Source organism: Ostrea edulis, chromosome 2 (assembly GCF_947568905.1).
Source record: "Ostrea edulis chromosome 2, xbOstEdul1.1, whole genome shotgun sequence".
Classification (NCBI taxonomy): Eukaryota; Metazoa; Mollusca; class Bivalvia; order Ostreida; family Ostreidae; genus Ostrea; species Ostrea edulis.
In genome coordinates, this window is record NC_079165.1 from 76,863,577 (window position 1) to 77,007,755 (window position 144,179).

Here is a 144,179-nt window from a genome sequence, read left to right on the forward strand (position 1 = left end):
ATCTCTGTTATCTTCACTTTTTCCTTATCAATTTATTCTGACTTACAAAATTTTGTCAAATTGCCATTAACAAAGCAAAAATGAATAATCGTATCATTCTTTATTTATTAGATCTTAGTTTGTGTGAAACTCTCACTAATATTACCAAAACAAGAGTATTAGTCGTACCATTCATTCAATCTGAATTGGATAATTTTAAAGTAGAAAAAAAAGCTATGCATTCCTCATTCCTTTAACCAGACGTATATAGTTTCATCAATGTAGTATTATCATAAAAAAGTAAATTTTCTTATTGTTCCTTATTCATTTAAGAAATATAATATTGTTTTCTTCCTCATTTAAACTAACTTAGATAATTTTATCAAAATATCAATGCAAGGTGAAGATAACGAACAGTGATCAATCTCATAACTCCTACAAGCAATACAAAATAGATAGTTGGGCAAACACGGACCCCTGGACTCACCAGAGGTGGGACCAGGTGCCCAGGAGGAGTAAGCATCCCCTGTTGACCGGTCACACCCGCCGTGAGCCCCATATCCTGATCAGGTAAACGGAGTTATCCGCAGTCAAATCAGTGTGCCAAGAACGGCTTAACAATCGGTATGAAACACGTCAGACAGCATTTGACCCAATGCAAGGTTGTATTGACGAACTAGATCGTTATAACGACCATAGAATTTGCGAAATGCTGACTTCAATCGAGACTGTTGAAATCCCTGTACCATCAACTTGTTTGTCGGTAGCTTACCTCGATTTAAAAACTGACTATACCCAGAACAAGCTCTTGCAAATCGAATCAGTTGAGATATATAAACACCATATGCAGGTGATAATGGAATATTGCTACATAAATGAGGGAAGTTGACGATGGAGAAGCTGAAATCATCCCGTTTGTCATACAGTTGAGTTGTCAGTTTGCCGTTAATGTCTACTTTCAATAAAATATCTAAGTATGAAGCAGAAGTGGACGACTCTGTGGTGTCCTTTATTTCGAGCTCACAGGGATATATCAAATCGACATTTGAATGAAAGCTATCATTGTTAATAGACAAAACGTCATCGATATATCTAAAAGTCGAATTGAAGGTCACAGCGAGAGATTTTTTCTTCTCACGTAGAAGTTTTTGAATAAATTCTGCTTCATATGAATATAAAAACAGGTCAGCTAACAAAGGAGCACAATTCGTGCCCATGGGAATTCCAACAGATTGTTGGAAGACCTGATCACCAAAGACCACGAAGATATTGTCAATGAGGAACTCTAGCATATTTTTTATTTCAACTTCAGAGTACTTGTGCGTGGAATCAGAGTGATGTTTAACAAAGTAAGTTTTTGAATGACTGATCACTAGATACATGTATGAATATTTCCGTTTTCCGTTTTTGTTGAAGAAGCAACTGCCTATGATGTCAAAAAGTCTAGTCTTTAATTTATCGTGAGGAATGGTCGTGTATAGTGTTGAAAAGTCATATGTTTTAATGCTATTGATTTGGGGAAAATTCTGTGATTTCCAGTTTACTAAAAGTTCTTTAGAATTTTTTAGAATCCACATTTGATTGACACCACTTCTGGCATATGTAGTCGCACAGTAAGTTTGAAGTTTCTCCTTCACAGCTGTTAACATTTTCGTGAGGAGCAAAGATAGGGGCTTGGTAGAGCACTTACTAGATCCAGCAATGTATCTTTGTTTGTAAGGGTTTTTATGTAGTTTAGGAATCCAGTATAGGTACGGTAACTCATATTCATTCGACCCATTGACTGGAATATTAAATGTGTCTAAAACTGAAGCATGGCTTTGAAGAATTTCGTCTTTTGAAAGGGCAGTTGGAGTATAAGTATGATTACCAAAAGTGGAATTAATGCCAAGTTTGTTTAAAATACAGTTGTAATAATGAGCCTTACAAACAAAGACTAGCTTTGTCAGCTGGAACCAAAACATATTCCTCATGCAACCTATCTAATTCTTTTATCACTTCTGGTTTACTAAACACAGAAGGATAGATGGTACGTACTTTTGTTTTCATGTGTCTTATGCGGGATTTTAATATCCGTCTTATGCTTTTAACCCATTCTGACAGTGTATCAAGTTCTTCTTTTTCATATTTAGCCCATCGTCTGGCATAATCTTCGACAGAACTCATAATAGAGATGAAGTTCTGTCGCCAATTAAAAGACCGAGGTTCTCTGTATTTAGGACCTTTAAGAATAAGTGATTTGAGGTCCTCATTTTCAAATATATCAACATCACCAATAATGACATGTCCAGCTGGACTGTAGTTGAAAGAAGATGAAGAACAAGAACATGTTGGTGGATTACGTATAAGATGGTCTATATCTAAGCACTGCAAAGTTTGTTTATAATTAAAAAGTTTGGATGCAATAGTAGAAGTATAGCTGTAGAAAATACAGGGTGTAGACTTGAACTTGAAATAAATAGGAATACACGACTGAACCCTTTTATGACGAAGAATGTTGCTTATGTTGACGGCATCTATTCCTTTGTTTGTAAATTTGAGCTTAAGGAACTGAAGGCATGATTTGGAAGGAATATCATCCATGGTCTGTGCTGGTTTATAGAGCCTGTGGTAGGCAACATCCATAATCATAGAGTTCAGTCTATATTCAGGTGTTGAAAAATCCAAGTATAGACTAGCCATAGCTTCTTCAAATAACGTATGTAAAACCCTCAATGGAATAGAGTAAAGTTTTGTACGAATATGATGTGGACCCAATTGTCTGTTGACGTGAGGCAATATCATTAAAAGTGATTATTTTTATTTCTTCTCCATTTTCTATCAAAATATTTTAAAAGTTTAATTGGTTTTTATTAGCATCTTATTTTCCTTTTGTTTAATCTTTTCATATTTTTGTTATATATTACCTTATATATTTTGGTTTGTTATGGGTTTTTTTTTTTTTTTTGGTTTTTTTTTTTATTTCTTTGTTTATTATTATCATTAATTATTATTTTGGATCTTGATTCTTGTTATTCTTCATTCATTTGATCTGACTTAGATACTTCTATCAAAATATCAGAAACAAAGCCAACACGTATTTTTTTAAGTCCTTAATTAATACATTATTCTGACTTAAATAATTTTATTAAACTTTTATTTATACAGCAAAGAATAAATTAGTGTATTGTTCTTTCGTCATTTAATTTGACTGATATATAGTTTTATCAAACTGTTATCATCATAGCAAAACAAAAAAACGATATCATTGTCATTTAATCTGAATTAGATAATTTTCACCGTAGATAAGTACTCTTGTAGTGGTGAAATTAACATAACCACATCTAAACTTAAGTGACTTTAATGAACACGGAAGTTGAATTAATTTTACACAATTTGAAAGTCATTAGTCGTATATAGTAGCAGGCAACGGTTTTATATAAGAATAAGGTCCATATTTTGTAAATGATAACATATGGACTTTTTTATATTCCCCCACGAGCGCAAAACAACGAGATTTCTAAATCCTGTCTTTAACATAATTACGTTAAGAGGTAAACAAGCCTCTTTTCCTTTTATCTATTTTATTCCGTAGAAGAAAACATATTTGTTTTGATTCTGTTTTATCAATCGTACTAAATTTGATCTTACTTAGAATTGAACTTTTAATAAACTTAACGTTATTGACATATAATGGTAGAAAGCGATCGAGAAGGCAACATAAAATTATAAAGTAAATAATTATATTGAAATAACAATCAACATATTAACTCTGACTAAATAATATAATAGAAAAAATCCCTGCTACATACAACGAGTTTAAATTATATCTAACAATCATGGCGTCGCAACTGAAACCAACGGTTAAATAATGTCTGTTGATTCTAGAAAATGTAAATAAAGGCCGATAATTCAAACTTAACACAACATCTGTCATATGGAGGACCTCTTTCCAAAGAGGAATTTTGAAAATCCATCTTCATGTAGTAAACGATGTAGAATAAAAGCGAAACACTGTCACACATATATTGAACAATTTTCTGTTTGAAATTGTTTAAGATTTGGTGGGCCGCAAAATGTTTATTTTCTAATAATGAGTATGTTTACTGTCCCTAATACAAAATGTTCATTTTTACTGTTCCTAATATTTAAAAGTTTATTTTCACAATTTCTGATATCGAATGTATATTTCCTATCATCTCGAATATCAAATGTTTATTTCATACTATAATGTTTGTTCTTTCTATCTCAAATATAAAATGTTATTATTTACTATCTGTAAAATAAAATGTATATTCCTTACTAAAATGTCTTTAGTTTACGAAAAGATGAAGATAATGAACAGTAATCAATCTCAGTACTCCTCGTATAAGGAATACAGAATTAAGAGTTGGGCAAACACGAACCCCTGGACACACCAGAGGTGGGATCAGGTGTCATCTCTCGATTTAAAACTATCTATGTTTAATATATCTAGACTAATACAAAATGTTTGTTTCTATTGTCTCTAATATAAAATGCTCTGTTAGTCGGTCATTGCAATTAACAGAAATGTTTTATAAATCTGTAAACGATTTGTTTTACATAAAAGAAGTAGCCTATACTGTACATCGAAAAAAACAAAATAGATATCACCGACTGTGAGTGATGGACAGCATTATTCAAAGAAGACCTGAATGTATCCAAAGATATTTTTCTATGATAAAACAAAGATTTTCAACGTGTTCTCCGTCTCTTTCATGCACTGCTAACCTAGGTGTATGGACTATCATGGACAGCATTATTCAAAGAAGACCTGAATGTATCCAAAGATATTTTTCTATGATAAAACAAAGATTTTCAACGTGTTCTCCGTCTCTTTCATGCACTGCTAACCTAGGTGTATGGACTATCATGGACAGCATTATTCAAAGAAGACCTGAATGTATCCAAAGATATTTTTCTATGATAAAACAAAGATTTTCAACGTGTTCTCCGTCTCTTTCATGCACTGCTAACCTAGGTTTATGGACTATCATGGACAGCATTATTCAAAGAAGACCTGAGCAAAATTGGATATATCCAAAGATATTTTTCTATGATAAAACAAAGATTTTCAACGTACTTTCCGTCTCTTTCATGCACTGCTAACCTAGGTTTATGGACTATGGAAGGATAAATTGATGACAGGCGAAGATAACGAACGGTGAGCAATCTCATAATTCCTATAAGGATTACAAAATAAAGGGTAGAGTAAACACGGACTCCTGGAAATACCAGGGGTGGAAACCCATTCCGAGGAGGAGTAAGCATCCCCCGTCGACCGGTCGCATCTGCTATGATCCCCATGTCTTGATCAAGCAAACGGAGCAATCCGCAGTCTAAATCAGTGTGCCAAGAAAGGCCTAAAAGTCGGTATGAAACACGTCATACAACATTTGACCTAATATTAGGTATATATGGGCAAGCTAGATCATTATATTATAATATGATAAATATTGTTTATTATTTTTCGGTAGACCATACACAGCAGATCAAAATTCTACTCACATTAGAGTAAATATATTTATTTCAAATGTTTATGTTGCTGAAAAGTTCCTTGTGACAAAAGTTATTACCGATACTCTGGCAAAATACGGAATGTCTAATGTATTTTCTTACCATGCTCATATTGTTTTTGATAAAGAATCACTTTCAAAGTTAGTTTTTAAAAGTGTATTTCTAGTAGAAGAAAGAAAATGGCAGAATGCAATATCACAATGTCAACATATGCCAATGTTTATGAAAATTCAGAGGAAGTCATATCTGGTGTATTCTTAATGAAAATCCTGGTCAACGATTGTCCATTAATTGCACATGCATCTTGCAACTTGCTTCTATGAAAATAGTTTCAAAAACTGTACTTTGTGTGATAGGAATGTTTCACACTATAACGTTCATGCTCGGTTGTTTCAGTGTTTTATCAGAAAGAGACCATCTACTAGAAAATATAATGGATTTGTTAGATCTTGAAGAATATGTTAATTTTTGAGAGCAAGTATTAAAACACAATGACTTTCTCTTTTGTGATGTATCAATAGTACTTGCTTTGGGAATGTGTCTCATGATAAATGGGAAATGGTAATTCAAATTGTTTCAAATTATGTTTTCAAATTGAAAAAATCTCTTAATATTTGATTGTCGCAAATTGTAACTTTGTACATAGATAATTACGTTTTGTTTGTATCTGTTCGTATTTAATTGTATAATGTTCTAGTGGTCAACTACACATAACTCTCCATTACTTTGGAGGAAATAATGAATATCTTATTATATTATATTATTTCAAAATATGGAAGTAGATATCCACACAAGTAATGCAAATAATAATATACAGTACACGACACGAGTTTTATACACCCCACCGTGGAAAGACCACGGTGGAAAATCCACGGAGATACACCGTGTCCTCTGTGTTCCACGGTGTTTGTTATTTGCGAATACACACAGCTGCTAAGAGCTTTGTTCTGGCCACGGGCGCCTTGCGGGAGATGTGAAAATGTGCCGCAGGCCATATAATCAAGATAAGGGTGGAATTTTAAGAAAAGAAAAAATGTCAATATTTTCCCTCCTGATACTTATATTGTTTTTCAGCATTTTGAGCCAATTCCAACGATACCAAACACTATATATTATGTTTTTAAGAACACCTGGTTTTGAAATTTTTTCTTTAATAGTCTTCTTTCTTCATTGAAATATTCTTAAATTCTATGTTTAAATAATGCGTACTTGCAGGCAATTCCTGTTTTGAATGCGAATTAGTATATTCAGTAAATGAAAAACATGCATGTACAACATGTGATAGGGATATTTAATAATTACCGATGTGCTCTCTCTCTCTCTCTCTCTCTCTCTCTCTCTCTCTGACAAATGCGCTGTTTAACATTACTTCCATCATATTGTGTTAATATGCATCTTGACAAATATAACTTGATCCAATATAGAAATCAGAGCATTTTCGATTATTAACAAATTGGATTTATTACGTAATTAATAGAAGCAAAAATACAAACCATCGAATGATTTATTTTTAAAATCCCGAGTTAATTACATTTGACCGAGACTTATGTTCGATGTACTTTGATAGAAGTTTTCATAAAAAAAAAAAATTCATCGGGAGTGTCTGGATAATGCAATGATTTTTGTATAATAAGTATACACCATGCAAATTCCTATTGTCTTTGTCACAGTATAACTAAATTACGGTTAGCTAGTTTGGGTTTTGACTTCTTATGAAAAGCGTGAAATATATTGGGTCGGCGCGATCTAAGATCACGGGTATCTTGCGCCGACCCAATATATTTCACACTTTCCGCAAGAAGCTAAGCACTTCTGTTGATTTCAAATACACGGATTAGCTGACCCCCATTGTTCTACTGAGGCGAAAACCCCTTCGAATTTGCATGGAATGTACAAGTTATACACAGGTCATTGTTATAGTCATACATCATAGTACCGCTAACCCGACAAACATTTTTTTTAATTTTGAATAAGTTATTGAATGACGAAGTATGACCAAACTGCAGATTGAACTTTATGGAGCCCCGTGCTAAAAACATTACTTATATTTTTCAATGTATCAGAAGGGGAATGTTGTCGGTTAAGTTGTGTAAATTTCTTGACAAGCAATAAAATAACAACAAAAATGGTGCTTAAATTGTCCGATTACGAAAACCTTAAATTGGGACCATGTGTGTGTGTGTGGGGGGGGGGGGGGGATATTAGTCTGCACCTGTCTCAATTTCCCCTTCCGACTTCAATTTCTTAAATCGTGCAGTGGGTAGGTCGCTATAAGCTACACGGCTAAATCCTTAACTTTCAAGTTTTCAAAGTACACTCTCTCCGATTCTATGTGCTTGTAATCAATATTTAAGGATGTAAATCCTCGGTGTCAAATGCAACTAGTTCATGAAAAAAAAACTAATATCAATATAAGCAGAAATGACTTCACGATTATTTGCTTTTATTCATATACGCTATCGATTATTAAAATCTTTAATTTAATCTTTAGATGCATTAGATAATGAAAGCAAGAGAGAGAGAGAGAGAGAGAGAGAGAGAGAGAGAGAGAATTCAAGTGGTAATCATTGATTATAATATTCATGAATGTATGCAGATACGGGAAGTTTAATACGTTCAGCATAAATCTTGAAAGTATAATTTTTTTCTGATTAATTATTCATCCCCTTTCATTCTGATATTTTTTTTTAATTTCCCATTTTGTTTTCTTTACATGTTAAATTTTTCGGCTGGTCCGGGTTAGGACTAATGAACGCCCCCCCCCCCCCCCCCCCCCCCCTTCTTCTAGAACGATGTTACGTGCTTAGCTGTCTATCTCCCTCTCAGTCAAAAATAAAATAAATACATGCTATACATACTGCAACACCATCGGATTTACTGGATAATTCTTCGATTACACCTTCATAATACATGTTAATGCAAGCGGACTATTTAGGCTTTTTTTTCCATCTTCGCTAGCCGAGATTATTCGTCCACGAAGGTACAGTTGACTCAAAACCCACTGCTAGCAGAGATTAGATGAATTTTACCCCTGTATTATGTTATAACTGACCAAAACCTAGTACGTTTGTTTTACAACTTTCATTCAGAAGACGTGCAATTAGTTATTGAGTTACTGAATAAACGAGAAAACGTCTGCATTTTTATTTCAATCGTTGTCAACTGTATACTTTGTGATATTTCAAGACTACATGTACTTAATTCAATTTATTGGATCTCATCATTATTATGCAATGGTATACAAAAATATAAAGACAAAAGGCTTTTATATATACATTTAATAAATAATACATGTATGGGTATTATAGGTAGGGGAGCACATTTTATTTTCTTATTTTCTTAATGAAAGTACGAAGTTTTCTAAAGATTTGTTTAAAAGTAAAGATATTTTTAATATTTATTTGTTTAGGTGATAAAAATTTGATTCTTTGCTCACATTGCTTCACAGTTGAGTACATAATGAAATCCATATCCAATGTAAACATGTGTTATTCCTACCACTCGTCGGTACATTGTTTCACGGCACGTGCAGCACAATTTCGCCAAATAAAAGAAGGGTCATGAACAACGACAATCACATGCCAGTAATTTCAATTTGATAAATAGCAGTTCAAAGAAATGTGTACCATAAGCAATGGTTTATTTTTACGTAAAGTTTTCATTGTAATTAGGAATATGTGATTAAGGTCAGCTATATACATATACATGTGAACGTCTGCAGGGAAGTCTACATGGGGATATGTACCGAAAACACCAACGTATCATTAAACAACAATTACAAGAATTGAATGATTGATAGCTAATTTCTAAATAATTAATGGGGTGGGGGCATGCATGCTGGCCAAGCGAAAAGGTTTTTTGGGTGAATATTTCGGAAATTATTTCTTTGTTTTATCACACAGAGGTACACGGTGGCATCGACGGAGGTACAGGTGACATCCACGAAGATGCGCGGTGGCATCCACGGAGATCCTCCGTGGACTTCAATGTCTAGCTCTCGCGGAAAAATAGGACTTCAAAGGTGCCGACAATTTTAAAGGTCCACCGTGTTTGGGGCAAATTTGTTCCACCGCGTTGCGTGGAACACGCATAAAACTCGTGTCGTATTCTGACTTACAAAATTTTGTCAAATTGCCATTAACAAAGCAAAAATGAATAATCGTATCATTCTTTATTTATTAGATCTTAGTTTGTGTGAAACTCTCACTAATATTACCAAAACAAGAGTATTAGTCGTACCATTCATTCAATCTGAATTGGATAATTTTAAAGTAGAAAAAAAAGCTATGCATTCCTCATTCCTTTAACCAGACGTATATAATTTCATCAATGTAGTATTATCATAAAAAAGTAAATTTTCTTATTGTTCCTTATTCATTTAAGAAATATAATATTGTTTTTTTCTTCCTCATTTAAACTAACTTAGATAATTTTATCAAAATATCAATGCAAGGTGAAGATACCGAACAGTGATCAATCTCATAACTCCTACAAGCAATACAAAATAGATAGTTGGGCAAACACGGACCCCTGGACTCACCAGAGGTGGGACCAGGTGCCCAGGAGGAGTAAGCATCCCCTGTTGACCGGTCACACCCGCCGTGAGCCCCATATCCTGATCAGGTAAACGGAGTTATCCGCAGTCAAATCAGTGTGCCAAGAACGGCTTAACAATCGGTATGAAACACGTCAGACAGCATTTGACCCAATGCAAGGTTGTATTGACGAACTAGATCGTTATAACGACCATAGAATTTGCGAAATGCTGACTTCAATCGAGACTGTTGAAATCCCTGTACCATCAACTTGTTTGTCGGTAGCTTACCTCGATTTAAAAACTGACTATACCCAGAACAAGCTCTTGCAAATCGAATCAGTTGAGATATATAAACACCATATGCAGGTGATAATGGAATATTGCTACATAAATGAGGGAAGTTGACGATGGAGAAGCTGAAATCATCCCGTTTGTCATACAGATGAGTTGTCAGTTTGCCGTTAATGTCTACTTTCAATAAAATATCTAAGTATGAAGCAGAAGTGGACGACTCTGTGGTGTCCTTTATTTCGAGCTCACAGGGATATATCAAATCGACATTTGAATGAAAGCTATCATTGTTAATAGACAAAACGTCATCGATATATCTAAAAGTCGAATTGAAGGTCACAGCGAGAGATTTTTTCTTCTCACGTAGAAGTTTTTGAATAAATTCTGCTTCATATGAATATAAAAACAGGTCAGCTAACAAAGGAGCACAATTCGTGCCCATGGGAATTCCAACAGATTGTTGGAAGACCTGATCACCAAAGACCACGAAGATATTGTCAATGAGGAACTCTAGCATATTTTTTATTTCAACTTCAGAGTACTTGTGCGTGGAATCAGAGTGATGTTTAACAAAGTAAGTTTTTGAATGACTGATCACTAGATATGAATATTTCCGTTTTCCGTTTTTGTTGAAGAAGCAACTGTCTATGATGTCAAAAAGTCTAGTCTTTAATTTATCGTGAGGAATGGTCGTGTATAGTGTTGAAAAGTCATAGGTTTTAATGCTATTGATTTTGGGAAAAATTCTGTGATTTCAAGTTTACTAAAAGTTCTTTAGAATTTTTTAGAATCCACATTTGATTGACACCACTTCTGGCATATGTAGTCGCACAGTAAGTTTGAAGTTTCTCCTTCACAGCTGTTAACATTTTCGTGAGGAGCAAAGATAGGGACTTGGTAGAGCACTTACTAGATCCAGCAATGTATTTTTGTTTGTAAGGGTTTTTATGTAGTTTAGGAATCCAGTATAGGTACGGTAACTCATATTCATTCGACCCATTGACTGGAATATTAAATGTGTCTAAAACTGAAGCATGGTTTTGAAGAATTTCGTCTTTTGAAAGGGCAGTTGGAGTATAAGTATGATTACCAAAAGTGGAATTAATGCCAAGTTTGTTTAAAATACAGTTGTAATAATGAGCCTTACAAACAAAGACAATGTTGTTACTAGCTTTGTCAGCTGGAACCAAAACATATTCCTCATGCAACCTATCTAATTCTTTTATCACTTCTGGTTTACTAAACACAGAAGGATAGATGGTACGTACTTTTGTTTTCATGTGTCTAATGCGGGATTTTAATATCCCTCTTATGCTTTTAACCCATTCTGACAGTGTATCAAGTTCTTCTTTTTCATATTTAGCCCATCGTCTGGCATAATCTTCGACAGAACTCATAATAGAGATGAAGTTCTGTCGCCAATTAAAAGACCGATGTTCTCTGTATTTAGGACCTTTAAGAATAAGTGATTTGAGGTCCTCATTTTCAAATATATCAACATCACCAGTAATGACATGTCCAGCTGGACTGTAGTTGAAAGAAGATGAAGAACAAGAACATGTTGGTGGATTACGTATAAGATGGTCTGTATCTAAGCACTGCAAAGTTTGTTTATAATTAAAAAGTTTGGATGCAATAGTAGAAGTATAGCTGTAGGAAATACAGGGTGTAGACTTGAACTTGAAATAAATAGGAATACACGACTGAACCCTTTTATGACGAAGAATGTTGCTTATGTTGACGGCATCTATTCCTTTGTTTGTAAATTTGAGCTTAAGGAACTGACGGCATGATTTGGAAGGAATATCATCCATGGTCTGTGCTGGTTTATAGAGCCTGTGGTAGGCAACATCCATAATCATAGAGTTCAGTCTATATTCAGGTGTTGAAAAATCCAAGTATAGACTAGCCATAGCTTCTTCAAATAACGTATGTAAAACCCTCAATGGAATAGAGTAAAGTTTTGTACGAATATGATGTGGACCCAATTGTCTGTTGACGTGAGGCAATATCATTAAAAGTGATTATTTTTATTTCTTCTCCATTTTCTATCAAAATATTTTAAAAGTTTAATTGGTTTTTATTAGCATCTTATTTTCCTTTTGTTTAATCTTTTCATATTTTTGTTATATATTACCTTATATATTTTGGCTTGTTGTGGTTTTTTTTTTTTTATTATTTCTTTGTTTATTATTATCATTAATTATTATTTTGGATCTTGATTCTTGTTATTCTTCATTCATTTGATCTGACTTAGATACTTCTATCAAAATATCAGAAACAAAGCCAACACGTATTTTTTTAAGTCCTTAATTAATACATTATTCTGACTTAAATAATTTTATTAAACTTTTATTTATACAGCAAAGAATAAATTAGTGTATTGTTCTTTCGTCATTTAATTTGACTGATATATAGTTTTATCAAACTGTTATCATCATAGCAAAACAAAAAAACGATATCATTGTCATTTAATCTGAATTAGATAATTTTCACCGTAGATAAGTACTCTTGTAGTGGTGAAATCAACATAACCACATCTAAACTTAAGTGACTTTAATGAACACGGAAGTTGAATTAATTTTACACAATTTGAAAGTCATTAGTCGTATATAGTAGCAGGCAACGGTTTTATATAAGAATAAGGTCCATATTTTGTAAATGATAACATATGGACTTTTTTATATTCCCCCACGAGCGCAAAACAACGAGATTTCTAAATCCTGTCTTTAACATAATTACGTTAAGAGGTAAACAAGCCTCTTTTCCTTTTATCTATTTTATTCCGTAGAAGAAAACATATTTGTTTTGATTCTGTTTTATCAATCGTACTAAATTTGATCTTACTTAGAATTGAACTTTTAATAAACTTAACGTTATTGACATATAATGGTAGAAAGCGATCGAGAAGGCAACATAAAATTATAAAGTAAATAATTATATTGAAATAACAATCAACATATTAACTCTGACTAAATAATATAATAGAAAAAATCCCTGCTACATACAACGAGTTTAAATTATATCTAACAATCATGGCGTCGCAACTGAAACCAACGGTTAAATAATGTCTGTTGATTCTAGAAAATGTAAATAAAGGCCGATAATTCAAACTTAACACAACATCTGTCATATGGAGGACCTCTTTCCAAAGAGGGATTTTGAAAATCCATCTTCATGTAGTAAACGATGTAGAATAAAAGCGAAACACTGTCACACATATATTGAACAATTCTCTGTTTGAAATTGTTTAAGATTTGGTGGGCCGCAAAATGTTTATTTTCTAATAATAAGTATGTTTACTGTCCCTAATACAAAATGTTCATTTTTACTGTTCCTAATATTTAAAAGTTTATTTTTACAATTTCTGATATCGAATGTATATCGAATGTATATTTCCTATCATCTCGAATATCAAATGTTTATTTCATACTATAATGTTTGTTCTTTCTATCTCAAATATAAAATGTTATTATTTACTATCTGTAAAATAAAATGTATATTCCTTACTAAAATGTCTTTAGTTTACGAAAAGATGAAGATAATGAACAGTAATCAATCTCAGTACTCCTCGTATAAGGAATACAGAATTAAGAGTTGGGCAAACACGAACCCCTGGACACACCAGAGGTGGGATCAGGTGTCATCTCTCGATTTAAAACTATCTATGTTTAATATATCTAGACTAATACAAAATGTTTGTTTCTATTGTCTCTAATATAAAATGCTCTGTTAGTCGGTCATTGCAATTAACAGAAATGTTTTATAAATCTGTAAACGATTTGTTTTACATAAAAGAAGTAGCCTATACTGTACATCGAAAAAAACAAAATAGATATCACCGACTGTGAGTGATGGACAGCATTATTCAAAGAAGACCTGAATGTATCCAAAGATATTTTTCTATGATAAAACAAAGATTTTCAACGTGTTCTCCGTCTCTTTCATGCACTGCTAACCTAGGTGTATGGACTATCATGGACAGCATTATTCAAAGAAGACCTGAGCAAAATTGGATATATCCAAAGATATTTTTCTATGATAAAACAAAGATTTTCAACGTACTTTCCGTCTCTTTCATGCACTGCTAACCTAGGTTTATGGACTATGGAAGGATAAATTGATGACAGGCGAAGATAACGAACGGTGAGCAATCTCATAATTCCTATAAGGATTACAAAATAAAGGGTAGGGTAAACACGGACTCCTGGAAATACCAGGGGTGGAAACCCATTCCGAGGAGGAGTAAGCATCCCCCGTCGACCGGTCGCATCTGCTATGATCCCCATGTCTTGATCAAGCAAACGGAGCAATCCGCAGTCAAAATCAGTGTGCCAAGAAAGGCCTAAAAGTCGGTATGAAACACGTCATACAACATTTGACCTAATATTAGGTATATATGGGCAAGCTAGATCATTATATTATAATATGATAAATATTGTTTATTATTTTTCGGTAGACCATACACAGCAGATCAAAATTCTACTCACATTAGAGTAAATATATTTATTTCAAATGTTTATGTTGCTGAAAAGTTCCTTGTGACAAAAGTTATTACCGATACTCTGGCAAAATACGGAATGTCTAATGTATTTTCTTACCATGCTCATATTGTTTTTGATAAAGAATCACTTTCAAAGTTAGTTTTTAAAAGTGTATTTCTAGTAGAAGAAAGAAAATGGCAGAATGCAATATCACAATGTCAACATATGCCAATGTTTATGAAAATTCAGAGGAAGTCATATCTGGTGTATTCTTAATGAAAATCCTGGTCAACGATTGTCCATTAATTGTACATGCATCTTGCAACTTGCTTCTATGAAAATAGTTTCAAAAACTGTACTTTGTGTGATAGGAATGTTTCACACTATAACGTTCATGCTCGGTTGTTTCAGTGTTTTATCAGAAAGAGACCATCTACTAGAAAATATAATGGATTTGTTAGATCTTGAAGAATATGTTAATTTTTGAGAGCAAGTATTAAAACACAATGACTTTCTCTTTTGTGATGTATCAATAGTACTTGCTTTGGGAATGTGTCTCATGATAAATGGGAAATGGTAATTCAAATTGTTTCAAATTATGTTTTCAAATTGAAAAAATCTCTTAATATTTGATTGTCGCAAATTGTAACTTTGTACATAGATAATTACGTTTTGTTTGTATCTGTTCGTATTTAATTGTATAATGTTCTAGTGGTCAACTACACATAACTCTCCATTACTTTGGAGGAAATAATGAATATCTTATTATATTATATTATTTCAAAATATGGAAGTAGATATCCACACAAGTAATGCAAATAATAATATAATCTTCAAGAGTTAACTCTTATATATATATATATATATATAGAGAGAGAGAGAGAGAGAGAGAGAGAGAGAGAGAGAGAGAGAGAGAGAGAATATATATATGTGTGTATGTATGTATGTATATTGATATATATATATATATATATATATATATATGCATGTATATCATCGTCAAACTTTGGACTAGATGTGTATTATATATATATATATATATATATATATATATATATATATATATGCATGTATATCATAGGCGTAGCTTGGGTTCGAATATTACCGAGGCAGGGGGTCTGGGGGACAAGTGACTGGTTGCATCAGAGCTGTGCAAGATCGATCAAGACATAAAGTAAACATATATATATATATGCAAAGAGGAGGAGTTTGTGTCATTCTAAAAATAGAAACATAGTCAGAGATAGAGAGAGGGGGTACGGGAATAAGTCTGAACTAAAGAATCACTTTGAATCATTCACTACCAAAAAAAACAAAACAAATAAAATGCAGTTAAGAGTGTTTATGTAACGCAGAGCGCTGATGACTGATGCTGGGTAGTAAAGAAAGCCTAGATTTGCTGCTATCTATAGAATCTCCAGCAATAATCCAGGCAGGCCCGTCGTTACTGCCTCTCCGTGTCGCGCTCAGCGTCGCTGTCAATAGATTGGAACTTTGATGCGCCTCTGCCGTCAATTTGTTAATTTCCCTCGATACGTGTCATCGATATATTTATATCAAGTCGTGGCATAATGTTGTATCTTTCACTAGGAGAAACGTCGACTGTGACTGGAAGCCATTGACGCTGAGTGAAATGGAAATTTTCATCTCAATTGCCTCAAGCGCTTGTGGACATTTAGAAAGTCCTCTTTGCAATGCTTTCCTCGAACCAATATTCTACAATGTTTAACTATAACTTTCTAGCATTCCTCACAATCCGCAAAATAAATATTTCCGCGTCTTAAATTATTCTAAGTTGAAAATTTCTAGTAGAGAGTATCTTCATATTTTGTTTTGTATATTGTTCTGTGGATTGATTTCATTAAAACTAGAACATCGCCAATAGAAAATTGAAGCTCTTTAGAAAAGTACGTGTGGTATGTTGAGCACTGCATGTGTATTCATTGTCGTAATTCTCAAATGAGATAGACAACATCGATAAAACATCAATGCATTTGATTAAAAGACATGCATATGTCTTTTCAAAATACTCTTGAATACATATAACAAAGTTACATTCGTGAAACAGAAAAACGTGGCGTATCTATATAAATCAAGCTAAGAAATGTTGAGCATTTAATGGCGACATCTCCAATTTAAAAGATAATTTCTACGATGATGATTTTCATGTTAGGATAATATCATAAATACCTCACAACACTGTTTCGTTCAGAATAACTTTGAATGATAACCATTTTCACGATAATCTCTAAATCAGAATGATTTCCTGGTACGTAGAACATAGAGATTATTTCTGCCCCGTATGTTTACAGGGCCATTAAAATTAAATGTTAATCCCCAGAATTAATTAGGTTTGTATATTACAATTTTAAATTCATAAACACCCCCAGCATGTGTATGATGTGTATTTATTTTAAAACTTAATTTTGATATAAATGTGTGGGCGTTTCCATAATTTTGAATGCAATTAATTCTGTTGCAATGAACTTTCATGTAATTACCTTTGTCAAGCTAATCAAATACGATATCGCGAGAAAAAGGAAGAAACTTTTCAGATAGGATCACATTTGTACGTATAGACATGAGTTTGCCATGCATAGTTGTATAAGCACGAATTTGTCCTGCACATTTTGTCCTGTACATTCGTATGAACATGAATTTGTTCCGTATGCTTATAAAGCATTGAATAAAGTTTTGTGGATTTGATACGCCCATCAAGGTGTTGATTTTCATTTCCTGTAATAATTCAATAATTTCAGAACATGAATTTAAACGAGCAAAATCTTAATATTACATTATACACATTTAAGGTGCAATTAATATATTTTAAAGGTATTCCTAAAAGTATTAGTAAAACTCGTTTTGTTGTAGAACATTTTATTCCACATAATTTGCCAAAAACATCACATAAACAAGGAAAATAAATATTAATGCAATAAATCATAACAACAATAAATATGGACTTCCAGATTAAACAAAATAATACGAAGATATATTGATAGTAAAGGCGTGTGAAAACTCCCCATTCTCACGTCTAGATTACTAGTTGAGTATTTTGTCATGTTATTGAGATTCTAAAAAAAAAACTGTAGTTCAGCGGGTCAGGGTTTTTTTGTCGGGGGGGGGGGGTCCCTCGTACTAATAGGAAAACTGAGTATTTAACGTCCCAATCTGAGGTGAGGGATTTCAAAGAACCAAACTGTTTGCATTTTTAAAATCTTGGTTACTATTTGCATGAAGACTTTATATTCTCCTTTTGCTGTAGTTGGTCAAATAAACCTTACAAACACGCGAAAGGTATTGATGAAAGGAATTCATAGTTTTCGTTTCCTTGTTTTAAAGTCCTTTTGAGAAAATTAAAAAGGCAGAAATTTACTTTAAAAAAATAACATTAAAATCAGGTACTGATATTTGAAGCGGTACCCGTCTTCCTAATATTAAGATATAAATTAAAAATGAATCTGTATAGAATAGCTTTATACATCACATATAAAAATGCACATATATCAATGACGTCCTAGTCAGACTAAGCATGAAATGTGGATGATAATAATGGTACAATGTATATCAATCATGGATAGTTGTTTACGTTTTTGCGAAATATGAAAACAAAATGAATATAACAACAATAGTGTAAAACAAATATACAAAAAGAAAATTCTCACAATCTGTAATAAAACATATTTCTCTATATAGTTTCTAAATAAATATTGCACATGTTAACGGAGAGGAGATGACTAGAGTAATGTTACGGAACCTGTGCTATATCTAAAATACACGAAAGCCATGGAAATGAACATATCTGTACACACGTTACCCCAAGACACCATAGCCCCGAATCTCGTTCGTCACCACGACAGAATAATGGTGTGGCCTCTGTGTTCATCAACCGAGCCCCCACATCAGCATAATCAGACTGGAATATGGTATACATATTGGAATGTTGAAAATATTTCCGAGTTGATGGTGATGCACAATATTTCTTTTCGAGCGATACTTTCGCTTGAATCACTACGGTAACCGTACGTCACATGTCGTCTTCGCTAACTCAGTAAACTTCCACGTGATTATGATTTGAATTTGATGAATATTCGGAATAACCTTGAGAGCTATCGTTTAAATCCCCTCCCATCAGCCTAGCGACACTGGACGGTCCACCCATCATTGGCAGTGGGTCCATAGGCATTAAATGTGAATTTGACATTGGAATATTCGGTGAGTGACGTCCCAGGAAACTCGCAGTATTTGGAACGCCTCCGAAATGGGACCAGGATTCCATAGAAGGGGACTCAGGGGGAACAACTGGTACACTCCCCATGTTGGGCTCTCTGTCCATTGTTTGTCCTGATCCAGAACTAAATATATCCTCCGACAATCGCCCAGATTGACTAATGGATTCATCTAAATCATCTATATCATCTGAAAATTTACAATACCAAAATCTTTAACAAAACATAACGAAGCATAGAATACTCTACAGATCTTACTCCTGTAAATGCATTCAAAATCACCAAAAAAATGTCAGAAATACAAGATGTTTTTATCATTTATATAGCGTTATAAGAATTTTCGTAACAATACAAGTATGGTTACGATGATATGTGATAAAATCGCATATGACCATGAAGACCTACCATCATCTAGACAAATGTCCGATCTGTCGTCAGCACTATTAGAGCTATCCGGGTCTCCGTTGCGTTTTAACTGTCTAAAGTAAGGACTCCATCTGTTTCTGCCAGCGTCTTTCTTGAGTCGTTTCTCTTTTGCGCGTCGATTTTGAAACCAGACCTGTACAACACGCATGTCCAGCCCCGTCTCCGCGCTGAGTTGCTCCCGAACATGTCGTGCCGGCTTGGGACTTTCATTGTAGGCCCTTTTTAAAGCTTCTAGCTGTTTTGCAGTGATTGTTGTTCGTGGTCTCTTGTTCGCTGCATCTATGTCGTACTCTGTAAGACAATGTAATTTAGTACTGTGTAATTATTGTTTTTAAACATTGAACCCAAATTATATTTCATAGCTTTGTCTAATGACATGACATTTTAACCGAGAAGACCTGGAGAAGATTCCGTTCTGGGTGAGGCTTGGAAACTTGATACGAGATGCAGATTTCTCAGTCGAACGCTGAGTAAGGTTGATGGAGAATGTAAGAGCGATGAAGAGAAAAGATAAGCTTTTGCGAGACTTCAGACGTGATCAAATAACCCGAATCAATCCGTGATCACGTCACTCGGGGGACTATCGATTTTAGTGACGCGAGCGCAGGTGTGTGAGTGGTGATAAGGCTGGTCGTCAATAATTCTGGTCTTACCTGGAACAAGGTGATAAATTCTAAATCCGTCGCTTACAAAATACACCTTTGTCTTCTTCTCCAACACAACAATTCTTTCATTTTTTTTAATTTTTTTTTTTATTTTTTTTTTGGGGGGGTTAACACGTCTCTTTCATGCTTTTTTTTTGTTATCTATGTGACACAGGTATATTCAAATCATGTGATATATGAAATTCGTTTTATTGTTCGAAGTAGTTAAATCTAAATTCAGTCAAAATACAAGACGGCTGAATCATCCTATCGAAACTTGGCATTCTGTTGGAAATTCATCAAAATCGGATTTTGATTTTGTTAAGCATATTACCTTGAGAACATCATTGCACGCACACTAGATCTCGAAATGTTTACTTCATGAGAAAGTGTACTTCTATCGATGTAAAACGAAATTTGCATGTCAAGACTTTAGTTCGAGATACGACTTGCTGAATAACTAGCATTGATGAAAGTGTTTCTTCAAACTTTGCAATGTTCATGTTTTTCATATATGTATTCCTTAAAGAGAATGACAAGTTAGCACATCCATCTACATTCCGATATAAAACCTATCTAATGCGGCACCTGTCTAATCTTACTCGTGTGTTGTGCGACTCCTATATCATCTGTTTCACTACACATATCGATCTTAATTTCCGTTCCACTTCGTTCTATAGTGATTTCCGTTACACAGTATATTCTAGCAACCTATCTAATCCCACTTAATTCGGATTAAACTGGTTTTACTGTAGCATAGATATTTTACTATATATATTGTGTGTGTTAAACCTACCATTTATCCCTCGAGCCTTAGCAGACTCATAGTCGGCTTTGCAGACTAGTTTCCGGTCCTCCATTAGGTAGAATTCATCTCCGGTGTTCAGCTGTCGACTACACATTAAACAAGCAAAGCACTCCAGGTGGTAGACGTTGTCCTGGGCCCTGCGTACCACTTCCGTGGGTGGGATCCCCTTCTCACAACCAGCGCATTTTGTACCATACCGTCTGAAATGAGTATAATGTAAGTTGTACCATACCGTCGGAATGAATATTTATAATGTAAGTTATATTCTACCGTGTGAATGAATATGTATAATGTAAGCTATACCTCAACATCTTAAATGAATTTGTATGATGGACTATACCATCTGAAATGTATATGCACTAGATAATCCATTCCCTAACATCTTTTAAAATAAATATGTATTTGTGTAATGTAAATTGTACGACATGTATATCTACTATAACGAATAGGTATGATGTACGTCATACCACACTGTCTGAAATGAGTATGTATAAAGTCAGTTGTACCATAACGTCTGAATGAATATGTATAACTAAAGTGTAATTTACTGTCAGAAATGAATATGTTTTATGTCTTAAAATGCTGAGAAAGGTCACCGCTGCTAGTTTTTGCTGTATCATATAAACATAAGGCAAATTGAGTATGAAAAATGTAATCTATTCAAATGCCGAACTAGACAACAAACTACTAACAAGGGGATCAGACTCACAAACAATCCACTAAAAATATCACTGAAATGGAGAAAGAAAATAAACAATGAAAATAATTCAATATGTTTGATCTCCCAAATTTATCTATAAAAATTTTCATCAACTACAATAATAAAACAACCTTACAAAGATGTAGCAAAAAGATGGCACATCAAATTTAATAATTGTTTAAAGTAAGTTGTACTATAACGTCTGAATGAATATGTTTAACGAAAGTGTAATGAATATGTATAAAATCAGTTGTACCATAACGTCTGAATGAATATGTATAACTAAAGTGTAATGAATATGTATAAAGTCAGTTGTACCATAACGTCTAAATGAATATGTATAACTAAAGTGTAATGAATATGTATAAAGTCAGTTGTACCATAACGTCTGAATGAATATGTATAACTAAAGTGTAATGAATATGTATAAAGTCAGTTGTACCATAACGTCTGAATGAATATGTATAACGAAAGTGTAATTTACTGTCAGAAATGAATATGTATAAATCTTCGTTATTTGTACATGTAGACATAACGTCGTAAACAATGAAAATATCAGATAAATTTAGGTTTCCCGCCATAGATTACATACAGAATCGGACAGCCGAGTTGTATTTCATTTCTTTAGAACTCGGGCAACGGATATCAAATTTCGATATCACTTGGTTATTTCACTCTATTTTTTGCGGTTATCCTAAATGATATTTTCGATTTGAAAATACCTATATATTTCAATGGGTGTATACGCAATATAAATGGTAAATTTAGTCCTCATACTTCACTTGCAGGCATCCGTCATTTAACATTGTTAGATACAGTCAACTAAAAATGTTTACAATAAAAAAACAAACATCACATTGACTGCACGCAATCAATAAAACAATTAAACCATCAAAAGCAAGAAGAATCTTTTGTCAGTCACCCGCGGAATCATCGCGAGTCCCTGAAATGTTAACTCCATCCCCGGGAGATAAATTAGTTTCACTCGTGTTTTTATTCTTGTCTATAAAGTGTAAGCTGGTAAACAAGAGATAGCGTGTCTGAAATCATTCTCGTCTTTCTGATTTCGTGATGCAATGGATATTCAACAGTTCAGCTCCAAATGAATCATTCCATCATTCCTAGTTTTGTGTTGTTTTTATTTTTTTACAGTTTGATGCATCTGAATATCTTTGGTATTATAGCATTGATCTCCTGTACCCGTTAGATATCAATTTATATGGATTTACAAATATTTATATTTAGAGAAACTTGTAATATCTAAAAATAAATCAAATAGATTTTTTTTATTCATATATTCACCAATTCATCTGTTTATAATGATCACTGCTCTCTCACAAGTTGAATTAAGAGACGTTGAGCAAAGTTTGTAGATGCTTGAAACACACTCTTAACAAAAACAGTTTCTTTATTGTTTTGTTTTTCAAATTTATATTCCAAGACATGAAGAAAATGTTTTCAACGAATTTTCGCTTCGATTTAAATCACTTCAAGCATACCAACATGTAGACCTCTTTCACAAACATTCATCAGTATTTTCTCCTGCTGTTTTACAAGGTGACAAAATTTAATTTGGTTAAACCGGGAGGAATGTATTATTTAGCAGTGCGCGGCGCGGAATGTCGTGCAGACCGGTATCTTCTCTAACAAACTAAGTCTCCATAAAGTTGCAGTGCCTAAAGCCCGATTACCGGGGGAATCTAATTATTTGCTTGGTGCACGAAACTGATTAAATATTAATGTCTCCGAACGACTTTGCCAGATGGGCGAAGTACAAGATATAGGCAATGCATAATCTTCAAAGGTTGCACTGTCAAGTTCCCCGTACCGACCAACAAGAAAACATACCATCATACGTCTTTAACACGGAAGAAAAAATCTAAATTTTATAGGATATATTTCAAACATGTACTTGGCGCAAGTTTTACTAACCTTCTTACCTTACGGGGAAAAAATCAGATTTGAGAATTTGGAATTACGCTTCTGCTTTACTAAATTAAATGTGTTCTTCAGTAGTTAAAAATTCAATGATGACGAGGTCTTTCGTCTTCATTTTCTCTCAAAATATCCTGGAACAGCTTGCGGGCAACTATTTTTATTTTGATGAAAGAAAAATAGCCCATGTGCTGTCGTAAAGTTACGATGACTCTTTTACGTAACTTAAGTAAAAGAAGTTTAATAAAACGAATACATGTATGTATCATAACTTAAGTTTACAAGTACATAATGTATATCCTACACATTTAAAATCTACTATGTCGTTATAGTAAGAATCCTTCGACAAGAGTTTCCTCTTTTCCCCACCCTTACTTGATAAACTGGTTTGAGTTTAACTAATGCAAAAATGGTTCTCGAACTATTTTACAATATTTCCTGCATTCAGTAATAAAATGCCAACGCTATACACCATGACATTTCACGACATACTAAAGTTTTATAGGGAGTGTTTGTTTCGTACGTGAATAAAAAAAAAATAGTTAGCAACCCTCCAAAATATCAACTCAATTCTTATATTACATTTTGAGTCTATCGGAATACATTTATATTTTTCTTTTAAGAATATCTGCTACAAGCAAAACTAACAAACCGCGAGTACAACATTAGGCGGGGACATATATATTTATTATCACATTATTCAAAGAAAACTCGGAAAAGTTTTCCTTTTTTACGAATTTTAATATGCTAGGCCCATTCATAATGCTTGCCACCAAACGTTGTAAGAAATGTATATCTAGCCCTGCATGTAGTCTTTATTTAGCGGGAAGCGTTTATCCTTGCATATTTACTTTTGCAATGAATAGTTGATATACATGTAGTATAGGGTTTCTTTCTACATGAAGTAGAATGCTCGGAAATTTAACTATGATGAGTATGCATTGCATATTCATGCATCAGGGCAACTTCACCACGGCGAGGCTTCAGTACCACTGACACACAACATACATTATTTATTTTCTTTACCGTCACAAACTCTAAAAACGTAAAATGTTTGGTATGTTATAAAATCTATGTTACATGCTATATTTTCTTAAGAAACAACTATGTCCATTTCAGAATAAATGGTACTATAATTAAATCTAGTGAATTAGTGCGAGTTCAATAGAAACTTGATTTTTGATTTAAACATACATGTATTTTTATTGTGTATAACACAAGAGGATTAGGCAGCAGGTAGGGCCTATGTAAGCCTTCTCCCAAGGTATACAAATTCCCTACATGTACATGTTATGAATACAGTTATAATGATATACAAAGTATAATGGAAGTATGATAAAGGTATATAACTATTGTATGTGACATCATCTTTGTAGTAGCAAAAAGATTAATTATAATTGCATATTGAATTAGAGAAAATAGAGGAGAACCCAAAAAAGAAAAAATTTGTTTTAAAAGAAGAAAATGAGAAAGAGGATAAAACGGGGTACCAGTTTGTAAATATTTCATGTATTTTGCATTCATATTAAATCTAATTGAATTAAAACTTAATTTCGAATTCAATGCGTAGTTTTTATCAGATATAATTCTTGTTGAGCCATGAAGAGCTAGTGTGTATAGACAACTGTAGATTCTTGATATTTATATTTTGTGAAAACTGACGCATTTCAAACTATTTTCATTTTTACAACGTATATAATGCAACTCTATCAATAAGTGGAGTTTTAATAATTCATTAGTTAAACAATATTGATATTTTGACATTTTCATTGACCATGCGTTGGGTTTCGTTATAATCATAGCGTGTTCAAGCTACATGATTACTCGAAATGGAATATAGTTTATCATTAATCCTATCGTGTTTCAATATTTAAAAGAAATAATAAATTTCACGGAATCCAAAATTATTTTTTAAATTTCCACCACATTGCAATTTCAAGAATAAGATATAATTCAACAAGTCTTCTTTTATCGCATGTTTATGATCTATTACATTACTGGTATATTACACGACAGTCTACGGAATCTGCATTATTTACGAATTAGCAAATACTACCGGCAGTTTTTCTTCCAATAACAAGCAAACTTTAAATTGTGGAACAAACAATTTCACCACAATATATTTATGTTCATTTCGGTGTGTTCACTTTGGTGCGTTCATTTTCCGTGTGTGCATTTCAGTGTGTTCATCTCAGTGTGTTCATTTCAGTGAGTTCATTTCCTTGGGTTCATTTCAGTGAGTTCATTTCCTTGGGTTCATTTCAGTGTGTTCATTTCCTTGGGTTCATTTCCTTGTGTTCATTTCCTTGTGTTCATTTCCTTGGGTTCATTTCAGTGTGTTCATTTCCTTGGGTTCATTTCAGTGTGTGCATTTCAGTGCGTTCATCTCAGTGTGTTCATTTCCTTGGGTTAATTTCAGTGTGTTCATTTCCTTGGGTTTATTTCAGTGTGTTCATTTCCTTGGGTTTATTTCAGTGTGTTCATTTCCTTGGGTTTATTTCAGTGTGTTCATTTCCTTGGGTTTATTTCAGTGTGTTAATTTCAGTGTGTTCATTTCGGTGTGTGCATTTCCTTGGGTTTATTTCAGTGTGTTCATTTCGGTGTGTGCATTTCCTTGGGTTTATTTCAGTGTGTTAATTTCAGTGCGTTTATTTCAGTGTGTGCATTTCGGTGTGTTCATCTCAGTGAGTTCATTTCCTTGGGTTTATTTCAGTGTGTTCATTTCCTTGGGTTTATTTCAGTGTGTTAATTTCAGTGTGTTCATTTCGGTGTGTGCATTTCCTTGGGTTTATTTCAGTGTGTTCATTTCGGTGTGTGCATTTCCTTGGGTTTATTTCAGTGTGTTAATTTCAGTGCGTTTATTTCAGTGTGTGCATTTCGGTGTGTTCATTTCAGTGAGTTCATTTCCTTGGGTTCATTTCGGTGTGTTCATTTCAGTGAGTTCATTTCCTTGGGTTCATTTCGGTGTGTTAATTTCAGTGTGTTCATTTCAGTGTGTTCATTTTGATCGTATCAACCTACATTTCCCTCTACTCGTTTTTACTACTTTTTTCATTTCGTGCATTTTTTTTATAGTTAGTTCCATATCGCAGAATGTCCCGACAGATGTAAGACACAATGCAGATCGCCCCATCATGATCTCCTGATGGATATTTTTTCAATGTCCATAAATTACATAGACATCAATCATGGAGATGAAATCTCTAGCAATGACGATTCAGCACGATTATCAAACACTATCACTGGCCAGAACCAAAACGATTGTCCTAAACAAATCGGTGGACACAAAACCTCCTAACCTTTATTTGGTGGCCTTTTTAGTTCGTTGTCATCTCCTGATGAAGTCAGCGAACGATTCCTGTTCGCTTGCATTGATAAATACACATAAATTGTAGCCACCCACCTGCCAGACAAAGCGTGCACATATTGGTGTTCATGACTGACTGCATCTTCTTTCCAGTTTGAAGTTCGATCATCGTTTTTTTCCCAGACAATGTATTGTGCTTTGGTCTTTCAGAAGTTAACCAAATGGCCATTTTTGCTAGAAACAAAACTTTTGCACAGATGTTGTGCCAAATTAAGAGGGTTGTTTTTCTTTTTAAAAAAAAATATGATTTTTTTTTTTTTCTATTTCTTTAAAGGAAACTATCAATCGTTAAAATCTCATCCAAGAGAAAACGCATGGTATTCATTCTCTGTATTTCATAAAATAAATGATTAGTGGAAGAGAATTTTTACAAAAACAACGTATTTTTTATTTCCGTATCTTACAATCACAATATATGTATTAAAGTGTATAGATCACGTTTGCCCAGTAATGCAAAGCTAATTGTTTCGTAATGACCTACTAAATTTCAACACGGTCATTTCTGTCGGTTTGGTGGTTTTAATTAACGATCAGTGGTTGTTTATTTTAGACAGCTACGTCTAGTAAACGTCAGATTAATAGACCTACAATACGTTCTCTGTTCTGTTTCTTTATCCCGTTACGCACAATCAGGTATTTCTTTGGTATTTCGTAAGGGTTTAAAATGAAGAATCTAATTTAACTGTAAACAAATTGAATTAGGGGTGATAAATTTTAGTTTACGTTTATAACTTTATCAATTGAAATAATCTATTTAAAACTTTGATTGTCTGAGTTGGAGCGACCTTTCACATTAATGGATTTTCATATCATTTTCCGAATAATAGATGATGTGATTTTGGTATTCTATCTATCAGGCATTTCGACAAACACTTCATACCTTCCCTGACGTATATGGTTTATAATCGATTCCATATCTGAAAGAATCAGAGCCATAATTTTGTGAATTAAAGAAACATCTTGCGTTTATTTTTCATTTCAGATTTGTGCATCGTATTGCTTTATATTGTATGTTTTCTGTAGGGAGGCTAAATGGACTGTAGGAAAGTGAAAGTAGAATATTCAAGTAAGTAAAACAGATTTCAGGTACTCTCTATACAAATAACTATAAACTATCAAAACATCAGTTTCCTAAGTTTTCTCTGTTTACTCATCCATTCGAGACCATCCGGGTATTAGGATGAATAAAAGGAAGTGTATATTTGTTTTATAAGACAGCTTTATTTTGCTTGTGGTAATGTGTTTATATAAATACAATAAGCATATCACATCGCCGATTGAATATTCTCAACTGGTTTCATTCTTTATCAGATTAAACTAGTTGAATATATATAAAATCGGCGTTATGTTATTTTTTATTATACTACTAGTAGTGCCGATTGAGTATACTCGACTAATTTCTTTACTTCTTCAGAAATATAATGAATATTGCTTGGTCAGACATGTTGCTTAGTAACACATGTTGCTTAGTTACACATGTGTAACTACACAATATTCATTACACTCCTGAAGAAGAAGAGAAACTAGTCAAGTAAACTCAATCGACTTTGTGATATTATTATACTACATGTTTACCTGATTGTGTAGATATTTTTATATTTTGAGTGAATTATTAGAATAATTACATTCTACAGACTCTTTTCAAAGGGACTATAAACATTGCTTTTTAATTGAGTTCAAATGACAATGTACTAAATATATTTTGACGTACTGCATATTGTGAGGTTCGATCTAACTCTCGGTATCGGTTGTGGTTAACAACGCACGCATGTATTTTGCTCAATTACCAAAAATTGAACTGAATTGAATATTTCAGCATAAATTGAACTGAATTGAATATTTCAGTATAAACTGAACTTCGTTGTATATGTATATTTCAGTATAAATTGTTTACTCTTGTCCAAATGAAATAAACTTGAAAACATGCATTCTTTGTATTTAAGTGTATGTATTTTTATTTATCTATTTGTTGTTGATGTTCTATCATTATTATTATTATCTTATTTTATTTACTAATTTTTTGTTGCTGCTATTTCTAAAATTGACAATAGCAAACTCCCGAGACCTAAGATATAGCGATGATGAAAAAACAAACTTACATGTAATCAAAATTCGTTCAGATCTTAACTGTACTGTATATTACAAAATCAAGTGCCTGGACACAGAAAAAAATATAAAGAAGGAATTAAATATCCGGTAGTTTAATGATAATTTGTGATTCCAAAATAGGTAGTTCTAAACGTCTGAAGACATTTACTCATTTTATTTCCATTTTAATATACATGTATATATATTTTTAAATGGAAATTTTCATATTTCCATTTATATAATTGAAAGTACACTTAATCATTTGAGGAGTGGAATAATAGTGCATATATTCTGTTCAAGAAAATCTTTGAAACAATCTCAACATACAAATATATTAAGATTCTATTGAGCAAGCAATCACTTATCATTTACTCATAAAAAAATCATATATGGACTTCAAATATATGATTGGCACTTCGAAAGAGTATTTTTCTGAAGACCTGCCCAAGAAGAAAGGAATTAAAGAAAGTAGAAGACAAACAACCCTCCTCTCGGAGACACAGCAGAGAATGAAATCTGAAGAGATTCCCTTCTTATCGAGCGTCCCATCTGTCTCGCTGCACTTGACTTTGGGTCACATATTAATTAATCAAGACCGCACCAAACTTGGTTCTGGGAAATGTTATCCTTTTAATCAAATGAAATTTCATCAAGCCACTGGTTTTTATGTCGCCTCGTCAGGACAAGATAAATCGGACTCGATTTTCCATGTTTACATTTGCTAGATTAATACGACGAAGATGAAATTATAAATCCGTCGTAAAATCGCCCACAATTTCTTTCATCTTTCGATTCTTCGCAACAAGAATCATAAGATGCTAGAAAAATCAATCAAACGTAATTCACGTTTACGTTTACCTGTGACGTCATAATTATCATTGCTTTACTGTCTGCGGATGAATTCGCTACTCCAAAAGTAGGTGAAATGTCAGTCACATGACCTTTTATAAAGGTTAAAATCATTTTCTGTCTCGAAACTTGATACTTATACTTGGTAGAAATTAATACTGAAATCGGGATTTTTAAAAGGTTTATATTCTTCGAACAGTGTACTATTTCGATAAGAAATAAAGTAGTTCTTCTTGTGATAGTTTTCTTTATTGTCTTACAAGATAAAGTACATTATATCGTGCTTTCACTGAAACCAGACTGATGACAGAATAAAGAGTGACTATGTTCTGTATATATGTACTTTGATACAAGGATATAAAATATGGAAAAAGGTGGTATAACCTTTCGTGCAAACATTCAATCTTTTTTTTTCAAATAAATATCTTACTTAGTTTCCATTTTATCTGATGCATATGCATAAAGTATGTTTGGGTTATTTTCTTTTTCTTTTTTTAGGGGGTGTGGGCAGGGGATGTTGATAATTCGTAATACAATTTGCTGAGTATTTGTTTTCTTCTGAATCTTCAGGTATGTGTACACACACACACACACACACACACACATATATATATATACTAAAAAAACACTTTTCGAAATATTTCAGCCGTTTCACCAGCCTTCATCAGTCGTGTTTATTAAAATGCATATCAACTAACGCTGAACAACGTATTATGACGTCACAATGTACATACATCTGAAAGGCAACGTCATGTATCAAAATTGCGCCAAAAACATCTGAAAAATTGCGAGAGCTACTGTAATAAACTTTTAAATCATATCTATATATATAACATTGTTATGTTATGTTAAGTTCCATACGGAAGTGAACGCCCAATTTATGGCTCCAATATTTACTTTAATGTAACTTCACATACTTTTATGGGATGAGTAAATATGTACCAAATTATATGGTCTTATTGTCGATCAAGTGTTTGCTCTTCATTTATAGTGAGTTTCATTTTTCTGATGAGAAATGAATCAATTGGGTAAGTCATACCAAACGAAAAATCACACCGTTTCCCTTCAATACGTGATTTCACAGTAGATATAATATACCCAAATTCATAATATATGAATTCGATTTTTTCGTCTTGTGCGGCACACTTTCCCCCCATGATTTTCTTACAGATAATCCAAATGCTACCAAAAGGAAATTCCTAAAGAGTCATATTCCCATAGAGTTGGTTGTTTCACTTCACAAAAGAATAAAAGATTTAGTCTCACCAGAGCCCATGTTCAAATAAACACTTTGGTTTACTAGCAACTCAATGATTTTCTTTAATTTAAGTTTTAATTAGATGCTTCTGTGTTTTTGTCGGACAGTGATGATTATTAGTTAATCCCTTATCACTTTTTTTAATTGAAAGAATTTACGTCAATCTGTGACGTTTCACAAACATTGAGCAACAGAGTCCCAAAATTAATAGCTGTCTACTCACGGAACAGACAGGTAAGACGGGAATATTCCGCATTTTATTCTACAATACAAATATGAAGAAAAAACAACGACAATCAATTTCAAGTGTACAAGAGGGTTTGTTTTTAGAATCGTTGGAAATATTTAGGACATTCTAAAATAAGTATGGAAAAAATTTGGACGCTCTGTAATGATTATTGAAGGATTTAAGACGTTATGAAATTATCTCGAAGGATTTAGGACGCTGTGTAATGATTATAGAAGGATTTAGGAAGCTCTGTGATGATTATTGCAGGATTCAGGACGCTTTGTGATGATAATGGGAGGCTTTAGGACGCTCTGTAATGAGTATGGTAGGATTTAAAACGCTTTGTGGTGATTATTGAAGGATTTAGGACGCTTTGTAATTATTAGAAAAGGATTTAGGACGCTCTGTAATGATTATGGTGAAAGGTGAAGATAACGAACAATGATAAATCTCATAACTCCTATAAGCAATACAAAATATAGAGTTGGAAAAACTGTAATGATAATGGCGTGAATTGGGACGCTCTGTAATGATTATGGAAGGATTTAGGACGCTCTCTAATGATTATGGCGGGATTTAGGACGCTCTGTAACGATTATAGCGGGATTTAGGACGCTCCGTAGTGATTATGGAAGGATTTAGGATGCTCTGTAATGATTATAGCGGGATTTAGGGCGCTCTGTAATAGTTATGGAAGGATTTAGGACGCTCTGTAATGATTATAGTTGGATTAATGACGCTCAGTAGTGATTATGGAAGGATTTAGGACGCTCTGTAATGATTATAGTTGGATTTGTGACGCTCTGTAGGGATTATGGAAGGATTTAGGACGCTATGTAATGATTTTAGCGGGATTTAGGACGCTCTGTAATGATTTTAGCGGGATTTAGGACGCTCTGTAATGATTTTAGTGGGATTTAGGACGCTCTGTAATGATTTTAGCGGGATTTAGGACGCTCTGTAATGATTTTAGCGGGATTTGGGACGCTCTGTAGTGATTTTAGCGGGATTTAGGACGCTCTATAGTGATTTTAGCGGGATTTAGGACGCTCTGTAATGATTTTAGCGGGATTTAGGACGCTCTGTAATGATTTTAGCGGGATTTAGGACGCTCTGTAATGATTTTAGTGGGATTTAGGACGCTCTGTAATGATTTTAGCGGGATTTAGGACGCTCTGTAATGATTTTAGCGGGATTTGGGACGCTCTGTAGTGATTTTAGCGGGATTTAGGACGCTCTATAGTGATTTTAGCGGGATTTAGGACGCTCTGTAATGATTTTAGCGGGATTTAGGACGCTCTGTAATGATTTTAGCGGGATTTGGGACGCTCTGTAGTGATTTTAGCGGGATTTAGGACGCTCTGTAATTATTATTCGTCAATTGGTGATACACTACGTGTTTATGTTGATGCATACATCAATTATTTTTTAATTGAAATTGATATGTCGTACCACCCTATTAATTTTAGAATTGTGTAATACAGCCTTTGGCGTGATGATTGTGTCAGCTAACTAACTATGAAGATGTCACACATGGAGGCCTTTCTTCAAACTTTCAATCATTTCCAGTACATTTCCAGGTCTTTTCTAGTTAAACTCTGTAATGGATGCACGAATTAAACCGTAACAGGAAGCAACAGCCAATCAATTTTTCAGAGAAATGATTAAAATGTGTTGCAGGTCTGATTGATTGTCTAATTATATGACACCTTTTTGTTGCATGCTCTGTGCGTTCCTACTCTCATTGAAACATAAGTATTTAGAGCTCTTCCCCATACTCCTAACAAGGAACCTCGCACAGTGTATAGAATTCCAGTTACCTGTGCGGTTTTCTATAGAGTCCAGCGGTCAGTACAACAGAAGAAGTTTACGCTAGGATTAAAGTTTGACCCTGTCATTAGAAATTTGACCCTGTCATTAGAAGTTTGACCCTGTCATTAGAAATTACATGTATCTGATTTTCAGCCCTCATCAATATCTTCTAATCACATATAGGGATCACAAATAGTAACGAACAGGGCCAAATTATGAACATAAGCCGTTCTTTCTCTTTGTCGAGATATTCTTCGAGGTTTAAGAACACAGCATATACTAATTCATGGACCCCCCCCCCCTTTTTTTTTCTAGTGCAAATCTACCACCATCACAAATACTGAAGCTTTTTTAAAATGCTACGTCGTTCCACTTCAGTTCTGTATTGTGTGGGTTTTTTTCTTACATGTATTTATCACAAAATAAAAATCTGCATTATGGCTATGCATATTTCTATTTAGATAAAATAAATAATGTCAGAAAGACAGAACGGTGTAATAATAAAACGGTGGAGCTGACAGAATATTTTTATATTGAGAACAGCTTTCATGGTACATGCCTATGTACATCATTTCACTTTCTCTGTGTGCCTTGGATGGGGGCGTGATTTCCTAAACAATACACAATGCGACATTCAAAACTCGCGTCTTGGTTGGGTAACATTTTCTGTGATGAATATCAAAAACAAAGTTTATTACAACCTTTTCTACTATCGTTTTCCCCACTTTTCATGTGAGTAAGAGATAGTTAAATTCTCACCATCTATTACATCAGACTTTGAGAAGACTAATATGTTTTATTCTGTATCGCTCACATGGCATTCTTTGATGACGAGGGTTTTTAAGAAGAGAAACTCGTGAGTTATAAACTGATAACTTTCTGTTGATACGACAACTCACCTGAAGAAGTCGTCCTTGCAGAAGACTTTCTCTCCTTTGGAGAAACACTTGTCGCTGAGTCTGATGTGGCAGTCGTGGCATTGGAGACACCGGGAATGCCAGGAGCGGTCTAGCACCTTCAGAATAAACCGGTCCAAGATCGGCTCTCCACAACCAGCACATTTCGGAATTGCAGCTGTAAAATCAAGCAGGGTGTAAATCTAAACGGCAAGAATCTCCAGTCTGATAAAATTCAGTCAGTGTGTAAAACTAAACGGCGAGAATACCCAATCTAATGCTATGTTTTAAAGTATATTTTTTATAGTAGGAGAATTTATAGTTGAAAGTATATTGAGATACATTTTCTGAAATTCTATTGTGTAAGTAATATTTTAATACATATATTCAATGGGCAAAAACCATTTTGAAAATACACGATAATATGAACTTCGACTCCTCTTGAAGCGCTTTAAAAGTACATGTACATGTATGCCGACGGGAAATGTTGAAGTTCATACCCTCATGTATTTTCAAAAAAATGAAATTTGTCTCTATTTACATTCTACTTTCATTTCTGTCGGAATTCCCCGTCGTTAAAATAGACATACTATACATGTATGTATATATATTTGTATTCATACGCGCATTGTTTGCAACTGCAGTGCGTTCATGAGAAAATGACGATCATTACAATTTTGGTTTTTTCACATTATCTATCCTATGAGCATTATATCTATACTTTCGTCGAGCATATAATTTGCAATTACACTTTTTGCAAATTCATAAATTAAGGGCAAATGCCATGTAAGGGTCTTCAAGAATCTTTTAAAAATCTGCTGATATAATAGGCTTTTTTATTCATATTTGGGGGGGGGGGGGTATTTTTTTATTTATTTTTTTTCATAGGTTTTTGATGTGTGCTTTTAAATCTATTTTATATACCTTTATCATCATCATTACATATTTTACCCAACTTGAATTATTTACATGTTGTACGTAATTCAATATAATAACGTTTTAATTTCAATGCCGTTTCTTCTCCTTTTGTTCATAGCTCCCTTTGTGCTTTCAGTCCTCGCATGTTTTGTTGAGTGCAGTTTAATAGAACATTACTTATTGGATTAAATATTGTCAAGAATATTTTATTTAAAACTAATATATTCCGCGGTGTATTTGATATTTATATACTTCATTGATTGGTAGGTGTTTTTGTTTATATTAATATTGTTGTTTAAAAGTGAATGCATGGGGGGTGTGCATGTAGGTAGAAACATTTTGAGTAGACTGGCTTCACTATTTGTTTAGTTCGGGGGTGGGGGGGGGGTGTTAAAACAAACCATTTCCTAATACCGTCCTTGATTTGTCATTCACTGTAGAATAATTGAAACAAAATTCCAACTGTTTCAAATTTAAATAATTTAAGAATATACATTATCAATGACATATGGAGTCCATTAGCATTCATCTTCTGTTTGGATTTTATGTGAGGATCTTTCCCGTGTTACATCTCACCAGAAGATTAATACTTATTAATAAAACTACGTCCTCAATCCTATCGTTATAATTCCCGGATTTTACTCAATAGCAAGTCAGGTTGTATTTTGAAGCGCCAACTATCGATTCTCATTCATCAAATTAGGTAAACATTGAATAACATGAAAAAGATAGATTTCGTTGTCTCAGAGCTTTTGGAACGACGGTATTGTCAAAAATATTGGAAATATGCAGATTTCTAACGCCGAAAACATAAATTAGGTATTCATGAGACTTTTTTGTCGTAAATAGAGTTTGATTGCCAGTTCATTTTCCCTATCTCAGTGCCGTTTTAATTGATAACTTTGGCTTCGGGGGAAGTTTTAGCTGAGCGAACGAATGTATGAAACCGACACCAGCTTTCTCGTCGTCGTGCCATTGTCTGGCCATCTGTTGATGTCGTTTAGGGTTTTTATCCCATGTACCCGGGGCGGCAACGAAACCTGTCCGAACACGATAACTTCAGACCTTCTTTGTGGATAAATACAAGTTGCAATAGCAATGAATACGGGAGACTGTTTAACCGAACCAAAACTACCATATGGGACTAAATTTGTGTTTCAATACATTGTCTTAGGTATTTTCATTGGTTTGATTAAGAATGAGTTAACGGTATTCATTGGTTTAATTAAATTAACGATATTCATTGGTTTAATTAAGTATGAGTTAAGGGTATTCGGCGGAAGAATGAATAGATTTTGGAATAAAAGCGGTTTTAATTCAACAGACGTTTCACGATATTTTTTTTTTCGTGATTTACACGATTAGCAGAGAATACACACAGATTGGCAATGCGTATAGATCTTAAGGAGAATTCATTCAAAATTAAATAATTTTGGTTTTTGTATATTGGATTGTCAATGCATCATAAGCTGTCGTCAGCCTTTTCTTAATTTTTGTTCAGGTGTACATCAATGTGAAAAGTGTTTCCCACTTGCTAAGTCTGTTTATTTTTCGGTTGAAGTCACTTATAACAAGATCAGGATAAAAAAAAAAGTTGGGTTACACAATTTTGTTTATTGAGAAAAATACTATTAAAAAAAATTAATCGGATTAGAAATATTTCATTTTTCACACTCGATATTCCTGCTCAGTTTCCAAACATTTTGAAGTATAACATGTTAAAAACTATTTTGATACTCCGATCTTAATTCTATAAAAAAAAAATCGGATTTTCCCCCCGCTGTAGAACAAAATCAAACATTATAGGAACATTTTTAATAGGTCCAACACATGTACGGACGAAGACAGATATCGTACAACGTAAAATTTGAGATTTGGGGTGTGCTATAACAAATGAACTACTATCCCCATAGGAATTCGAGGAAAATGGCGATTTGCTGTCCGACAATGCCTTCACCAGTCGCCGATTCTCCAGTAATGCTCAATGCACGTGCTCACCACCCTGTCATCGCGCAAAACATCACTTTTGTCGAAAAATGAAGTAACCCAGCCGCGCTTCGTCCCGTGTGGAAAATTATTCAAATGAGGCTGGCACGTGGCACCCATCTGGAGATATTGCGGAAATGTCAACACTGACTTGCGACTTGGCCAAAGAGCTGCACATAGACGGAGAAGTTAGTGGGATTAAATTTGATACCAAATCCATTTCGTTAAACAATTAGCCATTACCGTACATAGTTATATAGAAAATTTCAAAAAACTTCGTCCTTTAACACAGAACAATTTGTCTCCGTTCCTCCCTTTTTCTTCTTTTAACTAATTTGTGTTATTTTTGTAAAAGGGCACATTTCGTGTTAATTTCTTGAAGGTTTATTATTCATCGATTTCCCCCAAAATCTGTTCCTGTCTTCATGGCTTATTGAATTACACCTGTATGACCTTAAAGTTGTCAAAGATGAAGAATAGAATCCGCGGGTCGCCGCGCGTGCCATTGTCAAGAACAGCAAATTATTTCCGCAATCGGAAGCATTCCGTTCGTGCTCGCTCTTCCGAGGAGCGGCCGCAAAAACACACTTACTAGTCTTCTTAAATCCGTTCATTTCAGTTAAATGTAATTTTATAATTCTTAAAAGAAATATCATTCGGATGATAAACAAATGAGAAACAATTCCATTTTAAAATGATAAAAAGGTGAGGGGAAATCGGAAATCGAGAAGAAACGAAATCCTCTCGTAAAACAAATAGCTAACAGGGAGGTGTTTGTTCAAATATAACACATTTATGCAAAACGTCCAATTTTCACTTTAGAACGTAGAATTAATTTGTCATCTAAAAGGTTTTAATTGTGTTCAATGTAACAGAAATTTTGTGCTGAACAATCTTAAGAGATCCCCATTTAGCAGAACTCGATACATGATATTTAACAAACGTTATGCATTAGGAGGCTTTTGAATGGTCTAGATTTTATTTCAATATTCATCTTTATATATTTGACGCCTCGGTTTCCCAAGAGACAAATTCAAAATTCGATTCAGCACAAAATAAATCTTTTCATTTAATGAGTCCTCATTAAGGAATGTAATTAAAACTCGCGAAGTCTGTCGTTTAGTGTATCAAATAATGCATTTGACGGCGTGTTATGAAATAATGGCCCCGTGTTGAAACGTTCGCTCTGATTTTTCTGGCAAGTGTTGATTTAAAAGATTACAAAAAATCTACAAAGAGCGAACTACAGACACAGAGTATCGAAATTATTGTCACATTTTCGAATTTTATGGGCAGGTGCATTCAGAAACAAAAGCGGCACGCTTAGTTACCTAGCGAGCACGTGCGGAGATACCGTTATGTCGTCACACATCAGTGAACACGTGATAACTATCGGTCCCTTTCGGTGACAATGTGGGAAATATTAGGTTTAATTTCTCATTAAACTCAATTCATTCACTTCAACCTATGGCCATTGTCAACATCAAAGAAAAACCAGCTCTCACTCTGAGTGTTATCAATTGATAACGAAAATAATATAGAAAATGGAAATCTTTTCACTTTTGCAAAATGAAAAGGCATCTCTAATACGTCACTTGTCATTTTTATTATATGATATTTGGGAGATATATATATATATATATATATATATATATATATATATATACACCCACACACACACACACACACACACGACACGATCTCTTTCTCATATATATCCATGTGTGTTACGGTTTTCAACTGATGCTTGTTTCTAAAAATCTACTAAAAATCTAAAGTTGTCTCACACAAATCGCTATTTTTGACTGAAAATTTGAATTGTTGAATAGATAGTTATTTTCTCGTTGGCCCTGTAAGACTTGGTTGTGTGTATATACGTCCTTTCGTCCGTCGCTAATTACACCTGAAGTTCTATCTTGTCACAAATCCGAGCTCGCGCCATAAGAGGATTATACCGGAACTCTAAGAAAGATTGTCCCAATCTAAAATCAATTTTCAGAACAAATGTCTAATTTCCGGAAAAAAATCTGCATTTACGTGGAAATTTTGTCGCTATCCATATCGCAAAATGAGTAATTATTTCACCATGCAACAAGTAGGGCTTCAAAAATTTCCTGAGTTTGGAGTTCATTTGAACAATTGATAAATTGTATATTTAAGACGAAGATGCGACATTAGGAAAACAATGATCTTTGGAACAAAATCATTACAGTCACTGACAATCTACAAAAACATAATTGCCAAAGACTTTGTGGCAGAGTAGAAATGCATTAATTAGTTCTATAAAATCATACTCTCAGTTCTATGAATTAACAGTGGTAGGTCTGTAAATTAACAATTAAATGTAGCTCTTCAAATTAACAGTTCTATGAATTAACAGTGGTAGGTCTGTGAATTAACAATTAAATGTAGTTCTATAAATTAACAGTTTTATTCTATGAAAAGTTTCTGGTTTAATCTTGGACGTTAGATAACACGAACGACTTTTTTCCACAAACACCACGGTGTAGCATAATATTAATGTATATTGAGATGTGTCAGAAGACGACTAAGATAGGCAAGACCAAATACTGCCTTTTATAAAATTATGTTTGAATTGATTTTAAGAAATAGAGAAAGATCAGGATGAAAAACTTGCATATATGTATCATCTTTATATTTACAAGACGTGGCGTCTACATTATACTTCTGATAAGGACAAGTATAAATGCAATCTCTATTATGGGGAAATATCAAGAATGAAAATATCAAATTATGAAAACTTACTAAAGCTCTAGAAATCTGGTTTCCGTAATAAAGATCCTCCATTCAATTCGAATAAAAATAATTCAAGTTGATTTCAAAGAGAAAAACTCCAAATATGGCCCTCTGTCTGTTAAGTGAATAGAAGGGAACAATCGGACAATTTCACTTCTCGTCTTGTTGGGAATTTGTTGGTAATGAACTTCGGAATCTGGGCGCACTTTCCCATTATATTAAATTTAGATGCCCCAATAGAAATCAATTGAGGAGTCGAAAGTTAATTAAGAAAATCTACATCGCTTCGCCACGTTTTAATCCACAACGTCCCTCATTGATGATTATATAGAAAACTTGATTAGAAAAAACAACAAATCGGTATACATAATACCTCATTTCAGCACAACCTGGGCTATTATTATTAATTTATATAAAGCGAAAAAATTAATTTGATTTGCATCACGATATCATTCTATTTCCCAATCAGGATGTGATAGGGTAGTATCACTGAAATATTAAAGCCGACAAACTAATTGGTATCGGACTACCGGAATGAAATTAGGGAAATCGACAACCAATTGCTGAAATTGACATCAAAGAATGTATCAATCAGATCTAATCACTTACCTTCCAAGAATTTGTTCCGACTTATCATCTCGGTGAGAGAAGCTGGGCTGGGGCTTGTCCTAGCCCCCTCTGTGTGGTAGACTGGGTGGGTGGGGGGTAACTCATTTAGGGAGGACATATTCATTGGTAACCACGTTTTACACAAACCAAAGAAATACCAGCTCCGAGTCACTTGTTCAGATTTTGGAAGTATAGCGATGAGACAGTTTTTCTTCTTTTCCGATTGAACCTTTAATTCTTAACATAACATGTCATCAGCAATTGGTCGAGATGCTTTTGAAACTTGGAACTGGGATATCGCACGTGACCTTTATAAAATGAATATTCATGTAGAAATCGATCGCTCATTGTTTATAGACAGACAGAAGCAGCCTTTCGCAGGTTTCAGTGGAGTTGGGATGAAAGAGCGGTCTTTGACAGAAGGAACTGAGCCGCCGGGGGAAAAAAACGGGCACCTGTCCAAAGTGAGATCTGAATGGGAGAAGGTTGTCAATAGCACGAAGAATGTCACACCTCTCGGCAAAGGAACAACCGCAAGAGCAGTGTATCTGTAGGGACACCAAATCATTCATAGTTATGTGTTTGTATCACTCAATTTTCTCTTTTGTATTTACGAATTCAAAGGCAAGATAAACTTTTTCTTTGAACGATTTCTTTTGTAAGAATATATTTCACAGCAGCGCCAAAGTCACCTTTTTTTTCAAATGCTCACCCAACAAAAAAAATATACGCATTTTAGTGTCTGCCATGTACGTCGTGTCGTAGAAATTTAAAGATTGAAAATGTTAGGCATTCTCATAATGAAACGTTTAGAATTGCATGGCGGGAAATAACTTGAAAAAATACAGAAACTGCCAAATTTACAAGATAAACGTGAATAGCAATTGAATTCTTATTTGTCAGTTAGCTATGGACGTTCATTCTCGCCTGCGTGCTCTTAAGGCTAAGACTTCAAGCGCCGAAGTCAGCCACGGTCTCCGTTACAATCTGTCAAATTGTCGCCATTCAGGATTATCTGGTTCTCATTTCCACCGGGCACGCGCGGCGTACCTGCATGTTCTGCAGTTGAGTATATGAATTTTGTTACGATTAGCACCTACAGTTTATCTTTGATGAAATTCGAGAAACCATCTTCACACCAAATACAAGCGTCACAGTTGCGAAGATCAGTGGGTGTTCGTTAAGTTTTGTAATGTGAGAAAATCTGTGACGAAAGAAAAGAAATATGAAAACTTCAGATACGGTCGGATATTTCGAAAATGATAGAAATAAAAACTCTAAATGAGATTTTGTTTGATTTTTTTTTATTACTATTTTCTGAGTACGCGGAAGCAGAGGTCCAACGAGAGGGTGAAAACGAAGTCTGCAAAGTCTTACACGACGATGAAGAAAAGACGATGTGTTATTTCAGGGCGATAATGCAATCAAGCCAATGGTAAAGCAGTTAGTTTACGGGCATAAGGGACTTAAAGGGTCTCAAATCAAATAATATTCGCACGTTGGGGCTTCTTAATCCAGTAACGACAGGCATTAGGTTCGTAAATCAATGGCAATGACAGAGTGCCTCGTCGTAGGTATCGGATTTTTAAGGTGATTTGTCACCGCTCTGTATGCTGAAGAGGGAAGACTTACGATTCTTTACCGATCTTAAACTGCTTTTTTCTCTTCTTTTTTTTTGTAACCAGTCCGCTGTTTGGGGCTTCCCCCATACTGAACAGCTGACAATGCTGTATGATTCATTCCATGCTAACCGAAAACAAACAAAAACTTCGTGGTAAATTGTGCATACGAAACCATATTCCTTTTAGTCTATTTTTGGGATAGCATAACAATCAACGTCCGTTTTCGAGAGTTTTACAATTCATATTACAAATTTTCATTTTGATAAAGCATACCGTGACGATGAGATCAACTAAATATTGTATATACTGTGTCCGTGTATAGATTGAAACTTGTGATAAAAGTTAACAAGTGTATTCCGTGACCATAAACTTTAGTTGCCGGTCGATGACCATTTCCTGTTATGATAAATAATAAAACATGGTGGCTGCGATCGTGGGCTCCTAACTCTCGCTCCAGCTTTTCAATATTTCATACCGCGCGATATAGCATGGCACCGGGCTAACGAGTGTTATCCTTCGCGGCTCCGCGGCGCATCTCTCCCTTTGATCAACGAAGATAAGCTCGGACTATTTACCCGTCCGCTGTTCACAACTGGTGTTGCCACCCCACGGGTCTTTCCCGGGATCAATAAGTTCCCGCGGGGACACTTCGGTATTTATCTCAATGACCGTTATGGACGTATTGCCGAGTTTTACACCTGAAGTCGTTTGTTCCAGATGAGGTATAATTTTCTCGCGATATTAGAAGGTTCATTAGATAATCATTTATCCGTCAATGTCATTAAGACACAGGTGAAATTGCTTTATGGTATCTCCCACTAATACAACCAAAGAAAACGATACGGGAAGACAACCATACCATAAGCAAGTTCATCTACAAAATGACGTCTGTCTTACGCACAAAACACGTCTCCATATTCATATCCACAACTTAGCCTTGATTACAAATTCTACACGAAGTGTGAAGTCGATACTATACACTCCTCTTATTAACAAAAGTAACAAACTTTTGACATTTTTGATTGATTAAACATCGTACTTTAGTCACCCCTAAGTGAGGAACTTCTCGCGATTATTCAGTGTTCATTTAGATGAATGAAGAACAAAGCTCCGGGTAACATATTCCCGTAAATATTAATCCAATGTTCACATGACTTTTCATTGGCAAATAAAGCATGTTACAGGTTACTATTTGTAATTATGACAAGTACAGTGTTTAATTAAGGGAATTAATGACATGCAGAATTACATGTACATGACATCTATCTCGCTATCTACATGTATCTATCTATCTATTTATGGGCTTGCATTATATATTGTTTTGGGTCTTTTTTTAAATTGGTCAAGAAGAATCATGAAATTCCGTGGTAATGATATAGTTTTTGATAAATACAACTTTCCAAGTTGTCCTGAGAAGGGAAACGTTCTTTAATCATTTTGACCAATGTACATTGTTGGTGTTGAACCCTAAAAACAGGCAATACTTTCGGTTTGTATGCCATATAGATGAATGGAAAAGAAAATCTAAGATCGAGGATGTTTATCGATTGATTTTATATTGTTTAACATCCCTCTCAAGAATATTTCACTCATTTGGAAACGTCACCATTGCAAGAGAAGGACAGCAAAATTTAGGAATATGCTCGGCGCTTACGGCCTTGAACAGGGAGGGTTCTTTAACGTGCCAAACCTGCTGTGACACGGGGCCTCGGTTTTTGCGGTCTCATCCGAAGGATCATGAGGATGTTTAAAGGTAGTCCTTGTTGCTTATTAATTTTCAGTAACATATAATGCTGCAATATAAAAAAAAAAAAAAAAACATGTACAAGATGATATAGAGACTGCACAGATCCGGTGTTGTAGTATAGACTTTTCCCCCGCATAGACTTTCCCCCAGGAAAAACGGGCCCGGGATAGATTTTCCCCCATAGGGGGAAAAGGCGCCCCAGCATATAATTTCCCCTATCTACAAAGTCAGTATAGAGTTCCCCCTTAGGCGGAAAAAACCGCCCTGGTATAGAATTTTCCCCCTCCTGTTTCCGGATTTCATCGACCGGAATCTTCGACGATATTCATAAAATAAACGAATATTTATTTATTTTTTATTTTTTTGTTGTTGTTGAGATGTTGAAGTTGGATTTACACGCTGAAAACTTTGAATTGCATATAGTAAATACAATATGCTTCTCAAAAGACTTTAACGATGATCAATATCATTAGGATTTTTCGTAAAAAGTCGACTACAAGATATATAATTAAAATATCTGAAAAGTAAAATAGATGCACTGCATAAGTAAAAGTAATTTTAATTTTCCCGTTTATTTAAATTCGAAATTTTAAATTGAAAAAACACTAACTTCTTCCCAACTTCACTATTTCAAATGTTAGATACTAGTAAATAACGACAAAGACTTGAGATGTCTGAATGGATTTTGATATACCATTACACAATATGAATACTTTCCTTTAAAAAAAAAAAACACCATAAGATGATGATTGCAATACACAAGACCTTGCTCAAAATTAAAAAAGATAATGAGAAAAATTCCTGGGTCTAGAAAAGCAAGAGAATTCTAGTAATAGAACTGGAAACGGATACATAGCTAAAATGTAAGAAGGCGGAAAAAAGCGGACTGTCATTTAGGGGGGAAATTCTATACTGTGACGGTTTTTCCTAGGGGGGGGGGAATTGGGCCCGGGTTAATTCTTCCTAGGGGTAAATTCTATGCTAGGCCCATCTTTCCGGGGGGAATGTCTATCCCGGGCCCGTTTTCCGGGGGGAAAGTCTATGCGGGGGAAAATTCTATGCTACAACACTGGGATAGATATTCCCCCATGGGGGAAAAAGCGCCCCAGCATATGATTTCCCCCTATGTACAAAGTCAGTATAGAGTTTCCCCTTGGGTGGAAAAACCGCCCTCGTGTAGAATTTTCCCTCCTGTTTCCGGATTACAATATTCATAAAATAAATGAATATTTATTATTATTATTATTATTATTTTTGTTTTTTGTTGTTGAGATGTTGAAGTTGGGTTTACACGCAGAAAACTTTGAATTGCATATAATAAAGACAGCATGCTTCCCAAAAGACTTTAATTACTAGTATCAACATTTGAAATAGTGAAGTTGGGAATAAGTTACTGTTTTTTTAATCTAAAATTTTGAATTTAAATAAACTGGAAAATTGAATTACTTTTATTTATACAGTGCATCTAATTTACTTTTCAGATATTTTAATTGTATATCTTTTAGTCGACTTTTTACAAAATCCTAATGATATTGACCATCGTTAAAGTTACTGTGTACTGTAGGTCTACATATACTCTGTAGGTCAACATTATCCATATACACCTTAGGTCTACATAATCTATTCTACAGAGTCTATATACACTGCTACAGGTTTTTGAATTTAATTTAGGTGTATCTATATACGCATAGGCCTAAAAGTTACAAAGGACAATATGGTTGGCACGGAGACACTTCCGGTCAGCTCATACACATACTCTACTGTTTTGGGGGGTTTTTTTTTGTGTTTTTTTATTTGGTGTATACAGTACTGTCTTTTGGTCAATGGTGTATACTGTACTGTCTTTTGGCGTATACAGTACTGTATTTTTGGTCTGTGCTGTACTGTCTTTTGGTGTGCACTGTACTGTCTTTTGATGTGTATTGTGCTGTCTTTTGATGTGTACTGTATTGTCTTTTGGTATGTACTGTACTGTCTTTTGGTGTGTACTGTACTGTCTTTTGGTGTGTACTGTACTGTCTTTTGGTGTGTACTATATTGTCTTTTGGTGTGTATTGTACTGTCTTTTGGTGTGTACTGTACTGTCTTTTGGGGTGTACTATACTGTCTTTTGGTGTGTAGTGTACTGTCTTTTGATGTGTATTGTGCTGTCTGTTGGTGTATACAGTACTGTCTTTTGGTGTATACTGTACTGTCTTTTGGTGTGTACTGTACTGTCTTTTGGTGTGTACTGTACTGTCTTTTGATGTGTACTGTACTGTACTGTCTTTTGATGTGTACTGTACTGTCTATTGGTGTGTACCGTACTGTCTTTTGGTGTGTATTGTACTGTATTTTGGTGTGTACTGTACTGTCTTTTGGTGTGTACTGTACTGTCTTTTGGTGTGTATTGTACTGTCTTTTGGTGTGTACTGTACTGTCTTTTGGTGTGTACTCTACTGTCTTTTGGTGTGTACTGTACTGTCTTTTGGTGTGTACTATATTGTCTTTTGGTGTGTATTGTACTGTCTTTTGGTGTGTACTGTACTGTCTTTTGGTGTGTACTGTACTGTCTTTTGGTGTGTACTGTACTGTCTTTTGGTGTGTACTATATTGTCTTTTGGTGTGTATTGTACTGTCTTTTGGTGTGTACTGTACTGTCTTTTGGTGTGTACTGTACTGTCTTTTGGTGTGTATTGTACTGTCTTTTGGTGTGTACTGTACTGTCTTTTGGTGTGTACTGTACTGTCTTTTGGTGTGTACTATATTGTCTTTTGGTGTGTATTGTACTGTCTTTTGGTGTGTACTGTACTGTCTTTTGGTGTGTACTGTACTGTCTTTTGGTGTGTACTGTACTGTCTTTTGGTGTGTACTATATTGTCTTTTGGTGTGTATTGTACTGTCTTTTGGTGTGTACTCTACTGTCTTTTGGTGTGTACTGTACTGTCTTTTGGTGTGTACTGTACTGTCTTTTGGTGTGTACTGTACTGTACTGTACTGTCTTTTCGCGTATACTATACTATGGGTTGGTGTGTTCTATACTATGTTTATACATACTTTACTGTTTTAATTGCCAGTCGGGGTAGCCTATTGGTTAGGATCCTCTCTTAGTCACCGGAAGGTCCTAAGTTTGATTCTCGATTACGGCGCCGCGTCAAACGAAAAACGATTAACACAGACAGTGACTGTTTCTTCTCCATCACCACGTCAAACGTCCGACGTTAAACATAGATAGTGACTGTTCCTTCGCCAAGCGCCCGGTATTAGAAGGAAAACATCGGGTCTTTCGGATATGACCTTAAAAATTGAGGGTCCAGTAAGCGGTGGCACGGTAAACAATGACCTCAAGTACCATGCATAAGTAAAACTTTGTCGCACTTCACGTAAAAATAGATGACATTTGTATATGAGTTAAAACTTTTGAAATGGGACGTAAAATAACATATAAACAAAGAAACAAAAACTATTTCTAGGCGTCGCTATTTTTCTGGACAACTTGTCCCTTCTTAAAGTCAAAGAAGAAAGAATTCTTATGTAAATCCATCGAGTGAAATAATTTGCATAGAAAAATATGTTCATATTTAAAAGAATAAAGCCAGGAAAAAAGGCAAACAAAGACAGGGGTTTCAATCGAAAATAACAATACACCAGGGATAAGATGAGATTCTGACCCATTGCTGGATGTCCGGAAGTGAGATAAGTTTCTGCGATACGCGCTGTGTGTCCAGATGTAAAATGAATTCCTGAGATACATGTTGTATGTCGAGCATTGAGATGGGCTTCTGAAACAGGTATTGATAGATCAAGTGTAAAATGAGATACTGACATGCTGTATGCCCAAGATATGAAATAAGCGTCAGACAGACATACGTGAGTCTGTATGTCTAGACTGTTAGCCCAGGTGTGAAATGAGCTATTGAGAAAACCGATGTATGTTCAGATGTGAAATGAGCTATTGAGAATAACCGATGTATGTTCAGATGTGAAATGAGCTATTGAGAATAACCGATGTATGTTCAGGTGTGAAATGAGCTATTGAGAAAAACAATGTATGTTCAGGTGTGAAATAAGCTATTAAGCAAAACGATGTATGTTCAGGTGTGAAATGAGCTACGGGAAACATGTTGTATGTACTGGTGTGAAATCACACAGGCTGTGTTTCCGGATGTGAAATGAGTTTCTGCGACACTTGCAGTATTTCCAGATGGGAGATAATTGTTATTTTTTTAATATATATATAATTTATTCATTTTTATGAAAAGGCATACATTGATATCTTATTTCAAAAGTACAACAATACATATAATAAATACATATCTAAGTATATTTACAGTTATTTCCTATTTCATTGTAGCTCTATTTTTTAAGAGAGAAAGAAAGAACAGATATAAAGAAATAAAGATAGATTTATAGGGTGTAAGATTGGAAAGAAAAAAAGTGATTGCAGTGTACCTTCAAGTAATCGATATTAGGACGTTAATGCAATTAAATACTTATAGAATAATAGACCATATTTGCTAGAAATTATTAAAATCATTACGTTTATGATCATTAGCATGGTGCAGTGTGCGACACTTGTTAATGTACAGGTGGGAAATGATCTCCATAGAAACTTGTTTTATGTACAGGTGTTAGATGGGTTAGGATGTTAGAAAATTGTTCTGATATTGTTATTATTTAGTTACGTAGAATTAATTCTTCTGCATGCCTATCTAGTAACCCAGGGAAAATGCCTTGTGGATTACCTTAACCTATATGTGGACATAAAACAAATACTGTTAGTTTTTTTTAACGTTTACTCGTATGAAAAGGTGAAGATAACGAACAGTGATCAATTTCATAATTCCTATACAGAATACAAAATTAATGATAGGACAAACACGGACCCCTGGACATACCAGAGGTGGGATCGGGTGTCTTGGAGGAGTAAGCATCCCCTGTTGACTGATCACACCCACCGTGAGTCCTCTATCTTGATCATGTAAATGGAGTAATGCTTATGAGACACTTGTTTCTCGTTGAAAATCATCAAAGACTTGCACTCCAGGGCACAAATGCAGTTTACATCATAATTGAATATTTATCTATTTATATTGTACAACTTTATTTATTTCTTTTCTTATTATTTATTCAATTATCAGTTCTTATATGAGCAAGAAAACTACAGTCAATTTTTTTAACCAACATCTTTAATATATCATCATAATCCGACATAGCAGACACCGAGTTTTGAAATAAGATGAGCAACAATTATTTTGTTTTTCACTCGTGTCGTTATAGAATTATAAAGCGGGAAAGAAAAGCATCAATTAATAGAATTCGCCCGATTGTCTCTTTAAAGTGGGAGGAATTGAATGGAGCCGAAATGGCCCACCTTTCATTGTCAATAACAATAAAACTGCAACAAAAAACGTGTAATGGATCAACAATCTCAATGTTTCTCTAGGGACGTCCAAGACCGGAATATTAAGTGCTTGAAATGGCCCCCAGAAAGACTAGCAATCTCTTAATTTAACATTAATGATTTTTGTATACATTTCCTCATTAGTGTTGGATGCAATGCTATGTTTACCCTGCCGTGTCTGAGGTACCTCGATCACTTTATATCCCAATGGTCGCCCGGGGAAATCAGCGAAATGAAAATGTCGACTCAAACACGAAGAATAAAAAAATAAAATTCACAAAGACTTTAATAAAATTGATATATGGATAGTGAGGTAGCTATTGGTTTACCACAAGAAGAAAATGTGATACATCTTTTTTGATTGTCGTAAAAATTGCGCGTGCTAAAGCACGACTTGATTTAAAAAAAAAAACAAAAAAACAACAACATTCTATGGAATATCCAAATAGGCATTTTTTTTGTAAGCATACATATTTGAGTTACGAAATTCTTACGATGTATCTGGTGTTTGTTCGGAGAGAAGAAAAGAAGAATGGAAACATCGGCAGCCGAGACAAGCTTTCTGAAAAATAAATCAGAACCGGCAAGATGAACCTCATGTGATCTATAATAGGTTTGTACAAAAAGAAAACCTCCAATTGTAAAGGAAAACTCATCTCCTTTTGTTAATTATCTAAAATAATTGTAATAGAATAAAAAAAAACGGGACCTGGGCGGACATGATGCTGATTCACTATTATAACGACAAGCAGTATATATACAAGGAAATGGAAACAGCCTGATCACGCGATATAACCGGACTGCGCATTTGATGCCGCATACATTTGTACATTCTATATGCATACATGTACCTTCGTCATCTCTAAAATATTATATATCATCTACATAATCTAAACACAAAGTCTAGCAAGTTTGTTAACAAAAATTGTATAATTCATTGCCTTTTCGGAATACGCGTATTACTGAATAATTTGCCGTCTTATCATTTTCGAAATTTAAAATTTAAAAAAAATCATCAAAGAAAATTAGAAGATATACACAGAAATTGAAATATGCAGCTGCAATATATAATTCTCTTTATCTAGAATTTCTTCATTTATAATTTCTTTTATCCACAATATTTTCACGTTAAAGTTGAACATTTCCTATCGATACAATAATTTAACATTGAATGGATGGAAAGTTTTATTCCACAAGAATATATGTTAGGTAATATTTCATTCTTCAAACAAATGTTGTACCTACATGTATGTACATATAACTCAACGACAAGATTCAGAGACAATTTGACATTAATTAATCATATTAGAAATATCATACTAATAAACGCGGGGGGGGGGGGGGGGTGGCACCAAGCCAGGTTTTTAGGTACCATTTTGTTTTCACTATGCTGTCTTGTTGCGGTGGCCTATGACACCCCATCTTGTATGTTTTTTGTGTACATATAGGTGTTTTGTTCACCCTTACCTGTATATTTTGTATTAAGTTTTGTCACAGCAATGACTCAGCCATATTGTATTTTTTCTATACATATGTTTGATTGTCCCCTTTTAACTGTAGATCTTTGATTAGGTTTATCACAGCAATGACTCAGGGACATACTGATTTGCATATCAGTTGTTTATTTTTGCTACATTGCACTACTAGTCAAACCTTATCTATGTATTTAGTCATGTTGAATAATACGGTTTATTGGGGTTGTTGCTAGTCAAATTTGACCTTATTTTTTATGTACTGTCCCAATTTTGAGTTGTGATATACCATCGTTATTTGGCTTATTACTTTGTCATTTATCTATTGAATAAATGACCTTTCTTATTCCTTTTATGTGTTTTTTACTAACATAGTAGTCAACCGACATAAAAACGCGTTCATAACCTTTTAGAATACGCAGGGAAAACTAGTACGCAAAATAAATTGTTTAAAATAAGAATAGAAAAATTCTTGCTTAAATTCGTTAAGTTGAAACTTTCTCAAAAGAATCCTTATATATTAGAGAGCTAATCTATAACCTGTCACAAATGTTGAACAAATAAGGGTAATTCCAGATTGTATCAAACAGCCTAATTTAAGCTAGATTTTAAAATCGCAAAAATATGTCTGCATACGGAAATCAAGTTTTGTTTAGACGATAAACTCTGTCAGAAATGGATCTGAAACTTTAAGAAATGTTTAATCCACCTTTGGCGTGTCTAGTTTGTTTCTCAAGTGTCTAGTCCGTCTCTGAAATGTTTACTCCGCCTCTGAAATATCTAGTACGTCTCTGAAATGTCTAATCCGTCTCTGAAATATCTAGTACGTCTCTGAAATGTCTAATCCGTCTCTGAAATGTCTAGTACGTCTCTGAAATGTCTATGTCTATTCTATCTCTGAAATGTCTAATCCGTCTCTGAAATATGCAGTTCGTCTCTCAAAATGTCTTGGTCACCTGTGAAATGTCTAGTCCATCTCTAAAGTGTCTAGTCTATCTTTGAAATGTCTAGCCTGTCTCTGAAGTGTGTAGTTCGTCTCTGACATGTTTAGTCTCTGATTTGTCTAGCCTCTGATTGGTAGATCAATTGTAAATCATGGCTGGGACGGACCGTGCTTAAACTCTTCTCACTGGGTAACTTTTTCATTACACACTGTCTTCAGTAGGTAACTTTTTCATTACACACTGTCTTCACTAGGTCACTTATTCATTATACACTGTCTTCACTAAGTCACTTATTCATTTTACATTGTCTTCACTAAGTCACTTATTCATTATACACTGTCTTCACTAAGTCACTTATTCATTATACATTGTCTTCACTAGGTAACTTCTTCATTATACACTGTCTTCACTAGGTAACTTATTCATTATACACTGTCTTCACTAGGTCACGTATTCATTATACACTGTCTTCACTAGGTCATTTATTCATTATACATTGTCTTCACTAAGTCACTTATTCATTATACACTGTCTTCACTAGGTCACGTATTCATTATACACTGTCTTCACTCGGTAACTTATTCATTATACACTGTCCTCACTAGGTCACGTATTCATTATATACTGTCTTCAGTAGGTAACTTATTCATTATACACTGTCTTCACTAGGTCATTTATTCATTATACACTGTCTTCACTAGGTCATTTATTCATTATACACTGTCTTCACTAGGTAACTTATTCATTGAGGACTGTCTTCACCATCTATTATAGAAATGTGAACTGGAGATTACAATCCAAAAATGAACTGAAAAACAAATTCTGATTTTGTTGTACCAGATCTTAGTTTAATGGAGAGAAAGTTTATTTAGCAAGTATTCAACTACCAATATTGAGATTTTATTTTCAATGTACAGATAACTGAGAGAAATTTCAAGTTTCCCAACTTACATTGATCTTTAGTAAAGAAATTTTCTTAGGGAATTTTTTTTTGGAGACCCAATATTTACTCTCAGTGGATAACGAGTTCGTATCTGTGGATCAATGGGTGGATGCCGATAACAAGCATAACTCACCATCAGCTGGTGGCAAACCATTCACATAGAGTTAATCATATCCTTACTCATGGAAAGCATGTTTCTCAATTTTGAAAATCTACATAGAAAGATAATCTATATAGTGTATATGCAATCTAGTTTTTTATTTACTTATCTCTTTTAATATAATTATTATTTATTATATTTTTATTATATATTATCAAATTTTGATTTGTCTGTCTGGGTTTGGATTTTTCCCTGGTTTTTTTTTTTTGTTTGTTTTTTTTGTTTGGTTTTTTTATTATTATTTTTTGTATTTATTTATTATTATTATTTTTTTTGGACTGTGTGTTGTTTTTGTTTTGTTTTTTTAAACTGTTTTTAATGCATCTTCTTGCGCAAGAAAAATCATAATAATTTTCTAAAGTAAGGTTAACCCATTGCTTAATTAGAAGACAAACGCTGTATCCTAAAGTGTCGGAGAAGGGTGATGCAAAAGATGTATGTAATTTTAGCAAATGAAGAAGGACCCGTGGTAAAAGCAGATGATTCTATGCAATACGTGTACATTAGAAAAGTCTAATAATGATAACAAGAATGTTGCATATAATAAAATGGGGAAAATTACCCGTGAAACAGAAAACCATGGGAAACCGTCTATCATCAAAACTAAACTTATCTGAAACTACATTCTGCATCACAAAGTCAGCATGTAAATTTTATTTACATGTATTTTTTTTTTTTAGAATAAATAATATTCATCATGATATTCATCAACTCGTAAAATTGCATTCCATTTTAAATACATTTATTTAATATTGCGATTTTAAAGCACGGACATGAAATGAAATGAAATTTAGTTCGATTAATTGTACACTTTCAAAAGAAATTCATCATATGATCAGGATATAGGGCTCACGGCGGGTGTGACCGGTGAACAGGGGATGCTTACTCCTTCTAGGCACCTGATCCCACCTCTGGTGTGTCCAGGGGTCCGTGTTTGCCCAACTATCTATTTTGTATTGCTTGTAGGAGTTATGAGATTGATCACTGTTCGTTATTTTCACCTTGCATGTAAAACAGTCCTAATGAATGGCAGAGGAATGAGTTACGAGGTACGAGAGTGAGCACCGTTCAAAATCTATAATCTATGTTAACCTCTTCATTTTTGTTAACGTCATATTTTACTAACATTATATCTTACAATACTAAACAATTTGTCATGTGAAAAGATATCGATGGATTTCAATTTCTGTAAAGATTTTAGAATGAATCACGGTATCTGTTAGGTTTAATGAATAATGAGATAGGTTCTGGCGTGAGTGCTTCATCAAGACCCGTTCTTGTTTAATAAGCCGTAAATACGCACGCGACAAACACTCACTCAGGCATGAAAATGGCCGTCAAATGTTTACCATCTTTGAGATGTTCTACTCCATCTCTAGATCGATTTGTGTCCGATGGGAAACAGAGAATTAGCAGTTATTCTAGTGAAGTGGTATATTCAGTGAACCACAATGCAACATTTCCGTCACGGAGGGGTCTCTACGCTTCCTTAGAACTTTACACCATCATCAAAGTGTAAACTGCAACTCAATGTACCTAATTTACGAATTTACAGAATGCTTCGGTCATGTTAATTGCAGGTATTTTACCAAATACACAACGGCAATCTAAAGCAGTATTGTTAAGGACTTTACAACATGACAACAGTCTCATGATCGCTAGTTTTAGTGATTATTTAGTAATTCACAACATGACGACAGTGAGCTCTAGTGTTAGATATTATTTAGTATTCTACCACGGTTATCACAACGATCAAAGGAATTTTGCGGTCATCATTATGCGATATACCTTCATACGTAATAACTGATTAGGAGAGAATTGATACTCATCTCGCTTGCATTTCGAGTTTTGCTAATGCATAAATAGAGTCGATGACTGATAATTCAATTTCATAATCATAAAAATCAATCAATATATGTTGTAAAACAAATCCATAAATGACTGAAGAACATTTTCGTCACCAAAAACAAACAATCTAGACCGTTTCGGGAACTGCCATAACGTCACCGTAACCTAATTCGTAGCTATATAGGAAAGCGATCGGCTGTGTATTTCTAAGTCGTAGCAGAATAAAACTAAAGTTCTTGTTTTCGTGTATGTTGCAGGATAACCTCTTTGCATGGTCTCGAAATGTTTGAAATATAAAAACATCGGCTTTTATATTTCAAAACAACAATGCCGAGACTTTTATATTTCAAACAACATTTTGAGACCAAGGAGTTTATTCTGCAAAATACACGAAAACGCAATCATTATTTCAAAGAATTGTTTACTCATAAGGAGACGTCACCATTACCGGTGAAGGGCTGCAAAATTTAAGCCTATGCTCGGCGCTCACGGTCTTTGAGCAGAGAGGGATCGTGCCACACCTGCTGTGACATGGGGTCTCGTTTTCTGCGGTTTTATCCGAAGGACCGCCCCATTTAGTCGCCTCTTGCGACAAGCAAGGGATACTGAGGACCTATTCTAACCTGGATCCCTACGGAAGAGAGAGAGAGGGAGGTAATTTAAAAATTCACAATATAAGGGCAGCGCTCTCTAGTATTAGAGATTATTAGAGATTATTTACAGAAGGAAACTAATCCTATACATTGAACCTCAACAACAACCGGAATTACATGTACATTTATTCAACAAGTGTTGGAGAAAACTATAGTTTATCTAGTGGGTACATAAATTATTTAAAATACAAAGCAAACAAACAAAACACAATCATGTTAAAGAATCCATAATCAAGCACTGATGGTTTTAAGTAATATGTTACTGTCAACAGAGACTGTCGATCAGATAGGAAATGTGAAACATTTGTGATTCCCAGTAGAAAAATCACATTCGATTTAACAATTATTCAGAGAAAGTCACCTTTGTTCTAGATTGAGTAGTAGTGGAAACCTTTTGATATTTGGAAATCCTGGAACTCGTGATGAATCAGTGGACATTGTAACTGTAGTTTTGGGATAAAAAAAATATTAATCAACTTCGAACATTAAATTACAATGTGCATGAAATCTAGTGTTGTGTGTTGTCTTGTAAAATTCCAAATACAGGCCACGTTACTCCAATGCCCCGTGTATGATGACGTATTGTAGAACTGCATATCGTATCCAATATAAGAACAGGGCCACCACGCAAAAGTCTGGGATCTAGCAGCTGATTGCAATTTAACACAATGCAACAAGCACATAGATACTGCAAATTAAAAAATTGATGGCGGAGAAAATGTTTCTATAAAAGGCTTGTATCCTCTGATACACCGAATCGTGTTTTTGAGTTAAAAGTGACCAGCTTTCATTGTTATTCATAGTTTATAGCGTCTTACGTACTTGTAATAATGATAATGCATGGAATTCCACAATCAAATGATACGGCCATACCCTTCTTCTTAATCTCGTAGGCAATACAAATTCCACTTTGCTACAATTTTGAGAACGGACTTTGTGATACTTAATGAACTTAACAATTTCTGAAATGGAGATACTTTTCAAAATAAAGAGATAAATGATTGCCTTAATTCAGATGTCAAACTGGGGCTAAAAACCAAACCAAGCATTGTAAAGTAGCATTCTAGTATGACAAGAAAATATTCTTATTCTTTGTGTCAAGTGGAAAGGCAAATGAATTATAACAATTCGATTTATTTGCGGAGCGTTTTGCTCAGCTGTTACGCAATTCTTCATCACTAAGACGAATAGGGACCTCGTTTAATCTGATTACAGTGCCTTCATGTGAAGAATTAAATTTTGTTAACCTTCTTTCTCTTGGGAATGCATTCCACAGCTAAGCTTATTTAAATCCTTTGTTTTTGCTCCGCGGTGATTGACGTGGTGTTATGAACGGGAGGAGTCGCCTTGCTCTACTGAAATCCTCACACAAGTCTTCTGTAAGACGAACCACCCCGTTAACGATGACTATAATGATATAGCTTTGTGGGTTATCTTGGATAATGGAGTAACTGACAGTGGGAGAGAAATGCAGGTGCCCGGTTGGGGTTCGAGTAAAGTCACCCAAGACACAAATATTTATGTGTTAAGAGATTACAAATCTGTTATTCCTTTTCCTATTTTTCAGAAATTCACAGTTGGTGACCCGATTTATCGATATCTACTTAAAAAATGATTTCACAAGCAAGGTATTTTGAATAGTCACAATGAAAAGAAAAGGGAAACTTGAAGAAGAAAAATCCACCGATTGAAAAAATCTTTTTGTTAGAATAATTCAAATTTTTAATGATATGATATTCCACTTGAGACACAAAACCAAACATCAAATATTACATTTCTCTAATGTTTTTGCCTTCAACATCTTTACTTATTGCAATGGTCGCCATTTCCTCGTGAATGCGAAACAGTTGAAGACTGTGGGTATGAATCTTGATAAACATAGTATACATATATTTAAAGACTGAGGATTCCGATAGAAGTGAAAGCAGAATATAAATATGACATATTTGAAAATGCAGGAGAGAATGAACTACCACGCCGAAAAAAGCATGTAGTTCATTCTCTCGTGTATTTTCAAAAGTGAAATTTATTTCGTACTTGTATACAGCTCTATACATACATGTATATCCGCATATCCATTGTACTTTATTAAAGTTTATGTGGTTTGAAAATCACCTCCTAAAGTTAACTCGAGTAAAGCATTTATCAAAGGTAGGCAGCCGGTGCATTAAATGATAGGTCCCATTCAAAACACCCTTAATAGTTTGGACCACTCTCTGTCTCTCTTTGAACTCCCTCTCTAATACATTTAACAAGTTTTACAACACATGATGTATTTACAAACATTAGTTTGCCCCAGAATAGTCCATGATAAACATATACTTCAAGAATAATGAGATCCTGAATAAAGTCCATCAGAAAACAAAGATATAGTCCTTCTAACATCACACGGGAATAGGTCACATGATAACAAAGACATAGCCCTTCTAACACCACACGGAAATAGGTCCATTAGAAAACAAAGATATAGTCCTTCTAACATCACACGGAAATAGGTCCATCAGAAAACAAAGACATAGCCCTCTAACAACACACAGGTAAAGATATACCTAGCCCTTTAAAATCACACACGAATAGGTCCACAGGACGACGCAGACAGAACACCACAAAAAAACCATACACAGGATACAACACTGCGCAAGATAAAATCCTTATGTATTTCAGAAATAAAAGTTTATAACTTGAGGTATAACTCAGAATATAGTGAGTTATATGAATCTATACAATGAAAATTTAAAAAAAAAAAATCATTCAATAAATATAAAGATGTACTGAGTTCAAATTTATATAACGACTTTATATTTATATAAAAAGAAACACATATAATAAGGGACAAAAGTAAGAATAGGCAGATCTCATAGCTATACCCAATGTTCACCTAGAAGGCGATTTTCACACACATTTTATGGTCTATCAATGTATGTTAACATTTTCAACATTAATTTCCAGCCAGTTTACATAGTATCTGAACTATGAAATATATTTCTCGAGAGTGTCTATCGCATTTAACATTTGTTTAAAGTTCATTTGTAATGGTACAGTCTAGATTCCATGGAAATGTTCATCGATGACGAGGAAAAGAAACGATATCCTGACAACTACCTCCCTCTGTGGAAACCCAAACCCTCACAACACGGGATGTCTACATTTGACGGAACAAATTACAAGTTGTCTATGTATGACGAAACAAAGCTCTCACTACACAAGTTGTCTATGTATGACGAAACAAAGCTCTCACTACACAAGTTGTCTATGTATGACGAAACAAAGCTCTCACTACACAAGTTGTCTATGTATGACGAAACAAAGCTCTCACTACACAAGTTGTCTATGTATGACGAAACAAAGCTCTCACTACACAAGTTGTCTATGTATGACGAAACAAAGCTCTCACTACACAAGTTGTCTATGTATGACGAAACAAAGTTCTCACTACACAAGTTGTCTATGTATGACGAAACAAAGTTCTCACTACACAAGTTGTCTATGTATGAAGAAACAAAGCTCTCGACACACGGTGTTTACGTATGTCGAAACAAAGCTCTGAATACACGAGGTGTCTACGTATGATGAAACAAAGCTCTCAATACACGAGATGAAACAAAGCTCTCAATACACGAGATGAAACAAAGCTCTCAATACACGAGATGAAACCAAGCCCTAAATACAGGAGGTGTTTACGTATGACGAAACAAAGATGAAATTTATGGAGGTGTAGGTTTTACTCACCGTGCAAAGAGTCCTAACTTTTCGTCGTAATGTCATAGAATGTCATAGAATAAGGGAAATATAGAGACGAGATCGGAATTTTTCAATTAACTTGATCAGCAGACGTCATATAATTTAACAAATTGGCAGCGTAAATAGCAGTAACTAATTTACTTGTTACTTGAATAAAAAGTAATTTTCTGCTCTGCAGAATCGATTGGCTTCTGGGTTCTTCCTTTGCATAAATGTCCTAATCCTCTTGCTTGAAGTTAGTATTCGTCAGAAACTAATCAAATTAGAGCTGGATGATGTTGAAAAAAAAAGTTTTATCAAAAGGCAAAGGAGAGTATCCTAAAGATAAAATTTCACAATATTAGATCTCTTTTGGTCTACAAATTCAATTGTTACCCGTGCAATCAAATTTGATTAGTTTCTTCTGAAGCAGACGTTATTGATGTGCCGTCTGTCGTTATGGTGTCACGAGAGATTCTGTCTAATTCATCACTACTCCCGCCCGGAATAAAAAAAGAGACGCTTGTTGATGTTCAATGGGTCTTCTAAACAATAATTCGTCACTTGCCTTTTGCAAGACTCTTAAGCTTTGAACGAAGTTTTGCTAAAGAGATCCATGATTCGTTTCTCCGAGCTTCCCATGAGTTTAACCATGAAATATACAAAATAAGTGACTATTATTAGAAAATTCGTAACTGCAGATTTTTGTCCATAAATCATTACAATTAATACATTATGCTATTCAATGTATGGCAAAAGGAGATTGAACAATTTTTGAAAGATACTATTAATAATGGAAGTAAAATTGATCAAATTACATGACTGTCAAATAATTAGAAGCTGATCATTATTTCGTATCTATCCTTGATTAAAATGTGATATGAACATCATGTTATGGCGGTGCTGGCAGATCTTCATTGGCAGCCAGTGCATATCTTCCTAGTTTTAACGTATTATGTTTGTCCGGTGATGCGCCTGTGTACCTCTAGGAGGTGGTTAATGCTTATGAACCAGCCCGATCTCTGCGATCACAATCCTCAAACCTACTCGAAGTCTGCATAAAGACATAATGGGGAGCGCACTTTCAGAGGTACCAAAAGTCCGCATCAAGACATATGAACAGCTTACGTTTAGTTGGGCTGCTGCCATTTTGTGAAATGATCTCCCGAGGCACAGCAAAATATTATCATATTTTTTTTTTATAAACTACTAATAATTCCTTTTACACGTTTTGTTGATTTTGGGGGTTTTGTCTATGTCTTTTAAGTATGTATTTGCATTTTTATATCAATTTATTATATATGGGCATGCAATAGTATTTTATTCTATTTTTTATAAATAATATATCACTCATTCTTAAAATCAAATATTCATATTTTATTTACTGGTTAATTTCCACACTTGTGCATTTTTTTTTTATTTGTTAAGAGTCTTAGCGATACTCTAACTAAATAATGTATATAAGGCATTATACAAATATTTTTTTAATTTTGTTATAAGAAAAGTCTAATTTTCTAAAAATACATGAATGAAAATGATTAATTTTATTCAATATTTTCATAAAGAGAAAGTTTATATAACGTTTTACCAAGAGATGTGTAAGGAAATTTTAAAATATTTTGATAAAACATGGTCCTCCCCTACATTTCAATGTAAAATTCCAGGTGAAATAAATCAAGCAGTAATCAAGATTCTGAAAATTTCTATAGTGGATAATATTTACTTGAAAATTACGGTATGCCATGATTACAAGATATGAAATATAGCCGTTATACATGAAAATACCTTAACTCTATGTTACGGAAACAAATCCCTCGCCTTGTTTACAAATAAAATAGAGCAATGTTAATCTTATAATTCAAAGCATCATAATTTTGAACAGACACAAAATTAACTTTTAAATGGCACAGATTATCTTTTAAAAGAATACTTGAAATTTATATATATCATAAACTAAAATCGATGACCATTTAACAATTTCAATACTTTGCAAACAATAATATACTAGTTTCTCAATCTTTGTTTACAAAACAAATAAAATATTATGAGTTTCTGTATTATCACATAACCTTAATTTATTTTTTGTGAAACCTTTTAAACACACTAGACAGTAGATTTTGATCATTAAAAAGGAAATCCAAAATTTTGCTGGAATCTTGAATTAGTCCCTTTAATATTGCCAAACAGAATCAGTTTATTCAAATAGTTATTTTTCGAATCTACTAAGCGTAGATTTGTCCACAGAAAGGCTGAAACTCTGAAGCTAAAATCCCAGATCTCCTGCGGTTTTTTTTTATATTTTTAAATCGCTCATACATGTACGAAGGTTAGCAATGTTACTTACGTACGTTTAGATACATGCACGTACATGTACTTACGTAAATTATACAGTGTACACGTGTAAATACGAACTTATGTCAATCATATAGTGTTAAAGGTGTATATACGTACTTAAGTAAATTACCGTATATAGAGTACACGTAACTCAAATGGAAACTGTCATTTGAACATTGTGAAATTCAAAAGAGTCATGGATATTGTGTGTGAATAGAATTTAAATCATCATGAACTTCAATTACGTAAAACACGACATAAAACCACACGTTAAACACAACATTAAACTAGGTCGAGAAGTCTGTCATGATAACTGAAGGTCACGAAAAGCTTTAGATGTCTGAATCTACATCTTCTGGTGCCGTGGCTCCCCCAGGGATCCGTATAATTGATGTAACGATACTCATGCTTCAACAGATCACTTTGTATCATTCTTCGAACATACAATGCTGTAATTCTATTTATCTACAAAATGTGGAACTATAATTCGCTATACCGTGCAAGATCCCGAATTGAAATCGTCCAGTGAAATTCATATACGACCATCTCTTTATGAAGCCTAGTTGTTTTGTTATTTTACACACCAGTAATCGATCAAGAATATGCACCTACTGTAAAAACAACTGTACAGAAGATGAAATGCATCTTTTAATGGAGTGTGAATTTTATTCTGATTTGAGATACTTTTCACTTCAAAAGGATCAAGAAATTAGCGATCCTTTTATATCTCTTAATAACGTAGACAAGTTTGTTTTCTTAATGAATGATGTACTTGTATCTGTCCAACCATTTTTAGCAAAGACAGAATATAATATGCTTTATCGTCGGAAACAATGTGAACATTCCACCTATTAGTTTATCTCTTTAGTATTTTATGTATATGACATAGTTGATCAGTTTATTTCTGTTTATCTTTTTCATGACAGTAGTATTATGATGTATACTTCAATGATATTATATATATATATACAGAAAATTTCACTTTATTTGGATATCCACTTCCGCCCCTACCCGGGGTTGAACTCACGACCTGCGGGACCAAATCTCCTAGCAGCATGCAACCAGCGCGCTAGACCGCTCGACCATCTAGGCAAGTATAAAACTTGCTTTCGATGACGATGGAATTTTCGCCACGCTGTCACACGCTACACGGTCATTGAGAATGGAAATGGAATACAGTTATTCAACGTACATTTAAATTCGAGATATATATATATATATATATATATATATATATATATATATATATAAGATAAGATAAGATATTCTTTATTTCCTCCAAATTAATGGAGAGTATATCATAATCAAATTATAAACTTATTTGAACAGAACAGGAAAAAAAACATATTTATAGTATGTACATATTTGAAACTAATGATTATAATCTACAGATTACGGCAGTCTATGACAAAAAAACCTCTATTCTTATACAATGTATTTGCAACAGTTAGCATGATTTGCTTCCATTTTGCATAAGAAATATTTTCAAAGCTTGTACCTTGAACACAACCGATTAAAGATAAAAAAAAATTGCCATTCATGATCTTGATATTCAAACAAAGCATACTCTTCTACACTGAGTATTTGTAGAATATTTTCAAGCATAGTTTCTCTGTCTTCCAAGAGGTTAAAACAACTTAGCATAAGATGCATATTAAGATTATGCGTATTCCTATTACATAATGGACACAATTTACAAACAATTTTCATTGAAGACACTTGTACTAAAAAGTTAATCAACAATCTTTTGGACGGGTCGTCCTTAACAATTTGCCATAATCTATTAGGCCTCAGCTTTGTGTGTATTTTCCTGAAAAAGTACATATCAGTGTCCACAGAAAGAGAAGCAAGCCATTGCCTTTCTTCTGTTGCCCATATTGCTTTAATAACAAGTTTGGAAAAATCACATTTGTTAAAAACTTCGGCACTGTTGTTTTTGAATAAGTCAATAACTTGATATTTTTCTGCCGTTTGTAACATAATTTTGGTTGAAAAATATTTTTCAGATATCTGAGCATCGACTAGATATTTATAAACTTTATAATGTACAGACGTTTTGTCTGATCTGTGAAGTCTGTCTAGAAACAATAGGCGACACTTGTCTATATAACCCTGTATGGTCCACAGTCCAATATTTGAGATGCTGGAAAGTGATGGGGAAAATTTAGAAAATCCTTGAATGATTCTTGAAAAATGCCTTTGTATATATTCAAGATGTTGTGTGTCCGTAAGTGTTAATGAAGGCCAGATCTCACAAGAGTAGAGGACAGAGGGTAACACGACACGTTTCCATATTTTTTATGAAACAGCTGGATGGATGTCAGAGTTATTAACACCAATAGAATATAATGAGTGAATTTTTTATCTTGCTGCTTTACACACTCGTTCAGCTAGTTTATCACTTTTCATATTTCCTTGTAGAAGGCAACCAGCATAAACAGTACTATCAGACCGAGGGATTTCATTACCAAAAAGAGTAATGCTATAAAATACAGAACATTTGTACGTTTTGTTAAATACAATTGATACACTCTTACATGGATTATAATGAAGTCTCCAAGTAAATGCATACTTTTCTACCTGGTTTAGTAAACATTGTAAGGACCTTGGTGAATTGCTTAATAAAGCAGTGTCATCTGCTAATAAAATACCTGGGATATGTATATCACCTAATATAAGACCATCGTTAGTTTTGGATATTTCGTGTAACAAATCATTTATATACACAAGAAACATAAATGCACTGAGGACTCTACCTTGTCCTACACCTTGTGATATTTTGAAAAGTTTGGAGTTTATACCACCGAATGATACAAAACATTTACTGTCATCATACCAGTTTTTTATAAGTTGCCATAGTCTTGTGTCAATATTAAGGTGATACAATTTATATAAAAGACCATTATGCCAAATTCTATCAAAGGCTTTCTCGTTATCTAAAAATGCACAAAACACTGGAGAACCTTTGTCTACATAGTAACTAATGATTTCTCTTAAAACATAACATGCTGGAACGGCACCATGATCATTCCTAAATCCAAATTGTAATTCATGAGGAAATGATATACCACTATTTATGAAACCATCTTCAATTCTTGATAGTATTATTTTTTCAAACAATTTGCTCACAACAGATGTCAACGTAATCCCTCTATAGTTCGTAGGGTTACACTTATCCTTATTTTTACCTTTGTATATAGATATAATTTTTCCAACTTTGAAGATTTCAGGTACGTATTTTTCTTTAATTATAGCGTTAAATAGTAGACACAATTTTTCAGCAAGTATTTTTCCACTGTGTATAAGATGTTCATTTGTGAGAAAATCCGGACCAGGAGCTTTTCCTTTAGAGAGTAGTTCAATTTGGTGTTTGATCTCCTGAACGGTTATGGCGTCTCGTTGTTCGAAAACAGTATCGTGGTGGTTCAAATTCCTATTGATGTTCTCTACAGTTTTGTCTATGTGGGTTTTGAATTCCTCATCAAACTTTTTAGGATGATACTCTTCGTTGGCAAGATCAGAATAGTATGTCTGCCATAGATTGCACATATCCGCGATGTTTTCTGCGATGAGATCTTTATATTTCAATTTAGTAGGTAATCTTGTACTAGAACGCTTTTTGTTTTTCCACGCAGTTTTATAAAAAGTTCCTATATCAATTTCGGCGGCTTTTTCAATTTCATCAAATATTGTACGATTCCAATCTGTTTGTGCGAGCCGATGCAGCTTTCTAAATTTACGTTTTGTATTTTTGTAGTTTATGTATGATTCCCTGTGTTTATCTCTTGGTGATCCGTCAGATTTCCAGATCCTTCTTGAGTTCCGCATTTCGTAATGGGCATTCTGCAGTTCTGATTTTTTCCAGTATGGTTTAAGATGTGGATTGAATTTTCCATACGGTATATGTTCATCAGCAGCTGATAGAAGTGATGCGGTAATGTTGACAAGGAACATATCAATGTTTTCCTTCGATAACAGTTCTGTTTCTACTGAGTTCAGAACGTTAGTACATGTATTCTGGAATGCTGTTAAGTCGGTACTATCGGCAGATTTCCATTTGATAACGTTTCTTGAAAAGTCTGGAGGGAGGTTGGAGAAAACATTAGGAACATCGATTTCACATAGTAGTGGACAATGGTCAGAGACTTTATATTCAAAGTCTTGAAATATTTCTTTATATTTAACTTCTTGTGAAATATATTCAGGGACAAAGATGTAGTCAAGTAGAGACTTGAATTGTTTATCTTTAGTTTGGAAACTAAATTGATTCCCAGATGTAAATAGACTACACATATTTCTATCCTGTATATTTTGAATAAGAAGTTTTGATTTCGGACTTTCGTACTTATTTTGAACGTCTGTGTTAAAATCACCACACAGTACTACAGGACCAATTTCAGTTAATTCATCAAACAAATCGAATACATCTTGCATCACGACTTTGTATTCTTCATAGTTAAAGTTTGTTGAAGGAAGAAGACATCCTATAATGAACATTTTCTGTGAATGATATTCGATTTCTATTGCCATGATTCTTTCATTTGTCTTTATATGTACCTCTCGAACATTAAAATCACTAGAATTTCGAACAAGGAATGCTATTCCTCCTCTTGTGATGTTATGTTTCGATATTCCTGGAGTAGCAAAACATGTTATATTTTCTGGGAATGACGTACGTAATACTGATAAGCAGTTTTTCGGAAGCCAGTGTTCAGATATGAAAACGACATCAGAAAATTCAAGCACATCAGATAACTCTGAAAGGCAGCTGAACACTCCATGTACGTTCCAACATGAGAGGATCATAAAGGTTATAAAAAGAGGCGATACTGACATTACAGTTTTTCTGAGCGGTCCGGTTCAGTGTTTCTGTCATTCCGGATAATCCAATCCCTAACAGAGATGGTATCTGGCCAGAAATCTGGATCTTGGGTTTTCTCGTAGTCATCTTCAGCGATGTTTGCACGAATTACAAATGTAGGGAACCTTCTTGCTGAATGATGAGCGAGGCGAAATATGCTCGATACGTTGACATCTTTATTTTCGCACCATTCTTCAATGTCTGCCTTGACGTCCTCGTATGTTGTGCCCCTTGCCTTAATGTTTGCTAAAACAATGCGTTTGGTTCGGCGCTTGTTTCTAACAAACGTATAGCCTGTAAAAGATGTTTTGGTTCCAGCAAGGTTATCACTATTCCCCTCCAAAGATGCTAGAGCATTTGCGTAGGTTTTTGTCATATTGAAGTTTTCTTTCTGGTTTTCTACTTTCTCTGATTCTTTTCTGTCACGTGACGTAGAGGCATTTACTTCCGGAAAAGTAGTTAGAACACCTCGATCCATTAATATTCTTTCATCAGTTTGTTTGTGAATCCGCGTCACTTCTCCATCGCTTTTCGTGCTGTTAGTGTTCTCATTTTCACTGTGTCGTGTAGTCTTTTGTTGCTGCACAATTTGAGTTTGTTTATCAGCAGAAGGCATTTTGGGAGATCCCTTTGTATTCTGATGACCCCTTTGGATTTTCCTTAATTCCCTCAATATTTCTTCGTTGGATTCATTGGCGTCCTCGCAGGACTTTAGCCTTTGCCGTAGGAATTTGATTTCGGATTTTAGTTGTGCTGTACTATCTGCCAGTCTGTTTTTTTCATCCGCACAAGTTGAAATTTCTGTTTGTAGACGATTGTTATCTGCACGTAATTGACAAATGTCGTTAGTTTTTGACCGTAGTTCACAAGCAAAGGTCGCTTTCAGTTCTGTTAGAGATTCTCTGATAGGGAGGAGTTCTTTGCGCATAAGGTCTTCCATGATATGTAGGGGTAGACTATATGTATCCATACTTTCTTCGTTTGTGTTACCAACAATACTCTGCGACAAGTCTTGTGACATAGCGTGTTTCAATTTGTGCTTGCTGATGACTTCCCTCTGGAACTCAGAGGTCGACACAATGCCCTCCACAAAAGCAAATATATAGTATACATCACTTGCGTATTTTTCGGTCACTGATTTTCCGGTGCCTCGTTGGCGCCTTTCTGTTAGAAAACCTTGAGGGAAATCTTCTATTTTGGATTTCGCATAGTCATACAAACTTTGTCTTATATCATTTAGTTGTTCGGGTTCTTCACAATATTTCCCCACTGTGTTAAGAATGAAAGCCTCCTTATCATATTGACCGAATTGTGTTTTTATTTCTTCAAAGATTTCATTGTCAACCTCATCTACATCTTGTGTTCAATAGATGTTATCTTCATCACATTCGTTCTCACAGTCTTTGGAAGAAGTCATATTTATGAACAAAGGATGAAACACATGCTGACATCAACTTTGGAAACACCCTGTATTTGTCAAACCATCGAGCGTGACGCCTTTTCCAAGACACGTTTTTGTCACACTTGAATGATCATATAAAGGTAAACAAAAATGTTTGACCGGAAGTGCCTTAAAGTAGCAAAAGTTGCACTTATTTTCTTAACTTGAAAATGTACACACTAAACTGGTGTTACAAAGTGTTGAAATACCTATTCTGTTGAATATCTGATGTCTGTAAGTACGTATTCGAAGCATAAAACGAAAGCACCGTTCATCTACACGTTTACTATCGAGGGGCTCCAAACGGGGTATGATATATATATAATTCAATAAAAAAGCAGGAAAATACTAGTATACAGTTCCAAAATATATTTAAATCACTAGCGCTTTCTGGATTTTAACATCCATCCTCGGGTGAATACAAATTAATTTGTATTCACCTGAGGATGGATGTTAAAATCCAGAAAGCGCTAGTGATTTAAATATATTTTGGAACTGTATACTTTCCTGCTTTTTTATTGAATTATTTTGACTGTGTGATATCAACTCTTTCTATTTGATATATATATATATATATATATATATATATATATATATTACATATTATAAACTTTATGTTGGTATTATATTGGTATGTGACACTTTATTAAATATTTCTGATTCTGATCTGATTCTAAATCAATCAAACAATCCTTTATTTTCATTAATACACATTCATGCATTGCAGAGAGGGGGTTGGTTCCAAAATACAAAAATACTGCATATACAACATGTACAGGAATAATTATTTATATTTCTATGAATATAAGATAAATTCAACAAACATTACCATGAGAACAAGTTTTAACTAATGAGATTATTTAAGCTATGTAAGGTCCATAGTTATGATGGCACTGCGAATCTCCTTTTCACAAGCAGAACGACCTGTCACTCCGTCCTGAATTATCTGGTGATTGTTATCGTCAAGGGGAAGGAGGGGTGGGGAGTATTTGATGCTCCATTGTTTAAATCTTGTTGAATATGTTTGTGAAAGGTGAAGATAACGAACAGTGATCAATCTCATAACTCCTATAAGCAATACAAAATTGAGAGTTGGGTAAATAAGAACCTCCTTTCGTTTTAGCGTTATGTTGTAAGTTTGATAATATGGTTTTTTGATTATTTTTTTTATAATTATTATTTTCATTTTTTTCCCCTTAGAAACCAAGCACCTGTCACATACTGTAATGTGTTTTCTGAGTGTTCTTTTCAAAGGATAAAAGGATCTCGTGAACTATAAATATATATGTGGAATTTTCCTCGGGCTCTACTTGTGCCAATAATCAAATACATGGAATCACTTTCATTCACAAAGATCATTCTGATTCACTGGGATACTTGTCTCTGGGTTTGCTTTTCTTTAAAATACACTGGGACACAAGCCGAGGTTCTATTTACACGGTACTGTAAAGATGGCTGGACACTTTGCACCTGGTTCCGAAACTAAGTTCCTATTGTCTGTGAGTACTCGGTGCCTCACCCTTATTCAGGATTACTACACCTTGTATCTCACCTCAATTCCTTAGTTTGACTTTCACCAGTGGCTTGTATTTCAACACTAACCTTTTAAATTCTTTTCACTATTAATTCTTCAATAGTTTGCCTTCTAATTCTGGCTTCCTTCTTCTAACAGTAGGTTGCTTACGAGTTATTAAATCTGCTTCTGCAGCCTCTTATATAACAAAGGGGTATACCCATCCAAATAGGGGTAAACTGGATCTCAGACTATTCCATTAGTCCGAATCACTTCATTTTTTGGAAGGTATAGGCCCATTGTATCATTCATTACTCATTACAATACTTTTATATAGGTTTAGTGACCATACAAACTGTCAAAATTATAACACGAAACTGTCCACATTCCTACAATCATCCATTCTTATATCATCAAAATGAAATCAGGAAAAAAATGAAATCGTTTGATTGGATAATGTTTAATAAGGTAGCCAAGTTGTGTACTAAAACTGCAAATCACGGCCTTTATTTTCACAGAATTATTCTTTATTACTTTAATTTAGATTTGACTTGTCACACGGAATTTGATTGCTTTATCTAACTTTATTAAGATACATGTACTGTATACACAAAGTCACCGTTTAGTCCCATTAAGTGACTGCCTAAGAATGGCGTCACGATACGTTTAAGCTGTTCCGTTTTCATTTCGTTGCAATATTGGTCCGCGTCGTATAAAATGCATATTTTCTTTAGAATTACTTAACAAATACAAGGGCGAGTCAATAAGTAACCAGCCTATCCCATTTCCGATTAACCAAGACGGTCAAGATTTTCATGCCTTGTTTCAATACATGTTTTATACCTGGGTACAAAATTGCACCTGTATCGAGTCATTCTTTAACAAGATATTGAATGTCAAACATGGCTAGTGATGCAAGGGCATGCTTTTCATCTAAAGTTGAGTACTGTGCTATAATTCGGTACTTATATTCAAAAGGTAAAACATGCAATGAAATACACGGCGAGTTAGCCGATGTTTATGGGTCTTCTGAACATGTTAAGCTCAGGTTAAATTCTGGGTAGGGGAATTCAAACACGGTAGAACGTCTTTAGAAAATGAAGCCAGGTCTGAACGCCCAATGGATGCCACCGACGAAGAATTGTGTAAGAAAGTTCGGGATCTGGTATACTTTGATAGGCGATTTCGGGTGGAAGAAATAGCGCAGGCATTAGACATTTCACATGGTAGCGTTTCAACAATCTTACATGATCGTTTATGTATGCGCAAGCTAACAGCCCGTTGGGTCTCCAAATCCCTTAGCGATGAGCAAATGGCAACCAGAGCATCAGTATGCAGCGCCTTGTTGAAGCGTTATTTGTCAAAAGATGATTTTCTTTTGCGTCTGGTGACTGTAGATAAGACTTGGGTTCATTATTATGAACCAGAGAATAAAGCTCAGAGTCGTTAGTGGGTAGGGCGTGGGTCCCCGAGGCCAAAGAAGTTCAAGATGCAACCATCTGCGGGCAAGGTGATCGCCACAGTATTTTGGGACGCAAAAGGCTTATTGTGTTGGACTTTTTACCCAAGAGAAGTACAATAACTGGAGTGTATTATGCAAACTTTCTAGACCAGCTGAGAACCGCCATCCGTGAAAAACACCGGGGTAAACTCTCTAAAGGTGTTTTGCTAAAAGAGGACAACGCGAGAGTTCACACTTGCAAAGTTGCAATGGATGCTGTAAAGCGAAACGAGTATGAATTAATATCACATCTTGCCTATTCGCCTGACCTAGCTCCTAGCAACTTCTTCCTATTCCCAAACTTGAAAAAGGATACCCATGGATGTCATTTCCGGTCTGACGAAGTCGTGACGGCAGTTGAGGAGTGGGTCAATGGAAAGGACCCTGACTTTTTCAGTTCTGGGCACTTGAACACCGTTGCTCTAAGTGCATCACACTAGAGGGCACTTACATCGAAAAAGAAGAAGTGGATCTCAACCGGAAATAAGTTGGGCTGGTTACTTATTGACTCACCCTCGTAATACGTACCAAACGCGGTTTACTAAATTACATTATAAGTAATGAAAATAATTTTCGTTCATTTAATACGATATAAAGTAAGTTTGGACGGATTAACTGCCCCACATTACTTTAAATATCGTATAAAATGAGTACAAATTGCCTTCATTCCTTTAATAGATGTGCTTTATACCTACAGTTAAATTGTTGGAACTGTGTGCATACAGAACGTTTTATTAAAGACATGTAATAAAAATAGGCAATCGACAGCATGAGCTGCACTTTAAATCTTGTGGAAGTTTCAAACAAAAACTTATCATTAAATTTATTTCAACAACAAAATTTGAAATTATGAGATTGATCACTGTTCGTTATCTTCACCTTTTCGATAGCAGTATTCAGCGGTAGCCTAGTTATTTTTATCGTTTAATGGCGTTTATGGTTCCTTCGAACTCTTCGATACATGCGTTATAATCACGTCATATCATTTCCTCTTGACAATACTTTGGTAACAGATTATACAACGCTGACGAGGAAGAGGAACCTTAACTAAAGTCTTCATTTAAAATGTTATTATTTACATGAATGTACATTTTCAGATTTCAATTCCTTTGCAGCATAACTGCAATCCACAGTAATCTCTTGAACCATTTCGCAATTTCATGTCATCTGAAGTCGTAAACGATATCAAACATTCAAAAGGAATAGAAATAAGAATACTATTGATAATATTGCACTTGAAACAAACCTCGGTACGTATCGAACAAATCTTGCTCATACGAATTTAAAAACTTCGGGGTAAGTTAACACCGATGAATTTGTATCTTATGACCAAAGTTCTTAATCTATTATTTAAAAATTTCAGAAAGATTAAGAATACCTTTTCTTTTTAGGTATGCCTATTTCTTCTGTAAACATAGTTTTTTGTTATATATTGTATAATTCCGGATTGGAAACTGAAATCGTCCTCGCCTTGCAATTCCAAAAAAAAAACAAAAAAACCTATATATATACTCGTATGACACAGAACATTTTGATAGCTACAAAGATATACATATCTTATTGGGGTACTTAGTTAATATAGAACATTTTGATAGCTACAAAGATATAAAGATCTTATTGGGGTACTTATATATACAGAGCATTTTGATAGCTACAAAGATATACATATCTTATTGGAGTACTTATTTAACAAAGACCATTTTGATAGCTACGTATACAGAGATATACAGATCTTATTGGGGTACTTAGTTAACACAGAAAATTTTGATAGCTAAATAGATATACAGATCCTATTGCGGTACTTATATATACAGAGCATTTTGATAGCTAGATAGATATACAGATCCTATTGGGGTACTTGGTAAACACAGAGCATTTTGATAGCTACATAGATATATAAATACTATTGAGGTACTTGGTAAACACAGAGCATTTTGATAGCTACATAGATATACAAATCCTATTGGGGTACTTGGTAAACACAGAAAATTTTGATCGCTACATAGATATACAGATCTTATTGGGGTACTTGGTTACTTGGTTAACCATCTCCTTGTTTTCTCATACAGTGAATGGTTCCAATCATAGATTTTGGTAACTTACCCTGTGGAAAATGTACCCCAATAGTATAGGATTGCGACTTCATATTATGGTAAAAGATTTAGACGATAAGATTTATCAAATATATACTGATTTGGTATTATTGTTGTTATTCTACTGGCCAACTGAGAAGAGGATTCAGAGTCATCAATGTCTACTACTTCAAAATTATGTACTACTCCAAAGATACTTACAACTCCAAACTTATTTACAACTTCAAACTTATTTACAACTCCAAACTTACTTGCAACTCAAACTTATTTACATCTCAAAATTATTTACAACTCCAAAGTTATTTACAACTCAAAGTTATTTACAACTCAAAATTATTTACAACTCCAAAGTTATTTACAACTCAAAGTTATTTACAACTCCAAAGTTATTTACCACTCAAAGTTATTTACAACTCAAAAGTTATTTACAACTCAAATTTATTTACAACTCCAAAGTTAATTACCACTCAAAATTATTTACAACTCCAAAGTTATTTACAACTCAAAGTTATTTACAACTCAAAAGTTATTTACCACTCAAAGTTATTTACAACTCAAAAGTTATTTACAACTCAAAATTATTTACAACTCAAAGTTATTTACAACTCCAAAGTTATTTACCACTCAAAGTTATTTACAACTCCAAAGTTATTTACAACTCCAAAGTTATTTACAACTCAAAGTTATTTACAACTCCAAAGTTATGTACCTCTCCATTTAAGATAGCTCCATCCTTATATTATGACTTATTAATATTAATAATTAAAAGTTAATTATTTTCCACTCAATATAGTTAAATCTAATTAATAACCAAAAACAATGTGTATGTTGCCACCTTTTTAAAAATGCCAGACATTCAAAACAGAAGTATATGTCAACATAAGAAAATCACATATTTTCGTTAAACAGAATGATAAAAATTTGCTATTTGAAATGACAAATTTTATTGTCAACACTTTCTTCAAAATACTGCTAATTCATGAAATGTTTAAATGAATTGTGGATATTAGGGGAAACATTGGTAAACATGCAGTAGAGGAAATACCAACGTAACAGTTATTGTCCTTGACAACATCTTTTTTTAAATTATAAGTAATTAATATTTTATGGAAAATATAAACTTTTTCAGTATCAATAGTTTACCAGACTTGTTATTTCATTATGTAAATAAAATTCCTCCAAAAGATATATTTCTTCCATGCGCAAAGTTTAATTAGATAAAAGATTTTGCAAAAACCAATGACATCACACGAGGATCAATCCACCTTAAGTCGTCAACATATACTACTCCAAAGTAATCTGTTACTTCCAAATTATGTACCACTCCTAAGTTGTCACTGCTGTAAATCATATTGTATTAGCGGAAACATTCTTAACGCATAATTTTGTGAGACTATTCATTCGCGAAAAAAAAACTATCGCGAATAAACTCTTACATATTGAAGATTTAAGCAATAAACATTTATGTCGTCATGAAATACATGTACATCACTGTATCTGCAAAAATAAATTCTCGAGAAAAAAAAAAAGATCTACAGCAGTTAATACTCCGGTGCTGGGCCCATTTCACAAACGAACTCATGAGTAAGACCAGAAATTTTTGCATGTTCTTAAAGTCGGCATATATTTGTCTAAAATATCTTTCAAAATTCATATCGATAATACCACTTTCGAATTAACAATTTGTCTACACAATTGTTGGTCTTAGTTGTAAATCCTTTTGGATACCAGACCCTCGGACGTTTACTCCGCTCCCCTGTGCACTCCCCTAGCTTTTCCTCTCAGTGTGCATCTGTTTCTTATCAATTGTAACGCCTGCGTACTTAGTGACCCACACTCCGGATGTTGATACTTTAGTCAAGTATATCTACAGTGCGAATAACGTGGAATTATTTTTTCCGGGGAATCACCAGAAACAAAATGCTTAAGATTTTTAAAATGAATATCAAAGTTGTTTACGTACGTTTCTATGAAATGTTCATGAAAACAAAACGTCATGCACCATATAAACTGCAGACTCTCAAAAAATAATCCCAATACGAGAATATAATACCAATGTTGTGTACTGGGATCTTGAGATAAAATAACAAGTATTGACTGTAAGTATTTCTATTGCCGTACTACATTTCGTATTCTTCCCTTTCAGATTTCATACAGGATATGCATTCATTTGATGTTCGTAGCTGATATTTATGATGAAGGTAGCTGGCATTGCAAAAAAAATTCAACTGAAATTTTTTTCTGCTATGATTGCTACCTTCATCAGCCTGTAAAACAAAGAAAGACATTTTATTGTTTATATTCATATTTTTATGCATTTAAAAAAATTAATAAATTAGATATAAGCTGAAATATCTTGTCGTTGACCATTTCGTTACTTTATACGAAACAGTCAATGCAACCTTTGACCTTGAAGATGCTCCATATTTGGTATTGATTACGCGAACAGGTTTTACTAAAACACCGGATCGAACTAGTTTGCAACAAACATGTACAACTGTATTCGTTGTCTATGATGAAAGCAATGCCAATTTCAAAAGGAAGATAAGAGAAAAGATTCAGTGAATGTAAATATGTTTATAATTTCAGCTTTCGTTTGATTGCAAACAAAAACCTGAAGAAAAAGCAGGTCTTAAAAATTGGTAAAGCTTGCTTTTGGGAATGTCGCTATGCATTTCCTTACGTGCATATCTTGAAATTGGAATCAGTTAATTTTGAGAATTAAGGAAATAATTAATGTAAAAGAAGCAATCAGAAATATTCACTAATTATACGTGGTATTTCAGAAGAAGAAAACTGTAAAGTCAGCATTTTGCAAATTTTCTATGGTCGTTATAACGATACAACAGTCGTTTTTTACACACCGAGTTTGACTACGGATTACTCCGTTTACCTTATCAATATATAGGGCTCACGGAGGGTGTGACCGGTCAACAGAGGATGCTCACTCCCCCTACGCACCTGATCCAACCTCTGGTGTGTCCAGGGGTCCGTGTTTGTCTTACACTGAATTTTCTATTCTTTGTGCGATTTATGAGATTAATCATTGTCCGTTGTCTACACTATTTCAGCTTTATACCCTTAATGTACCTTGACAAACTATCAGTTAAATCACCATTAATTCTGCTTGAATTCCTATGCATCTATGTATATACATGTACTACTACAAATACCTTGAAATACTTAAAATATACATATTAAAATTCTCTGCCCAAAACAGTAATATTTAAAGTTAGGAATTCGAGTGACAACTCTTGCCTTTTACAATTATGTATTGGACAGAGCCTGAGATATTGGAGTACTCTGGATTATGTAACCAAATATTGTTGTATTAAAAGCTATTTTCGTAACTAACTGTGGTCTACATTCATCATAGTTATACAATTTCTGTTTTATAATGTCATTCTTATGAAACATTACTTTAGAAAGAGCAGGTGGGTTCTACTCACAATAAAAATCTCATTTCATTGTTTGATTATGGAAAGTTTAACATTAATCATGTATGTTATAAAATTTTCACGTGTGGGATACTGATGTAGAAATAATTCACTTTTTCAGTTTTCTACATATGGAGTAGTCTAATGAATAAGTATTGATGATTTCATTGAGAAAAAAAACAAAAAACTGTTTCATGAATTCATAAATGACAATTTCATAAAAACGGTGTGAGTTTGTTTTAGTAAAAAACCATTGACAAATTCATTTTAAAAAGGCTTGTGAGTTTATATTTTCATAAAAAGTCATTGATAATTTCATCAAAAACGTTGTGAGTTTATATTTTCTTGAATAGTAATTGATAATTTCATAAAACACGGTATTTCGTGTTCATGTTGTAATGAATAACCATTGATAATTTAATAAAAAGAAAAAGGAGTGAGTTTAATGTTTTAGTGAATAATCATTGACAAGTTCCTAAAAAACGGTGTGAGTTTATTGTTTTGTAAATAACTATTGACAATTTCATAAAAATGAATAACCATTGACGATTTCATAAAAAATGGTGTGAGTTTATTGTTTTGTAAATAACTATTGACAATTTCATAAAAATGAATAACCATAAAAAACTGTGTGAGGTAATGGATATTTTTGTACCCACACTTCAGTTTTCATAACACGATTATTTACATGCACATGATGAATCTCGATGAATTCAATATATTAATAGTGTGTAAAGTAGACAAAATCCACCTGGCCCCGCCGTCATAAAACATACTTAAGTCTGAGAATATTCAAGTCTGAGAATGTTCTCAACTCCCTCATTCTCAGACTCAGCGGCCGTCATAAAAAAGTTGAGCACAAAAAAAATTCTCAAAGTCAGTTTTATTCTCAAATATTTGAGTCTACAAAAATGCAGACTTAAGAATATTCTCAAGGATTGAAAATGGCTGCCATGGTAAGGCATCGACGTCGTCGTAGGCAGAATCTGCCGGTTTTAAGGCGCTCCCGTTTAATTCTCAATGTTTTATGACGGCGGGGCCTGCACTTTAGCGAAGTTGAAAAAAAAATTGTATCGATCAATATAAAAGTTATTAAACAAAATTATGATGTACATGTATATGTTTAGTTTTGCTATCCATAATTTATTTTGAATCTTAAAGTCGATGTAAAGGATGGGGATATAATCAATATGATTAGAATTAGCTAAACATTTTAATCCGTTACCACTTCTCAAACGTGTGAGCGTTAACGGTAGCGGATTCCAAACAGCTAATTTCATTTAGATTGGGGGATATCTATGCTTAATAAATACCAGAAAACATTCAATCTGACCTTTTCAAGCTTTAATACAAAATCTAGCTATATCATATTTACATTTAGCACGATTCTATAACAGATGTACAAGAAATAAAATAGAATCTAACCTGACGTATTTATCGATTGAAATGGTCATCAAACCAGCATCTTTTAAGATATATAACCTGTGATCGCTTCCCTTGTAATGTTGATAAACAAACATAAAATAATCATATCAAATTTCTTAAACATTTATAAAATTTACATCGTTATATCTTGAAATCAAAAAAAAAATGTAGAGGTCTGCACTATTATCGAGAAAAAATATTTAAAGAGGTTCGCACCTAATATTTGGAGTAATGTTAATTTTTTTGGAAAGTGTATTTTTGATTTCTACATTGAAGGAGATCTAGGAAATTAAAATGAAAAAATTGGGTCGTATTAATGTTCTTTGCACTTCTAAAAAAAACTCTCTGTTGAATTTACATAATTACAACATATTTTCCACTGGTATGATTTTTATACATCATAAAAATTCTACATAAAACAAAACAAAAATATTTCGTGATGTGATTCAATAATACGCAAGATCGTCAACAATATCGTGACTGGAGCTCTCGTTAAAAAGAAGTCTAAAAACGAGTGTGTAGCTTGGGCCAATCCCCCAGAAAATACACGCGACAAAAATAAGTACCATGCAAATTAAATAAAATACGAAACAAAAACATGAATATTCAGGCTCTTGTCTGCATTTTAGAATGTTCATTTTGAGTTGTTTCTATATATTCTTTCTTTTCTTATTTCATTCAATCGCGATTGATGATTGTGCACTATCACTAAATCACCTACATACATGTACATTGTTTTGAATTCTACTATAGAATACAAAAATCATATAAAGAATATCCAAAAATGAAAAGTGAAGACAACAGAGATCAATCTCGTAAATGCCAAGAAAACAAAATTAAGAGTAGGATAAACACGGACTCCTGGACACACCAGAGGTGGGATCAGGTGCATAGGAGGAGTAAGCATCCCATGTTGACTAGTCACACCTGCCATGAGCCCTATATACTGATAAGGTACACGGAGTAATCCGTAGTCAAAATCTGTATGCAAAAACTGTCTAACAAATGCTATGAAACATGTCAGACAACATTCGATATAACGGCAGGCTGAGAGCATTGTAACGACCAAAGAATTTGCGAAATGCTGACTTCAAACGAGACTGTTGAAATCCCTGTAACGTCAACTTATCTGTCGGTAACTTGCCTCGATTTAAAAGTTGATCATACGCAGAATACGTATGCTATTGTGTATGGAATCAGTTGAGAGATATAAACACCATATGAAGGTGATAATGGAATATTGCTACATAAATATGAGAAATTGACGATGGAGAAGCTGAAGTCATTCCGTTTGTCATAAAGTTGAGTTGCTTAGTTTGCCGTTAACATCTATATTAAATAAAATGTCCCAGTATAAAATAGATATGGAAGACTCAGTTGTGTCTTTTATTTCGAGTTGACTGGGATATACCGAATTGACAATATATGAATGAAAATGAGTAGTGCTGATAGATAACGCGTAATCGATATATCGAAATGTCGAATTGAAGGTCACAGCAAAAGATTTTCCTTCTCAGAAGAATCTTTTGAATGAATTATATAAGCAGGTCGGCAAAAAAATGAACATAATTTGTGACCATTCCAATAGATTCTTGGAAGACTTGATCTCCAAAGACCACGTAGATTTTGCCAATGAGGAACTCTAGCATCTTTTTGATATCAACCTCAGAGGGCTTGTGTGTAGAATCAGAATAATGTTTAACGAAGAAATTTTTCGAATGCTTGATCATAAAATATGAATTATTCCATGTTCCATTTTTTTAAAAGCAGCTGTCTATGTTGACAAAAGGCCTATTTTTTGATTTATCGTGAGGAATAGTCGTGAAAAGTGTTGAAAAGTCATACCTTTTGATGTTATAGACATGTGAAATGTTTTGTGATTTCAAATGTACGAAAGTTTCTTTGCAATGTTTTGTAGAATCCATCATTTGATTTACACCACTTCTTGCATATGCTGTGATATCATACGTCTGAAATGTTTCATTCAAAGCCGTTATTATTTCTGTGAGGAGCAAAGATAGGGAGGGGCTTGGTAAAACATTTACTGGATCCAGCAATGTATATCTGTTTGTAAGGGTTTTTGTGAAGTTTTGGAATCCTGTATAGGCACGCTAACTCATATTTATTCGTCCCATTGACTAGTATTTCAAACGTGTTTGATACTGCAAAGTGAATTTGAAGAATTTCGTTTTTTGAAAGGGAACTTGAAGTAGAAGCTGGATAATTAAATGTGGAATTAAAGCCAAGTTCATTTAACATACATTTGTAATAATGAGTTTTACAAAGACAATGTTGTTACAAGCTTTGTCAGCTGGAACCAAAACATATTCCTCATGTAAGCTATCTAATTCTTTCATCACTTCTGATTTACTAAACACAGCAGGATAGATGACACGTACTTTTGTTCTAATGTGTCTCATACGATATCAAAAATATTTCTCTTATGTTTTTTATTCATTCAGACAAGGTATCAAGTTATTATTTGCCAAATTCAGCCCATCATGTGATATAAGCTTCAACCGAATTCAGTGTATAGATAAAGTTTTGTCGCCAATTGAAATACTGGGATTCTCTGAATTTCGGACCTCCTGAAATAAATGACTTATTTTCAACAATGTCGACATCAACAGTAATGCAATGTTCAGCTGAACTATAGTTGAATAAAAAGAAATGAAATTCTCGCCATATCCAAGCATTGCAAATATTTTTGCTCTGGGTTTGTCTTAGTGATTTTTTTATTTATCATCTTATAGCATAGCATTATTTTCGATATTTTGTCTTCTTTGGGGGAAATCAGACTTTGAGTAATTTAGCTTTGCAGGTACTTTGATGTAGAATGTATTAGCCGATTTCCCCCAGAATCTTCCGTTGAAGATTTCTTTCGTCATTTGGTATTGTAATAAATGACAATTTTTCAATCTCAATCACTCTTTTGTTTTGTTCAGATTGTTAATGACAGCAAAAACGAGCTACGGTGACCAGAGAGTTTGGGTAATAGAAGCTGATAAACATAAAAAATATTATATGAATATAGTAATCGTTTAAGGGTTGCATTGTTTACACTGCATGTCTTTTCATTCTAATCTTGACACTTGTTCTTTTTAATGGGGAGCTTTCGTGTAGGCACAGTCTAGGTCAAAAGTCAAAACAAAATCCTTTACGGCAAATATTATGATAACTGATCCGATATCAATAGAACCCGTCATTGGGCTGTCAGACCTGTTTCATACAAATTGTTAAGCCGTTCTTTACACAGTGATTTTGACTGTAGACTACTCCGTTTACCTGATCAAGATATATGGTTCATGGCGGCCGGATTTGGCAGGGGATACTTACTCCTCTTAGGCACCTGATCCCACCTCTTGGTATATACAGGGGTCCGTGTTTACCCTACTCTTAATTTTGTATTTTTAAAGGAGTAATGCACTTGATCTCTGTTCGTTATCTTCACATTTTCATGGATACTTGATTTTCGGAAATAAAATTGTTTAATCATCATATCAATCATATTTTGTGGGTTAAACTTTTAATTATTTGCTTACAACACAGCTTGGTTATGACAAGAAGGACAACTCGAGTGTTAAATACTTTAACTTCTATGGGAATACGAGTAACTCCGTCTTACTTTGAAACCATTTACTGTTGTGTTTTGTTTTTTGTTGTTGTTGTTGTTTTTTTGTTGGTTTTTTTTGGGTTTGTTTGATGTCTTATTAAATACTTTAAATTCGATTTAGCTGTCTTACAGAAATAGCAACACCCAGCTATATACAACAAAAATGTACAATTAAGAAATAAATTCATTTTTGAAAATACATAACGGCATGCACTGCAACGCTTAACGCCAGTGTACTTTGTGAGGCACCTAGCGCTTCATGAAAAGTGTGCTGGTGTGAAGCATTGCTGATCATACCTTCATGTTTAAAAAATGAAATTAATTTTTCATATTTACATTTTACTTTCATTTTTGTCGGAATATTCCCATCCGTTAAAATAGTCGTACCACATGTAAATCTAATACGATTCATACGCACATTGTTCACATTCATGAGGTATTGACTATCATTTCAAATGGTATAGATATTGTAGGTAAAAACCTTGGAAATGTATATGTATAATCATGAATCCGCCTCTGTCAATATTACTCTTTACTTAAATGTTTAAATTGACCAGAAAAACCGTTATATTTTAAAGCGCTTTGTATATTCTAATGTTCATTTTTAATCCAAAAGAGAGAGAGAAAGAGGGAGAGAGAGAGAAAGAGGGAGAACAGTAAAGAGTTACTAAACACTTGTAGAAAGCTATAAAAGATTTAGAATATCTATTCCCCATGTTGGTACAGTGCGTTGATGGACAGGGCGCATACATTACATGTAACTATCCGTGTTTTTGCAAAATTGTTATTTCATACAGACAGAAAAAAACGTCAATCTGTGAATGAAATTGTTCAAGCAACATTTAAACTTAGTTTATTTATTGCAGTATGTATGTAAGTCATATTCAAAAGGATTGTATCCCTCGGCTACTGTGTCAGAGCGTGTCATTTACTGTTTCGAAATATCAAAAGCTAGAAGATTATCTTGTATAGATCTATAAATACGGTAAATCCTTTAAGCGTGTATTGCTAACTCTAGTTGGAGGTTTGGATTGATCTAGTGACCCTGGTAATCTGATGAACAACAGAATGTAAGTAAATTGTATTACCGTATAACGATATTCAATGAAACTTTTTTTTTTTTTTTTGATTTACATGCGTTTTAACGTGTACATGAATTATGATTAGGAGCAGTTGTATACAGCGAAAGTTGCTTGAACAGGAGAAGTATATCACCATGTGATATAAAGCGTAAACAATAAGCGTGTGCTTCCGGTTTCCCGACCTATTCTATTTTTCTATCCCCGACCCTATTTTTTAAAGTTTTTTAAAGTTTCGGCCCGGGATCCAATTGTCGTAATTGAATTGTGTGTCCTTGGTTACCCCTAAAATGTTGATGACGTTAGTAAATTTTTAAAAGGCGTAAAAATATACGGACGTAGTTTTGAGTGACATTTACACACCATTTCATTATCATAGTATACTATCATGCATGCTTTTGATCTATAGTCAAATATCCACTGGAGTTACAGACACTTTAATACTTCCTCCATCAAAAACATCTATGTCTGAAAAACATGAAATAGGAACCAAATAATTAATTTTTTGGCCTAAACTATTTCACAAATGACGGGGAAATCATAAGTGCGTTACTAATTTCTCTATAATTTCATCGGGAGTGTACGCTACATAAATTGATATTCCGGGAAATCAATTGGACATAGAGTCCATGCGATGTACCAATATATCAGTGAGGATTTTGGACAGTTTTAGGTTGATTGTTTGACAGTTTTAGGCTGATTGTTTGACAGTTTTAGGTTGATTGTTTGACTGAGGGGTGCAATGAATATGTCTCACTATATACATTTCTATAATATATATATATATATATATATATATATATATATATATATATATATATATATATATATATATATATATACATTACTATAGATAGTACTATCAATATTGTTGTTTGTTTTCAACATATTATTCTTATCAAATGAAAGGATCGGGAACAAGTCCGAACAACTTACAAGCACTTCTTCGATTTTTGCTGATAGCTCTCTTGAGTTTACTTTGAGTTTAAGGAATGCCGTTGCTACCATTTGTTTCTCTACTACCAATATTTGTTTTTATTGTCATCATTTATTCATTTATTTCTCTGTTGTCATAATTTACTTCTCTATTGTCATTATTTCTTTCTCTATTGTAATTATGTTTTTCTATTGTCATTATTTGTTTCTCTGTTCTTGTCATTATTTGTTTCTCTCTTGTCATTTTTAATTTCTCTATTGTCATTATTTGTTTCTCTATTGTCATTATTTGTTTCTCTGTTCTTGTCATTATTTGTTTCTCTCTTGTCATTTTTAATTTCTCTATTGTCATTATATGTTTCTCTATTGTCATTATTTGTTTCTCTATTGTCATTATATGTTTCTCTATTGCCATTATTTGTATTGTTATCATTTTGTTTCTCTATTGTCATTATTTGTTTCTCTATTGTCATTATTTGTTTCTCTATTGTCATTATATGTTTCTCTATTGTCATTATGTTTCTCTATTGTCATTATTTGTTTCTCTATTGTCATTATTTGTTTCTCTATTGTCATTATGTTTCTCTATTGTCATTATCTGTTTGTTTCTCTGTTCTTGTCATTATCTGTTTCTCTATTGTCATTATATGTATTGTTATTAATTTGTTTCTCTATTGTCATTATTTGTTTCTCTATTGTCATTATTTGTTTCTCTATTGTTATTATTTTGTTTCTCTATTGCCATTATTTGTTTCTCTGTTCTTGTCATTATCTGTTTCTCTATTGTCATTATCTGTTTCTCTATTGTCATTATATGTATTGTTATTATTTTGTTTCTCTATTGTCATTATTTGTTTCTCTATTGTCATTATATGATTCTCTATTGTCATTATTTGTTTTTCTGTTGTCTTTATTTTTTTCCGTTACCATAATTTGATTCTCTTTATAGAAACATGATCAAGACTATATAAACCTTTAAGTTAAAACTAAAGTGTAAAAACGGTCAAATCTGACTTTAAAAAATTATACTTACCTTTCAGAATGGGTCGCCATCACGTGACTATTTTGATGTGGTGTTTGCTTATTCTCCACTTAAGCATAACCACTTCCTGCTCCCTGGAACAGTGTCAGACCAACGTCAGGAAAAGTTTTGAGAAGTGTAAGCTCGGCTGCATTTCAGTGAATCAGCTATATTTCTTAAGATGCATGAAGACGTGCACTGTTAATTACTCAAAGGATTTGACGTTGTGTCTCCTAAACATGTGACCGAACTACTCTGTGACGTTGTGTCTCCTAAACACATGATCGAACTATACTGTGACGTTGTGTCTCCTAAACACGTGACCGAACTACTCTGTAGCTGAGATAATGTGCCTTAATAAATCCTAACAAAGTTCCGTTGTGAACAGGGAGCAATTTCAGTGTGTATTCTCGTTATCCATGATGTTCCGTCTGCCGTTTCGAAATCACACCAGGATTCTTTGTTGACTATAGAGACGTGTTATCGTGATCTATACTGAAATAATCGCATGTTTTAATTTTTATTTTTTTTTAGACCTAGTAGTTTTTTAATCAGTAGAAAGATATATGAGACATTGCTGAATGCAATTGTCAGGTAGTCTCTGGAAGGATTGGATTGGTGTCGGTGAAAATATTATATTACAAAAACGCAATAAACAAGATCTGACAAAATATTGTTGTGGTTTCTTTACTTCCCCAAACGCTTGTTCTACGCATGCTGCATTCGATGAAGCTAGGGTTGTTTTTTTTTTGTTTTGTTTTTTTTTTTTTGTTTTTTTTTTTTTGCTCAAACAACAGATTACAAGTTTGTTTGTGTTTTCGATAATTGTCATTTGTGCCGTGTTAAGAGTGCAGTTATGATCAAACTGGGAGGCCAATCACAATATACATTATACATAACCATCTGGGCCAAACTGGCATTATTGCAATTACATAACCATCACAAACATGAAAAGAAAGTTATTCTTCTTTTAGATATTGTCTTTCATTCATTCCTTTTCTCGGATTTAATAATAACTTGTCAAAAGACAACTTCTTTTATGCTTGTATCATCTCCAGATCTAGATGCATGTCTCCATAATTCTAACGAAAATTTGTATTTGTACATTCAAACTACAAGAGTATATACAGATTTCTCTAACAACAGGTCTGGCAACAAATGAATTCCAATATCTAATGTTCAAAACAACACTTACAAGTCACTGAACACAAAATGTTATACGCAGAAAATATCACAAAAAACATAGTGCCTGTCAAAAAATTCAATTTCGTAATCATATACAAAATTATCTTAATAGTAACTATTACATCCATTTTGACGGAAAACCACATTGAAGATTGAAGTGATTATCTATAACATTTAAATCGGCCCATCTGTTGACTGACATGCTGGCCATTAAGAATTATTTATCAGATACTGATTTCAAGATCTACTCATGCAAAAATCTATTAATAGTTACAACTGTCTGTCAACTTTTAATGACATATCTTGCGGACGTAGCGGACTATAACAAAAGTAGGTGTGGGATATAATACAGAGTAAATCATACCTATCTTTACTCTTATGATTGAGGGCAATAAGGTCGATAATCATTGTATTTATTTTCAATTGAATGCAAAGAAGCACGTGGTTCTACAGGAACAACTTTATAATAATTTCTTATGTTAACCAAACTTCGTTGTCACTCGAAATTCTTTTATATATTGCTATGTAATAATGATTGTAAAAAAATCTCATTCTGTGGACGTCCTCTTCTAATGATTGAAATAGGCTCGGACTACTGGAAATGTTAATATTCAAAATATACATCGAACTGACACTCACAGGAGAGACAAAATACATTCACTGCTGATATTCTTAACCAAAAGAACATACATCCAACTTCCCTTGTTTATGCAGCAATGTTCCATCATCACCTGCTTATGATGTTTATGTTTCTCAACTGATTCAACACACACGAGCGTGTTCTGCGTATGACCGGTTTTTGAATCGAGGTAGGCTACTGACAGTTATAAGGATTCCAACAGTCTCGTTTAATTAAAGTCAGCATTTCGCAAATTCTATAATCGTTATGGCGATCTAGTTTACATATACAACTTATCATTACGTCGAATGTTGTCTGATGTGTTTCATACTAATTGTTGGGCCGTTCTTTACATACTGATTTGGACTACGGATTACTCCATTTATCTGATCATGATACATGACTCACGGCGGATGTGACCAGTCAACAGGGGATGTTTACTCCTCCTAGACACCTGATCCCACCCCAAGTGTGCCCAGGGGTACATGTTAGCCCTACTCTTAATTTCATATTCTTTGTAGAAATTATGAGATTGGTCACTGTTTTTTTCAACTTCTACGGTCGCTGTAGTAAGAGGTTGGAATTTGTTCTGCAATTGGGAGATTACGGATTAGATCCCTGCGACAAACATGAAATAGGTACTTCGCCAAACCGCGCAATATGGAAGATTTGTGGTAATTCACCTGCAGCTGAAGCCTAGATCGTCGAATGTGACATAGAACAGCAAATAACTTCTACACTCGTACTCAATATTCGTTGATCAGTGATCATAGAGCTGTACCAACAAGAAAACAAATGATCAACGTACATGTACATCTGAATTTGTTTCTTTTTCCAGATTGTGCACTGAAATCGACTCCGTAGGAAAACGGCAAAGGAGCGCAGTCGATACTCATGGTAAATTCAAATACTTTTTGGACTTTTCAATTTTCTTCAAGTGCTTTATTTCTTAAGCATAGAATACCAGATGAAAGGGAACACAGTCTGTTTAGCTATATGATACAGAATATTGACATACTTTTCATAAATGTTTATTCTATTACAGAATGACTCCCTCTGGATTATCTTCCTGCTGTATCACGTACTTGTCTTCGACGACAGCGGAAAATGTCACTGTTCGGGTATTCATGTTGGGGTGCAATGCAAGTCTAAAGCTACGAAACACATTCAATCTTGTCTTCCCAGTTGTTTTTCTACGGCCTTGTTGTTCTCTGCCCGATGTAAGCAGACTTGCTTCATTGAATCATTGCAGGTCGTGAACCGGTGTTTTGCAATGCATTTCAAAAATAAAATGAGTTCTTAGTGTGTTGAAGGAGATTTATTTATGTTCTTCCTTATCTTGTTAGCAGTTTGTAATTCCTTTTGTTTAAAAATTTTACTATTCAAATTGATAGAAACAACTAAATGCAGTGGGGGGAAAACTGATCGCCCGCGTTCCTTCATTGACAGAGAAGACCCTCAACAATAGCAGATATAAAGATCAAGGCTGGGAAAAAGTTAATTTATTTCTTTATGTGGTTCACATTACAGCGTTTCAAAGTTGCGGGTAACGTCGTTAGCTAATTTTATCGTCATGCGATATGTTGGTTGTCTTGGAGCTAATTAATAATAATAAATAAATAACGCTGCTGGACTTGAACCCGCGATATAATAATAATTAATAAATAACGCTGCTGGACTTGAACTCGCGATATACAGCTCTGCAGACCACACGTTAACCGACTGAGCTACGCAGCTAGGCGATTAGATTTAAACGAAATATTAAAAAAATTGCTGATATCTATATTTTTATTCATGTTTAAAATGAAGTTTTCATTATGACGATGTACATTGAAATACACCTCCTTAACTCACAATATGCTGCTTTAAACACCAGTTAGTATAGGATCATGAAACATCTTTAAATCTTTAAGGCTCCGCCATAGTCAAACTAGTACAAGTTTTGCAGACTAATTTTCGCATCAAATTATATCATATACATGTATTAGACATCAAAATGTTTGAATTATCACAAATATTGTAAATACATCAAACAAGTGGTTCAAACCTTTGAAGTTCCCAAGACATAGAAGTTATTTTTAAATATTTACATTTGCCAATGTATTTCCTTATATGACATTACTAATGAAATTGACATTGGATTTCGTATAACATGAAGTTGGTCACGTGATCAGTCTTTTCTTGCGTATGAATACAAGTAAGGTTTCTTGCTTATGCAATGCAGTGGGAGATTTAGAGCCCCCCTCCCCCTTTCACAACAAATTTAAAAAATAGAATTAGTGCGAATAAAAGTCCAGATTGGCACCCATTTTGGCTGAGTATTTTGGCTAATACTCTACTTTCACATGCCCCCACCCCTCTTTTCGGAAATGCTGGATCCGTTACTGCAATGGCATACCGCATCTGGGCGAATGCTCTACTTCCAGACCACCGCGGCGGTAAAATATAAATGTAAGAATTAAAATATCAGTTTTGAGTGTTATTGGGATACATGGTATGAAGTTAATGCGCCCTTCGAGTGTAATATGATTTGATCACGTGACCAACTTCATGTTATATCCCAGTAACACTAACAAATGATATCTTATTTCTTAAATTTTTCCACTTGAATTGTTGACTATAAAACGTCATAGAGAAATGTCACAGATGATATGTCGTATGAGACAACTCCGAAGTTGATTGAAAGTGAAAAGTTATGTCTACTGAAATTCATTTTCGATTATAATTATTATTGTTACCTTTTTTGTTTCTAAAACATTTGCTCTGACATGCCCTCTCATTGAAACGTGTATATAGAGAAAAAAGTATCTGGATTACATTCAATTGTATACCTTAATCCACAATATCATTATCTTACCTAGAAATCTGAGCATTGATGACTTTTAAAAAAAAAAAACTATATCAAACATCGTATCAAAGAGATATATTTACCACACAGTGTATCAAAGACCTACACCATGAAAGGGGATTTTTAAGTTAATCACCATTGATCTAAACATATGTTGACTAGAAAAGATATAAACGTGACTAAATGTAATCATGTCCCAATGTCACATAAACCGTAACATGAACAGGTGACGATCACAGTGATCAATCTCATATTCCCACAAATATCAAAAACTTAAGAAACAGGTAAACTCAGACCCCTGGATATACCAGAGGTGGGAGCAGGTTCCTAGGAGGAGTAAGCATCCCCTGTCGACCGGCCACATCCACCGTGAGCCCTATATTTTGATAAGATAAACGGAGTAATCCGTAGTTAAAATCAGTGTGTAAAAAACAGCCTAAAAATTGGTATGAAACACGTCAGACAGTATTTGACCCCATAACAAGTTGTATTTGTAAATTAAATCGTTAGAACGATCATAGAATTTGTGAAATTCTTACTTGAAACGAGATTGGTGGAACCCCTGTAACATCAACTCATTTGTCAGTAGCTTGTCTTGATTTAAAAACTAATCGTATGAAAAATATATTCTTGCGTAAGGAATCAGTTGAGAGACGTAAACATCATATGCTTGTGATAATGGAATTTTGCTCCATAGATATGGGAAGTTGATTATGGATAAGCTGAAGTCATCCAGTTTGTCATTAAGTTGAGTTGTCAGTTTACCGTTAACATCTAGGGTACCTGTAAAGTGCGAAACGAAATCTACCGAAACGAAACGAAACCCACCGAAACGAAACAGATTGTATAACCGAACTCTTTTAATTATAATAATTAAAAACGGTATCTTAGGCCCCTGTGAAAGTTACCACATATAAATAAAATTCGCCTCCCCTTTGATGAAGGCTTTCGGTTTGACTGATACAAAGTTTTAAAATTTGGAAATGGTGTGTGTGTGTGTGGGGGGGGGGGGGGGGGGGTGAGTAAGCACAAAGTACATATCCGGAGTTGATTAAATACCATGTGAAATTAATTTCGGTTCCATAAATTTCAGAACGGAAGGTTACAGTCTCAGAGGCCTGGGGAAACACACTAAACGAGGGGTGGGGTCGCCGGCGTTGGATCCGCCTTAGATGTGGAAAACTCTGTTGTGTCTTTCATTTCGAGCGCACTAGGATACATATATATTTGATCTATATATGATGAAAATTACTATTTTAACAGGTGAAACGTCGTCGATATATTCTATTGTCGAGTTGGACACCGCAGCAAGATATTTTTATTCTCATGTAGAAGCTTTGAATAAATTCTGCCTCATACGAATATAAAAAAAACGGGTCAGCTATCAAAGGAGCATCATTTGTGTCCACGAGAATTCAGACAGACTGTTAGAAGACCTGATCACCAAAGACTATGAAAATATTGTCAAAATATTGTCAATGAGGAACTCCAGCGTCTTTTTGATGTCACCTTCAGAGTATCTGTACGTAGAAAGTGGTGTTTAACAAAGCAATGTTTTGGATGAGCGATTACAAGATATGAATATCTCATTATAATAGTAAAGAAACAATTAATGAGTTTCCTATTTGTTGATAACCGGGAGGTCGTGAGTTTGAGTCCCTCTCGTGCCATGGTCGCGTCAAACCTAAGACGTAAACATAGGTAGTGATTGCTCCTTCGTTAAACGCTCGGCACTGCGTATGATCATATTTTAAATCGACGCAGCCCATTGACAAACAACTTGATGTTACAGGAAACTGTCTCCTTTAAATTCACCATTTCGCAAATTCTATGGTCATTATAATGATCTAGTATGCCAGTACAGCATATCATTGGGTCAAATGCTGTCTGATGCGTTTCATACCGATTGTTAGGCTGTTCTTGGCACACTCATTTTGACTACGGATTACTTCGTTTACCTAATTTAGACACAAGGCTCACAGTGGGTGTGATCAGTCGACAGGGGATGCTTACTCTTCCTACGCACCTGATCCCACCTCTGGTATGCCCAGGGGGGATCCGTATTTGTCCAGCTCTTTATTTTGTATTCCTTATAGGAGTTATGAGATTGATCACTGCTCGTTATCTTCACCTTTCTTTTAGAAGTGAGAATTGCGGGTCTTTCGGATATGACTTTAAAAACAGAGATCCTGTGTCACGGCAGGCGTCAGCGCGTTAAAGAACCCTCACTTCTACGTCTGTAAACGCCAAACATCGGTCTAAATTAGTGACACTTCACTTCCAATTGGTGGCGTCTCAATATGAGTGAAAACTTCTCGACGGGACGTGAAGACACAAACAAACAACCGATCCATTACTAAAGCATCTAAGTTCACTGGTATTAAACTGATGTACTAGTACGTAACTGCAGTTACGTACATCTCAAGATGGCGGAAGAAGAAACAGGTAAATTAGAATAGCGATGTGTTTGTCTTTTAGAAAGCAAACTTAAGTGAAATACACTTCACGAAAGAGGATGTCTATTTATATCAATAGTTCACAACTGTACCCAAAGTCTTCATGATACTGTCCCGAATTTGCCGTAATCGGTATTTGAAATACGTAGATTGGTGTACGTAATTTTCACAATATGATGTACGTAACTTTCTGATTTGCACATAAAAGATGTACGTAACTCAAAAGATCCCCATTAAACTTTTATTCAATTGTTCATTCAAAAAGCCCGATCGAATGTCTTCATCAATAAAAATCACATGTTAAATAATGCTACCAACATGCCATCAAATCAAACATTCAATTTAAGCTCTTTTAAGAAGATTTAGGAACGTTCTTTCATATCTATGATGTAGTACCTATAATGCTATAAGTTAAAAAGCAATCAATCAAAAAATGGCACAATCACTGATAAACTTCATTTAAAGTACGCCACATATATTCTTCAACGGTAGTATGAGCATGTACAGCATCGATCATGTTTTTGTAACAAAAGGATAAGGGATCGGTCATTTAACTTGGTTGGTTGGTTGGGTGGGGGGTGTTCGCGACAGAATTTTTTCCGCATTCAGCGGGCTACAAATGTTTATTAATTTATGCTTCGCGACAATTTTTTCCAGTTTAATTTTGCATTACTTTTATCTTGGACTACTACTATTAGTGCAAAACCTTGAGTCAGATAGTTTGGTTTTTTTCTATTATTTTTTTTTTCTGCGCCAATTTTTTTTTCGTCAGCAACAAAATAAAAAAAAATCATAGCCCCTTTCCGCAAGTTACATGGTTGGTCCCTACAAACGATTGATCCCCAACGTTTTCTACCTCAACCATTTCTCCTGCTGCCATTTGAACTGGTGCTTATATAATAGATAATTACTAATATATGATGATATGTCTTTAGTTTGAATAAAAGATAAAAATTCGCTTGCTCGCCCCTTTTTTTTTCCCATAAAAAAATCCAAAGAATCAAAATTTAAACTGGTTCAGCCTTAGTAATAAAAATATTTCAACATTAAACAGTGAAATTAGATATATTTCTGAATTTCACAATAAGAATTTTCACAAAAATCGGATGAAAATGGCTTTCAACAGATTTTTGTTTGTTTGAAAAAATGTAATTTTATATGAAAATTTCGACGTGTTACAACACTTATGTATATCATGCATATGCAGATGAGAACGCGCGTGAAATTATATTAAAATAATATATTGAAGGTAATTGCTATTAATTGTACTCGGATAAAACAGACTCTGAAGCTCTGAAGATCACATGAAAATTTTCCAGGAGAGTTAATTCCAGCAGAGTAATTGAGTCTACGTAGTATTGCAGCAAAAGAATACCATACAAATTATGTTTGTCAACGTATCCTAAAGAAATACCTGGTAAAAACATCCACCAAATATCTATGCACATTTTAACCCCCACCCCCACCCCCGCCCAAAAACAATAATAAAGAATTACTGAAAATCTACGTAACCTGAAAAATACAAAACATCTTAAAATCAAGATCGTCTAAGCTTGTGAAACATTCATACAAGTTAATGATAATGATGTAAATTTCTCCTTTAAATGTTTAACCCCTTCAGTCAAAATACCAAGAAAACCAACCCTAAAACATCCATTTTACATGTACCTACCCACCCACCCACCCTCCCCCGACAGAAATACTACGGTTTTGTTGGACCTCCAAAAGACACCAAAATTCAAAATTTGTCCTCCAAGGAATAGGCATAGCTTTAAATGGTACAAAATTTGGAGTAATACCCCCCTTTTCCCTGTGTGCAGCATCTGTTCGTATCAAATATCTCAAGAGGTTATAGGATGAGGTTTTTGTTTTTTTGTTTGTTTGGTTTTTTTTTTATCTCTAATGACATTCTTTCTCTGCCACAAAGTATGTGCATTACTTCTCTGCTTGTTTAGCTGCTTAGAAAGCAAGCTTTAGGGTTTGTCGAACTGCGAGTGAATTGCACAGTTACGTACATCATATAGGAAAATTACGTACATCAACCAAAAATATTTTGATGAGTGACATACATCACTTGTGTGTTTACACAGGAGTTTAACTCGTCCATTCAGGAGAAACAAACGGATTTTACCATTCTGGACGATAAAGCGTAAAGAAATACACAAACTTTACTAATTAATATCACTGAATAATTGATAGGATAAGATATAATCTAAATTGAAAAATTATTCGTTTCTTCTTCCACCATCTTGGGATGTACGTAACTGCAGTTACGTATATCAGTTTAATACCAGTGAAGTTGCAAAACACGGTAGAAAGGATTTGTTCCTGGCGCCAAATTCTATGTTTGAAGAAAAGTTATAATTTTGCGCATCTCAGACGTCGAATTCCAAATCATTACAGATATATGTCAAAGTGTTCGTGTACAAATACACAGATCGACACAATGATGTACATTACAGATTGAAAGAATTTGTGCATAATCATTGCTTTATTCGTTTTGAAGAAGCAGTATTTTATATATTCAATAAATATGAGTCTAAATCTAGGTTGTGCCTTATTCACTTCGTCACAAAGAGGTAATATCAAATCTGCATCATGAACAAAATCCGTAAAAAGTTGGTTTTTTAGATTATTGACAGGTTTATTTTTGTCATTTTTCCTTCAGGAAACGATAACAAACCATCAATGAATGTTTTTATTATCTAAATGCTAAGACAAGCCGGTCCCAAAATAATTTCTTCGACGAGTCCTCGTTAATCCACTCAATATAAGTGGTTGTCGTCAATAACAAATGAAGAGATTTTGTCATGTTTTTCGTGAGAATTTCCTCCAAAACCACAATTATCACTGCATCACGTTCAACATTTAACGACTGTGCCAACATGATTTCAAATCGACACCAATGACTCTGTACAAAATTGTTCGACAAAACAATAAGAATTTTACGGCTCTTGTGAATGTTATCGGTGATGTTGTCCACAATCAATTTACCAGCCTCAAAATCCCTTTCATGCAAACAGAGTCTCATATTTTCCTTGATCTCTAGTCGTGGTATCATTTCTGAAATGATCCACATGCGATCCTTGGAATTGTACGCCACGAAGACATCGTACAGAAAATCTTCGCCTCCAAGACTTTCATACCCTCGCCTCTGTGCTCTGAGGAGATATAAGTAATATTTAAGGTGCCAGCGTTTCCGATATAGAATTACTGTCACAGACATGATTATCAAAACACCTATGCCTACACCAATGGGAGCTATAACATAAGGATTAGGAGGATGACAATGTGAATAATCCAAGTTAAATCTCGAAAGCGGCTGTCTTTCCCACTCCTTCGGTACCTTGCAGATGTAACCTTTGGGCCAACCTAGAAGCCTGTGAGAATTTTGCGCGATCCAGTCCCGAAACCAAACCAGGTCGCAGTTGCAAAGGAAAGGGTTGTTTTGCAAACCAATCTTATCAACATATGGTGGTAATGATGTTGCATTGATGGTAGAAATCAAATTATCGTCGAGTATTAGAGTCTTCAGTCTTGCTGTTGTAAACACACTCATGTTTGTTTGGCTGAATTTGCAGTTCTGAAGAGAGAGTCGAGTTAAAGATGACATTGCTGAAAACAAACGACTTGGGAAAACGGACAGCGAGGTTCTATTCAACAGAAGTGTCTTTAAGTTTTTCAGTGGTTTGAATAGATTAAAAATCTTTTCTTTTGTACCATCCGTCACAGCAAAATTTATGTTTGTCATATCCAGCACCTCAAGATTCGGACTGTGCCAAAACAGTTGGGAATCTATATTGTCCATAAAGAAATTGAAATTATTGGCCAAAGTCAAATGCCGCAGAGTGGTACTGTTAATGGCAAGATCGATGACAGTTAAATGGTCGTGTAGATTTTCGATAGACAGGTACAGAAGGCAAGGCAAGTGGCTGATCAAATTACTTCCCAATGTTTTAATTGCGTTGTTACTGAGCACTAAACGTTTTAGTTTCGGTAAACACTCTACCCGAAATTGGCCACCTTTCACAGCCTTTAAGAAGTTAGAACTTATATCGAGAGTTTGAAGATTTGGAACAAATGATTTTTTATGTTCATAGCTTTCACAGAATTCGGGCACAGAAGATAGTTTGTTTTTCTTTAGTACCAGTGTTTCAAGTTGATAAAAAGTCCTATTGAGGTTGACTGTCGTTATCATATTGTTTCCTAAAGAAACTTCTCGCAGCTCTGTGAATAACGATAATCCGAACCCGAAGAATATTTTCAAATGATTATCATCCAATGAAATGAGTTTTAACCTTGTTTTGTTCAGATACTTAAAATGATCTGCATGTAAATTGAATACGTTCATTTTGTCAAGGTATAATTCTCGCAAATCATTGTTTCGTAATCCATAGAAAACATTTTTTAACTTGATCGATCGTAGTGCTATGTTTTCACTCAGATCTAAACCCTGAAGGAATGGAAGTGACTCGAAGGCACGTCTGTCTACGCTATGAATGTTGTCTCTCCTCAGTACAAGTCGCGTTAGGTGTAAATGAGATAAATTTTTAAACACATCCTCACCTAGATTCCGTAGCGAATTCTGGTTGAATAGGAGGCTAGTGGTGTTTAGTGGTAGAGGAGGAATGTAGTATAACTGCCTGTGATGTCCAGTGCATATCACTGTGTGATTTGTGTAACACTTACACAGACGTGGGCATTTGATGTTTTGTATGAATGTCCAAGAAAATCCCGCCACAAAGACAATCCACAATACGTTTAGAAAAATAAACCTCTCCCCGATCGTTGCCATGTTGTAAGCATTTATGTTGTGCTTTTCAGTATAGTGTTTTATTTCCCGGAAATGCAGATTAATATTTCCGGGTTTTCGAATACTTTGTTGTGCTATGTTAATTTCTTATCAAAAAACTCCAAATGTTTTTTGTACCCTCGGTATGTAAAAGAGAGAAAGGTTTGTACCCTCGGTATGTAAAAGAGAGAAAGGTTTGTACCCTCAGTATGTAAAAGAGAGAAAGGTTTTGTACACTCGGAATGTAAAAGAGAGAAAGGTTTTGTACACTCGGAATGTAAAAGAGAGAAAGGTTTGTACCTTTGGTATGTATAATAGAGAAAGGTTTTGTACACTCGGAATGTAATAGAGAGAAAGGTTTGTACCTTTGGTATGTATAATAGAGAAAGGTTTTGTACACTCGGAATGTAATAGAGAGAAAGGTTTGTACCTTTGGTATGTATAATAGAGAAAGGTTTGTAACTCCTATTACAGGACACCGAATTTCAACGATTAAAAAAGTAATCAAATAGTCATTTTATATCATATTCCGGATTTATACCTTTCAACTTGCATACATCGTCACAAGCCATGGCTGAAATGTACGCTCTTCTCCTTTGCGACGATGACTTGTATAAAACTAATGTAAACTGTCACAGTATAGTTGGACAGCAAAACTTAGATACATATATGTAATTAAGGTGGACACAAAATTAGCTTGGACCTTTTAAACACTCCGAATCTCCGATATTTCACATGTTAACAGACGACAAGACAATGGACACGTGTATACCGTAGACTTCATGATGAATAATGGCTGACTTTCCTTTGAAACTGGAATGAAAATATAGATATCAGCAATACATGAATATTCCTTTTGAATGCAATTGCCTATCTGTATGGATGTGTAACTACTGATCTGTAGATTGTCTATCTGTATGGATGTGTAATTACTGATCTGTAGATTGTCTATCTGTATGAATGTGTAATTACTGATCTGTAGATTGTCTATCTGTATGTATGTGTAATTATTGATCTGTAGATTGTCTATCTGTATGGATGTGTAACTACTGATCTGTAGATTGTCTATCTGTATGGATGTGTAATTACTGATCTGTAGATTGTCTATCTGTATGGATGTGTTAATTACTGATCTGTAGATTGTCTATCTGTATGGATGTGTTAACTACTGATCTGTAGATTGTCTATCTGTATGGATGTGTAATTATTGATCTGTAGATTGTCTATCTGTATGGATGTGTAACCACTGATCTGTAGATTGTCTATCTGTATGGATGTGTAATTACTGATCTGTAGATTGTCTATCTGTATGGATGTGTAATTACTGATCTGTAGATTGTCTATCTGTATGGATGTGTAACCACTGATCTGTAGATTGTCTATCTGTATGGATGTGTAATTACTGATCTGTAGATTGTCTATCTGTATGGATGTGTAACCACTGATCTGTAGATTGTCTATCTGTATGGATGTGTTAATTACTGATCTGTAGATTGTCTATCTGTATGGATGTGTTAACTGCTGATCTGTAGATTGTCTATCTGTATGGATGTGTAATTACTGATCTGTAGATTGTCTATCTGTATGAATGTGTAATTACTGATCTGTAGATTGTCTATCTGTATGTATGTGTAATTATTGATCTGTAGATTGTCTATCTGTATGGATGTGTAACTACTGATCTGTAGATTGTCTATCTGTATGGATGTGTAATTACTGATCTGTAGATTGTCTATCTGTATGGATGTGTTAATTACTGATCTGTAGATTGTCTATCTGTATGGATGTGTTAACTACTGATCTGTAGATTGTCTATCTGTATGGATGTGTAATTATTGATCTGTAGATTGTCTATCTGTATGGATGTGTAACCACTGATCTGTAGATTGTCTATCTGTATGGATGTGTAATTACTGATCTGTAGATTGTCTATCTGTATGGATGTGTAATTACTGATCTGTAGATTGTCTATCTGTATGGATGTGTAACCACTGATCTGTAGATTGTCTATCTGTATGGATGTGTAATTACTGATCTGTAGATTGTCTATCTGTATGGATGTGTAACCACTGATCTGTAGATTGTCTATCTGTATGGATGTGTAATTACTGATCTGTAGATTGTCTATCTGTATGGATGTGTTAACTGCTGATCTGTAGATTGTCTATCTGTATGGATGTGTAATTACTGATCTGTAGATTGTCTATCTGTATGGATGTGTAACTACTGATCTGTAGATTGTCTATCTGTATGGATGTGTTAACTGCTGATCTGTAGATTGTCTATCTGTATGGATGTGTAATTACTGATCTGTAGATTGTCTATCTGTATGGATGTGTTAACTACTGATCTGTAGATTGTCTATCTGTATGGATGTGTAACTATTGATCTGTAGATTGTCTATCTGTATGGATGTGTAATTACTGATCTGTAGATTGTCTATCTGTATGGATGTGTTAACTAGTATCGGTAGATTGTCTATCTGTATGGATGTGTAACTACTGATCTGTAGATTGTCTATCTGTATGGATGTGTAACTATTGATCTGTAGATTGTCTATCTGTATGGATGTGTAATTACTGATCTGTAGTTTGTCTATCTGTATGGATGTGTAACCACTGATCTGTAGATTGTCTATCTGTATGGATGTGTTAACTAGTATCGGTAGATTGTCTATCTGTATGGATGTGTAACTACTGATCTGTAGATTGTCTATCTGTATGGATGTGTAACCACTGATCTGTAGATTGTCTATCTGTATGGATGTGTAATTACTGATCTGTAGTTTGTCTATCTGTATGGATGTGTAACCACTGATCTGTAGATTGCCTATCTGTATGGATGTGTAATTATTGATCTGTAGATTGTCTATCTGTATGGATGTGTAACTACTGATCTGTAGATTGTCTATCTGTATGGATGTGTAACTACTGATCTGTAGATTGTCTATCTGTATGGATGTGTAATTATTGATCTGTAGATTGTCTATCTGTATGGATGTGTAATTACTGATCTGTAGATTGTCTATCTGTATGGATGTGTAACTACTGATCTGTAGATTTTCTATCTGTATGGATGTGTTAACTACTGATCTGTAGATTGTGGGCTCCAGTCTCTGCATTCTTTTTTCCCACTAATTGGGGTAAATTTGTAGGTTTACGATTCCAAAATCTGATTGCACATACCCTCCACTTTGCATCTATACCAGATGTTACTTCAGATAACGAACAGTGATAAATAAAATACAAAACTGAGAGTAAGGCAAACACAAACCCCTGGAAACACGTCTAATAACAATTTGAAAGTAGAGAATTCACCACAATTACAAATAAAACCATGTGTCGAATAATTCCAATGGAGAAAATGTTCTTAAAGGGGTATAAAGGCGGATTCAGCAATATTTGTATATTCCTTTTGCCTAATTGCTAGGGCTGGGACGATTCAGGGTTAGCTCGATTCGGTTCGGTTCGGTTTCGATTCAGAACAGCACGGTTCGGTTATTTTCGATTCGGTTCATGTTAGGTCCAATTTATCTAATGACACCACAAAAATTAACAATTTTAATGAGTAGCATTTTTTATTTGATTTGATTCAAGTTATATAACTATATGTCATCATTTGTAAACATCATATCTATTCATAATGGCATTTTATAACTTTGATAGAAAAAAGAAAACACTGACAGTCTATTAAAATTTCTTATATTAATAATCTAAAATGTATATGATATTGTTTTCATTGATATGCAAAAATTCAACAATTCTATCAATTGAGAGGCTTTCAAAATATCTCCTTTATTGATTTAGTTCTCTCATATTAACTGTCAAATCTGTGCCATTACCTACGATGTTGATTTCACTCCACCACTGATAGAAATGGTATATGTCATGTAAAGATAAACTGCAATGATCTTACAGACCATATTCTGTTGGTATCTGAAATGTGAAAATGCTAACTCTCAACACAGTAGTGATTTAAATCTCTGTTGCATAAAAAAACACATGTTCTGCACATTACTAGGACGCCATATTTGTTGTTTTGGTGTAAGTAAAATCTAAACCGAACCGAAATCCGGAATTTGTAATCGGTGCATCGAATCGAATGGTATGAATCGCGGTGCACCGAAACTAACTGCATGGGTAGCTCAGTCGGTTAACATGTAGACTGCTGATGGCAGGTTCGAGTCCAACGAGGGTTTTATATTTTCAAATTGTTTTCTATTAAAACTGCATTTTTTGACTGAGTACAGTAAATTTGAAAGTTCAATTTCAAAATATTATTGCACATACCCTCCACTTTTCATCTATACCAAATTTCTCTGATGTGTTAAAATCTGCAAAGCAGTCAGTGGCATAGCTACATTGTAGCACTGTAAGCACGTGCTTACAAATATTTTCGTTAATTTCTTATCAACGTAAACGAAAAATGTCCTCAGCTTCTGGGACGGCTACCCCTCCCCCCCCCCCCCCCTACAAATATTTAAAACCTAGCTACGCCACTGGCAGTCATTTTTAAACGTCCATAGTGCTCCTGCAATAGCTCAAATCCAATCATTGCACTCATATTAGCTTACACAGTCGGTTACAAAATTGTGTATTTATGGAGGTATATTCGAAAGTCAGCATTCGATGATGAACACAAGTGAACACGTGGAAGTCAATACTCGATGAACACAAAAATCTGCTGACATAACCCCACCTGCCTCCGTGGCGTGGACAACGGGTCACATGTTGGACCGCTACTAAAAGCGACCCCTCACTCACTATATGCAAGTGAATATATGATATATATTACAGACACACATTATTACAAACATAATTAATATAATTAAACACACACACACACACACATATATATATAAAGCACGAAATAATCACAACTGAAATTAGCAAGACTGTCAAACCAGTGCGTAAGTCCACTCGGCCACAACGACTTCCCTATATATATATATATATATATATATATATACATGTATTGTAATTTTGATATACAGAAACATTCATGATTACGTTCAAAATATAAGGCGACCAGTAAAAGTAACAATGAGAGCGATTTCTATGGGTATAATGTCAAAGTTTGCCGAGTTTGTAACTATTGTCATGCTTTCTGTGCAGTTTATGTAATTTAGTTTCACTACCGGTGTAGTGTCGTCTGCAACGCAGAATGTCCAGTTAGTGTAACCATAGCAAACAGCACCTGCATGCAATTAAAAGACACTCATAGAAAATAAAATAGGCTGGTTATAGAGGAAGTCAAAATCAGTATTTGTTATTTCCTTAAACATACCATACTTTCCCTCCATATTGACAGCAATCATCGCACCGCGGAATGATGGGTAAAATTTAATAACAGGCGCCATTGATCTTTGTAAGGCGGTCATTGGATCCATGCCAGCTTGCATTTGCATCACTGCATTGTAGCTTAAGAAATGCACGGATAATTTCTAATTGTTGGTTATTTGCAACATCGTATTCAAGGAGTTAGTCGGTAAAATAATATTGTCAGATGTTGGAATAAGATTTCAATTATTCTGCAGGAGGTTATTTCATGGTATTATGATTGAAAACGTATATGTAATGTATCCTCCAACATCCAGTATTTATGAATTAGTAGCCAGTTATACGTACGCCGGAAGAAATCTCATCATGATATCCCCATTGCCGGTAGCGGCTGCCCCTCCAGCACCATTCATTGCATATGAACCCGCCCCCATTATTGGTGAATCTCCGACTCGACTACAAAAATTATGCTAATTTTTATGTAAAACTCGATATTTTCGACACAACATTGAATATTCCAAAATGAAACTTGCCCCGGGACTTTATGATTCAGTCCATTGGTTGATGTCCCTGCACTGACGTTTCCAGATAGGTCAATAGCTATCATGCCAATTGTGTCGTGATTATCTACGTCATATCCGGAACTGGCGTCACTCCTTGTATTGGGCTGTTCCTCGGAATATTCCATCAAATTTGATTTTGGTTGGTACGGTCCACAATTGTGTTTAGGATCCGGTGTAACATTCTTGAAAGAAAATTTACATAATTTTTAAAACAATTTACATAATTCACGATTCATTATTAGATTAAACTATATCTCAAGCACTTAACGACATGTACTCACTTCTCTGAAGTTTGGTTGGCAGTTGTTTGATTGCCAATCTTTCCAAATATTGATAGACCTGTCCCCCGTAAGATTAGTTTCCGTAAATCCGTTCTCCAAAGCAAACTTTGTCGCTAGAAATCATTAAAAGTCTGATTGAGTGATCATCCGGATGAGTTTCATGTACTGACATGCAAAAATGCAATCGTAACTACTCGGCTATTTCCGTAACCGGTTACGGAAAATGACGAGCGCGTGATCCGATTGACACAAATGATCTCCCCTCGTCAGTGTATTGTATGTCAGGAGATTTTCATTTACTAACGTACCCAAATCTCCCACCAAGAGCGTGTGACTGGTGTAATCCATTACCGCACGTGCCACAGCAATGGCGGTCTTCACTCGTCGCAAACAGCCCACGGCGCCTACATCCATAGTGTATCTACCGACCAGAAAGAACAAATACATAAAGGCAGTATTGAAAATCATATTTAAAGTAGTCATTTCACTAATTACTAGTAATTTAGCTTCCAAAGTCGTCTACAATCATGGGTTTATGCATACGAACCGGCTATGGTAATTCCAATGTTAGTGACAATCCATGGTTATTCCAATATATTTTCAATTTGGAAATAAATCACAAATCTACATTGTGAATAAAAATTCTGAAATTAAGCAATGTACTTAACGTGGGTTGTAAACAACTTTAACACATTGTCACATACATATGTACTACTCGGCACATCTCGGCCTTTTTCGTAAAGAGTAGTGAGATTGTTCGAGGTTTGTCGATTGCACCACATACCCGTCCATAATCATGGCGTCTAGAGTGGTTTCGCCGTCTTCGTCCGGACTTCCGTTAGCTCCAACTGTACCCCGACATTCCTGTGCTTCACACTGACTACAGCCGTCTACCACGGCGTCAACAGCACTTCCGTTGTTCATTAAAGTCTTCCATGCTGTTCAGACATTATGACACATTTTAATCAACAGGATGTCAAACCCATGCGGGATTACTTCTTTTTTCTCTCGCTAAATTTTCAGGGCTCATTTTTTCTTTCTTCTTTCCCGTGGGGATCCGGGTTAGAATAGGTCCTCAGTACCCCTTGCTTGTCATAAGAGACGGCTAAAGGGGGCGGCTGAGACCGCAAAAACCGAGTTCCCGTGTCACAGCAGGTGTGGCACGATAAAGATCCCTTCCTGCTCAAAGGTCCAAGTGCCGAGCATAGGCCTAAATTTTGCAGCCATTCACTGGCAATGGTGACGTCTCCATATGCATGAAATATTCTCGAGAGGGACGTTAAACAATATACATTCAATCAATCTCTTTTCCCCCCTTTTTTTGTTTACAGTTGCATATATAGAATACGTACATGAAACTTTAGAAGACTTCTGATTCAAAGTAAAAACGAATTTTAAGGCTTTTCCAGAATCTCAGTGCATTGAAGTATGGACGTCTTGAAATCCAAACTATTTCTTCTTTACTTTATAAATCTGAACCATGTGTCGCCAAAATAGTATCATCTTAGAGATCTTTATTTATCTTTGATTTCGAATCATTAAAGAATATGTTATCATAAACCAAGAATGGGACAGAGTTCCTTTTAAAACTTGAACGAAACAAAAAAAATTATATACAGTGTTGGTCCGAGACGGTTATAAACGTGAAGTTTAAATGCGTACTTCTAAACGATAGCAGATACTAATTTCGTGATCCCTGGGATATCAGTTTTGAAAAGGATTTAACAATGGCAGAAATTAGCATGGGAAAAACAATCCTACCTTGGAGGCAGAGAAGAGCAGAAGATGAAGAAATTGAAAAGTGGGGTTTACACTGACCATTGCAAGTTAGAATGCTTGCAAAGAAGAGAGTACAACGAACGACCTACGATGTAGGTAACCCCTCCTTATGGCAAGCCCTTTTACAATTTATTCGAAAAATAAGATGTCTCTTTAAATCAAAGAGATATTTCTCATTTTAAAGAGATATCTCTTTAAAATGAGAAATATCTCTTAATGTTAAGAGATATCTTTCTAAAAAAAAAAAAAAAAAAAAAAAAAAAAAAAAAAAAGAAAGAAAGATCTCTTACACTTAGAGACATCTCTTTCACTTTGAGATATATCTCTTTTTACTTAGAAAGATGTCTCTTATACTTTAAGAGATATCTCTTTCACTTTGAGAAATATCTCTTTCACTGAGAGATATATCTTTCACTTAAAGCAATATCTCTTTTTGTCTGAGAAATATATTTTTTACTTGAAATATATCTTCTTAACTTAAAGAGATATCTCTCTAAGAATCCCTAGATAAATATCTCTCAAAGTATAAGAGATATCTCTTTAATCGTTGAAAAAGACATATCTCTCAAAGAGAAAGAGATATCATTTTCCAATATTTTTATTAGTTTGAATACTTAAGGAATTCTCCCTAAACCGGATGTCCGCCAAAGTAAGTCTTAACAAGTCACGATGGCTGCAATGCTGAGCAAAGGTTTTGCGTTTACCGCATGTGAAGTGTATACACTATACAGGTAACAAAAAAACAAAGACAATATATTGATAAATATGTGAGTTCGACTGGATTTAGTCTCTCGGCAACTTGATAATGCTACCCCAACCACCTCATCAACTTTTCTCGCCATTTTTACACTAGAAGTATTTTGATTGTTTAGGAAATAGGGTTACATCATAATATGTCTTACGTCTTACGGCGTGACCGTGTTTGAGGGCGAATCAAAAAATATTGGCATTAGTATCTAGATCTATAACAGGAAAAAAATATATCCCGAAATATTAGCACCTAACGTGTGAGGACAGAGCTCAATCAAGGTATTCTAACTTTAGATAGTTTTGATCCGCCTATTTATTGAACGCGGGAAACGCTATGCAACTGATGTAATCAGAGCATTGGGACGTCATATTCAGCGTCGCTCTTTAGCAAATACACAAACATAGGAGACATTGTACAATCGCGTTAATCGAGGAGTGATTATATATGATTAAGAAAATAAGATTTACATGCTTTTACGGATTTTATGTAACATCTCAGGACGACGTGAACTTGGGTACACGAGATTCAAAATGGAGAAATACATGTCCACGCGCTAGTATTTGAATCGACACCATTGGGACCAAAATTTTGCACAGGTGCTTGTGGACAGGAATTCCGGTACCCCCCTTCTTGTATTTTTAAATGTTCAATTCCTTGGGTATTTCGGACGTATTTTTGATAAAATTGTAACTTCAGAGTTTATACATATTTTATAATCGATGATATAACATTTTTAAAAACGGTTTCTATGCGAGATTTGTGTATTCCATTGAAATATATAAACTCTGAAGTTACATATTTTATCAAAAATACGTCTGAAATACCTAAGGAATTGAACATTTAAAAATACAAAAGGAGGTCACCGGAAGTCCTGTCCACAAGCACCTGTGAAATTTTCAAGTTCCATAGGTATGGTTTAATTTTTCATTAGTTTTCTATATTTGATTGATTGATTCATTGATGTTTTCCGCCACACTCAGGAATTTTTCAGTCATCTGGTGGCGCCCAGTTTGTATTGGTGGAAGAGAGAACCCAGATACAATGTACCTGGGAAGAGACATTTGAAGAGATATCTTATTTTACGAATAACTAGTAAAGGGCTTGCCATACCGCCTCCTCAATATATGTATGCAAAATCAGGTCTATTTTTCATTCTCACCATGAGTGAAAAACGGCAGGTACACAACATAACGATTGTCCTGAATGGATACTCATAGTCATGTTGGAAAACATTGATATGATATTATACAAAATTCTAGACATCTTACATGTATCCGGCACGGCTTTCAGATTTTGGAACGCAGTTCGCAGTTCACAATTCGCAATTCAATAGTGAACTGCATTCCAGAACGCAGTTCGCAATTCAAATTTCTATATGCATAAAACAACACCACACTGGAATTATAAGGATGGGGTGCCAGTTACCAACCCCAAACACTGTGAAGAAATGGTGATGGTAATCTCTCTAGTTACGGAGATCCGCCCCTCCAGGTTTTATGCATAACGCATTACACCTAGTGAATAAATATCGGTTTCGGAATCATCGAAGACCCCTACCCCGGGGACTGAAATTTTTGTAGTAGGGTATTAGTGGTCCTCTCCCACCACTGTGAAGAAATGGTGATGTTACTCTCTCTAATTACGGAGAACCGCCCCTCCAATGTTTATGCATAATGCATTACACTTAGTGAATAAACATCGGGTTCGGAATCATCGAAGACCCCTACCCCGGGGACTGAAATTTTTGTAGTAGGGTATTAGTGGTCCTCTCCCACCACTGTGAAGAAATGGTGATGTTACTCTCTCTAATTACGGAGAACCGCCCCTCCAATGTTTATGCATAGTGCATTACACTTAGTGAATAAACATCGGGTTCGGAATCATCGAAGACCCCTACCCCGGGGACTGAAATTTTTGTAGTAGGGTATTAGTGGTCCTCTCCCACCACTGTGAAGAAATGGTGATGTTACTCTCTCTAGTTACGGAGATCCGCCTCTCCAATTTTTATGCATAACGCATTACAATTAGCGAATAAACATCGGGTTCGGAATTATCGAAGACCCCTATCCCGGGGACTGAAATTTTTGTGGTAGAGTATTAGTGGTCCTCTCCCACCACTGTGAAGAAATGGTGATGTTACTCTCTCTAGTTACGGAGATCCGCCCCTCCAATTTTTATGCATAACGCATTACAATTAGTGAATAAACATTGGGTTCGGAATCATCGAAGACCCCTATCCCGGGGACTGAAATTTTTGTGGTAGAGTATTAGTGGTCCTCTCCCACCACTGTGAAGAAATGGTGATGTTACTCTCTCTAGTTACGGAGATCCGCCCTTCCAATGTTTATGCATAACGCATTACACTTAGTGAATAAACATCGGGTTCGGAATCATCGAAGACCCCTACCCCGGGGACTGAAATTTTTGTGGTAGGGTATTGGTATACCTCTCCCACCTCTGTGAAGAAATGGTGATGTTACTCTCTCTAGTTACGGAGATCCGCTATAGACAAAATTAATTTGACGATTTGCATTTTACTTACTTCTATTTATATTCCTGATCTTGTAGACAGATTTATTAACAATACCATGGTATTGTTGTTATTTGTATTTCTTTCTGATTATTTACCCATTCCATTTCATTTTGATATATTTTATTTCCCCATTTTTCTTTATTTAGATGTTGAGTTTTCGTCTGATCAAGGTTAGGACTGCCCCCCCCCCCCCCTCCTAAAACGATGTTACGTGTCTAGCCTACATGTATATATGGCTATCAATCTCCCTCTCAATGAAAAATAAAACAAGAGGTACTGTGAGCAATGGTCATTAAGAATAACCCCTGCTTACCCCAATGTTGTGAATAGGTATAAATTACCTCTTTCCTGAGTGTAAAAATATGGTATGCCTTTATAGAAGAAAAAGGAAGATATAGTCCGAACACAAATCCATGGCATAAACCTATAATTTTGACCTTGAGATCAAAGGTCAAGGTCATAAAGAGGTTATGAATGTACATGACACATAGTCTCATGGTGATACACCCATGTCTTATGGTATGACTATGTCAAAACCCTATAATCACTTTTGACTTTGAGGTCAAAGTTCAAGGTCATGTAGAAGTCATGAAGGTACCCGACACATCGTCTCATGGTGATACACTCATGTATCAAATATGGTATGCCTATGTCAAAGAACAAAGAAGTTATTGCCCGGACACGAATCCGTTGTAAAAACCTTTACTTTTGACCTTGAGGTCAAGGTCATATAGAGGTCAAGAAGGTACTCGACACATCGTCTCATGGTGATCCACCTGTGTGCCAAATATGGTATGCCTAAGTCAAAGAACAAAAAAGTTACGGCCCGGACACGAATCTGCACAGACAGACGGACGGACGGACAGACAGACAGAGTGATTCCTATATACCCCCCTGAACTTCGTTCGGGGGGTATAATAAGTTCAAAAGCTATACTATAACTTCATTTGATTTACTCTATAATTATTCTGTTTACCACCATAATACATATTTATGCAAGCGGACTATGTAGGCACCCCCCCCCCCCCCCCCCCCTGAAGAATTAATGCTATCATCAATTCAATTACTGCGCGCAATAATTCAAAATTGAAGATATCATTAATTATTTGAAGAGATCTTTAATTCAATTGTTGCACGCATCAAATGAACTGATGATATCTTCAAATAATTGAAGATATCTTCAATTATTTGAGTTTATGTTAATTTGGCGCTCCATATGTTTGTACACTGGATGTCGAGAATTGAGGCGTTCCATAAATGAAAGGTGTGAACGTCTACAGCGAAGTCTGCATACGGATACGTACCGAAAACACCAATCTATCATTAAACACCCATTACAAGAATTGAATGATTTATACATCATTTTTACATCTCGAATTAGGGGACATATTGACCAATTGAAACACTTTGGGGGTTGCTAAAAGGGGGAAAGGAAAATGGAACGGAAGACGGAACGGAACGGAAAACGAAACTGAATGATTAATGTAGCCAAGATAACACCAAAAAATCGGAAGAAAATACTTCATTATGATTAGAATCAAACTTTTGGGAATTAAATACAAGAATTTTGAAATGTCGGCATTGACAGATGTGTTGGCGAGCAGCGAAACCTATGGGTAGCGAATGCAAAGAACACACGTACTTTAAATGCCCCCTTCCCCCGGTGGCAAAACATCATTAACGCACATTTGCAGGGCGGATCCAAGCATTCTGGTTAGGGGGCGTGGCGTGGTATTTTGCCAGAGGCAGGGGGTCTGGGGGCCACCCTAAGGCCTCCAGTGGGTCTAGGAAAAAGCCCTGGTGGGCACCCAGGGAGCGAAGCCCCCCGGAGCCTCATGAATTTTAAGAGTAAAATTTAACCATATAATTAGCCTTCATAGGCGAAGTTACATCCCCTCTTACAAACAGAAACACACCTTTATCAACACTACTCAAATGAGGCAAAAGTTATCATCAGTAAATTCCTTTCTATTCAAACTTATTTGCTCGTCATTGAGCTGTGATTTGAGTCCATCTATTTGTATTTCTTGGATTTGAATCCCTCTTACATACACCTCATAGGCGGATCCAGGATTTGTGATGGAGGGGGGGGGGGTCTAGCACTTGATCGACCAGTCAGCTACTTTTCACAATATCCAACCCCACCCATTTCCATCTACATGTACTTTGCTTGTGTTCCTAACATTTTAGGGAGACCTAGAGACAGTTTATACCTGCAAATTGTTTCTCACGTTCTAGTAATTTTTATTCCTATACTCAGATCTGATTTTAAATCTTTAAAAAAGCTGATTTAAAGGTTACTCCCTATAGGCCAGGGGCCTGCGGTAAATGGTGCAAAATCCTGTATTCCGAGCATTTCCTGGCACTTTTTTTACTTTTAAATTGTCTATTTCTTAAACAAAACTTTTATGCTACATGTAATTTTTAACAATTTTAAGTGATACTTGTATCTGACGAAAATATCGTAAATATACACCAGCGTCTCGTCTTATTCATCTTGGAATTAAATGATGTACTGGTGTTGATAAATTTGAATGATGCTGTTACATGTAAGTATCCACCTTTCATATCCTTTCGACGCAGAATCTCGTTAAAATTGAACAACTTAATGTTTTTGGTTAACAGAGGGGGGGGGGGGGTTCCGGACCCTCTGGACCCCCCCCCCCCCCCCCCCCCCTGGACCCGCCCTTGCACCATTCCATCACATGTTGCACCTCTTGCCTCAACAGATGTTTCTCGTTTTTTAAATAAGAAAGTAGATTTAAAAAATTATAATAGCCAATAAAAAATCAATGCATGACTTCGGGGAGGGAGATAAGGAGTGACTGCAAAAAATTAAACCAAGGTATGTATAAACAATTCTCAAGAAACGCATACTAGTATTTCTACTGAAAAAATTTAATCAGCTCGGAATCTCTATACAGTTATTCATTTTCCCTCTTTTTATAGTACGCACTGATTTATAACCTAAACTTGGAAAATTTTAGGGGGTTGGGGGCGTTTTCACCCTGAGAAAACCATTGTCAACCGAGGCGTAGTCGGGATTGATAATGGTTTCTCGGGGGGTGAAAATTTTCAATGTTACCATCAACTGCATGCAATATTTGTTTTATTATACTGAATGTTATAAAAACAACAAAGCAGAAAGACTTACGTCTGTTGACATTTGATCAATCACTGTCATGCGATATTTCGAATATCGATGCGGGTATTTGCGCTCAAACGACGTCGTCTAGCAATCTACGGCGAACCGTACGCGCATAAATTTGACGCATGTGGTAATTTTTATAATATCACCCGTTGTCAAGTACTGCTACCCCTTGCTAGATACTATCACCGTAGAGGGCGTGCTTTCTGTTCTCACAGGGTAACAATATGTTTTTTCAAATGATTCTTGACCAATCAGATTCGAGTATTTTACATGAAAATATACTAATATATAAATATTGCATGTAGTTGAGGGTAACATTGAAAATTTTCAACCCGAGGAAACCATTGTCAACCGAGGCGTAGGCGAGGTTGACAATGGTTTCTCGAGGGGTGAAAATTTCAATGTTACCCTCAACTACATGCAATATTTGTGTTATTATACTGAATGTTATGTAAACTGGAAAGCAGAAAAACTTACGTCTGTTGACATTTGATCAATCACTGTCATGCAATATTATATAAATATTGTATGTAGTTGAGGGTAACATTGAAAATTTTCACCCCGAGAAAACCTTTGTCAACCGAGGCGTAGCCGAGGTTGACAATGGTTTCTCGAGGGGTGAAAATTTCAATGTTACCCTCAACTACATGCAATATTTGTTTTATTATACTGAAGTTATGTAAACAGGAAAGCAGAAAAACTTACGTCTGTTGACATTTGATCAATCACTGTCATACGACATTTCGTATATCGATGCGGGTATTCCTGTTTATTACAAACGCTCAAATGACGTCGTCTAACAATCTACGGCGAACCGTTCGCGCATAAATTTGACGCATGTGATATTTTTTTTTTAATATCACCCGTAGTCAAGTACTGTTACCCGTTGTTAGATATTATCACCCTGGGGCGCGTGCTTTCTGTTCTCAGAAGGTAACAATATGTTTTTTCAAATGCTTCTCGACCAATCAGATTCGAGTATTTTAAATGAAAGTATAATAATTCGTATTTCGATGCGGGTACTCGCGTTTATTACAAACGCTCAAACGACGTCGTCTAGCAATCTACGGCGAACCGTACGCGCATAAATTTGACGCATGTGATAATTTTTTTTATAATATCACCCGTTGTCAAGTACTGTTACCCGTTGCTAGATACTATCACCCTGGGGCGCGTGTTTTCTGTTCTCAGAGGGTAACAATATGTTTTTTCAAATGCTTCTCGACCAATCAGGTTCGAGTATTTTGCATGAAAGTATACTAAATTAAAATTATTGAGTGTAATATGTGGCAATAGAAAAGTTTGTTCCCATCGAGCGTCAAGACTGATTTGAACTGATCAGCCCTACGCTGGATCAAGTCAATATCTAAGCATGATAATGTACGGTATATGATAAATGGGTTATTGTTTTTAATCACATACTGTATCGTACATCTGCAAAACATAAGCAGTTAGTTATTTTCGGGGGGGGGGGGGGGGGGGATAGGCATTTTGGTACCCAATTGTAAAAACCTCAAATTCTCATTTTTCAAAAAACAAACGAAGAATCAGGTACGGAAACAATTTTTACTTTACTGGTCAAAAAAGAAGAGGGTCAGAAATCAGGAAAACTCACAACATATTTTTCGTATAAAAAAAACTTTACTATGGAAAGTTATATATTTTTAGAATCACTAGAATTACGAAAAACTCTATGTAGATTTCGAATTAGTGCGTATAACCTTGGAATTGAAAGAGGAAGATATGAATTTATAAAAACCAATTCTGGCCAGAAGATTTCTTTAGAAAGAAACAAAAGAATATGCTAATTATGTAACCTTAATTGTGTAGAAGATGAATTTCATTTCCTCACTGATTGTCCATTCCATGTTGAAGAGAGAAATATGTTTTTTAATGGTATATACAAGCTCAACAATTTTTTTTTTATCTATTTAACAAATAAGGACAAATTTATTTGGTTGATTATTAATGAAGACAAACCAGTAATTGTCAAATTGAGTGAATATTAGTTCAAACTTTCAGAAAAAGAAGTGATGCTTTAAAACAGCAAAAATCATTATAGTTTATTATTCATATGTTGGTATAATACTGATATTGTCCATTTACTTGTGTATACACATGTTTAGCAATTCATATATGTATGTACTCGTTTCCCCAACATGCTACATCCACATGTAGTTTGCAGTCCATGTAACCTGTAGCTACATGTAATGTTGTAAACTTTCTTTCTTTTTTGAAATTTCCTTCTTTATAAATTGTCTTGCTGTTATGACCTCTGGGCCCAAAATTGGAATAAAACTTATCTTATCTTATCTGTAAGCATGAAAAAGTACAGTATATGATAAATATAATACTATGTGCCAAAATCCATTTCATATGGCATGCATGTATAAACTCTCGAGCCTCATATCAACCCTCGGGCCTTTGACCTACGGGCTGATATGGGGCCACTCGGGCTGATATGATATACAGTGTATCATATGTTGTTTTTTTTTCTATTGACTGCATGGATATTGATAATTACTATCTATTGGGGTGAAAATTTTTGCTGTGTTACAATATATATGATTAGTAGTTTTTTGTTAAATCTGTAAACAATTTTGCAACTAATAAAGTTAACGCTGTTTTTCTTTTTATTTAAAGTTATGATAGCAATGGTTCCTTGACAGTCATTTTAATGAAAATGTTTTGAATGGTAAATCTTGGTCAATAAATTGTTCAGCATCGACTTCAAATTCTGTGCATCATTGGGTTTCAAGTGTTATAAATTATCATAATGTATCATGTTCATTATATCCCCGTAACTAGTCAAGATATAACCATAAAATGTTCAATGATTTTACAATACAATATTTCTGTTTCCATTCCATTCCATTTTCTGTTCCGCGTTTTACCAAAACCCCAATTAATCCCCACTTCCTTTCACTTTTGATGTCCGTACGAACAAATTTATCGCACTGCTCATTTCGGGGTATGAACTGAAATAGAGTAAAATACACTTCTTAATCTTACCCATATCCCATGTACATGTACAAGAATTTCGATCCATACATGCATGTGTTTCTTGTCTTCCTTCTCAGAAAGTGTTTTTTTTTTTTTTGGTCTCATCAACACTTATGGGAAAAGAGTACCAATTCATTTACCATAGACCTCAATGTTAACCTTTGGCCCTCTCACTAATTAACTATATCGATTTTAAACAAATGACCCCAAACATTTCAAAGTTCATTCCAAGTGTTGATAAAAAATGACAAAAAATATATAGGGTCCCGTGCCTTTTATAGGCCATATTTGTACTTTTTGACAACACATAGCAATCTGCAGTAAATTACACACTTCATTTTAAGCACACCCCTACCATGGTAATTTCCTCAGTCATTTCTCGATTTTGTGCGATAATTTTTCATCCTGACAATTAATTTGAACCTCTATAATATTTCTTTCAATTCCAAATAATTTCACTCTTGATATTAGCCAATCACGCAACACCTAGACATTTATACCTCCGCTCAATCTTGGGGTAAACTGCGTCCGGGTTACGCATACGGGGGTTTGGTACTCTCATTCCTTATAGAGTAAGGGGTACAGCTTAAGGTGGGTCGATCCTCATGTGACTTATCAATATTAATGGTTAAAAGTGGAAAAACTGTATTAATTTCCACTCAATATAGTTTAATCTAATCAATAACCAAAGAAAATGTGTATGTTGCCACCCTTTTAAAGATGTCAGACATACAAAAACAGAAGTATATATCAACATAAAATTAAAATTGCACATTTTCGTTGAACAGAATGATGAAAATTAATAAAAACTTGTTGAAATGACAAATTTTAAATGTCAACAGTTTAAGAAATCTGATAATTCATAGATATAATATGTCTTACGGCGTGACCGTGCTTGAGGGCGAAGCAAAAAGTATTGGCATTAGTATCTATATCCTAAACAAGACAAAAATCAACCCAAAGTTAGCACGAGGACAGAGCTTCATCAAAGCATCCTAATTTTGGACATTTGATCCGCCTATATATTGAACGCTGGAAAGATAACGCAATTGATGTAAACAGTACATTGTGACGTCGTATTCAGCGTCGTTATTTAGCAATTTACAAACATAACGTTTGAACCAGGGTAGACGAGATTCAAAATGGAGGAATACATGTCCACGTGCTAATATTCGAATCAACGTCATTGCTACCAAACTTTTCAAGTTCCATAGGTATGGTTTACTTTTCATTATTTTCATATATTTCCCTTTTAAACATGTATATACGTGTTACCTATAGGGAGAGCTCCGCTCTCACGGCCCTTCGGGTCGTGAGAGGGCTTCACCCTCTAATAAATATTAATTGTGGATATTAGGGAAAGCATTGTGTCATAGACATGCAGTAGAGGAAATTCCAGCATAGGAGTTATTGCCCTTGACAACATTTTTAAAATTATAGATAATTGATTATCTATGGAAATTTAAAACTTTTTCAGTATCAAAAGTTTACCAAATTTTTTATTTTATTTAGTGAATAAAGTTCCTCTGAAAGATATATTTCAATCATGTGCAAAATTTAAATACATAAAGATTTTGCAAAAACCTATGACATCACAAGAGGATCGATCAACCTTAATACGGGGTCAAATGGAAACAGAAATGCAATATAACAAAGAATTGATGTTACAATGTCCATAGTACTACTATAAGACATCATGGTTTTCTAGAATTGTATATTTGTTTTTACGCTGTTCAATATATCTACTAGTTGAAAAATAAAACACCATACTTAAATTTTAGTCCCTGGGGTAGGGGATCTTCGATGATTCCGAACCCGATGTTTATTCGCTAAGTGTAATACGTTATAAAAGAAAGTTGGAGGAGCGGATCTCAATAAATAAAGAGAGTAACATCACAATTTCTTCACAGTGGTACAGTGGTTGGAGAGGACCACTTATACCCTACCACAAAAATTTCAGTTTCCGGGGTAGGGGGTCTTCGATGATTCCGAACCCGATGTTTATTCACTAAGTGGAATGCGTTATGCATAAAACTTGGAGAGGCGGATCTCCGTAACAAGAGAGAGTAACATCACCATTTCTTCACAGTGGTGGGAGAGGACCACTAATACCCTACTACAAAAATTTCACTCCCCGGGGTAGGGGTCTTCGATAATTCCGAACCCGATGTTTATTCACTAATTGTAATGCATTATGCATAAAAATTGGAGGGGCGGATCTCCGTAACTAGAGAGAGTAACATCACCATTTCTTCACAGTGGTGAGAGAGGACCACTAATACCCTTCCACCAAAATTTCAATCCCCGGGGTAGGGGTCTTCGATGATTCCGAACCCGATGTTTATTCACTAAGTGTAATGCACTATGAATAAACATTGGAGGGGCGGATCTCCGTAACTAGAGAGAGTAACATCACCATTTATTCACAGTGGTTGGAGAGGATCACTAATATCCTACTACAAAAATTTCAGTACCCGGGGTAGGGGTCTTCGATGATTCCGAACCCGATGTTTATTCAGTAAGTGTAATGCATTATGCATAAATATTGGAGGGGCGGATCTCCGTAACTACAGAGAGTAACATCACCATTTATTCACAGTGGTTGGAGAGGATCACTAATACCCTACTACAAAAATTTCAGTCCCCGGGGTAGGGGTCTTCGATGATTCCGTACCCGATGTTTATTCACTAAGTGTAATGCGATATGTATAAAACTTGGAGGGTGGATCTCCGTAACTAGAGAGAGTAACATCACCATTTCTTCACAGTGGTGGGAGAGGACTACTAATACCCTATCACAAAAATTTCAGTCCCCGGGGTAGGGGTCTTCGATAATTCCGAACCCGATGTTTATTCACTAGGTGTAATGCGTTATGCATAAAACTTGGAGGAGCAAATCTCCGTAACTAGAGAGAGTAACATCACCATTTCTTTACAGTGGTGGGAAAGGACCACTAATACCCTACCATCAAAATTTCAGTCCCCGTGGTAGGGGTCTTCGATAATTCCGAACCCGATGTTTATTCACTAAGTGTAATGCATAATGCATAAACATTGGAGGGGCGGATCTCCGTAACTAGAGAGAGTAACACCACCATTTATTCACAGTGGTGGGAGAAGACCACTAATACCCTACCACCAAAATTTCAGTCCCCGGGGTAGGGATCTTCGATGATTCCGAACCCGATGTTTTATCACTAGGTGTAATGCGCTATGCATAAAACTTGGAGGGGCGGATCTCCTTAACTAGAGAGAGTAACATCACCATTTCTTCACAGTGGTGGGAGAGGACCACTAATACCCTACCACAAAAATTTCAGTCCCCGGGGTAGGGGTCTTCGATAATTCCGAACCCGATGTTTATTCACTAATTGTAATGCGTTATGCATAAACATTGGAGGGGCGGATCTCCGTAACTAGAGAGAGTAACATCACCATTTCTTCACAGTGGTGGGAGAAGATCACTAATACCCTACCACAAAAATTTCAGTCCCCTGGGTAGGGGTCTTCGATGATTCCGAAACCGATGTTTATTCAATAAGTGTTATGCGTTATGCATAAAAATTGGAGGGGTGGATCTCCGTAACTAGAGAGATTACCATCACCATTTCTTCACAGTGTTTGGGGTTGGTAACTGGCACCCCATCCTTATAATTCCAGTGTGGTGTTGTTTTATGCATATAGAAATTTGAATTGCGAACTGCGTTCTGGAATGCAGCTCACTATTGAATTGCGAATAGTGAACTGCGAACTGCGTTCCAAAATCTAATTGCCATCCGGCACTTGTTTGTAATTTGTTCAGTTTATCGTTTGTTTACATTCCTACATCATAACCTGTACTGTATCACAGCACGTAAATCACTTTAAGAAATATACCTACAAGTAATAAAATATACCTACAAGTAATAAAATATACCTAGCTACAACTACCGGTGAATTAATGACGTAATAAGACGTACTCTACCTGCTTCCGTCGAGTTGGTGACGGGCCACGTGTTGATGACTATACGAACAGCAGTCCCACCCTCCGTCAACAGAGCCAACAAAATTAGTCCCCTTACAATCCGCAACATGACAGTCCTCCGTAATCAATGGTTATGTTTTCCAGTTTATTATCACCGGCTGTTTACCTGTTGAGTGTACATCATGTACATATCTTTCAAGCGAATAAGTCCCCCAGTTTGTGAAGCATGCTGGTGTAAATATAAATAGTTACCCTTTTTAAATTCAATCTTTCAGCCATATGGCTTATCAGATTACGTTATCATTATACAATTACATGATAAAGAAAATAATTACCTATTCAGTGGCGGATCAAGGATTTTTAAAAGAGGGCCCAATAAATTGGGATCTGGGGGCTCCAGGATTTTGAGGCTTTTTAGGTTACTTTCATGGGATGTTCTAGCTATACATTGGTAGTGGACAGTACAAGGAGGAACTTATACAGCCTCGGTAGTGAGCTAGCTTTTCTGGTGATGTGGTAGAGTTTCTCTCTTGATCACACAAGTTAAGGTTAATTGATCCTCGTGTGATGTCATAGGTTTTTACAAAAATCTTTATCAAATTAAACTTTGCGCATGAAAGAAATATATCTTCAGAGGAATTTTATTTACTGCATAAAATAAAAAAATTTGGTATACTATTGACATTGAAAAAGTGTATATTTTCTATAGATAATCAATTCTTTATAATTAAAAAAATGTTGTCTACTTATCCTGGTATTTCTCCTACTGCATGTCTATTGTGCATGATTTCCCTAATATCCACAATTAATTTATACATATTTATGAATTAACAGTTTTCTTAAACTGTTGACATTTAAAATTTGTCATTTCAACAAGATTTTATCTATTTTAATTCTTCTGTACAACGAAAATGTGTGATTTTCTGAGTTAACATATACTTCCGTTTGTTTATGTCTGACATCTTTAAAAATGTGGCAACATACACATTTTCTATGGTTATTGTTTAAATTTAACTATATTGAATGGAAATTAATACAGTTTTTGCACTTTTAACCATTATTATTGATAAGTCACATGAGGATCGATCGACCTTAAGCAACGGCGAGCGTGATCAGCACTCAGGCTTGTTGACCGCTACACCGTACAAATTGATGGCAGTGTAGTGACTCTGGTGTGTGGGGGAGGGGCTGCTTCAGGTACAGTCTCTTCGGAGCGACGACGGTGGTTGTCGTCGTGAACGGCGGATACCGTTACCGTGCACATGCCAAACACTCAGAGAGGACTCATGCTAAGCTTCGGGACGAAGCTAAGCTTCCCTGAGCAGGGGGGGGGGGGGGGGGGGTAGCGGACAGTATTATAGGGAATTTATAAATTGCCCCGCTAGAGTGCTAGCTTTTCTAGTGATGTGGTAGAGTCTAAGCAACGGCGAGCGTGATCAGCACTTGGCTGGGTGACCGCTACACGTTACACTTTATAAATAATGAAATCAATACCAATAAGCTATTGATCTATTTATCTTTATGCACTTGTTAGTATGCATAATGCCAAATATTCTACTTTTGCTACAGGTCGCGATAGCTCACTGGTAGAGCATTCGCTTCGAAACCGGGAGGCCGTGAGTTCAAGCCCCGCTCGTGCCATGGCCAAGTCAAACCTAAGACGTTAAAATAGGTAGTGATTGCTCCTTGGCCAAACGTTCGGCATTTAAAAGTGAGAATCAAAGACCTTAACACGGAGATGTCGTGTTGAGGCAGGCAATGGCACTCTCACTGCTACGGCCCTGCGTGCTAGGCATAGTTCTAAATTGTGGTACTTCACCTACAGCTGGGGAGGTCTCAGTATGGATGAAAAATTCTCGACAGGACGTAAAAAAAAATTAATCAATCATATACTTTTGCTGTTTTTCTAATTCTTGTTTTGATTTTCAGTCACAAAAAGGAGGGGGGGGGGGTAAATCTAAACACCTCCGGGTAGCAAGGGTTTCTAGTGTGATGTATTTGAACCATAGAAAGATAGGCTACATGTATCAATGCCACAATTGTATCGGTATTTCTATATTTTCGTTTCGTAGTTATTAAGGATGTACTCTACATCGTCATAATGGCTGACTTCCTTTAAAAACATGGATGAAAATATCAATATCAGCAATATTTGACTTTTCCTTTTCAATTTGAATAGCTAGTCGAATAGTTCAGTAGGTTAGAATACCGACTGCTGAACTGTAGGTCACAGGTTCGAGTCCAGCAGGGGTTTTAAATTTTATGCAGATTACCTTCAACTAAAACTGTACTCTTTGACAAAATAAACTTAAGTAAATTCGAAAATTTTCAACTTTATTGTTGAATACATCCTCCACTTTTTATCTACATCAAATTTCTCTGGTGTAGCATACCTCCTTAATCTTAAAATGTTTTGTATTTTGTTTAAGGTGGAATGATGCACCTGGTGATTTTCCTGTACCAATTCCTCACATATAGAAATATCTGTAATAACCCCAGATCACAAGTATTTGTCGTTTATTTTTTCACATTTGATTATTCATTTTTTAAAGAAAATTGAATTTCATCAATTTTCAATAGCATACTTCAGAACTCCTCATTTTTTCTTTTGAGATATTCCTGTTTACCATGTTTGAAATAAAATACCACAATACAATATTTGTAGTCATCATTTTTTTAGAATTATTATTTCAGGAGTAATACTATATTAACACCTTGTGATAAATAATAATAATATCAATTATAATGATCGAATTTGAATAATAAAGTGCATTTTCATTCATTATGTTGGATTTGTTTGTAAAGACTCTGTCTATTTACGTCATTAGTAGGGTTCCATAGTGTGAGTGTTGATCAGTATATCTATTTTTAGTATAACGGGTTCGGTCAGTCAAATTCGTGGCTGTTTGTCAAGCTTGCGGTCATGTTTTTTATGCTGTCCAGCAGGCGGTATTCATGGTGGACAGAAGGCGATCGCCCCCGATGTAACTCATTTTGACGGGCATACACAGATATATTGATAACCAGAGATGATAGCCCAACTTTGCACATAACGCCGTTAGTGGCAGATCCTGGTATATGCGACAACACTTGAAACATTACTGGGGACCATCTTGCAATTCGTTCTTTACTGCGTCTCACCAACCCTTCTAGGAAGAGGAAAACCGTGACTTTCCGGACATTGTCTGACGTTGACATCAGCAAATTAAAAAACGATCTGAACTTTTTCAATTCTATCAACAGAAATACATCTGCTGAAAAACTTAATTGTTATGCGTTATAATGCGGTCCTCCGAGCCACCATCGATATTCATGCTCCTCAACAATCAAAGCAGATCACTTCACGACCAAACACCCCATGGTTCACGGACGACCTTTATTCTGTCAAGAGAAATCGTCGGAGGGCTGGGCGATTGAGACGAACAATACTGTCGATCTGTGCACAAGGAAATTTTCAAGGAGAAATGTATGCTGGTTACTAAATTCTTTTTTGAAGAATTTATCGATGTGTAAACTCCGGACATTTTACTCACAAACTTAACATAAAAGTGCTTTGCACTTTTATTCAGTTTGAGAGTAAAATGTCCGGAGTTTACACATCGATAAATTCTTCAAATGGAATGTTTAATCCTGTAGTAACTACTTGTATAGAAGCCTGTTGGTTTGTTTCCTAATCTCATGCATTCACATTGTTTGTTTGTTTGTAACTATTTGTATAAAGGCCTGTTGATTTGTTTCCTAATATCGTATATTCCCATTGTTTGCTTGTAACTACTTGTATAGAAGTCTGTTGGTTTGTTTCCTAATCTTATATATTCCCATTGTTTGTTTGTTTGTTTGTTTGTAACTACTTGTATAGAGGCCTGTTGGTTTGTTTTCTAATCTCGTATATTCCCATTGTTCGTTTGTTTGTAACTACTTGTATAGAAGCCTGTTGGTTTGTTTCCTAATATCATATGTTCACATTGTTCGTTTGTTTGTTTGTAACTACTTGTATAGAGGCCTGTTGGTTTGTTTTCTAATCTCGTATATTCCCATTGTTCGTTTGTTTGTAACTACTTGTATAGAAGCCTGTTGGTTTGTTTCCTAATATCATATGTTCACATTGTTCGTTTGTTTGTAACTACTTGTATAGAAGCCTGTTGGTTTGTTTCCTAATATCATATGTTCACATTGTTCGTTTGTTTGTAACTACTTGTATAGAAGCCTGTTAGTTTGTTTCCTAATATCATATGTTCACATTGTTCGTTTGTAACTACTTGTATAGAAGCCTGTTGGTTTGTTTCCTAATATCATATGTTCACATTGTTCGTTTGTTTGTTTGTAACTACTTGTATAGAAGCCTGTTGGTTTGTTTCCTAATATCATATGTTCACATTGTTCGTTTGTTTGTTTGTAACTACATGTATAGAAGCCTGTTGGTTTGTTTCCTAATATCATGCATTCACATTGTTTGTTTGTTTGTAACTATTTGTATAAAGGCCTGTTGGTTTGTTTCCTAATATCATATGTTCACATTGTTTGTTTGTTTGTAACTACATATATAAAGGCCTGTTGGTTTGTTTTCTAATCTCGTATATTCCCATTGTTCGTTTGTTTGTAACTACTTGTATAGAGGCCTGTTGGTTTGTTTCCTAATATCATATGTTCACATTGTTTGTTTGTTTTTTTGTAACTACATGTATAGAAGCCTGTTGGCTTGTTTTCTAATCTCATATATTCCCATTGTTTATTTGTTTGTAACTATTTGTATAGAGGTCTATTGGTTTGTTTCCTAATCTCATGCATTCACATTGTTTATTTGTTTGTATGATACTGGCATCGAATGAATAAAATATTGTTTGAACTAAAAGCAAACGTTGGAGGTGAAGGTTACATGATGTATAGGAACACTTCATCCCGATTTCATCCCAGGTGAATAAAACGTCGCTATGGAGGATGTAACGCTATGGCGGATTTCTTTTTCTTTTATTTTCATCAAGTTAGCTCTTTTTCGTTGTTTTTCGTCAAATAAGAATTTTCCCCATTACTAATGCTGTAATCAAACAAAGGTATAAAAATTTAAGGAAAACTGACTCCTGTGTAGAGCAAGGGTGGGATCATCAAACAGGATTTTTTGCTTTTTACATGGATTCCGTATACTCATAACTTGTGACAAAAATGTAGGATCTCTTTCTGTGTGGGTTTTTCTTTTTCTCTCCAGTTACATATACTATTTTCATTTAAAGTATCCGATCGATAAAACCACACCCCCACACCCACCCCAATAATTGTTATGTAATACAAAACTTGGCATTAAATGAAAGATAATCAAAACACACGCGGTGATTCAACAAACGAATTTTCAAAATTGACAAGACATATACATGCATAAGAAATATCTATTATTTTTGGAGATGTACAATGTAACATTGATCCCTATGAGAAAAACAAATATTTCTGACATATAAGGTCAATTAGAATGTAATTTCCAAACGAAAGCTCATATGATGAAAAGATTTCTATTACCATAGTCTTTCAAACTATGCAAAGAAAAGTAAAGGTTGCCTTACAAATTATGAAAATATTTAACTTTTTCTACTTTCCAACATGGAGAGATAACTATGACAGCCCCCCCCCCCCCCAATCTAATTTAAGCTCTACTGTAAATAGATCTGAACATCATCTACTCACTCTCTCAGCTATCTTTATTTCACTAAAACTTTGGCATTTTGTTTTCACAAAAGATTTAGTGCTGAAGATATTGACTTTTTGTGAAAATGAATGCATTAATGGATCGGATATACTGCAATAACTTGTTTTTGCCGCGGGTCTTCTAATTAACCTTACACAAACTCTCTCTCTCTCTCTCTCTCTCTCTCTCTCTCTCTCTCTCTCTCTCTCTCTCTCGTATTTTAGTCTTGACTAGTACGAATTTTTCAAGTACGACTTATGTGCACAGCTCTTCAGTACACGAAAAACCAATGAAATATAAATTTAGCGACGCCTAGTGGAAGAAGAGATGTCAGAAATAGAAAATGTTTAGTTTAGGTTAATTTGACTTCAAAATAAATTCTTTGCACGGAAAAGGCGTAAAATGGATGGAACAGATAAGGACGGCGCGCCTGTAATCGCTGGAACTAGCACGGACTCCATGTCTGAACCTTCATCCACAAACAGTTCTAAGGAATCTGTCTCGCCCTCCAAGTCTCTGTGTTCAACTTCCTCAAATTCCTCCGCGGAGCAGCCTGTTGCAGCAGAGCCAGCAAAGGTAACTTTATCTTAATGGACTCTGTAGCAAATAAAGCTTTATTTCAATGGGGTACACTCGTCCAATTTTGTATACATATGTATTACACAGGTCGGGAACACTTCCCCTATACAGCTATAGCCAGATAGCGAGATATTCTCGCTAAAACGCGAGTATCCCTCTCAAACGAGAGTAAATATATCCCGTACAACCGAGAAAAACCACCCATGGAGTACATATCTTCGTGTTTCACGTGAAAAGAAGAAAAAGTGCTAAAATGTCTGATACTTCTTCAAATATATTAATCGAAACAAAAACACTGAACGATGTGTATTGGATTTCAGACTGCTTCCCTCTTACGCAGCAACTTTGATATGCAATTTCTTGACTCTGTTGTCAATTTCATAGATACAATTCGCATCATGTTGAGTTGGTGTCACACTTTAATATTCAGCGTTTCACAGGATTTGCCATTTTCAATAAAGATGCCAAAACACCTGTTTATGGTAATGTTTACAGGAAGAGAGTAATTCAACAAACCAAAACGGGATTCGAACCCGGGCTCCCTGAATCTCTAGTCAGGTGCTCTACCAACTACAACTATTAAAGTTATCTGGAGCATATCTAATTGAAGACCTACGGGTAATTGAAGACATGTATACAAAAGTGTGGTCTATATACATCACAACTAATTTTTTTCTTATTAAGCATCTCTCAAATTAATCTCAGTGAAATTCATCAAAGCTGGATATTTGGACTTAGGCCTCTTCCGAATCTCAGACCAATGTCACACAAAGTGATTCGGGAAATTAAACTGAATTTCTTGCCCGCTTCAAATTTTTGCCTTAGACATCCTATTAACTCCCTATCACATTGAAACATGCATTTCTTACCTTTACAAGGTGTAAATCCCACAGTAAATAAAGTTGGCTATTTTCGAAGCCATTGCAAACGGCCACCATTTCATATTTACCTTCTCAACACTGAAGAGTTTTGATAGTTTAGGATGCCTTCAAATATATTGATTAAATATTGAGTTTTCTTTTTATTGCTTTTAATTTTTTTTAAATGCTTTGTACAAAGTAATTGTCAATCAGTAATCGAAAATAGCCAACTTTATTTACTGTGGGATTTACACCATGGTAAGAAATGCATGTCTCATTGTGATAGGGTGTTAATAAGGCGAAAAGTTGAAGCGAACAAGAAATTCAGTTTAACCCATTTTGATCGCAACAAGCGGCCAAAGTTCAGGCAAGATTTCCCGAATCACTTATGATATTTGGACTGAAGCCTCTTACAAATCTTGCTGAGATTACTCTGAAATATATATCATTAGCTGGAGAACTGTAGCTCTGTGTAAAAACATTGGGACAGATCAGAGAGCTACAGATCCACCCCTTACAAAATCCTTCGATTTTCAGCACAGAAAAAGAATGTGCATGGTTTAGGCCTTATATGGATACAAGTATAGAAGGAAAATATGTTTAGAATTTTTTAATATTAGATTTATGAGACGGTGATTCAAGAATACAATGATATAAGGCCTTTACAGTAGTACACATTTTTTCTGTGCTGAAAATTTAAGGTTTTTATGAGGGGTGGATCTGTAGCTCTCTGATCTGTCCCAATATTTTTTCCAGAGAGCTACAATTCTACAGCTAATATATAATAAATGCAATTAATTTTGATGGAAATAAGTTTTAAAGTGTATTTATAAAGCTTTGTATGGGGAGAATTTTTTTCTTTAAGATGACCTAGTGCAAGAACGATAACTCGCATAAATACATATTTCTACAAATCATTTCTTTTACTTTTTGATGTACAATTTTGAAATGTTTTTTTTCCTGATTTTTAACAAAGAAAATATAAAAGCAGGGATTTTTTGGGGGGTCTGTAGGGGGCCGAAATAAGGCCCCATTCCAAAGCTAAAAAGCAGGTATTTTCCCCAATTTTTGCTTTGAAATTCCCAAACAATGAAAAAAAATCAAGAAGGGTAGTCAAATTGTTCATAAATCTTCTTCACAGGCCCACAGATTACAATTTTTGCCTCAAAATTCTTCAGTAAATCAAATTTTTTGGTCTCTGCTTATTTGAATGAGGTAAGCTTTGACCAAATTGAAAGTCGGAAGGAGCCCAATTATACCTTAAAGCACATTGAATTGGGTTTTTCGCTATTTCTTTGTATGAAACATATTTCCCAATATCAAGTAAATGTCGCTATTTTTCCCAATAGGAAAGGCCCTGGCTCTTGAAATCAAGACCTTAAAAAAAAACTGAAAAGAAATGATTATCAATTGAACAGCTAATGTGTAGTTATGACATTTATGCGAGTTATCGTTCTTGCTCTGTAAGAGAGAAAAATAGTTCTCCCTACTGGGCTTTGGAAATATACTTTAAAACCTTTTTGTCAATTTTGTTTTGTTTATATTAGATATTTGAGAGATGCTTAATGAGAAAATCATATAAGTTTTGATGTATATAGCCTATATTTTTGTAAGTCTTCCGTAGGTCTTCAATTACCTGTAGATCTACAATTAGGCATGCAGAGCTATCTGGCCACCAGCTGAATGCTACATTTTTCCCTCCTTAAATGTCTTCACACTTGAAGACGTCAACCCAGGATCTTTATTCCCTGACAGGCATTTTCACCTGTCTGTTCCAGGGAGTGGACTAGACTACGACACCAAAAGTAACAGGAAGGGGGAAAATGCAATAGACCAGACTGGTATTCGAACCCAGCCCCCCTGAATCTCCAGTCAGGTGCTCTACCAACTGAGCTATCTGGCCACCGGCAATCGAACCCAGCTGACTGCTACATTCCTCCCTCCTTAAATGTCTTCGTCCTCAAATACAATCAGATTCTTTTTGCATCTGCCAGGACTTTCACCTGAAGTCCAGGGATGGTCAGTGACACCAAATGTAACAAAAGGGGAGAATCAAAATGCTACGAACTAGACCAGGATTCGAATCCGGACCCCCTAAATCTCTAGTCAGGTGCTCTCCCAACTGAGCTACCTGGCCACTTAGGTTTACATTTTCTCCCTTCCTGTTACACAGTTGCATATAAACTTAAATGGGGCCAATCTAGATTGCTTGATGTGTAGTGGGGGCTAATCTAGATTGCTTGATGTGTAGTGGGGGCTAATCTAGATTGCTTGTGTGGTGGGGGCTAATCTGGATTGCTTGTGTAGTGAACAAACATCATATGAAGTGCATGTGTATAATGCAAATTTCTTTATTATCCTTTGAAGCTCTAATCTTTTGGAATAGGGTGTTGTGTACAGCTATAAGTTAGTTATTTACAGCGTAAACGAAACATTAACTTACAGAAAACTATTTTCAGGTTTCATTTGAGTCTTCCAAAGTAGCAGCAAATGAAGAAATTCCATTGCTGCTTGGAGAAAAAGTGCAAGGAATAGGTATAGTACCAGAAATACAATTATTAATACATAATGACTGTCATTTTATCATGTTTACAGTGTAAAGATTGTAATCTAGACCCAGTTGCACAAAGGTGAGTTGAATTTGATTGTCAGTAAAGTTAACTAACTTTTGTTCAACTGGGTTCAGAAGAATAATTTTCAACATATTTGTTTCAGATGAAAATGTAACGTATCTTTGCCCTTACAACAGACCAATCAAAGGAACTCTTACAGTCACCAACTACAAGCTGTACTTTAATAGTGTGGAGCGGGTAGGTCAAAGAATGATTTTGTTTTTGTATTCAGCAGGTTATACTATGAATACTATTGTACATATATGTACTAGTATATATTATGAATACTATAGCACATATGTGTACTAGGGCCAAAATAAAAATATTGTTTGTTTCCCCTCGCCCGACCGAGTCTGAATATTCACACCGACCCATAAGTTTTTATTACGCCATTCTGGTGAAGTTTTTTTTTTTTAATTTTAAGAAAATTTCAAGGTCGTTTCTGGTGCAGATCAGTATTTTATAATGACAAAAATTTTCTATATCTTTGGTTTCGATCCAAAATTAGAAAATAATAATATGAATACAGGAGGTGTTCTGGTCCGAAATCTAGAAATTTCGCCGCCTCCAGCTGGAGGCGGCATTCTCTGGCCGATTTCAAATACTTACAAACCGAATTCAATTTTAAGCTCATGACTAATCAATAAAACGATTCTTCTTGTACTTACTAATATCGATTTTATGGGTTCTTTCATCACATAAACAGTCTCTTGAAAACATTTTATCAAACTGTCGAGCTTTGTTTTGAGTCATGAGACTCGTTTGCTCAAATGGCAGTGAAAATTCGGTTGACTACAATTGTTGGCTTCTGTTTAATATCAAATTTTGGATTGATATTTTCTTTTAATCGATATTAATAAGTACAAGAATCATGATTGTTTTATTGATTAGTTACAAGTGAGTTTAACATTGAATTCGGCTCGCAATTCGGACTAGTGATCTGCAAGATCGAGATGGAGAAATGTTGTCTATACGAGAAGCGAGGAAACAAGAGAATTCGGGGCATCCAGTGTGCAAGTTGTGTTCTTCAGTAGGGGAAAGTGTTGATATTTCAGACGGATGCGATATTTTTGACAGTCAATCTGAAGCATTCTCAATTTAACTTATTTCTGAACTAATGCTATATTTACAAACTGGAAAACACCTAATTATATGCACATGTGTAACTCAGCTCTGATTGGTTGATGTCAGCATCCATTTTGTTTGATCGGCAAAATCAAGTCCCGTTGAAACGTTTTCTGGTAAACTAGATCTACCGATATCATTTAAAAATATAATCAAAATCACTATCATATATAAATTAAGATAATGTGCAAAAAACAAAAGCACAAAATGTCAGTGAACCATAAATAAAAGACAGCAACCGACTTTACCAATTTTATAACACCATGTGTCCAAAACTAACACCATTGTCCATAGTTACAACATTCTCCCTAACTTTATTTAAGTGTTAGTATGTGGCATAAATAGCAGAGAAAATTCTGATGAAACCCAATGTTCGTCGAATCAACCAATATGTATACATGTAGTCCAATGCCTAAGTTTAGTGGTTAGATAATGAGCATTTCCAAAATACATGAAGTACTGTCCGAAATATCGACACCTTCCCTAATTGCAAAACGTGGCAATCAAAGCAGAATTTACACGAGAACTGACTATACGAGTTTGATGAGGAAACATGGATGATGTGCTTCACGACGTTTAATTGGTATCGGGCATTGTTAATGGTTATGGGAATTTCATAATAAATAAAATTCTGCTAGCTAAAAAAAAACTTTTTACCTACCTACCGACCTTCCTCTGAAATTTAGGGTCGGGAGAGGGGAAACAAACATATTTTTAAATGTGGCCTAGTACATACTATGAATACCATAGTACCTGCATGTACAGTCCCTGAAACGTTCTACTTTACCATTTTTCTGTTCGCTCACCGTTCATTCAGCGTGCGTTCACCGTTCTTTCAGCATGCGCTCTCCGTTCACAGTTTTGCGTTCACTGTGTGCTCACCGTTTGTTCACCGTTCACAAAGCATTCATCGTGCGCTCACTGTTCGTTCATCATTCAGTCTTTCCATTGTCATTCGGAACACCAAAGTGAAAGGACCAATCTTGATAGCAAGGCGAAAATGAAAATTGATCATGTGCGTAACAGTGGAAGGAGGCTTTCTTACTGTATCAGAAATTTAATTTTGAAATACAAAATGTCAGGATTATCCACTGTGAATGCCGAAAGGTTCATTTGAGCTTTAGTTAAAAAAAAATCTAAATGAGAGACGAATATCAGAGTTTGTCGTTATGAATTTAACCCAAGTACAAAAAATAAGGCAGTTTCAGGTATTGAAAACCTCTTTCCCGGTGTTGACGATTTAGCATTTACAAGTTCGGGCAAATGCACAAATTATTATAATTATTTTGCATTGCTTGACACGAGTTTTAAACAAGTTAACCAACCAACCCCCCCCCCCCCCCCTTACTTTGAAAAATAAAAACAAACAAACGATGCTACATAATGTACATTGTACCGTATGTACGTGTCAGAATGTCAAATTGATATAACTATTTTACGTCTATATTTATGTAAGACATTGTCAATGAACTGATATTTACTACTCTTGCCAAATTTGAAACTTTTGTAACATTTGTCCTTAGTGCAAACATGTAATTGTTTATCTTGTACGTTTCTGCATTAGCTTTTAAACATTATACAAATATTACTCAATCTAACTGCAATCTATGGTCACAATAATAATAAAAATAGTAAGTTTTGTACTTACATGTGCATAAATTCTAGGATTATTTCCTCGGGTCGATTTAGCTGCAACAATTGAATGACACAAAATGTAAGTAGGAATATTTAATACTGTTAGGAGTGTTGAGGTGTTGACACAGGGTATACCGTCCGTATTGTTTGTTTACTGCATCTACATGTATCTTGACTCCTTTCGGGGTTGTTTGTTAATTACAGGTATCCCAAACAATCGAGCTCGAGCTCGTAAAGTTTGAAGCCATACATGAACACCTGTTAATTATTGATGTCACTACACATGTAGACTATAGTGTTTTCTTTTTCACATTCATTGTATATATATTATACCCATGCATTAAATGTATCTGTACATATAATGGTATACACAATGTACATACGAAATTTGCTTTTGTTTGTGTATGACTGTTGCGTGTATTAATGTACAATTTGCGATAATTTCATGAAATATATACATGTATACTTGTACAAAAATATGTTACATTGAATATATCCAGAACTGTAAAATATGCTGTATCATGATTCCGGTTTATTTAATTTTTTATTAATTGATGAAATATGCATGTACATATGTATTTTAGTACTTGATTATGAAATAAGTAAAATTCCAGGGAAAAATCCTAAACATTCCAAGTAAATAGATCATTTTGTGTTCAGCGTGCGCTCTACGTTCACTCACCGTTCACTTTGCGCTCTGCGTTCGCTCACCGTTCACTAAATTGCGTTCACCGTTCACTCTGCGTTCATTCACCGTTCACTCACCGTGCGTTCACCGTTCGCTCACTGTTTAAGTGGGAAAGAAGAACGTTTCAGGGACTGTACTAGTTCATACTATGAATACTATAGTACTTACATGTACTAGTTCATACTATGAATACTATAGTACCTACATATACTAGTACATACTATGAATACTATAGTACCTACATGTACTAGTACATACTATGAATACTGTACTACATATACCTATATTTTTGAGTTCATCAGAAGAATTAATTCACAATTGCATCAAATGTCACTTATAGTGTCAATAATTGAGTCATGCTATATGTACACTGAACCTGATAAGGATAAAGTAAGCATAAGCTTATATATATAACAGGAATCTCCTTTTGTGCTGGATGTTCCTCTGGGTGTTATCAGTAAAATAGAGAAAATTGGGGGCGCAACAAGCCGAGGAGAGAATGCGTATGGAATCGACCTTCTGTGCAAGGTGAGAGATTGACCATCATTGTTTTATACAGAAATAAGAAGTGCTGCCATAAGGGCAAGCACAGCTACATACGTGGATCCAGAGGTTTTTTCCCAAGGGAGTGGGTTCCTATGCAAAATTTTCCAGGAAGTCCAACTTTTACAAGGAACTAACACACAATATTTTACCACTGAAAGTGCATGAAAATAGACAAATATATTCATTGTTTTCCCCAGACTTCTATGATTCCTTGTCAATTTCTCTATATGCAGGGTAAACAATACACTTCACATCAACCATCTTGCCCTGTGCCAAAGATGATAAATATTATTATACCCCCCGCAACAAGTTATGGGGGGGGGGGGGGTATACTGGAATCGGGTTGTTCGTCTGTCCGTCCGTCCGTCTGTAGACGCAATGGTTTCCGTGCTCTAAAGTATTATCCTTTCCACCTACCATCACCATATCATATATATGGACTACCCATGGGATGAAGATGTTCCCTATTGATTTTGGGGTCAAAAGGTCAAAGGTCAAGCACACTGGACATCGAAGTAGCAATATGGTTTCCGGGCTCTAAAGCGTTATCCTTTCCACCTACAGTCACCATATCGTACATATAGACTACCCATGGGATGAAGATGTTCCCTATTGATTTTGGGGTCAAAAGGTCAAAGGTCAAGTGCACTGGACATCGAAGTAGCAATATGGTTTCCGGGCTCTAAAGCGTTATCCTTTCCACCTACAGTCACCATATCATACATATGGACTACCCATGGGATGAAGATGTTCCCTATTGATTTTGGGGTCAAAAAGGTCAAAGGTCACGTGCATTGGACATCAAAGTAGCAATATGGTTTCCATTTAAATTCTTTAACGGGGTTTTTCATCGCACCCTTTGGGAGATTGGGGTAAGCGGGGGGTATTCTTAGTGAGCATTGCTCACAGTACCTCTTGTTATATTTTGTTATACATTTATAGCCCTTCTCATTTCCAATCAATATGTCACACTGCATTGTGCAGGGGTTCATAACATTAGGATGAAATTGAGGAATACGCTAAAGTTTATAGTCTCAGGTTAACAAGACATGACTTTGCAAGATTTTCTTCTAAAGCATAAAAAAAAAATATGGGGGTGTTTTTGCAGCTCAGATTTTTTTCTGGGTAATCTCTAGAGTTGGGCTCACTGTTAAGTATTTCATAAGATTTTATCAGAGACTGACAAAACAAAACTACCCATTTGTCCTCTGATGCTGTGGACCTGGAAATTTACATACAGGAATTATGCATGCCCAATGTGCAAGAAAAAGATTTAGCAAGATAATTCCCCAACATCAGTTGTTTTGTGTGGCAGTTTAACATATTGGCATTAAAATAATAACACACAAGCTAAATAAATGGCTATCAGATGTACATGGTGTATTTGTTAACAGCTTCCAGGATTTATATGTCTGAAGTCAATTAATTTTGATGAATTACGTTAATATATTACTTAGTTATTTTTATTATATCACAGTAACATATAATATTTTTATTATATCACAGTAACGTGTAATATTTTCATTATATCACAGTAAAGTGTAATATTTTTATTATATCAGTAATGTGTAATATTTTTATTATATCACAGTAATGTCTAATATTTTTATTATATCACAGTAATGTGTAATATTTTCATTATATCACAGTAACGTCTAATATTTTTATTATATCACAGTAACGTCTAATATTTTTATTATATCACAGTAATGTGTAATATTTTTATTATATCAGTAACGTGCAATATTTTTATTATATAACAGTAACATGTAATATTTTTATTATATCACAGTAAAGTGTAATATTTTTATTATATCACAGTAACGTGTAATATTTTTATTATATCACAGTAAAGTGTAATATTTTTATTATATCACAGTAAAGTGTAATATTTTTATTAGGTATATCACAGTAATGTGTAATACTTTTGATTGCTGCTCTGCAGGATGTCAGAAACATACGATTTGCCCACAGACAAGAAAACCACTCCAGGCGTCAGGTGTTTGAGAAAATTCAACAGTTTGCTTTCCCTGTCACAAACAAACAGGTATTCTGGAGTATCTTAGATTCATTTCAGTGATATAATGGCAATTCATAAACTCATTTTTCTATTTATTGTGTCATTGATGGGTGGAACGAAGCATTGAGTTACATATAAGTCGTTCTGATAAATGTTTGATTAACAGCAGTAAAGCTTTTTACTTCAATTTATTCTGAAAATGATTCTGTCTTCACAAAAGCACTAGCCTGTCACCCAAGGCTACTACAGTCCCTGAAATGTTCTACTGTGGGTTCACCATTTACAGTTTTGCGCTCACCGTGTGTTCACCGTTCACTGTCATTCGGAACACCAAAGTCAAAGGATCGATTTTCGTAGCAAGGCAAAAATGAAAAAGGAACGTGTGCGTAATAGTGAAAGTAAACTTTCTTATTATATCAGAAATTTAATTTATAAAGTACAAATATCAGGATTATCAACTGCGAAAATTCAAGGAAAACTGCAGACCACTAATCAATTTCAAAGAATAGAATAAATCATTGTTATTATCATTACAAAACACAAGTATTGTTTGGTTAAAAAGTTGGAGAAGCTCTGAATGAGAGAGAAATGCAAGAGCCTTCAGTTATGAATCTAACCCTTATACATATACATAATGAGGCAGTTTCAGTTAATAGATACCTCACCCCCACTCGAATTATCATTTTAACATTTTCAAGATTGGGCAAACGCACAATTTATTATATTTTATTTTGTCTCACTTGACATGCTCTTTGACAAGTATTTCTGATATTTTTACGCCTATATTTATGAGAGACATTGTCGACAAATGTTTTTATTCCTTTCCCCAAATTTGAAACTTTTGAATCGTTTGTCTCTGATATAAAGATGAAAAATTTCTCGTACATTTCTGCGCCACATATGATCTACGTATAGTTCAGTACAATAAACAATTTTATCTGCATTAAGAATATACAAATATTACACAATCTAAATGTAAATTAATGGTCACGCTATTTATTTTGTACATACGTACATTAATTCTGGGTTAATTTCCTCAGGTCGATATGCTATACATGTATAATGTATTTACAGTAAAGTGAATTATGCAAAGTTATGCAAAAAAATATGTGGGAATAAACCTTTTATACTATTTAGAAGCGTTCAGGTGTCAACACGAGATGCTTGTTCTACCTGTGTTGGTTGTTTAATGGATTTATCTTGACTCCTTTCAGGGATGGTTTTTAATATCGTGTAATCCAAACGACCACGCTCGTAAATTTTAAAGTCATGCATGTACACATATAAATTCTTAACGCTAATCTTTATTTCGCATGCATCATTTATACTCTTGTATTAAGAAATTAAATACTATGTATCTTATGTCAAAATATATAATTACATGCAGTATACCGAGATGACACACTAATATTCACGATCTATGTAAACGTCGAGATTTTTAAGTAAATATCATAAGATATATGTTTCTATTTTTCATGTATATATGTATCTGTATATGTAATACTGTAAACAATGTACATATGATCTTTTCTTTTGTTTGTGCTTGATTGCTACGTGAAATTTACGATCATTTTCATGAGAAATATACATCCAGTATATGCACAAAAATGACCAAACATGTATTCAAATATATATTTTCTACCTGATTATAAAGTAAGTACAATCCAAGGGAAAAATCTGAAATATACCAAATGAATAGACCATTTTGCGGTCACCATGCGCTCACCGTTCACTCTGTGTTCACCGGTCACCAAATTGCGTTCACCGTTCGCTCTGCATGCGCTCACCGTTCGCTCTGCGTGCATTCACCATTCGCTCACCATGCATTCACCGTTTAAGTTGGAAAGTAGAACGTTTCAGGGACTGTAGATGTGGGTCTGATTCAGTACAATTTACCTCAGTAATGAACTGACAGGCAAGTGAAAAATGATGAAAATGTATTGAAATAAAATTCTAGATTTTATTTGGGCAAGTTAGAATGTTCCTAAATAGGAAATGTCCATCTGGCTTGTGTTTCTAAAAGGTTTTTATAGAGACTGAAGTGTGTGTAAGGGAGATAATTTTGTAAAACAAGATCAGGGGGAGTGACATCTTTGGTTAATTTGCATAGGCATGATCAAAGAACAAATGATATTCATGAGATTGTAGATTACATTTTAATTAACATAAAATTATTTACGTCTTTCAGCAACTTTTTGCATTTGAATTTAAAGAAGACTACGGGATTGATGGCTGGAAAGTGTATAACCCTGAAGAAGAATACAAGCGACAGGTAGTGTTATTTGATACATGTATGCAGTTTTTACTAAAGATAGTAGTGTACATATCATGCATAAGAAAATTTTCTTATGTATGATATGTATTTTGAAATGCATCACTATTATTATCATGTATGCATTATATGAAATGGAAAAATGAATTTTTCTGATCTTTCTGATGTATGATATGCATTATGATTGTTATGATGTATGTTTGCATTATGAAATAAGTATTTTAAATAAAAGATAAAAAAAAAAAAGAAAAAAGATAGTAGTGTATACACAAGATTAATTAAGTAGTGTTTGCTAAAGATCAGGATAGGTAGTGTTTATTAAGATCATTTGTTCTATACAATGTAGTTTTACTTATTTCGGTGGGACATCACATTGTCAAAGAAATCCTGATTTTGATGTGTAAATTGATGGTTTATAACTACTCTCTACCAATTCTTTATGAGAAAAATATGTAATCTGGCAGCACCATGAAAACACTGAAATCAACATATAAGGAAACCAGTGCAGAAATGTGACTACCTTCCATTGCAGGTTTTTCCGTACACAGTAAACTTCTGTCTAATACTTTGTTTGTGTCTCTCAGGGTCTTCCTCCGGAGAGCTGGAGAATTACGAAAATCAACGAGAAGTACGAGTTATGTGACACATATCCCTCCGTGGTAACAAATTCTTATCTAACTTGTACTTAAACCTCCATATCACTGTTCAGGAGATGTGCAATACATTCTCAGTCTTCAATAAATCAAAGAATTCAACATTTTCTATTTTCCTTTTTACTCGTGTCACTGTTCAGGAGATGTACAATATACTCTCAGTCTTCTATGAATCAAGCAAAGTATTCAATATTTTGCAGCTTGTGGTTCCGGCGTCTGTGTCAGATGATGATCTCCGGCAAGTGGCTTCACATCGGTCCAGAAGCAGACTGCCAGTAAGTACTAGTTGTATTGTAGACACTATAGTACAGCTTTACTAGTTGTATTCGTATTTTACATTTATTATTAGAACATGTACAGTGTAGGTTGAATGTTGCATTGCTGTAAAGAACAAAAACAAATACTTGAGTTTGTATCATTTCGATCAAAAATATTATTTACAGACCAGGCCTGAAGACCATAAACTTGTATCTTGAGATTTATCTTGCACAGATGTTTAAAAAATGCTGGTTCATTAAAAAAAAAAAATTAAAGGCAAACAATACATGTGCTGAAAGTTTTACTTGTTGATGAAAATTATTTCAAAAGATTCAAAATTTAGACTTAGGTCTATTCTCAGTTTATGGTCTCGAGATCTGATTGGCAAATTCTGGTACCATGACCTTTGACCTATGACATAGAAATCAATATTGTACCATTTCTTCCCTTTTGTATCCCACAATATAATTTAGAAGATAATGTTTAAATGAATGTCTTTATTACTAAACGGAAATATGCGATTAAGATTTCTGATTGTGTAAAGCAATGATATTCTTTTAATTTTTAAGAAACTTGTAATAACAATATACATGCAGGCAAGCAAATATTAGTTTACACTCTGTTTCTGCTGAAGACAAAATATGATATGTGTTTGTCTTTTGATGAAAATATCAGGTGTTATCATGGATCCACCCCGAGAGTCAGGCTACAATAACTCGTTCTGCGCAGCCCTTAGTGGGCGGGGCTCCACTCCGAAGAAATCGACAAGATGAACATTACATACAGACCATTATGGATGCAAATGCACAGTCCCACAAGTTGTATATCATGGATGCTAGGCCTCTCGTCAATGCTTTAGCTAACATGGTAATTAGCCCATTTGTCCTATGCTTTAAATAACATGTTAACTAGCCCACTCTGTGTTACAATGTGTGAGTCTCTGTTCAATGTGTTAGATAACATGTTAACTAGCCCACTCTGTGTTGTAATGTGTGAGTCTGTTCAATGCTTTAGATAACATGTTAACTAGCCCACTCTGTGTTGTAATGTGTGAGTCTGTTCAATGTGTTAGATAACATGATAACTAGCCCACTCTGTGTTACAATGTGTGAGTCTCTGTTCAATGCTTTAGATGACATGTTAACTAGCCCACTCTGTGTTGTAATGTGTGAGTCTCTGTTCAATGCTTTAGATAACATGTTAACTAGCCCACTCTGTGTTGTAATGTGTGAGTTTCTGTTCAATGTGTTAGATAACATGTTAACTAGCCCGCTCAGTGTTACAATGTGTGAGTCTGTGTTCAATGTGTTAGATAACATGTTAACTAGCCCACTCTGTGTTGTAATGTGTGAGTCTGTTCAATGCGTTAGATAACATGTTAACTAGCCCACTCTGTGTTGTAATGTGTGAGTCTCTGTTCAATGCTTTAGATAACATGTTAACTAGCCCACTCTGTGTTACAATGTGTGAGTCTCTGTTCAATGCTTTAGATGACATGTTAACTAGCCCACTCTGTGTTGTAATGTGTGAGTCTCTGTTCAATGCGTTAGATGACATGTTAACTAGCCCACTCTGTGTTGTAATGTGTGAGTCTCTGTTCAATGCGTTAGATAACATGTTAATTAGCCCACTCTGTGTTACAATGTGTGAGTCTCTGTTCAATGCTTTAGATAACATGTTAACTAGCCAGCTCTGTGTTACAATGTGTGAGTCTCTGTTCAGTGCTTTAAATAACATGTTAACTAGCCCACTCTGTGTTGTAATGTGTGAGTCTGTTCAATGCTTTAGATAACATGTTAACTAGCCCACTCTGTGTTACAATGTGTGAGTCTGTTCAATGCGTTAGATAACATGTTAACTAGCCCACTCTGTGTTACAATGTGTGAGTCTCTCTTCAATGCGTTAGATAACATGTTAACTAGCCCACTCTGTGTTGTAATGTGTGAGTCTCTCTTCAATGCGTTAGATAACATGTTAACTAGCCCACTCTGTGTTGTAATGTGTGAGTCTGTTCAATGTGTTAGATAACATGTTAACTAGCCCACTCTGTGTTACAATATGTGAGTCTGTTCAATGTGTTAGATAACATGTTAACTAGCCCACTCTGTGTTACAATATTTGAGTCTGTTCAATGCGTTAGATAACATGTTAACTAGCCCACTCTGTGTTACAATGTGTGAGTCTCTGTTCAATGCTTTAGATAACATGTTAACTAGCCCACTCTGTGTTGTAATGTGTGAGTCTCTGTACAATGTGTTAGATAACATGTTAACTAGCCCACTCTGTGTTGTAATGTGTGAGTCTCTGTTCAATGCTTTAGATAACATGTTAACTAGCCCACTCTGTGTTGTAATGTGTGAGTCTCTGTTCAATGCTTTAGATAACATGTTAACTAGCCCACTCTGTGTTGTAATGTGTGAGTCTCTGTTCAATGCTTTAGATAACATGTTAACTAGCCCACTCTGTGTTGTAATGTGTGAGTCTCTGTTCAATGCTTTAGATAACATGTTAACTAGCCCACTCTGTGTTACAATGTGTGAGTCTCTGTTCAATGCTTTAGATGACATGTTAACTAGCCCACTCTGTGTTGTAATGTGTGAGTCTCTGTTCAATGCGTTAGATAACATGTTAACTAGCCCACTCCGTGTTGTAATGTGTGAGTCTCTGTTCAATGCGTTAGATAACATGTTAATTAGCCCACTCTGTGTTACAATGTGTGAGTCTCTGTTCAATGCTTTAGATAACATGTTAACTAGCCCGCTCTGTGTTACAATGTGTGAGTCTCTGTTCAGTGCTTTAAATAACATGTTAACTAGCCCACTCTGTGTTGTAATGTGTGAGTCTGTTCAATGCTTTAGATAACATGTTAACTAGCCCACTCTGTGTTACAATGTGTGAGTCTGTTCAATGCGTTAGATAACATGTTAACTAGCCCACTCTGTGTTACAATGTGTGAGTCTCTCTTCAATGCGTTAGATAACATGTTAACTAGCCCACTCTGTGTTGTAATGTGTGAGTCTGTTCAATGTGTTAGATAACATGTTAACTAGCCCACTCTGTGTTACAATATGTGAGTCTGTTCAATGTGTTAGATAACATGTTAACTAGCCCACTTTGTGTTGTAATGTGTGAGTCTGTTCAATGTGTTAGATAACATGTTAACTAGCCCACTCTGTGTTACAATATGTGAGTCTGTTCAGTGTGTTAGATAACATGTTAACTAGCCCACTCTGTGTTACAATATGTGAGTCTGTTCAATGTGTTAGATAACATGTTAACTAGCCCACTCTGTGTTGTAATGTGTGAGTCTGTTCAATGTGTTAGATAACATGTTAACTAGCCCACTCTGTGTTGTAATGTGTGAGTCTGTTCAATGTGTTAGATAACATATTAACTAGCCCATTCTGTGTTACAATGTGTGAGTCTCTGTTCAATGTGTTAGATAACATGTTAACTAGCCCACTCTGTGTTACAATGTGTGAGTCTCTGTACAATGCTTTAGATAACATGTTAACTAGCCCATTCTGTGTTGTAATGTGTGAGTCTCTGTTCAGTGCTTTAGATAACATGTTAACTAGCCCACTCTGTGTTACAATGTGTGAGTCTCTGTTCAATGCTTTAAATAACATGTTAACTAGCCCACTCTGTGTTGTAATGTGTGAGTCTCTGTTCAATGCTTTTGATAACATGATAACTAGCCCACTCTGTGTTGTAATGTGTGAGTCTCTGTACAATGCTTTAGATAACATGTTAACTAGCCCACTTGTCCAATGCTTTAGGTAAGTCATGGTAATTAGCCCACTCAATGTGGTAATGGTTGAGTGTGCAAAAAATAAAATTCATTTTCAGATTATTCTGCTTCCTTGTTCCAGAATTTGAAAATTTTCATACCAGTTGCATTGTTAGTTTCGACATGAAAGATGTATCAAATTCTATGTCAACCAATTTTAGGCCAAAGGCGGGGGCTATGAGAGGGAGGAGTGGTATACTAATGCTGAGATTGCTTTCTTAGACATCCACAACATTCATGTGATGAAAGACAGGTAAATACATACACAGACAGGTATTTGTGACCGCGTACATAGCGTAAATTAATACCACACGGAAAAAAGTACTTCTACAGTATATACACACACAGACAGATAAATATGTACACAGGCAGATAAATATGTACACAGACAGATATATACATACACATACAGGTAAATACATACACAGACAGGTAAATATGCACACAGACAGGTAAATATGTACACAGACAGATAAATATGTACACAGAGAGGTAAATACATACACAGACAGGTAAATACACACACAGGCAGGTAATTACATACACAGACAGGTATATACATACACAGACAGGTATATACATACACAGACAGGTAAATATGTACACAGACAGGTATATACATACACAGACAGGTAAATGCATACACAGACAGGTAAATACGTACACAGACAGGTAAATATGTACACAGACAGGTAAATACATACACAGACAGGTATATACATACACAGACAGGTAGATACGTACACAGACAGGTAAATATGTACACAGACAGGTAATACATACACAGACAGGTAAATACGTACACAGACAGGTAAATATGTACACAGACAGGTATATACGTACACAGACAGGTAAATACATACACAGACAGGTATATACATACACAGACAGGTAAATGCGTACACAGACAGGTAAATACGTACACAGACAGGTAAATATGTACACAGACAGGTAAATGCATATACAGACAGGTAAATACGTACACAGACAGATATATACATACACAGACAGGTAAATACATACACAGACAGGTAAATACGTACACAGACAGGTAAATTCATACACAGACAGGTAAATGCGTACACAGACAGATAAATACGTACACAGACAGGTAAATACATACACAGACAGGTAAATAATACAAAGACAGGTAAATACATACACAGACAGGTTAATATGTACACAGACAGGTAAATATGTAAACAGACAAGTAATACATACACAGACAGGTAAATGCATACACAGACAGGTAAATACGTACACAGACAGGTAAATACGTACACAAACAGGTAAATACATACAGAGACAGGTAAATACGTACACAGACAGGTAAATACGTACACAGACAGGTAAATGCATACACAGACAGGTAAATACGTACACAGACAGGTAAATATGTACACAGACAGGTAAATACATACACAGACAGGTAAATACGTACACAGATAGGTAAATATGTACACAGACAGGTAAATATGTACAAAGACAGGTATATACATATACAGACAGGTAAATACATACACAGACAGGTATATACATACACAGACAGGTAAATGCGTACACAGACAAGTAAATACGTACACAGACAGGTAAATATGTACACAGACAGGTAATACATACACAGACAGGTAAATACATACACAGACAGGTATATACATACACAGACAGGTAAATATGTACACAGACAGGTAAATATGTACACAGACAGGTAAATATGTACACAGACAGGTAAATACATACACAGACAGGTAATACATACACAGACAGGTAATTACATACACAGACACAGACAGGTAATACATACACAGACAGGTAATTACATACACAGACAGGTAAATACATATGCAGACAGGTAGATACATACACAGACAGGTATATACATACACAGACAGGTAAATACATACACAGACAGGTAATACATACACAGACAGGTAAATACATACACAGACAGGTAATTACATACGCAGACAGGTAAATACATACGCAGACAGGTAAATACATACGCAGACAGGTAAATACATACACAGACAGGTAATACATACACAGACAGGTAAATACATACACAGACAGGTAAATACATACACAGACAGGTAATACATACACAGACAGGTAATTACATACACAGACAGGTAATTACATACACAGACAGGTAATACATACACAGACAGGTAATTACATACACAGACAGGTATATACATACACAGACAGGTATATACATACACAGACAGGTATATACAATGCTGTACACAGCATTAATGTTATGAAGGACAGGTAAATATATCTCGTATTGAAAGTAAATGTACCTTTTGTTTATATATATTTACATTAAACGATGGTTTGTCATTAACAAACCTTAGCTATTATTTCTCGATAAAATATTGATCCATCAACTTAACATTCAAAACTTGTATTTTACAAAATATAGATAATAGAGATAAATGTCTCTGTTGTTTGTATTATAGGATATAAAACATTGGAGGTGTTTGGGGTAATTTTTGTATGATTGCCATTTAAATCTAGGTACTGACACATCCTTTTCTTGTTTTTCTTTAGTTTGAGAAAACTTAGAGAAATTGTTTTCCCAACAATTGATGACAGTAAATGGTTGTCCAATATTGAGGCCACACATTGGTTGGACCACATCAAGGTTCGATTCAACATTTTTCATGTCAAATTATAGATCAGAATTTATTTTTTAAGGATGTGATAATTAAAGTAATTCCACCCTCCTGTGATGTCATCAGATTTTGCAAAATCAAAGATTTATTTAGATTTATGCATGATAGGAACATAAATTTTGTTAGAGTCTTTTCCGATAGTTATTGTAAAAAATCTTGTTAGAAATAAACTATTTCAAAAGTCTAAGTTAAAGATGAATAATCAATGATACGATTTAAAATATTGAATCCAAGGGCAATAACTCTGTTTTTATTGATTTCTCTATCAAGTCTATTATGTGATAGATTTCCTTTATTTTTACAGACATTTTGTATATTTTTGTGAAGTAACAGTTTCCTGAAATTGTTATGAATGCTACTATATCATCATAATCAGTTTTTATGAGATTTTGATAATGCTAAAAAGGAAAATTGCAATTTTCTTTCGTTGATATATGATTCTGTTTATGTATGTCTCACATCTTAAAAAGTGATTACCGTATGTCCTATATGTTATAGTTGATAATTTGTTAGTATTAACTCTAATGAATGGAAATAAATACACTTTTAAAACTTGTATCAGATAAAACTGCAAGTATGGAGTTACCTTAAGAGGCATGTTTGGTCTAGTTCGCCAAAATCGTAAAGCGCCTTGCTGAATAAGACGTGCTGCTTAGTTGATGTAAACAATATGGCGACAGAAACAGTTCTTGTCAGCATTGAGATTATTTTTAACTCAAAACAGATTGTTCCATGGACAATTATACCGGTAGACTCGTCCTTGACAGTTGATATGCTTTGCAAGAAACTTCTGGACAATGAATTTAAAGAAATTGAAACCGTGAAGGAATAAATTGATGAAAACAAGGCCAAGTTGAAGTATGACGTTTTCGTAGGTCTAAACAAAACGGCTGACAGCGATAAGATTTTTTCAACAGTGAAAATTTCTGAAGTGGTTTAACTTTTTGTAAGATATTTAATTTGTAAATCTCTAACTTTCTTCACAACACAAAAAAAAAAAAAACCATGGACAAAAAATCCCTACCCATTTATGACATGGAGATAAACTGAAAAACTAAACCCCCTACCTACCTACCCATTTTTTGAAAAATAATTGTCTGACAACCAGAGAATCGATTTGATGTGGCCTTAATATGTTTCTAAGAATTTGAAATTTTTATTAGATATTTGACGTTTGTGTATGGTTTTAGGCAATGCCAAATTAAATTCTATATTCTATATAAGATTTTATAAAGATACATAAGAGGGAGGGAAAATAATTTTATACACTATCTGAAAACGTTTTGGGTGTACCCAACTACCAAGCAAACAAAAGATGAAAATACAAATGTAGCTCTGTTGATGTTGATCAAAAAATCCTAGAAAGATTATTCAAAAGATTTAAAGCTTTCAAACTGAAGAATGAAAAAATATTTTAGATTTAAATTGTTTAGAAATCTATGTATGTTGTTGACATGAAATGTAGAATTTATTTTGGTCGGTTTGAGTTAAAATCAATTCTGAACTTGAGATTTACATAT

General features: G+C 34.8%; 4 protein-coding genes, 1 long non-coding RNA gene and 1 other non-coding gene across 8 annotated transcripts in view; 2 read left to right on the forward strand and 4 right to left on the reverse strand.

Moving 5' to 3' along the window:
* Positions 1–17,668: 17,668 nt before the first annotated feature.
* On the reverse strand, positions 17,669–44,410 carry LOC125681743 (LIM/homeobox protein Lhx3-like). The gene is made up of 5 exons (XM_048921942.2): positions 40,320–44,410; positions 34,053–34,227; positions 20,904–21,115; positions 19,443–19,754; positions 17,669–19,227 (listed from the first exon to the last, which is right to left on the reverse strand). The coding sequence occupies exons 1-5, from the start codon at positions 40,441–40,443 to the stop codon at positions 18,857–18,859; spliced, it is 1,194 nt and encodes a 397-aa protein (XP_048777899.1). The 5' UTR covers positions 40,444–44,410; the 3' UTR covers positions 17,669–18,856.
* A 30,072-nt stretch (positions 44,411–74,482) lies between these two features.
* Positions 74,483–84,736, forward strand: LOC130051598 (uncharacterized). Its single transcript, XR_008799854.1, has 2 exons — positions 74,483–74,653; positions 84,085–84,736. It is a non-coding gene; the product is annotated as an uncharacterized LOC130051598 (long non-coding RNA).
* An 8,778-nt stretch (positions 84,737–93,514) lies between these two features.
* Positions 93,515–99,086, reverse strand: LOC125680461 (toll-like receptor 2). Its single transcript, XM_056153467.1, has 4 exons — positions 98,312–99,086; positions 97,763–98,050; positions 97,135–97,446; positions 93,515–96,060 (listed from the first exon to the last, which is right to left on the reverse strand). Exons 1-4 carry the CDS (start codon positions 99,084–99,086, stop codon positions 93,875–93,877), a joined length of 3,561 nt encoding a protein of 1,186 aa, XP_056009442.1. The 3' UTR covers positions 93,515–93,874.
* A 1,685-nt stretch (positions 99,087–100,771) lies between these two features.
* On the reverse strand, positions 100,772–117,486 carry LOC125681499 (N(4)-(Beta-N-acetylglucosaminyl)-L-asparaginase-like). Of its 3 annotated transcripts, none has more exons than XM_048921639.2 (8): positions 117,270–117,486; positions 102,873–103,026; positions 102,397–102,509; positions 102,089–102,201; positions 101,778–101,989; positions 101,593–101,700; positions 101,252–101,385; positions 100,772–101,161 (listed from the first exon to the last, which is right to left on the reverse strand). In XM_048921639.2, the coding sequence occupies exons 1-8, from the start codon at positions 117,376–117,378 to the stop codon at positions 100,977–100,979; spliced, it is 1,128 nt and encodes a 375-aa protein (XP_048777596.1). In that variant the 5' UTR covers positions 117,379–117,486; the 3' UTR covers positions 100,772–100,976. The 3 variants fall into 3 exon arrangements, with proteins under 3 accessions (XP_048777596.1, XP_048777597.1, XP_056009646.1); XM_048921640.2 differs by having other exon boundaries at positions 117,265–117,374; XM_056153671.1 differs by lacking the exon at positions 117,270–117,486 and having other exon boundaries at positions 102,397–102,712; positions 102,873–102,920.
* A 5,740-nt stretch (positions 117,487–123,226) lies between these two features.
* LOC125678203 (myotubularin-related protein 2-like) overlaps positions 123,227–144,179 on the forward strand; it is a 28,701-nt gene continuing 7,748 nt past the window's right edge. Inside the window, exons 1-11 of the mRNA XM_048916449.2 lie at positions 123,227–123,519; positions 126,842–126,917; positions 127,098–127,192; positions 130,860–130,970; positions 132,934–133,035; positions 135,197–135,280; positions 135,865–135,939; positions 136,134–136,208; positions 136,867–137,058; positions 140,143–140,234; positions 142,535–142,628. Coding sequence (XP_048772406.2) covers positions 123,346–123,519; positions 126,842–126,917; positions 127,098–127,192; positions 130,860–130,970; positions 132,934–133,035; positions 135,197–135,280; positions 135,865–135,939; positions 136,134–136,208; positions 136,867–137,058; positions 140,143–140,234; positions 142,535–142,628 — 1,170 coding nt within the window. The 5' untranslated portion in view covers positions 123,227–123,345. The remainder of the gene's footprint in view (positions 123,520–126,841; positions 126,918–127,097; positions 127,193–130,859; positions 130,971–132,933; positions 133,036–135,196; positions 135,281–135,864; positions 135,940–136,133; positions 136,209–136,866; positions 137,059–140,142; positions 140,235–142,534; positions 142,629–144,179) is intronic.
* Positions 126,213–126,285, reverse strand: Trnas-gga (transfer RNA serine (anticodon GGA)). The gene has a single exon. It is a non-coding gene; the product is annotated as a tRNA-Ser (tRNA).

Bases quoted from the DNA above. Each gene is read 5' to 3' on its own strand.
- LOC125681743 (XM_048921942.2), bottom strand. From the start codon at position 40,443: ATGAATATGTCCTCCCTAAATGAGTTACCCCCCACCCACCCAGTCTAC. The intron at 21,116-34,052 runs GTGAGTTGTCGT...TACTCATTTCAG, and splicing joins TGCAAGGACGACTTCTTCAG to ACGGTATGGTACAAAATGCG. The intron at 19,228-19,442 runs GTAGGTCTTCAT...GTAAATTTTCAG, and splicing joins GGACATTTGTCTAGATGATG to ATGATATAGATGATTTAGAT.
- LOC125680461 (XM_056153467.1), bottom strand. From the start codon at position 99,086: ATGCAGAGACTGGAGCCCACAATCTACAGATCAGTAGTTAACACATCC. The intron at 97,447-97,762 runs GTAGTTAACACA...TCTACAGATCAG, and splicing joins GATAGACAATCTACAGATCA to TAATTAACACATCCATACAG. The intron at 96,061-97,134 runs GTAGTTAACACA...AAATTAACATAG, and splicing joins GATAGACAATCTACAGATCA to CACAACAAAGTATTCGAAAA.
- LOC125681499 (XM_048921639.2), bottom strand. From the start codon at position 117,378: ATGTTGCGGATTGTAAGGGGACTAATTTTGTTGGCTCTGTTGACGGAG. The intron at 103,027-117,269 runs GTAGAGTACGTC...ATGTCTGAACAG, and splicing joins CACCAACTCGACGGAAGCAG to CATGGAAGACTTTAATGAAC. The intron at 101,162-101,251 runs GTATGTTTAAGG...AATTGCATGCAG, and splicing joins CAATATGGAGGGAAAGTATG to GTGCTGTTTGCTATGGTTAC.